Genomic DNA, 144,179 nt, shown 5'->3' on the forward strand with positions numbered 1-144,179 from the left:
AATTATTAATCACTGAATTAGATGTTTAAATTTATATTATAAGACTATTTTTGAATAACAATGTATTTAAGAAAGGTTATAATAGATTATACAATAAGTTTGTATTTTATGCAAATATTTTTATGAACTACACTAAATAATTTATTATTTTTAGACAATTCACATTCAACGAATCTTATATATATATATGTTTTAATTTGTGCAAAAAAAAAGGAAAAAGCCAACAAAAGCCAACAAATACAAAAGCCATCAAAGTTGCCCATAATTACGTTATAATTGCTTGACCAAAAAGAACTATTCATTTGCCAACTCTCTCTTTTATTATATACTAGTTTTTTTGGCCTCGCGCGTCGCGCGAGGTTGCCCCAGTTTGTGTTAATCAAAATTAAATGATGGCGAGTAATTTAGTATAAAACACTTGCATACTTTTCCTGGTTTATTATGATGTGAGAGAATCCTTTTCCTGGTTTATTAAGTCATACTCAATACACCAGGGTGGCTGATATATGAATTGATATCACTGTCCTCGTTATGCTCGATTCGCATATGTTAAATGCACTTATAGCCATAATACATACACCTTGATATCTACCATAGTCATGATTAGCACTCGGATTGGCACGTTGCTCACGTCTCTTTCTAATCCTTTCTTCATAAGCTTCTTCTAAGCTTGCATATTTTCATTGGCGACCCATTTAGAAAAAGCTCAACTATACATATGTAAAAAGGTTTCAATAAGAATGCATAACCAACTAAATTATTAGCACAAACACAATTAATAAATAAATAAATAATAACGTTTGTGCCTCCAATATGCTGTCAAGAATTAATAACATATTCATTAACATCCTTCAGTGAACCATTGCGCTGATTTGAACGCTCTGACTCATTAGGCCTTTCTTTACAAGGACAAAATCACGAAAAGGCAAAATAAAGCAAAGAGCTCACCTTGCAAAATTAGGAAATGGAAGCTTTCAATTGGAAGAAGAAGTTGGCCCTGAGACAATGGTCCACATAAATGGAGGCAAAAGTTCATGTAAAGAACACAAATCAAAGCATGCACCACATAAATAGAGAATCATCTGAAACTCAAATCACCGGAATAAAACAGGAGATCTTATTACCCTTTGCTAACTTGGAAATCTGAAATCAAAGCATCAAATCACCAAACAAAGGTGAGTAAGAAAACAGAACTTAAAAAATAAAAAATAGAATGAAATATGAACACAGAGCAGAAATTAGCTACTACGGAACATTTATAACCAAGAAGTGACCAGCCCTATTCAATACCATCATCATCCTAATTCCCAAGTCATACATTGGCATGAGGAGGTGCATTTTCTAACTATGATTGTATTGCTTTAGACTCTAAAGACAGTAAATGTTCCAACTTGTCCAAGGCTACAAAAATATGTTAATGATGGTAAACTTGACTTAAAACAAATAAGTTCCCTCCAATATGAGTTCTCTCTATCTTGGTTCTAAACGTGGTAAACTTGGTTTAAAACAAATAAGCTCTCTCTATCTGCAATCCTTAGAACACCTAGTATAAGTATGCAACATTTTATCTTAATTAAATTCAGAAAGCTGAACCTGGCTTTAAGGTATTTTACAAATAGGTTTTGGGCACTAATTAGGATGGAGAAAAATACTACAAAGAGTAAACAGAGCAGAAATTAGCTGTTATGGAACATTTATAACCAAGAGGTGACAATCACAACTGTATTTGATTGAATTCAACTTTTCATCCATTCACAATATCCATCATTTTGCATGGTTAATGATTCTAGACAATGAAATGTCTGAAATGAGAATGAGTTCTTCAATTATTTAAGTTGCTCCTGAGATGAGAGTGTGTTCTGTGTTTGTTGCATGGATATCCAATTAATTGGAGAACAAGATCAGAAAACCCAAAAAATGAAGAAACTTCACTGTGCTTTTCCGATGAAGAAATTTTGCCACCACAATAGTGGTGGCGAACTCTGCTCGGCAAACAATAGCTCATCCCTATTTCTCGAACAAGACCCTGCCTCTCATTTTTTTCTCTTTTTTTTTTGTTAATTTGGTTTGAAGAGACAAAATATGCAAGGGAAAAAGAAATCACGCAAAAGTGGGGAAATCCAATTGTTTTAAATTCAAGAGTTAGCTACTTGCATGAAATTATTATTCTAAATTCAAGAGTTAGCTACTTGCGTGAAATTTCATAAGTGACTTGGACAAAAACTGACTTCCTTTCCTGGAAAAAAAAGAGAACAAAAAATTATACATTTAACCCATCAATCATGTTGAACGCTCTTCTAAAGTGGCCTGAATTTAACATCAAAGAATCTTTGGAACTAATTTCACTACCATGGCATGTTTCAACAGTCTAAGCTTGCTCAGACTCAAAAAAAAAGTATAGCTAATTGTCAAAAAAAAAAACACATCATCTTTTCTTAGCTTTACATTGCATAAATTCAGGGCTAACAAGTTCATATTGTTAGACCACCATTCATTTATTGAAGTTAGGAATAACACCTAGACCAACTGTAATAACCTCTCAATATGTTTAGAAAATCACCTATATTTTTCTTGTTACTTGGTTTTGGATAGAAAAGTTAGTTGTAATGCCTCTGGAATACAAATACCTTAATGTAATTAGTTTATAATAGTTTGTCTCTTGACAACCTAATTAAGCTCATTCAAAAAAAAATTGAACTTGCAAATTTGATGTTCAACACCTTTTAATTTGATTAGTTTCCTGCGTAATTTCTAATGTTTTAAATCTCAAATATAGAAAATGAATTGCATATATTCATAGGCTAGATTACAAACTACATTAGCTAAATCCACAAAGTAAAATAGGAAAAAGATAAAACACACATACACACACACACAAACACAAAGTGAAACAGAAAGTATGAAATGCCTGGCCATGTCTTACATAAGGAAAATTAAAGAAAGAAAAAGAGAAAAATAGCATCCAATTGGCCTTCCATATATTCCTTTCTGTTTTGTAGCTTTTCTGGTTCTTTTTGGAAACTTATTAGTTTATAATGGATTAAACTATACAGATATTATAATAAGAGAAGGTTATAGGAACTGCAAAACCTGTTAGGTGTTGTTTACGAGAAGAAAAATCAATTGCTCCAATACATTATAAATGAGTTGTTAAAAAAATGACAAATTAATGCTCCACCAGTTTTGATATCAAAGAAGTTGTTGCTCAATATAAAAATCTACATCTGGCTACGTCAATTTTGCAACAGTTTGCCAACTTGTTACAAAAGATTTGAAAGGTATCTTATCTTCAACAGAATCTAAAACCAAATGAATATTTCGAAGTGGTTAAACAAAATGCTCATGGGTTTGGTTGCCAATTCATGTACTAATCACAAATCAGGAACTACTTGGTTTCTATCCAAGTGGACATTTTCATTGGCTTGGGTATTAAGCATTGAAAGTCTCTTACTTATGTTCTTTATTCATAACCGTTGACAATAACACCAGTTTTTTTGCTCTGCAATTTTCAAATTTACGTGAACCATATAATGTACTATGTAAACACAGGAAGGGAACCATAATATCATAACAAATTACAAAAAACAAAAGAACAAGCAAATACCATATCACAATCGAAACATGCATTGATGAAATTACATTAAACCAATCCAAAACATCATACAATTTTCTGAAACAGAGAAAAACTAACACACAATGATTGTAGATGTTAAATGAGGACATATAGCGAATATATGGTGTGCACGTCAAATAAGTTTGAATGACCTGTCTAAAAATACAGCCCTTAATCATAAAACAAAAGACATCAACACAACAAACAAATCACATCAATGCGACCTTCAATTATGATCAGCAAATTGATAAACTCAAAACCGATAAGCTAATAGAAGTAGAGTGAAAAGTTCACCTTTCAAAACCATCGAAAGTTCACAATGCTCTTCTGGTGAAGAAATTCAACGACAATGGCGATGGCAGTGGCGGTGGTGGATTCCGGTCAGCAGGCAATGACTCCTCCGTGCTCCCAGACTCCCTTTTTTGTGGCTTTCCTATTACTTTCCCCTTCTTCTCTATTTCTTGTTTGTTTGTAATGGGATGGAGTTAGAAAACTTGTATGCGTTTTTAGTGATATGCATCAATGATTCTTGGAGATGAAATCTTTGAGATAACAGTAGTGGCTTCTTCATAATTTTAGCACTTAAAAAACAATAAACTACTGCATTAGTTAACCCAAAGGTCCCAAACTGAAAGAAAACATGCGTAAAAAATGAATGGTAATGTGGTTTTCACCAACCGCTTCCTACCCCTCCAAGAAGTACACCTGTCCAACTAACAAAACCAAATGCCCTCAAAGTTGCTGAAAATTACTTGATAACCGGCCCAATTTCACTGTAGCAATCCAAACTCCCACTTTTAGTATAGTAAGGATATATATATATATATATATATAAGATATTTAGATAGATATTATAGATAGATATCAGGGTTGCTTTTTTAATTTTTGGGGAAAAAATTTTTGAGGATAAAGCTCCCTACAATCAAATTCAAGAAACCAATAGGAAAAGTTTGTGGGGCCAGTAGTGGGGATATGCATATATAGTATATCTGAATTGACTGACTCCAATGACAATTGAGGGAGAGGAGTGCTGAAGTCATCGGCTACTGGCTATTTTGTTGCCTATTGCCCTCAAAGTTGCTGAAAATTACGTTATAACCGCTTGACAAAAAATGGACTGTTCATTGTCCAACTCCCGCTTTTATATAGTTAGATTTCCATTTAGCCTCTCTCCTAATTTAACTTCACTTAAAAAAAACTAATATATGAATTTAACATAGTTATTATGTTTGGCCCAACTTAGCAATTTAACCAGTTAACCCTAGTGAACTAGCTATCCAGCCGGACTAGGTTAATAGCTAGAATAGATAACGGAGAAACTTGCTGACCAATCAATGACCCGTCGATTCATTTGGTAAAATATCTAAAAAAATCAATAGTTCAACCATTGGTTTGACAACCAATTGAATTTTATTACTTTTAGTAACTCATATATATATTAGGGTTAAATGTATTAAACCTCTCTGAACTTTATCCTTAGTTACGCTTTGCCCTTTTGAACTCATTAAATAAGCACTTTGCCCCCAATTTGGTGTTTTAGGATAAAAGTGCCCTTACTATTTTATTTTATTTCTTTTTTTTGTTTATTCATTCCTTTATTTTTCCATTTCAACAACCTTCTTTTATTTGTTATATTTTCTTCTTTTACTATTTCTTTTTGTTTTCCACTTCTCTTATGTCACTATTTTGTTTCACTTTCCTATTAGTATTACTAATTTGTATGCTTATTATAATATTGTAATTATCTTTTACTTATAATTTCATTCTTATTTTATTTATTTACACTATTAGAAAATTTAAGATAAACTATATAGTGTAAAAAACTAATATGTGCCTATCATAATGAAAAAGTGTGTATCACTTGTAATTTGACTATTTTAAAAACATATTAGCAAACTAGAACTTTAAATTACTTAATATTGAAAAGTATATCTCAAATGAATAAAGTATAGTTTATTAACCACATGTTATTACAATTTGAATTTGTTACTATTGTTATTAGAAATTAATTTATTTTAAACTCTGTACATTTTGATTTAAAAAAAATATAAAGTAGTCTATGCACAAAGATCATATACTTTGTCATGGCATAGATTTTATGATAATTATTACTTTCAATAACAAAAAGTAAAAAAAAAAATAGACACCAAAATTAAAAGTACACTTTATACCCTTGAAAACACAAAAAAAAGTCAACAATTAGTTTCAATGATAGCATCCTAAATACTGAGATAATGACTAAATTGCCTATGTTATACTGCTAAATGGGCAAAAATATAGTTCTTGTCATTTAATTTATTACCCACTTAAGGTTTAAAGTTAATAACAAAGTTCCAAAAATTAATGTTATATTTGTATTTGAAATTACAGTTATTTCATATCATAATGGTTTTAAATATTTATAAATATTATTAATACACAAATTTTGGTAATTGCTTCTAAAATATTTGTTAATCAATCAAATTTGTATTGATCACAAATTTATTGTCTCCTTATATAACTCATTTCTTTGAAAGCACCGCCGGGAGGGGTCTTTGGGAGGTTTTTAAATAATAAACGAATATCTTGATTTTTGCTAAAATTATAGGAGGATGTTTTGTATTCCACCCATAATATTTTATCTGTGACAAGCAACAAATCTTTCAAATTTTGGTATATGCAATTGTTGAAAACAAAATCCTTTAGTCCTTAGAGCCAAGAAAACAAAAAAGGATTGGCAAAAATATGTTCGCAAATTAATTAGACTATTCAAATCGCTGCTGGAGGAAAGTAAGCACTGTTTACCAGCCACTTTTTTTCTTACTCCCTAATGATATGATTACAAATCATGCATATCCACATATCAGATAAATCACACATTTTTTATTTTTATAAATGGAAGATTTTGAATTTAAAATTTTCTATTTACGATTCCTTCCACCTTATGTAACTGAGGTTGAGGTTGAATTTGAATTTAGAATTTCCTATTTAAATATTAGAACCTCAACCTCAGTTACGCAACCCATCCCTTCTCCAAATGAAGCACAAAAGAAGAAAGCTACAATGTATTTAAGGTTTCTATAAAAAAAAAATATTTAAAATTTTGTTTAAAAGGCACCTAGAAAGAGAAAAAAGGTATCAGCTTTAACTAATGCACCATCTAAATCGTCATATAAGCCAATAATATGCCCTACTTGTGTCCTTAAAGAATATGCAGCACCGCAAAATTTGATTAATATGCCTGTCATTGACAAAAATAAGAAAGTAAGTTTATTTTGTATCCAATTCCTTGTCATAGCACGGAATGTAATCTAGTCGAGTCGAATCGAGTCGAGATCGAGTGTTGCCGTACTTGAGCTGACTCAACTTGCAGGAAGGATACTTGAGTTTGAACTCTAGCTCGAGCGAATAGCAAGCTCGAGCTCAATGCATTGCTCATATAACTCAAGCTCGACTCGTATGGTTTAGAATCAAAGCGAGTCTTTTTGAGCTCGAGTCAGGAAAATTTGAGAATTTCATTTTTCTTGACAAATTTTATGCAAAAAGACATTATCGCCCTTAAAAAAATTTCATAAAACATAAAACATTTTGTAAATTCTATCACTCTTGTGGATACAAGGGTAATTTCATAACAATAATAATAATAATAATAAAATTAAAATTAAAAAAATTCGATAAGGTTTGACGATCTTTCAAGTATTGCTATTGGATACTGGAACTCAACTTGTTAGCCCCTATCGAACTACTCGTGAGCAGCTCGGTTCGCTTACAACCTACATGGAACAAATAAGCATGGTTCGAGGCAAGAGGATAACAAAATTATTTTTTTAATATTTGTTTTTTGTCTGGTTGCTGGAGGAAAAATCAAGCATCAAAATTTTCACCCTCCTCTAATCATCTTTCTCCACATGGCCGTGGGCAGTTTCTTTCTCCTACATGAAAATAATTGGCACTTGATAATTCGGAACCAAATAAGGCAGAGTATCAACCAAACCATTCAAAGTCCATGTGTTGTTAAGGATAGAAGTAATCCAACCCGTTCAAGCCCTCCAGGCCACAAACAAAGGCATTACAAATCAGTATTGGAGCCCGAAACAAAGTGACTTAATCCAAATGGTCCAATTGAAGTCCAAGCTCATCTGATCTTCTGAAATTTAGCCTTTCATCGATTTGAGTAACTATATTTTATTCTGAAAAATCTCTGGTTATCGTGCCTAAACTTGAACAGGATTTTGTATTAGTAAATTTTTAAGCTCAACTGGAACTTGACTTGATTAACATAAAATTATGATACATAGGTAAAATGCTCAAAGCCCTTGAGCTCGACTCAAACTTAGTTCGGTAAAAATTCGTTTGAATTTGGTTCGATAAATAAACAAGTTAAATTTAAGCATAATTTCAAATTCGTTAAACTAATCACATAATCTCAAACTTGTTAAACTAATCAAATAAACTTGAATAATAAGGTGTTCATATTGATTAAGTAATTTTGTATCCCTAGAAGTAAGGGTGGTCATGGTTTCACTTCAAATCGATGGTTCATGGAACTGGGAACTAGAACCGAAATTGACTTCATAAAGTGAAATCGTGGCAGTAACCTTGTCAAAAGATTTCAATTATGGTCTTCGACAATGTGGAAGCAAACTAAAACCGATATTGGAGAAACTAAGCCTGCCTTTTTTTTTTAATTCAAAATAATTTGGGTGGGTTTAGCTTTGATTACAACCATAGATTAGGATGTGCTTCCAGAATCATAGATCACTTACAAAGAGTTTTACATATCGCCCATCAAGACAATCCTTATATTAACAAAAGGATTTGAATGCATGATCTTTTGTAAGAAAGTGGTCCGTCTCTGCTAACACATACACACACATACATACATACATACATATATATATATGTATATATATATAATTCTACTAATGTAAGTATAAAAATTACTCTAAATAAAGTTACCATGCATGGATAAAAAAGAATAATTTGAAATTATTTAAAGATATAAAAATTGTTAGAAGTGAAAAAAATTATAAGCAAAATTGATTGGAATAGAGTTTTAGACGAGTCATATTCAAGTATCCATGTAAACCCGGATTTAGCTGTCTATTGTATTGAATAAAACTTGACACACTCACTTGGATGCATCATTAGAGTAAGAATGAATGGTAAAGTGCCACTTTTTATGTCATTTTCCTCCTACAACTAGTATTTTAACCCGCGCTAATGCATGGGCTTGTCTTGTTTTTTACTTTTTTTGATTAGCTATTGAACTTGGCCAAATATGAATAATTCATGAAAAAGATATAAAACATATATTTTTTAATTAATATTTGTTTTAGAATATTTCAGCAACATTAATGAATTTAAGATGTGACAATTAAAATCCATTTAGTAAAGACACTCCATGTTCAATATGAATAAAAAATAATCATAATTATTAAAATAAAGATAATAGAGAGAAAAATCATCCAAATTTGTTAAAAGAGACAACACTTGTTCTATCAGAGAGAAAATTTAAAAAAAAATGTTGATTATAGAGTGATTGGATATAAACAAATATGAATAAAATTCAAGTATGAAAATGACCCATGTTATGAAATAATGATAAGATGTGGATGTCCGTTGATATTCTCAAGATGATAGATACTTGTATTCTCCCTAGATTCATTGGTACATTGGATGAACCCATTTATGGATGTACTTGAAGTACTAAATTCATGTATTTATATTTAATAGGGTTCATGTACCCTTGATCTTGGATCACCTATATATAGGGGTGAATCCTACTTCTTTGGTAACCTTGAAACCTTGAAGTACTTTGATCAGTGAAGATAATAATATTAATAGTTCTCTCTTTCCACTTCTCACTCTACTATTCCAATCCCTATTTTTGGTAGTTTATTTTATTAGTTTCACAACACATTATCAGCACGAGTCTCTACTTTGAGCGAAGGAAAAGCGCGAGTCTCTAATCTTTGAGCAAAAGTGAAGCACAAGACGCTGTCAATATTCTGCCCGAACAACTTTTGACTACTTATCGAGGTAAAATTCTTTCCTACGAATCTATTGCATATTCTTATGGCTAATTTCACAAAACAAGAATTCGTACCTCTTGATATTTCTGGAAGAAATTATTTATCATGGGTATTAGATGTTGAATTCATCTTGAGGCAATGGGTCTTGGGAATACTATTGTTGAAGAGAATGATGCCTCAAACCAAGACCGGGCTAAGGCCATGATTTTCCTTCGTCATCATTTAGATGAAGAATTAAAAGTAGAGTATCTTACTGTCAAAGATCCTCTTGAAAGAAATATTCGACCACCTGAAATTGGTCATTCTTCCAAAGGCCCGATATGATTGACTTCACTTACGGCTACAAGATTTTAAATCTGTCAATGAATATAATTCAACCATGCTCAGAATTACTTTTCAATTAACATTATGTGGTGAAAACATTACTGATGAAGACATGTTAGAGAAAACATTCTCTACTTTTCCTGTCTCTAATATGCTCCTGCAGCAGCAATATAGAGAGAAAGGATTTAAGAAGTATTCTGAACTTATTGCATGTCTCCTCTTGACTGAATAAAACAATGAATTATTGTTGAAAAATCATGAGTCCCGACCAACTGGTGATAGTCCATTCCTTGAAGCGAATGCGACTTAATTTCAATATTCTGATCGAGGTCGTGGACGTGGCCGTGGACGTGGCCGTGGCCGTAGACGAGATCGTAGTAGATTTGTGCCCCTTGAAAATTATAATCGTGGCAAACAACAAAATATCCCCTAGAAGTGGGATAATAACAATGATCTGAAAAATACTATCGATGTGACATGGAAGGTCATTGGTCTCGTACCTGTCGTACGACTGACCACCTTGTTGACCTTTATCAAGCATCTTTGAAAAAGAAAGATAAAATGTCGAGACAAATTTTATCGACTAAAAGGATGCTTATGATGATGATGATGCTGACATGACACACCTGGATGTGGCCAATTTCTTTAAACGCCTTGAAGATGTATGATGATTGATTTGATTTATGATAATAATTGACTTTTTTTCCTGAAGAAGAAATGGATGCCAAACATTTGGGACTATATAATGGTGATGATAACATTTGTCTCATTGATAGTGCTACTATGCACACTATATTGAAAAATAAAAGATATTTTTCTTCTTTGGAGATGGGAGAGACAAATGTTAATACTATCAGTGGTAGTGCAAAATTAATTGAGAGATCCGGATGAGCCACTCTATTTCTCCCTGAAGGAACTAAAATTGTCATAAATAATGCACTACTCTCTCCAAGTCTCGAAGAAATTTATCCGTCGATATGGATATTAAATTGAGACATTAAATGAAACAATAATAGAGATCATGTTTAGAAATCAAGTGAGATAAAGGCTAATTATATCTTAATAATCATTCGAGTGTGAAATGGTTATCGATATAGTTGTCTTCATTCTTATTTAATTTATAATCGTCACCTGCAGTAAATCAGAAGTTTATTGATCCCAATGAATATATGATTTGGCAAAAGTGAGAATATTTGAATGTCGACAAGTATTTATACATACCCCCTTTATATTATACATGGCTCCAAAAGAAATTTATGTCGGGTATGCATCACCTTTTACGATTAAATATCGTAAAATATTGGCGAGTGATCTATCCCGACATTAAGGGGAGGAAAAGATCAACCGAAAGAAAATCATCTGAAAATTTGAATTTTCTCGATTCTCATACAAAATAATATGAACTAGAAATTCAAGAAATTCTTCATTTGAAGAAAGTTATATTTTTTGACTCCAGAAGAGTCATTAAATCAATTATTCCTGCAGGAAATACTCATGTTAAAATTGATGTCCCTGAAGGACATGCACAAGTGCTACAAATAAAGGCCGGCCTACCTATATAAAGTATAAATTGATTTCAAATATCTCTGAAAATTAAATAAATGTCATGATAAAATTTAACCTTCTGAAGAGATCGCTCCTGAAGAGTCAACTCCCGAAGAGCAAACTCCTGAAGAGAATGAAATTATAGAAAATTTAATTGGAGTCTAATGAAATGTAGCACTTGATATTATAGAAGTTGATGAGAATCATGAACCTACATCGGTTGATGAATTTCGGCATAGAAATGATTGGCCAAAATGGAAAGATGCGATACAATCTGAATTAGATTCACTGACTAAAAGGAAGGTTTTTGGACCTGTAGTCCAAACACTTGAAGATGTAAAGCCAGTTGGATATAAATGAATTTTTGTGAGGAAAAGGAATGAAAAGAATGAAATTGTGAGATATAAAGCAAGACTTGTAACCCAAGGTTTTTCACAAAGACTTGGATTTGATTATGATGAAACGAATTCACCCGTAGTGGATACGATCACATTTAGGTATCTTGTGAGTATTGCAGTGCATGAAAAACTTGATATGCGTCTGATGGGCGTTGTCATTGCTTATTTGTATGGAAATCTTGAAAATGATATTTACATGAGAATCCTTGAAGGATTCAACATACCTGAAGCATGTAAATCAAATCCTAGAGATGTGTATTCTATTAGAATACAAAAGTCTTTGTATGGGCTCAAGCAATCTGAACGTATGTGGTATAACCGCCTCAATGAGTACTTAACTAAAGAATGTTATACTAATGACCCAATATGTCCATGTGTTTTTATCAAGAAAAATGGGTCAAATTTTGTGATTATTGATATAAATGTTGATGATCTCAATTTGATTGGAACTCCTGAAGAAATCCAAAAGACTGTCGAATATTTGAAAAAAGAATTTGAGATCAAAAATTTTGTAAAGACAAAATTTTGTCTTGATTTACAAATTGAGCATTTATAAGGTGAAATTTTTGTTCACCAAACTGCTTATACCAAAAAGGTATTAAAGCGATTCCGTATGGATAAAGCACATATATTAAGTACCCCAATGGTCATCAGATCATTAGATTCTAATAAGGATCCCTTTAGGCCTCGAGAGGAACATGAAGAGATACTTGGTCCTGAAGTACCATATCTCAGTGCAATTGGTGCGCTTATGTACCTTGCTAATTGTACAAGGCCAGATATATCATTTGCTGTGAATTTATTAGCAAGATTTAGTTTCTCGCCTACAAGACGACATTGGAATGGTATTAAACACATTTTTCGCTATCTCCAGGGAACAATTAATCTTGGTTTGTTTTATTCAAATAAATCTAAACCTGAATTGCTTAGATATGCTGATGTTGGGTATTTATCTAACCCACATAAAGCACGACTTCAAACTGGCTATCTCTTTACTTGTGGCGGAACAGCTATCTCTTGGCGTTCTACAAAACAATCCTTAACTGCCACTTCATCAAATCATGCTGAAATAATAGCAATTTATGAGGCCAGTCGAGAATGCGTTTGGCTAAAATCAATGACCCACTACATTCGGAAGAGTTGTGGGTTATCCTCCGAGAAGGAAAATCCTGCAACAATTTTATATGAAAATAATACAGCTTGTATAGTTCAATTAAAGGGAGGATATATTAAAGGAGATAGGACGAAACACATTTCACCGAAATTCTTTTTACTCATGATTTGCAGAAGAATGGTGAGATTGATGTGCTTCAAATCCGGTCGGATAATAATTTGGCAGATTTGTTTACCAAGGCATTGCCGACTGCTACGTTTGGGAAACTGGTGAAGAATATTGGAATGCGTCGACTAAACGATCTCAAATAATGTTTGCATCAGGGGGAGAAATTATTACACAAGAATAGTGTACTCTTTTTCCTTCACTAAGGTTTTTGTCCCACTGGATTTTTCCCTAGTAAGGTTTTAACGAGGCATATTCTTTGTGTAAGGGACATTCAAGGGGGAGTGTTATGAAATAATGATAAGATGTGGATGTCTGTTGATATTCTCAAGATAATAGATACTTGTATTCTCCCTAGATTCATTGGTACATTGGATGAACCCATTTATGGATGTACTTGAAGTACTAAATTCATATATTTATATTTAATAGGGTTCATGTGCCCTTGATCTTGGATCACCTATATATAGGAGTGAATCCTACTTCTTTTGTAACCTTGAAACCTTGAAGTACCTTGATCAGTAAAGATAATAATATTAATAGTTCTCTCTCTCCGCTTCTCACTCTACTATTCCAATCCCTACTTTTGGTAGTTTATTTTATTAGTTTCACAACAACCCAACAATTCTTTTGAATTAGTTATACCACCGAGCAGAGAGGAAATAAATAACTTAAGTGTATACGTGTTTATATACACACACATATACACCTGTGTGCATATACACACATAGATGTGTGCATATACAAGGTGGTATTGGTTGTTTTGTTCCAATCAACTCTCACCTCTAATTATTGGACCCCACTTTGGCCTTGGAGTCTCTCGAATTATTTTTATTCAAATTATTATTCATATTTTAGTCCCGTTCAAATCTGAGCCGACCTTTGGGCTAAGGTAAGTTAGGCTGGCACACTCCATCTTTATTCTACTCGTATAATCAGAGTTTTTGTAGTTAATTTTATAATTTTTTTATTTGCTCCTACGACAATGTATTATCTTTAATCTAGAATTTTATATTAGTATTACATCGGATTCTTGCTGAAAAAGAAAACCTTAAATGATGACTTGCTCAATTAAATTATCACAATTTATAGGGTTAATTCCACTTTGTCCCCCCAAACTTTGGACGATTACCCACTTCAATCCCTAAACTTTAAAATGGGACATTTAAGTCCCTAAACTTATAAATACCTCACACTTAAGTCCCTAAACTTATAAAATGTGATACTTAAATCCCTAAACCCTTATAAAATGGGACACTTCGACCACCAACGGCATTCAGGATTTGTTAACAATTTTCCTTAAGTGGGATGTATTTATAAATTTAGGGACTTAAGTGTCCCATTTTGAAGTTTAGGGACTGAAGTGGGTAATCGTCCAAAGTTTGGGGGGACAAAGTGGTATTAACCCCAATTTATATGCAAATTAATCTAAGAATTTTTTTTACACAAGCAACATTTGTTTTTTTGTTTGGTTCTAAGTAGAGGTGTCCAAATGGGTGATTTGGGCGGGTTTGAGTTGGGTAAAATGGGTAATAGATATAAGTGAGTCAACTCATTTATACCCATTTAATTAGATAGGTATCAATGGGTAAATCAAAAAATGAATTGGGTAACTCAATTACCCATTTATAACCTATTTATTTTTAACTTTTTGTAAACTCATTTAAATTCATTTTTGCAAACTAAGTTATCAATTTATAAAACCCTTTGCACCCATCTTTGGTTTTAAATATTTACTTATAATGCTCAATAAACCTAATTACCAATTTTTTTTCATCCATACTCTATATCGCAAAATTAGATACTATTTAATAATTGAACAATAAGTATATAAAATTTTGAACTAAGTATTATAAAAGTTAACATAAAAACTTAATTCAAAAATTTTGAACTCCTAGCATTTTTTTGTGTGTAAATTTAAATTTTTATTTTAGAAAGATAAGAAAAGAGGTTAAAACTTGTCATAAATTGGTAATGCTGAAAAATGAGTAAGTTAACCAACTAAGAGAAAATAAAATGATAAAATAAAGGCAACAAATAATAATAAAAATAATGAAACAAAAGTAGTTACCATCATGATAAAATAAATAATTTGAAAAAATAAATGGGTGGGGGAAGAGAGGAGGTTTGGGGGAAGACAATTCTAAATGTGTTAATTGGATTTGATGGGTTATCCAGTAATACCTATTTTATTAAATGGGTATTACTGGGTAACCTATTTATATCAATATGCAAAAACTTAAGATACTCATATCCATCTATTCATGGGCGGGTATGGATAAATTTAATTAAATGAATTTATTTGCCACCTATAGTTCTAAGCAATATTAGATGTATATGAGGTAACACTATTGTCAGAGCACATTGTATAATGCCAGAGCAATTTTGCCCAACCAGACAATTATGCCCCCAATGCTCAAAACTTGTCTTTTCTCAACCAAGTTTCTTAATGCTCAAAAAACCCAATTATCCTTTTCCATCTCTACCAATCTCCGAAAACCCATTTGCCATCTTCTCCAGTCTGCCCGTCTAATTTCCCTCTTTTGCTTTCTGAGTCTCACCCCTCTCACCTTCATGAGAAAGAAAAGAAATTAAAAAAAAAAAGAAAACAAAATGGGAGAGAGAAATGGAAAAATATGAGAGACCTTGAAGGAAGCGAAATAGGCGGAGTGATTGAAAAAAGGAGGGAAAATGTGGGTAATGCAGGTGGAGTGATTGATAAAAGGAGAGAAAAGGAGAAAGGGTAGTTTTTGACCATTGGGGTCTATATTTGTCCAGATGAGTAAAATTACTTGTTTTCGGTTGATTATTTTAACTAATTATAGATTCTAATTTTGGATAAACAGTTTTTGTAGCGTTTACAGTTGCTTTTATATTCTGATTATAAATTTTCTAAATGACCAAAAAAGCTAAAATCTATAATCACCAAAAAGTAGTTTTTGTTGATTCTGATTATTTTTATAATCAATTTCTATAATAAAATTTTGTAAAATTTAAAACAATCGAGAACAAGGCCAAAATGCTCTAGCAATAACACCACTCATATATATTATATGAGCTAAGAAAAGTCAAAATTTTTTTTTTTGTGGTAGGCCTACTTCTTAAATTGCTTCTTGCTTTTTTCTTCCATTTATTCCTCCTTCTTTTGCTTATTCCTTTTTTCATTCCATTAAGAATCGGGTTAGATTCTCCAGATTTAATCATTATTGAAGTTAAACATCTCTAATGTTATACTGCAAAGTTTATTTTTATTTTTGCTTCTTTTTTCAGCATTTCTTATCATCATCTCAAGTTTGTTTATGCAACGAATACACAAACAACATCAACGCCATCTGACCTCAAAAGTAAACGGAGAACATTTTCTTCTCTTGCAAAATGGGCATAAATATTAAGGTATAAGCCCAAAGAATACAAATCTAATATATTTGAAAATTTTATTCCAATTTTTTTTGAGAAGCTTTAGCTTTAGCACATTGATAATAGCACTTACAATATTTAATAAAAAGGAAATCCAAACAATAATGCCCAATCAATAGACTCTCATATTTGTCTTTACAGAAATATGCGCATGGAAGCCCATGATCAAGGGCACAGTCCATTCTGAAGTACTCATTGCATACATTCTGTGCACCAACAAAAGTGATATCTACAATGGAAAAAATGCACTAAGATCAATACTCTACCATAAAGAAAATGTTAAACAAGACAACTATATTTCTCATAATTAACAATTCTTATGATATCTTTTATATATATATATATATATATATATATATATATATATATCATTTGACTAACAATAATTAATTGTTCCTGAAGACATCTGAAGTTCACACTACATTTTGATATGTAAAACCTGCTTATCTTTCAACCGAAAACTCAAAAGCCTATAATAAGGGAGAAACATGGAAACAGTACCTTGGCTCACGTTGGCTAAGGCAAATAGAATAAGAAATGAGACAAAAAGTTTTGCCATAATTTTGCCTAAATAGTTTATGACCTTGAGGCGATATACTTATATAAGTAATGAAGGATTTCTCTAATTTATGACAGATATTCTTATCTGTTATGTAATTTAAGAGGAAATTCAGAGAATCCTTGAATATGGTAAGCCAATAGTAACATTTGTTAAATGCCACTGATATGATTTACCTATTTTTAGTAACTGTAATTAACTGAAAAAATATATGAAATGCCCAACTCCAGAACAAATATGGTATGTATAATGCACATACATGTGTACATTATATGAATTTTTCCAATGAGTGCCTACCTAAATTACACTTAACTCATCATGTCAATACATATACTCATATTTATTATACTTATTGCATTTAGATATTTTCCTCAATTAATTTCACCGTTACCTAAAAAATTAAAATCTGAGCCCTCTTAATCTTAATCAGTGCCTTGGGGACACAATTAACCAAACCTACAAATATATGTATATATATGTGTGTGAATATATTGTGTACATATGTATATGTAAGAAATCTGTACAAACATAAACATAACAATGTTGCACACATACACAAACATTATATATAGCAAGAAATTGTTAAAATTAAGATGCTGATTCGTGCCCACGCCTACGTAAGTGCTAACTTGGACAAGTTTTTCTTTAGTTTCTTCTTTTGATCTCTATCATTTATCGTGCTCTTATGGAGTAATCCTAAAAGCAAAAATATACATATGACAATATTACGGTATAGTTAATCACATCTTTCATCGAAGCTTCTAAAGATTCTAATTTTCCTCTGATTTCCTACCATGTCATTTGCCAACTTCCTTAAGAACGTTCCTTATGTTTAGATATTTGTATTTATTGTACTTCTATATATTATCAAAAGATAAATTTATATGTCAGTTTCTGATATAGTCAAGCATATCTTGGTGATAAAATCTATGTTTTAGGATCTTAAGTGTCCGATTATCAAATTTAGGGATCAAAGTAAGAGTCTGAATATAGTTAAAGGGTGCAAAGTAGAGTTAACTGTATTATATAAATTGGAATGTCAGTTTTGAACATAAGGGGCTAACTACTAAGATAAAAGTGGTTTTCAAAATTCAAAAAATTCCTAAGGTAGATTTTCAATGACAACACATTTTGAGGTTTAATGAGATTTTTTTTTTCAAAATTTAGTGTGAGGGGCAATGCATATCTCAAAATTTAGTGTGAGGGGCAATGCATATCACTCTTGTATTTTTTTTATTAAGGTATCAGAATTACAACTATTGTGCTGAGTTTACTTCTTTTGACATGAGATACTTTTTTTAATACTAAAATTTGCAATTTATTAACTCATTTGTAAATAAGTAAATGATGGAGGGAATATAAACGTTACCTCCTAACTCAAGTGTAGATATCACATACTTAAATTTCAGTATTATAACTTGCATGCACTGTAATGATGGTAACGCGAAGGCGTTATAGTATACGGCTTGATATACTGATATTGGTATCATGTCACTAATTTGTGAATAATTTTCTCTCTTTTTAGACCTCTTGGAAACATCTGGAATAAATTGATTTTCAGCATCGTTCTCGTCTTTATTGCTTTGTAAGCTGCTTGCGTGTTGGTTAGAGTAGAAATCATAGAGAGATTGTATGACATTTTTTCTTTTGGTTCTTGAGGATTTGACTTTTGACTGCTAAATTCAGTTGACTTTACCGTTTTTGAATATTTGAGTTTCAACTCCTACTGTATCTTGAGTATCATCTTCCAAAATGGGAAACCTTTCCTCGAGCTTCTTTATTCTTTGAGTTTTCGTCGGCTCCTTCACCTTCTTGCTCTTTCTAGATTCTCATAATGACACTAGGATCAAGGAGCTGAAAGAACATCAACAACTGCATCCCCGATAATAATTGAACTTTGCTGGAAATCACAATTAGTAATCAATAACATCATCCCCCTCACCAACAAATTTTGTCCAAACAAGATGGTCAACACTCAACAACATCATTTACCGAGTTAATTTCTTGTGGAATTGAATCTCATTATTAACAGGAATAGGACCAGATGATGAAAAATCAGAATCTTGATTCAGAATCTCAAAGGAATTCGAGACAATCAACGAGGCAGTAGCATCAACATCAGCATTTGTCTTAATGTCTGAATAAGACAAATGATGTTTATGGGCAATAAAACAAAATTAATACTCAATTTCTTCCATCACTTGCATAGTTAACCTCCACAAGACCATAACTGCATTGCAATACTACTGCATAATTGTTAATGCTTTAAACTCGAACGGGAGATTGGTAGCTGAATTTAGCCTTCTTTGAAAGAGTTTAACATACATTTTGCTGATGATCGAACTCTTAACTCTTCCTCACAAAATTTGGACCTATCTGGTTTGGATTTGTGAGAAGAAAAAACAAGGGAGGGCCAAAAGATGAAAATGCAGCTGAAAATGTAAGGTTTGCCACGTACATGTCACGTAGTGGTTCAACACTAAGACCCCATGTAAGATTTGCATGTAAGGGTAAATAAAATATGTTCAGTTTGATTCGACTTTCGCTAGCTCTCTTAACAAGAAAACTAAATTAACCAAAATTTTCAAAGTTTGTTGTTGATTTAGTTTTCTCTTATTTACTTTCTTCACCAAAATTAAGACTAATTACAAACTCTTTTTGATACTTGATTTTTAACTTCCAGTAACATCTTTTTCCTTTTAGACTAGGCAATACTATGAATACAACACAAGATCAAAATACCCTAAACTGGTATGCACAAATACAAAAATTATTAGGGAATTCTAATTTGGAATCCCGTTACCTGTATCACGTACATAATATATGTTATAGGGATGGCAACGGGGCGGGGTTGGGGCGGGGGACCCCTCCCCCATCCCCCGCCCCGCTACCTACAAACTCCCCCGACCGCCGCCCCGTCCCCCGCCTCCCACTCCCACTCCCCCCGCGGGTTAATAAAATTTTTTTCGCTGGGTTAATAAAATTTTATTATAGTTAAATCTTAATAAATAATCAAGTACTAAAATATCAACACATCATCAAGTTATTATTCATTTTAATTTTACAATTGAAACTCATAAAAACAATCAAACAAAAATTATTTGAATACAATCCAACATGATGAAATAAATGCAACTAAAATAGTTAAGTTTTCATTTTTGGTAAAAATACAATCACTAATTCATTATTGTGTTTGTGCTTTTTTTTTTAGAAAAAAGTGTTATTCTATTAAATGTAATTAGAAATTTAGTATAAATGTATTAGTAAATTTAGTATAACTAATTAATAAATTCTATTAGTAGACATGTCTAATTATTCGTATAATTGATAATATTAATTATATTACATACACTAATATACATTATATAATACATCTAACTAATAATATCATTATCATAAGTTTATAACTAATTAAATTACATATTATATATAATTATATATATATAATTTTTTTTTTGCGGGTGGCGGGGCGGGGGATGGGGCGGGGGTATACTCCCCCGCCCCCCGCCCCGTTTCTAAACGGGGGGAAAAAATTCCCCCCCGCCCTCGCCCCATCCCCCGCCCCAACCCCCGCCCCGAGAGTCCCCCCGCGGGCACCCGCCCCCATTGCCATCCCTAATAAAGGCAACTTGTATTCTTTCCAAATTTCAAAATCCAAATGTTTAAAATTTAGATAATTCCATCCTCTATTCTTTTTTCATGAACTTAGTATGACAATTTAGAAACTTATGCAGAGTCATTATCAAAATATCAAAATTCAGATTAGATGTTGCCAACAATTGTAAAACTAGATGGTCGTGTTAATCAAGATGTTTAAACTCTTGTACAGTATTTGTGCACACACCTAGTGCATAACACCAGGGCCGAGTTAGAGATGTAAGTCAGTGAGGGCAAACTTAACATGTGAAGTTCTACTAATTATGGTATCAAAAGACATATGTTTAACTAATAATATAAAAGTTATGTACGAAATCAATCTAAAATTGAGCCAAAAGATAAGTGTCTCTCACATCTCAAATTCCTAGTGAAGTATTTTTCCACTTCTCCTCTCACAACCCTAATAAATTTTCTCTAGATTTCTTTGTTAAGATGAAATAGAAAATGAGAAATTTTGTGAGTTTCTATGGGTATTGCCAAAAAAAAAACCAAAAAGAGTTTTAAAATGGATTTGTGTACTGAAGCGCATTGGAAAAAATAAATTGAGAAGAAGAATGAATGAAAAATTATGTGTTATTTTTTTATCATTAATTGTGTCGGACTTGTTTGATATAGGGACAAATAAACAAGTGTGAAATGTTAATAAAATATCGTAGGGGTAGTGTGAAATGATATTAAAATATCGTTGAAGGGACAATATTTTTCTCTTAACTGTGCGGTTACGCCCATAATTTTGTACATTCATATAGAGACTTTAGTGGGGTGGGGTGAGTGCGCGTAATTGCCTCCATTTTTTCTCCGTCTCTGCATACCACGGATATCAAAGGATTTTTCTTGTCTTTTTGTGATTTAGAATTAATCTTTTATTGATTGTCAAATTAAAAATTCTTTTATTCTAAAAGGTGAAAATGCATATCACATGTGCAAAAAACAAATTTTGAATTTGGATACAGATTATGTGTTAAGCATCTTGCCCCAATTAATGCAATAAAATTTTTGTATTAATAGTGTAGGAAAAGTTAATCCCTTAACTCATTTGTTATATTCTGTAAATGTTGTCAGGAAGACTGTTTCAGTACAAGATACTCCGGGACAGGTGGGGAAAGATGTAGGTCCTGGCAGGGGCGGATTTAAAGGGGCTCCACTGCTCCTTAAATTCCTGTAATACATCTATAATTTTGACATAATTTTAAAGGTGTCCTCAGAATTTTTTTTAGAAAAAATATGAAAGAATGGATCACAAAATTTATATATTTATATCATTCATTTTCCTCCTCTAGTCCCCATTCCCCAACAGGGCCAAGTACCAATTATATGGATCATTCCTTTTGGTCTCCACTCCCCAAGTTCCCTTTACTCTTGTGGTCCCCTATTTCCCTTCACAACGGGCTCCTCTTCTTCCACCCAACTACTCTTTCTTTTTATCACTTCATCCAATTATCATTTACTTCCTTTGTCCCCACTCCCCAATTTCCCTTTCCTCCTCTGGCTCTCGGTTGTCCCCACTCCCCAACATACATACGAGAGCCACTTTTTCTTCCACAACCAAAGCTTGTGACTCTTTCTGTTGATCACTTCATCCGATTTAGAGATTGCACCAGAATCAATTGATCTTCTAGGACTTGGATCCGCTACATTTTGCAGCTCTTTTCATCAACTTTAGGAGACCATCAAAATCAGGTTCTAAACAATTACTTATTATTATTATTATTTTAAATTTTTTTGCAAATATATTTCTAGAGCATGAGACTATTACTGTTTTAAAGAAATTTGAAAATTGATTACTTAATGTAATAACTAATAAATGGGTTATTTGATAAATATTTTAACTTGTGAAATGGTGATTTTATGCATGAGACTTTTTTTTTTGCTTAAAAAATTAGAAAAAGAGTAGATAAAAAATTTTAGTGTTATTTTTGCCCCCACTAAGATTTTTTTCTGGCTCTACCCCTGGGTTCTGGTGGAAGAAAAAAAAAAAAAAGAGCATATCAAAACAATCTTCACAGTTTTTAGGCACCTTTGCATTCTGTGTATCTGATTATTTGCCTTGGCTGAGTTTGAGGGTACCAGACATAGACGGTCATGAGAAAACTGTGAAGGAGGCTATAGGAGTGATCAGCAAGTACCATGCCTTCATCATAGAGGAAAGAATTGAGCAACAAAGAATCAATGGAGAAAAACAAGAGCCACAAGATTTAGTCTAAGTTATGATATCACTCAAAGATGCAAAAGGGAAGCCTTTTTTTTTCAGAAGAGACCAAAACGATATGGTTGTAAGCACAACAATTATTTGAAGTATAGGATGCTCTTTTCTTTTCTTTTTTTTTTTTTCCTTTTATGCAGTTTCTAAGAATTTAATTTTGGTATGCATAGATTAGACATGAAGGAGATTAAATGAAATTTGAACAAAGTATAAATAAAATAAGATTACACATTTAATACGACGGATTTGACTTATTAATTTCATAATTCTATAGCATTTGTAATCCCCTCCGCAGTTATTCCAATTTTTCATCCAACTAAGACATATCTAATTTTAAAACAGAGAAACTTTGCACAAAATATATAAACTTACTCTCTTTGAGCAAATAAGATTTCAATATTAGTACTATGTACGCATCAAACATGGTATATACATGAAACAGGCATGCATATTAATTTTTCTTTGCAATTTGGATTAAATATCCAACATAATTAAGAAAAGTATTAAGATTTCGAATAGATTATTTTGTAAGTCACATAGTTGACAAGACCTTAATACGGATATGAATTAAATCTGCATCTGAATATCAGACTGTTCCTTCAAAAAAATATATATATATCACTGTTACAAGGACGTTACACTGTGTAGTTTGTACCATAGATGAACCAATGTTAAGCCAACTCAAAACAAATAAAATGCCAATAATATCTTTTCTACCTTTAACTGTATTCAAACAGTTCTTTTAGTTATTCATTTTTGCAAACCTACGTCAAATCCTGCGTAAAAAAGAATATTTCAGGCTCCACCCAAATACACCCTTTAACTTGCCTCATGTTTCAATGTCAGACACTGTTGTTGCGGATTACTTCATCCCAAAAGGCAGCGATGTGCTATTTGGCCGCCTTAGACTTGGTCGGAACCCTCAAGTGTGGCCAGGTGCCTCTGGAGTTTAAGTCCAGACTTTATTTCGATAAGGATAAATCGAGTAAAATGGAGCTAGTTCATGGAGCTAGAGTTAAGGTTCATCACCTTTAGTTCAGGTAAAGCGGCTAGTCCAGGGATTGCCATTGAGTGATGGCATTGGGAAGCATTTCGCAAGATTTTCTTGGAGCGAGCCACCAAATGAAGAAAAAAATTGGATGGGGATCTTCAGCTACATATTTTCATATTACAAAATATCACACTTCTTAAAGTGAAAAAAGTCTCATAAAAAAAGATATTTTGAAAGATGGATTCTTGTTCATTATTGTACGGGACACAGGTCAATTGAATATATAGTATAACAAGAGTGTAACATAGAAATTTATAATAGAAAATCTTTTGCCGAAAAGAGGCTTATGGGTCTCTCTCGAGCAAACCGGGCATGAATTCGAAATGCCTAAAGCCCTGAGTGCACATACAAGGCCACGTTTGTTTATTTTTTTCTTTTCATTCTATAAAAGAATAACCCAAAATTTTCTTGTTGATTTGCTTCCTGTGAATGCTTGTAATATAGATGAAGACGAGGGAAATATATGGAGAGGTTAGTCAAAAATAAATAAATGTATAAACTAATAGATCTTAGTGGGTCCTCAGAGACGTTTGAAGTGTATAATAGGAATTTGAATGAGAAAAATAAGTTGAAGTTAGGTTAATCAATCATGATTCTAGCTTTTTTTTTATTGAATTTAAGTGAAAAAGGTCGAAACAGAACACCAGTTTATTCATTGGTTTGTGACGAGCCACCTCAACCTCCATTAAGACGTTTAATACGTTCTTTATTAATTAGGAGACGAAGACTATCTTTCCATTTGCATTGTTCTGATTTTTTTCAACCTTTTCAAATAATGGAGAGTCAAGTGCAGAAATCAACATATTTTGAAAGTACCCCTCTTCCTCAAAGTCCTACTACCAAATTTGGACTGTAAAGACTAATCACCTGCTGGTATGCTTATATGAATTGATGGTAAATTTTTAAAATTAAATAGGTATTAGTATGACAGACAAAATTCAACTTGACACCTCTAAATTTGGAACTTAGAAATTTATCTTGAAATAATTACAAAAGATTACATCTTTCAAGTGTCTATAAAGGAAAATGTGAAAAAAAAGAAGAAAACTTTACATGGCATGCCAAATATATTCAATTTTGATATATATATATGTTGGATATGTTAACAGCTTTCTCAAAGTATTGGCATTATTAGTTCCATTTTCAAGGAGTATGCTTACAAAGGACAAGTTACTGAATGAAAAGAAATTTTAGTTGCACCGGCAATGAAAGGCAATAAACCAAAAAACAAGTAAGTTGAAGATATATTTGGGGAAGGGTTTAGTTGTGCGGTAAGGTGAAAGGGAATGTAAGTAGGGGTCCTGAATTCAATGCCTTGCATTTACTAAAAAAAAATAAAGTTGAAGTTCTATCTAAAATTGTTGGAGAAAATCAAAGGAAATTTTCAATGTGATTCAATTCAAAGATGGAGAAATATAATTATGAAGCGCAAATGTTTTAGATGTTATGGACCTTAGGGTAATCATGGGTACTAATTTTAGAGATATCTAGTCTTATTACCTGACCTGCATAAGTTGTTATTTCCATGTGTTCATGGGTTTAGCTCTCCATGATTTTCAAATAAAACTTGCTATACCCTCCTTTGGATGCATCATAAGACTAAGAACGAATTGCAAACTGCCTCTTTGAATTGACACTCTTTTGTCATTTCCCTCCTAAACTATGAATTGTAGCAATCTAAAACTTTTATACTATGATTTTCTACACATTACAAAAAATCATAAAAATTTTGGTTTTTTCTTTAAAAAAGACACCTAGAAATGGTGGGAGGTTGGGCATAAATCCCAACATATTTATTATAAAATTTTGGAAGAGTACATAATAAAAGGGGTATACCCTTTACTTTTGACTAATTGAAGATTCTACGAACCTCTAAATGATCTCAGCACACTCCGTAATTGAAGATTTTGCCTGTTTCTGAATACTGCTTTCTTTTCTTGACTTTCTTTGAAATCTCTTGGGTCGTCATCAATGTCTTGGTCTCTGTCACTTTTGATTGATCTTCTTCTTCATACAAGAACAAGAAGACTTTAACGACTTCATTGTACATACCACTATGCATGTACAACCACTTCAATGGCTTGTGAAAATGTGTGACTCAATGAAGGATTGGAAAGTTGGGAAGCAACAATCGGAGAACGAATTAGGGACCGCAAAGGTGAGAGCGTGTTACAAAGATCACGAGTTAAAATATCATGGGGATTTTGATTTTGACCACTTAGATCAAAGTACATTGTTATATTGGTTTTCATATTAATTTATTTTGTGGACAACTTTATTAAATTGTAACATATTGGTTGTAGAACATATTAAAGTATTGAAATTGATAGTTTAAGATAAAAAATTGAAGTGAATGATAGTTTAGGGGAGCCATTTTGCAGATGATATTTACGATACACTTATTTTCATCATCATTAACCAACTGCATTTGATCAGAGGTTCGAACCCCACCTTCAGTGAAAAAATTTCAAAAGAAATGTCAGAACATTCCTTTGATCTAGTCAGGATTGTATACTTGTTAGTCCCTTATACAGTCTTTTTAACCTCCATTTCCTTATAAAATATGATAGATTACGTTATACAAATGTTATTATTGTTACCGAAAAAAAGAAGATTAACCAACTATATTTGGCCCTCTTGCAAATTGTCGCCCAGATTATTTTGTAGACTCAATGGATGCTGGACCCTTTTTTTATCCCTTGAAATAGTGCTGGACTCTAAACCCTTGACTTTGGAACTGAAACCCACTTTCCCTTTTCCCTGAAAATTTAGCCCCTTGAAATCTGATAATATATTAAGATATTCAGAAAATAAAGAGGAGAATCTGAATATACCTCAGATTATAAAAGGGAAAGTGGAAAGTGAGCCGAAGCCAGCCCGAACCCTTTTTATTTTTGGACTTAAAGCCAGCCGAACTTGACCCACCAAAATTATAAAAAGCTGAACTACGTTAGAACTAAAAATCTGAGTTGGATTCAATAATGAACTGACCTTGGGTAATGGCAAGTTGGGCTAATTAATAGCTAGCTTATTCTACTTAGATAAAACCAAAGTTTTTTGTAATTTTTATGTGCTTGGAAGTGTTTATGTTGAATTAAAAATTTTAAAATTAATTAAGATTGTTTAAGTGAAAAAAAGAAAAAACTAAAAGATGATGCTCAATTTTAAAATATCAAAGATTTTTTTTAATAATATATGACTTAAAACTTATAGTAATTGGTAAAACATAAAACATTTAAAATTGGGCTAGCCCTAGTTAAGGCAGAAAGGTCGAGCCTTGATAATGGTAGCCCAAATACTCAGTGCTCGATTAAGGCTTCAGATTCGATCAAGCTTGGGCATAAACGGAGTCTGGCCCAAGATCAAAATTGGCAAACTATTTTTTTATTCACGTCAACGTCATTTATTGGTTTTTTTTTAATATATAAAGCCTTTCCCTATTCCCTCTCTATACCCCTTACCCCTGACCTTTAGGCCAGGAGTTCAATGTCAGGATCTGGCATTGAGTAGCTAACCTAAATTGCTTAAATTTTGTAATTGCAGAAGAGTCCTTGTAACTAATTCTTGTAAAGAGATAGACAGTGAGGAACAACAGAGAGAAGATGAAAACGAGAAAGTGAATTCTGCTATTGCTTGCCCTTCACTCTTCTTTCTTAAATCCGACGTAGCAATTCATAACTGCCAAATATTACTAAAGCCTGTTTGATAATCCAGTTTAACAGTTAAATTTAATGGATTCAGATCTTAACATATTCAAACTTGTTGATAACAAAAAATTAAACATTTGAACTAATTAAGTGGCACTGAATTTTTTAGGTAAAACTTGCTCCCAAAATAAGTGATAAGCTATTCACTTATCACTAAATGTGATATGTACTCAAATATATTATATTTAATACTTAACAATTCAATAATTTAATTGATTCAAACTTCAGATTTCAGATTTCAGACTTCAGTTTTATCAAACGCATCCTAAGTGTGTTTGGATAGGAGATTATTTGAAATAATATTTAAAAATAATTATTATAATATTTTTATGATATGATATATGTAAGATAAAATGGTTATTAGAAATATAAAAGGTGAAATGAAAAATTTGTTTACGATACAAGTAAATAAAATATTATTACTTATTAGTTATCCAAATGAGTCTTTTGAAGTTTAGATCCTGACATCGAACTTTTAACGCTGGAGCTACCTGATGGCCAGGCTATTGGCCAACTTTATTGTGCTTGCTATCTCTCTCAGCCGTTTGAAACTCTCTCTCTCTTTGTTTGTCCTCCCAAATTCCATTAGTTAAAAATCGGGTCAGATACTCCAGATTAAATCATCAACAAGAGCTTTTCAATGTTTGACCACACGGCTCCCTTCCTATCTTTCCCAGACCAGAACCCATTTTTTTCGTACTACAAACTTTTCCAAAAAGACTTGGTCTTTGGTCCTAAAAAACGAACTCTCCTCAACCGCGTTTTTCCATTCATCCATTCTCTTTTTCTCCAAAATCCACATCAAAATGCCCTTAAAACCAAAACGTTACATACCTAAATCAAATACAAGAAAGAATACAAGAACCAAAACCAAAACCAAGTCATCATCTTCTCTTTAGCCTTTGCTCTTCTCACCATGAAAAAACCTTCTTCAACCAAATCATTTCTATGGCCATTTTTCACCAAACATTCTTCACTTTAGTTCTTTGCTTTCTTTCTTCTTTGCCATTCATTTGTCCACTTTCCACTGTATCAATATCTCAAGCTGGTAATCAAACGCTTGTTTGTGCATTAATTCCTTCATCTAAACAACAGTCACACCTTAACTGTACAAGCTTTCCTGAGGGAATCCCAATTCGAGTCAGCCCTTCTTTTACATCATTCTCTGCAATTGTAGGTGGAAACGGTTTCCTTTGTGCTTTGAGGTCATCTTCTTCCTCTACCTCAATCGTGTTCTGCTGGAGATTTTCAAGCAATGTTACCAACATGGCCCATAAGAGGATTTATGACGGTCCAATTCTTGAAGAACTTGATGCTGGGAATTCCCACATTTGTGGGCTTGTTAGCAGGACTAAGCGACTCGAATGCTGGCATTGGAAGGAGTTCAATTCCACCAGCAACAGTTTGATCACTTCTAGTGTTGCTGTTGCAGAAAATTTTGTTTGTGGACTGCTGAGATCAGGAAAAATTCAGTGCTTAGGAAGTTTTGCTAATGTCATTGATCATGTTCCTGCTGGGATATTTACTGTTGTTGCCGCTGGTTTTCGACATGCCTGTGCCATTTCTTTGACTGGTACTCTGGAATGCTGGGGAGATATGGCAGGTGTGAAACCTTCAGGTCAGTTTAAATCTCTTGCTTTGGCTGAAAATCGCAGTTGTGCATTGAGGAGGCCAAATGGAACAGTGGCCTGCTGGGGAGAAAATAATTTTGATCTGCCTATTTATTTGCAGCAGACATCATTCATTTCTTTAGAAGCAAAAGGAAATATTTTCTGTGGTGTGGCAACATCTAACTATTCCTTGTTTTGTTGGGGCAATGATGAGATTTTGGATTCAAAATCCACAGTTTTCAACAGTATAATTCCGGGTCCATGTAGAAAACAGTGCCCTTGTGAGCTTTTACCTAATTATGGTAGCTATTGCAGTCAAGGGCAGGTGATTTGTCAACCCTGTTCCATATTTCTCTCTTCAGATAAAAATCCAGCACCGGAATTGGCACCATCATCGCCATCGCCCTTGTTGCCAGTACCTAGAATGAATACCAAAAGTAGTAGTCAATGGAACAAGAAATTGGTAGCTTTCTTAGTTGTAGGTTGCATTGGTTCTTTGTCATTTTTAATAGTCCTCTGCTTCTTGTTTTACAAACATTGCAAGAATAAAGCATCCCGGGTCCACGATTCAGGTCCCATGGATGATCCTGCCAGAGCTCCTCAGAGTAGCCAGCAACAGGCACCGCCAGCATTGGAAAAGAAGCTAAGTCATTTGATTAGTTTGGGAAATGGGAATCGTTTGGAAGAGTTTTCTTTAGAAGTTCTGCTTAGGGCCACAAATAATTTCTCAGAGAAGCACAAGATTGGGACTGGGAGCTTTGGTTCAGTCTACATGGGAACACTAGACGATGGCCTCGAAGTAGCTATCAAGAGAGCTGAAATTTCGTCGTGCTCATCATACCATCATGCTGGTGGTACAAAGCGTAGCCAAGAGGACAAGGACTACGCATTCCTTCATGAGCTAGAATTTTTGTCACGGCTTAATCATAGGAACTTAGTCAGACTGTTAGGTTACAGTGAAGATTGTAATGAGAGGGTTCTAGTCTATGAGTACTTGGACAACGGCACCCTCTTTGACCATATCCACAAACTCGAAAACTCCCCTCTAATGTCATGGGCTGCAAGAATTAAGGTAGCCCTTGATGCAGCTAGAGGAATTCAGTACCTCCACGAGTATGCAGTGCCACCAATCATACACAGGGACATCAAGTCCTCCAACATATTGCTGGACGCCACGTGGACTGCCAAGGTGTCTGATTTCGGGCTCTCGCTAATGGGGCCCCCGGATGATGTGTCATACCTCTCAATGAGCGCAGCTGGCACGGTTGGCTACATGGACCCCGAGTACTACAGACTGCAACAACTAACCACTAAGAGTGATGTTTACAGCTTTGGAGTGGTGTTACTAGAACTGTTATCAGGGTGCAAGGCAATACACAAGAATAAGAATGAAGTACCGAGAAATGTGGTTGATTTTGTAGTTCCCTACATAGTTCAAGATGAGATACACAGAGTTTTGGATCAGAGAATGCCTCCTCCAACACCATTTGAGATAGAAGCAGTGGCATATGTGGGATACCTTGCTGCAGATTGTGTAAGACTAGAAGGTCGGGATAGACCAACCATGACAGAAATTGTAAATAGCTTAGAAAGAGCCTTAGCTGCTTGTTTGGCAACACCAAGGCTGTCAAGGTCCTCTACTGGCTCTTCTGTGTAGCTCCCTTGCCTTAACTATACATGTCAATGCATTGCACAATTTTCCACAGCAATCTCTTTTTCCTTTTTTCTTTTTTCTTTTTCTGTTTTTTGAAGTTGTACAAATTCGAACCCTACTTTCATATGGATTTCTTGACCAACTTGTTTATTAACATGAGGTATTAGAGTTAGACCAGTGTAATTACGAAACTTCCAAGTCTCTCCTTTTATTTTTCCATGTGCATCCCAGCCCATTGAATTTTGTCTCTTGCTGATTTTCAAAGTTTGGTCGGGTCTAGTTCAGGAGCAGATTCTGCAAGCGTCATTCAAATGGAAAGCCATAGAGGACTGTACTAACTTTGAATGGAAGCTTCGTTTAATCAACAACCACAGTGCGGTCTCTTTCTCGAGAAATTATATAGGGCAAATTACACTTTAACCGCTATGGTTTATTGTTTTCTAACATAACCCCCGTATAGTTTCAAAAGTTATATATAACTCCCTCATAATTTGGATTAAAGCGTCAAAGTGACGGAATTTACAATCCACAACGGAGTTAGCTAAAATGTCAAAAATACTCCTATATAAGGTTAAAAGTTATTTATTAATCACAGGGGTTTATGTATATTTATTGAAAATCATAAAGGTGTTATATCGTAAAAACTAAATCATAAGAGGATTATATAATAAAATATAAAACCATACGGGATTAGAATGTCATGTATATTATATTTATATATTTTGATCATTTCAGCCATTTTAGTTTTCAAACAAGGGTAATTTCGATATTTTCATAGGTTCCGTTACGGATGATAATTTCCATTATTTTAACACTTTAATCCAAACTATGAAAGAGTTATATATATATTTTAAAACTATAGAGAGGGTTTTGTGAAAATTAGCTATACCATAAGGGGGTAAAGTGTAATTTATCCAATTAGATATTAACCTGGCGTCATTTTGCCTAATGAGATATGACTTTGTTAGCATACCTCAGCCTTACATGTAAGGTACCAACTTGCTCTACAATTGGCTTATGATATAACCATGAACATGAAGTTGCTGATGGGAGGAATCTAATTATCAAAAATACAAAGACGAAAAGATGAGAAAAGGAAATGGGAGTTGGCGTTGAACCTGGCGTTGAACTCAGGACCAGGTACTCATTCACTTTCTTCTTCTGCAACAATGAAGACAAAGTCAACATTGTTAAAGCAGTATTTGTCTTAGAGTAAGATTGGGGAAATGATTGTCTAGAGATGAAGTCAACTTCTCATTGCAATTTCAAGGATGTATGTTTACTAAGTCAACTCGCGACTACCAATAGAAACAAATACTTGTCATGCTTTCCATATTGTTCCGTATTTTTCAATTTTGAATGTTCCAAAATATTTGTCATGTTGAAAACGTTAAAACACTTTTTAGTAGCTTTTTTCAATATAGTCATTTCCTTTAATCATATATATGTTACCGTTCAAATTCAATTGAATTTGTGAAGGTAAGATGAAAAAAAGAAATATAAACATTACAATCAAACCATTATTTTCAAAAGATTTGATTCCCGAAATATGACAAAATAATTAGGACGAATGGAGTATTACATTTACCTGGTTGTGTACAAAAGATTGAGAAGAGTCCATCACCTGTTGCTGTAACTTTTCAACCGCCACATCAATTCTATCACTATTTGAAGCCAAATAAAAAGAGGGAAATGGTAAGAATATTCAAGAAAAAGAAAGTGTCAACCAACGTAACATAGATGATGAATTTTTATGCCAGCCCACGTATACAAAAAGTTGTGTAAAGTGGCTGAAGGGTGGTGAATACCAATGTTTTTAAACTCGGACCGGTCAGTAAACCGGAGAGGTGGCCGGTTCGCGGTCCGACCGGTCCAACCGGCCGGTTCAAAGGTTCACTGTTTTTGTTTTTTTTTTTGTTTTTTTTTTTTTTTTAGTGTTAAGTACTAAGTAGGTTTCATTTTACACTTGAACTTTACCAACATAACTTAATTTAAGTTATGATAATAATAAATTTTCTAAAAGTTATACACAAAACATGGAATGATAAATATAATTAAAATATCATAATTCACCACAAGTTTTCATAAATTCATTATAAACATAAATAGATACAATCCAAATGTGCACCAATTATCACAAATAAAAACACAAAAAATAAATTAATTAAATATTGAAATTCTTTTACAACCCTTAAAAAAATTCATAAAAGAGTTCAAATTAAGACAAACTATTTGAATAGCAAACTTTTATCAGTGGCATGATAAGCAACCACACCACCTTCACAATTTCATCAACTTAAGCTGAAAAAGTTAAAATTTTATTATAAAAATATAAATCTAATTGCTCAAACTAAAAAAAATTAAAAATTTTTGAAAAACAAATATACAGTTAAACACATAAAAAATTAATTGCTACTAAACATTACTAATTAACATGTTATATTAAATTCAATGATCCTATACCATTAATTATTTTAAATTCAATTATCAATAGCTTCGATTATGTGCCAACTACCATATTTTTGACCAACCCAATGTTATTATTTGTAATTCCTACCCAATTCCTACACGGATGTGCACTACTTTTGCAAAAATTTCATCCTTAATTAATCGAATAAAAATAAAACAAAAATGAGGGAAACATATGAAAATTGAGGGGAAAAAGAAGAAAATGCAAAAAATCAACTAAAGATAATAATATAGAAAAAAACCTTGAAAAGAAAAAAATTAAACTTACTAAAATGTTGGAAAACAAGAAAAGTTGAAATTTTCAACTTGTTTACAATCTGCTAAAGATAATAACCAGATAATAATGGTGAAGACTTGAGAAAATCTTGTTGTGGATATTTGGGTTAAAAATGGTTAAGAAGAAAAAATTGAAAAAAAAAAAATAAGAGAAGAACTTGATGTTTTAATATATTTTTTAGTCAAGTAGAATTCTTAACAAACTTAAGTACAGTCTAGTGGTAAGATTGTCATATTTAAACTTGGAGACCCAGGTTCGAATTTTAGCTACACCATTCTTGATATTTTGTTGAAGAATTTAAAAAACCGCCGGTTCACGGTTCTTAACGGTTCGCACGGTTCGTCCGGTTCGTCCGGGTTTCAACGGTTCTCCATGAACTTCCGGCTTTAGCATTAGACCGGACCGGTGACATGGCCGGTTCGCGGTCCAACCGGTCGAACCGGCCGGTCCGGTCCGGTTCTGAAAACATTGGTGAATACTAATATCTGAAAGATATGAACAAAGCGGAATTTGGCGTGGCAATAGCTTTAAATTTAGAAGAATCACCAGCTTAGATATTGTCAAACATTTTGTTTCTAATTTCTGCCAATCATTTATTATTGCTTTAGGGCTGTAACTGAAGTCACAATGCTGTCCAAAACTAAAATCCCTTTATCGTAGTTAAGCTTAAGTATTAGATTAAATGGTTCCACAGACAACCGGACAGGTAAACCAATTATTTATCAATCGGCTCCAGAGATACTATCAACATTTGACATGGATACCTTCCATTGACTGGGTAATCAATAACATACAACAATTAGGCCTTTCATCTATTGATTAACGATGAAGACCCCCAGATTTTAGATTGAAATTCTCTCCTCTCTCTCTCTTTCTCTCTCCACTTATTAAATCCTACCCTCTTCTACTAGAAAAAAATTTAAAAAAAAAATTTAAACCCTTTATTTACTGTTTGCAGGTGGTTGTCTAAATGAAAGTGATTTTGAACTATAACTTAGCTTAGGTAAGATATGAAAGAACCGGTTACTGATGCATCAAGTTAGATGCAATAAAAATGAAGGATTTGGCTAACAGGTACTTCGGTTAAAATAGGTTCAAGTGTTAATTTTGTCGGAAAGATTGAAATTAATTTTTAAGGTTTCAATTGTTAATTTTTTTGATAAGAGTGAAATTAAATTTTGAAAAGTTTCTTAAAGCAATGAAGTAATAAATATGAATTTGTGCATTTACATGGTAATTTATATGTAATTCAGGTGTTTCAATGAGTGTTTGGAGGCACTTACTGCAAAAAAAAAAAAAAAAAAAAATCTTGAAATGAAATCCAACTTTGCTTTAACTATATATATTTTGCCAAGACAAAAAACTTACGTTGGCATGGTCTATGCATAGTTGTCAAAATCGCGATCCGGATCGTATTCAGAGTCACAAATCATATTAATCTATGTAGGATCGTAGCAGGATCGTGTAGGATCGTAGGATCGTACGATCCTACAATTTTTTGTAAATTTGTGAAATACGAAACTCCATTTTGCAAGTAAATGAAAATATTTGTGGTATATTTGTAATTTATCAAAGAATTGCAGCCTTTAATTGCAATTAGGAGCTTTTGGATCTTACGATCCTACTATCCGATTCTATCCGATTCTGTGAAACTAAAATCGATCATACGTAGGATCCCGATTTTATAAACCTTGGGTCTACGGCTCCACCTGTAAACTGAGTGGTGCAAACTTTATCACATCATCAGTACAAATTAAATATCTAGAAACTAGAACTGTGCCCAACTCAAAGCATAGTTATTAAACCTAACAAAGCAACTACATCACTGGATCAAAATTGCGGATGACAAGTTGCACCAGTGAGTCACTAAAATAATATTTATAAATACAAAAAGTAATTTTAATATATGTAGAATATAAATGAAGTACTTTTAGAAACTAATTATTGTATTTAAAAACATATATAATTAATATATAAATCACCATCGGACCACATTTAAATGATGATCCAATGGTCAAATTTTGTCAAAAGCATACAGATACTTTGTCTCAAAAAAAAGACCCACAATTAAAAAAGAAAGTTCAATGGAAAATTCGAACGGATTTTCAATTGAACCAACAAGTTTAACGGATTTGACTGGTTAACTCCTTATCTAGTCCAGTTAAAGGTCTAACCCTACCTGGTGGACTATTCACTGGATAGAATGGTTCAACCGCTAAAATTCACAACTAAAACCAAAAGGTTTAGACTTCCAATTCATCAGTAAACCATTAACTCTACTAAAGAGTATAGTTTAATTATACGAGAAAACTCTCTGCATGCCTGCCATTAACATTCCGACGAGTATTTAGGTAGAAAATGATTCCGGCGAACAAATCCAAGGCCGACGGTGCCATAATGTCCGCAAGAGCATTTATCCTAGCCCTCTTCTGTTGCCTTCTATCACAAAGAAACTTTTGAAGAGCACCAAGAAAGCAGCGTGGAAAATCTTGGATTCATGAAAAATCTTGGCTCTTTTTTGTAAAAACGAAAATTCAGGTTTGTAGATCTTAAGGTATTGTAGTAAAAGTTTTGTTTCTTTTCAAATTAATAATAATAATAATTAACTTTTTTGGTTTTCTCTTTTTGCCTTTTCCATTTCTGGAAGAAGAAGACGAGAAGAGACGGAAAGCTGGGAAAATCTTCGTTGCAATGTCCCGGGTCCGGGATTGTTCCCCCGCCCCCCCACCCCCCGGGCGGCCTCCCTCTCCCCCTAGAGATTATTGACAATTAGCTTTTAGCTTTGTATTCTCCCTATATAAATGCAAGACAAACTTGATTTGTTCCCATATATATGATTTTCCAAGAATTAATTCCAATATCACCTTCAGCAAGAAAATAACGTAATATAAGGGTGAGACAAAGTTTACCCAGTGAAGTAGAGAGCAGAATTGTCGGATATGGATGCTTAGTCCATGCTAATGATGTAGCCAATTTTGAGCCACTTAGTCTACAAACTGACGGTGACATCGAATATCAAGTCTATCCAAGTATTTGTCTTTCAACAAACAAGTAGTAAATTTACACCGGTCTCGACTTGAGTAAATCTGATTTTCAAAGATTTGATAATCTATATTATACCACACTATATGATAAAATAATGTGACACAATTTAAACCATTGAGCCTTTAGAGATCAGACTATCCAAGTGTGACCTCTTACACCACTCAAAATAGATACCCGAGGTATTACAATTTGCATAGGTGCACAACGACCGGGTCAACTGCATTCGAACATCATTTGCAAGCGTTGGCCGTCATTACAAAACATCAAGACCTCACACAAGAAAACGACCATTTATACCAACAGTGCTTATGAAGTAAATGCAATAGAAAAACATGTAACTGCTATTGTCCTTGGTCAAAGCAAACTTGGATTTCATAATACTGAAGGCTACCAAAATAATATGATGTGACCATTAGATGCCAAAGAATACTGCGACGGCAAATTAGTTATAGTCATTAACAATTCCATGACCGGAAATCTGACAATTCAACAGCAAAAGTTATTCTTCAGAAGATAATACAACAATTTGCAGAGTGTTGATGGCTGGGGGAAGAAAACACAAAAACGCAAAAGTAACAGTAGCAGATAAATTTGGACAATGGACACTGCAATAGTACATACAACTTTGGTTGTCGCATGTATATTTGCACTAGTATACAAGGGAAGAATCCATCAAGCTATCAGCCATTAATCTTGTAAGTACTTGTCATAAAAATTTCCTGCTTTCTCACCTAGCAAAATCCTAATCTTTCTTCTGTATGATTTCAATCATTTCCGGACTTACTGTTCTAAGCTATTGCAGATCCTATCTTTTCTGCCCTTTGCTCCAGCAGCTTTGTTAATGCAGAATCTATCTGCGCAAATACAGCCTCCTTGGAAACACTTCCATCCACCTACCACCAAATCCCAGCCAAGAAGATTCTCCAATTAAACTTAAAGCAACATCAGTAACTATAACGAACAAAAGACAAACAGCGGGAGAGGATAAACAAAGAATTTACGCTAATTGATCTGCTGAAAAGTTCTTTTTATTTGTATGAATAAAAAGTAGACTATCAGAAATGAAGAATTATGCATACCATGTGGACGTGAGAGGAAATGAAGGAATAGTTGGAAAGGCACGAGAAAGAGATGATTACAAGAGTTACTGAGCTAAAAGAAAATCTTTTGGTTGTGCTATAAATCAGGAATGGCCAGTTCTTTTTTCAATTTACATGTTCCACCAACTACCCCTCTTACAACAGATAGGACATGGAACCTTTCTGGCTGTTTACTAAACCAGGTTTAAGTTGTAAAAGGCCTCTTCTATTTCCATTATATCTTCCCCCACAAGCCATTCTTGCAACAAATAGCGCATGGAATTCATTTTTCTTGCAATGCTGCACAGGTTGCCCATCATGTTAGATCTGGCCTCATAATTATTGCAAGATTTTCAGGCAACAAAATTGTCAATAAATAAAAGGTCAGCTTAAGCTTCCATTATAATTAAAAACAAATAGCAAAATCACACTATGAACAAGGCATTGCATAACTTTTATCTGCCATGGGAAGCCCACATAGGATAAAATGGTACAGTTCATTACATGCTAAAATGGTCATTCAGCATTTGAGTTAAAATGTTAATACCAAGAGTTCAACAAGCGTTTAATATCCACTGATGGAACAACTCAACAAATTTGGTTCATCATGCAAAATATTTATAACTGCACTAAAACAGAATTTGACTCATTAGAAGCATAACTCAGAGTTAGAATCAATGCATTGCAGATTCTCTTAAGCTCACTACTGCAACATCAGAAGAGGACCTCAAGGATTAACTGGTATACTCTCACATATAAATAGTCTGTTCTTTTACTGCGTTAAATTTAGATAAGTTTCATCCAGTATGAAATTTGGTAACTTCTCATTTAGTTACACTTTTACACCATTTATCTTCTATTCCTCCAATCCTAGACAATTAGGGTTGAATATGCATATATACTATATAGCCAGTTCAAATAAACTAGCACATGTCAGGTTAAGTAAACCCTTACTTGACAATGAAAAAGTTATATAGGGGATGCATATAAAACATGTTAAAGATGATAACAAAATCAATTATTGTCAGTTTAATAAATCTTCAAAAACACCAAAAATCTCGTACTAGAATAAGTCCTCTACTCTTTTTACCCCACCTCAGAAATTTTGTAGTGGATTCTAAGTATATTTGGTTTGTACCAGCAGAACCCCAGACCACCTTGATGTTGCAAAAACTCCAAGCATTATTTTCTACCCAATAAAGAGCATCTTAGAGATATCCACTAACCTTATACATCCTATACCAATAGCTAAGGTGTAACTAAGATAAAGACGTTTTTTAATCTTCAGTAATAATTAGTTGCTCACTGAGGTTAGTGGTCTTTCCTGAAGCAAATAAAATTTCATAGGACCACCTACACTAGCTAATTGAGATTGCAGGTTTGCCCTTGAAGCAAATAAAAATTCACAGGACTACCTCAACTTCAACATTACTTAAACAAAAGAATATTAGTATGGTTAGCATGTCAATGCACAAGGGTTTTTGACATTCCATGAAAAAGATTCTAGCAGCTTGTTGAACAATGCTCCAAGGGAATATTAAGTCGTGTCTATCCTCACAATCAAAAAGAATCTTTTCTAAAATAGCTACATAACAAGAATTTAGGTACAAAGATGGAGGTTTGACACATAAGACCTCATTAATTCAAACCCTATCACTCCTAATTGGTAAAGAGGGGATAATGTCCTTATCAGAGGAGACCTATCAATTTTCATTCCGAAAGTACCAACAAGTAAATCGTCTTTCTTTTCTTCTTGTACATAATCTTTCCTCTTGACTTTCTATTGATGCGTTTGACTAAGCTAGAATAAGCTATTAAACAATTTTTGGTTTTGTATTCAGCAACCATAACCAAAAAGGAAAAAGATTCTTCAAATGCTACTCATATTTTTGCTTCTTAGAGCAGTTACGTACTTCTTAATTGGATTTATGCATCTTATTTTGTTTTGTTATCAACAATGTCCATGGAAGTAGGAGATAAGAATTTCAAAATAGGCAAATACAGTCCAGCCCCTTTTTTATCCTAAAGAGGAACGGTCTAGTTTATTGAGTTGGAGAGGGAAAGAAAAGAATTCTTGCTGGCTTTCTCACTAGACTCTGATAGCAAAATAGATAGTTATTACCTGTTCATATCTATGGCAGCAAGTGCATTTAACTTTTTTCTAGTAACCACAATAAGTGCTTGGAATTCTGTCTAGTGCCTTAGTTCAACTTTGAAGTCGTAAATGTACTAATAATGGCAAATTTATGCAAACTAGTATGATGAAGACAATTTTTGCTATGACGTGCTTATCATTTATCTAATTCAATTTTCTCCGGGTAGCCTTCATAAGAACCAACATTTCATGAAAATTAAGGCTTTAACTATGACCCAAAAAATAAAAATCAAAGGATACAAAACTTAGAAAAAAAATACCTCCAGCACAAAAATACAAAGAAAACCGAGGATATTTGCAAAAATCATGTAATCCTATGAAAATCCACATGTATTACATGCGTTTTGTATGATATTTTCAGGTACAGATTGGTAAGTTTTCAGCATCAAATATCCACCCAAAGTTTGAGGGACATTCACAAGATATGCAGCACAACAAACAGAAGGTAAACGTCATGTACCTTGATGATAGTATCTTCAAACATCGCAAGCACTGATGCCACATTCTGATGATGAGTGTGCAATCGGAGTTTAACCTACCAAGAAAGATATGTTGTGACAATGAATAAGGTAATGATTTGCATAAACAAGTTCATCAAATAACTATCAACCAGGTTACATAGAAGATTATACAATCAAGATTATTCCTTTTTTCAACAAGAGACTGGTGAGAGTGATCTTAACATGCCTTTTCTTCTGTGTCATCAAATCGTTGAGTAAGCCTTGCAGCAATTTCTTCTGTCTCTGGGGGAGAATACTTTAAATGGTATATCTTACCAGTAACTGGATCTAACCTCCGGCCAACAACCCTCTCAACTAGGATCTCCTCAGGGACCTGTTAACAACACAATTTGCCATGCCCACATCAACTATTTGTCTTCCTTATGAAATATGGTTGGACCGAAGCAAGGACAAGAAAAACTGCTAGAATGCACGTATCTGATGTTTTAGATACTAGCCCACCCACCAGACACACAAAAGCAGTAGGTGCAGACAAACCGAAAAGCCAAGACAACTGTGCCTATGTAAACAAGTATTCTTTCAGTACCCAGCCAATCCTCGACCTCCAGTGCTGGCCATATATACTTGTTCCCTGTAAAATTTCTGCCTCGTGTGCATAATTTGAGCCCAAAAAAAAAGACAGCATAAATGTAATTTATGGTTTTCTGCCATGAAACTCCTTGTAGAAGAGGAGACAATTTTGAAATCCACATTAATTATTGAGATCCAATTGTCTGACTTCATACTGGCCCTAGGATGATATTCATGATCACATACTATCTTCTAAATGAAAATGAGATTAACTGCTCATTAAGTATTAGAGGAAACTGTGAAACCTCACTTCAAGGAGAATGAAGAGCTCTGGGTGGAAACCATATCCTTGAAGTTTAGTTGCTTGTGATAAGCTCCGAGGATATCCATCCAAAAGCCAACCTTTATCTTGAGAATCAGGTTGCATCAACCGCTCTTTAACCATCTGAAATGAATGAAAGTCCAGGATTTGATCTCCCAAAACAACAAAAGAAATTGCATGTTCTACAAGAAAACATACCATGACAACTATTTCATCTGGGACCAACTGTCCTATATCCATGTATTCCTTTGCTCGCTTTCCATTGTCACTTCCAGAAGAAATTTCAGCCCTCAACAGATCTCCAGCTGCAACGTGCACCAAATCATACTGCACAAATGAGGATGACTTCGTTCAATCTGTTTTTGTTCACGCGGTAATCTAAAATGAGATGAGTTTAAAATTGTGTGGTTCACAAAGAAATGACAGAACAGTGAAGTCGATGCCCAAAAAGAATTTAAAAGGCAGAAAACCAATAACATAAAGGCTGATTAACGCAATTTATCAGAACCATATTGATGTCATAATACAGTGATTTTTTCCTTCACAAGTTGTTCTAATTTCATGTTCCTTGTCAGACATTTTTTTGACTGACATTAATCGCTGCCTCCGAAATTCATGCAACATCAAATTACAGATTTTTTTCAAATTTACAGTTTACTATTCCAAAAGAATAGCCATCTTGAATGGCATTTACACATCATTTAGCAAGTTTTCATCATTCTCCTAACATCATTGTTTGTTTTTAGGCCAAACCAAACACCAAAAACAATATTCTGTAATTCATGATTGCGGTTTTCTAATCAGTTTACTTTCAGAACATAAGCAAAATTTGCAGAAGAGTAAAACTGCCATGAGATTAAAAATAGAAATACAGTCAAGCATGGTGACAGATTTGAGCACATTCCACAAAAGGGCTATTTTTATTACTATACATGAGTAAAATAGTCCATAGGAATCCATTAACAGATGTATCATATTATCAATAACAATTCCCTTAGTCAATCCTATTTATAAATCATAACAAAGATGATTACGTTACCATTATTATTCCAATTTAATTTTGAACCTCATTGTCACTTGAAATACTTAAATCTAATAAACACAAAAATAATTTCCAACTATTCTTCCTTCTTCTTAAACATCAACCACAAGAAAAAGTTCAATTATATCAACGATAAACCCTAATAAAATCCCAAAAAGTTTTACAACGCATAAAAATTCAATTGCTAACTGAAAAAAAAAATTTACCTTTTTTTTAATGAGCTCACATTGTGTTCCTTTACCAGAAGCCGGAGCTCCGGAAATCATTATCTTCAACGGCTCCGATTTGTTCGCCGCCGCCGCCACAACCTTTAAAAAAAATTTATCAATTTGCAGATAATATAATAAAAGAACTTGAAAAGTGCAAAAAAAAAAAAAGAAATAAGAAAAGCAACAGCATAAACAAAACAAAACAAAAAGAAGCTGATGAATAATTTGGAGCTGCGACGTCGTTTTCACTTACCAAGGCTTTAGGGCTTCTCGAAGACGAAGCTCGACTTGATCGGACATGGAATAAAGTTAAGGAATCATTGGAATTAATTAACGAACTGGATTTAGGAAAAGAAAGCTGATTAAGAGAAGAATTAGTAGTTAATAAGGGCTTGTTTGGCAGTGAAGGAGAATTCAAGAAGCTCACGGATGAAGAGTTGAGCGAAGCCATTGTTGTTTGGTGAGTCAGTTCTTTCCTCTCAGCTCTCTTTCTTTCTTTCTTTCTTTTTCAGCTGAGGGAAGCAGAAATAAATAAGAGTTCGTTGAAATGTTTTGTTATGTCCAAACAAAGAATCGGTGGTACGAGCCTAACGTGTCGTTTTGTATTTTTATTTAATAAATTTCTGCTGTCCAGTAATGGTTGAATTTGACTGGGAAAAAAAAAAACTGGTTGAAGGTGTAGAGAAGAAGAAGAAAGAGGCGGCAATGCAAATGTTCTCACGTGGTGCACGAGAGGAAACTAATAGTATAATGCAAGGTGATTTTTGAAATATATATGTATATATTTTGGTTCTCGACATTAGTATTAGAGTAAATCTTATGACTCACACTTTTTTTTTTTGTTACTTGTCATCATCTACATTTATACCTATTTCTAATCCTAATCTAACCTATTGTGGAGGATGACCCGACAGAGTCACGGGGAATCGATAGGTACTAAACCACCATCGGACCATGTGGGTACTGCACCCACATGGATCTTAAACAAAGCCACATTAAGTGGCAACTTTTTTATGGGAGGCAAAGGTCGAATCCTTGACCTCTCACCCCACATTAAAGGTGTGGTCAATTCCACTAAGGGTACGTTTGGTTCCCGTAGAATTGGAGGCTTAGAATTAGAATTGAAGCCCCAATTCCAATTCTTCGGTTTGGACACTATCAATGCCAGAGAATTAGAATTCAATTCGAATTCTACGGGCCATCAATTCCACAAATTCAATTCTTTGGTAGGACCTAAGAATTACAATTCCAATTCCATAATTTCACCTCCTATTCGGGTTAGTACGTGGATCCTAGGTGGATTAAATCAGTGAAACGGGTCTCTATATAATCAACAAAAACATAACTGAAAATGAAAGTCCTCTCTCTGTCTCTTGTCACAGACCAACCACCGTTTCTTTTGCAGCTCTTTCTCCTCCACATCTTCCTTCTCCGCCTCCTCCCATACTTCCTCCTCTGCCTCCACCTATACTTCCATTGCTGACGCCTTGTCTCTCCTCTTACTCATCTTCCTCCTCTGCCTTTTCCCAGCATTGAACATCTACTTTCATTTACGCATGTTAAGAGTGAAATTATAGGGTTTCTTTCTGTAAATTGGCTCAAATCCAGTGGCTATAAGTGATATGGGCTGCGCCATGCGAATTTCGTAGATAAACAAGGCTGACCATAGCCAGTACCAAGTTCACAAGGATACGGCTCAATCAGTTTGGTAACCTCTGCCGCGCCTCCATTGCTGCTGTAATCATTTTTATTCCTCTCATCCTTATTTTCTGGGCTCTCTCCTTCAGCTCTCCCGCTTTCCCCAAATTTCAGACACATTTAGGGCTTGTGAAAGGTAACTCGATCTTTGAAATTTTTTCAATTAATCATTGGTTATGGGCTTTATTACATAGCTTTTTTTTCATTGGATACATTGCAATGGTTTGTTTTGTTTTGTGAAGGTGAATTTGTCTAAATTTTTGCCAATCAATCAGCAATTTTTTTTTTTTTTTGTATTTTCTGATATTTTGCTCTAGTATTTTTGGCTTCTAGATTTATGCTGTTAATAAGGATTAAAAAAAAAAAGCACAAGTTGATCGTTTGTTTCCTTTTTCTTATTTTGGGTTTGAGTTCAATTAGTTAAATCGAGTCCAAGTTTTAGCTTGTTGGAATATATAATGTTAGTTTAAAATCATGTTGGTGATGAAGATGAAAGGGGTAATCTCGTATGTCTTCCTTAAAATGGTTTTTTGAGATCTATTAGAAGCTTTTGCATTGTGGAACCACAAATTGATACTGCATTTGGATTCTACACTGAAAGATGAGATATTTAGCTTTGTTGTGGTTCATGTCTGCTTCATATCCTGTATTTTGTGCAAGCAGTGTTCTAGTAAATTATCAATATTCTAGTAAATTATTTCTCCATCATCTAGATAAGATTAATGTCTCATATCCTATCATTTTTTAGGGATGAAATAGCACAGATAGCTCATTTAATATATTCTGTATTGCATTTTCTGCAAATTAATTTCTGGTATGTTGGAGAACTCACTTCTCCTTTCTAATTTCTTAGACTGACTTGTACCAGGAAAATAATTCTTTTCACTGTTTAAAAGTAACTCGTTACATTGTATGACGTATGAAAGTAGGCTTTGTGTTTGATTTCCTCCTCTGTTTTCAATACGGCAACATCAGAAACTTACATGAGCAGAAACCCCCGAGTTTTGCATTATCAAATTTTCAGTTATATGCATCTTCATCAGTCAAAGTTTTATGTATTTTTACACTTCTCCACTAAGTTTTGTCTGAGACCTGTGTAGCACTTGGAACTCTGTGCAGAAAGTGCAGAGAGCATTATTGCAGTCGGATGTCCATGCAAAATCTGATAAAAGTCCTGTAACAGTAGCTGTGTAGCACTTGGTGTATGATAAAATTAGCGACGAGGTATGTTATAAACGGTAATGACTTTTACAAATAATCCCAAGATTGAATTTATTACAGGGTAGTGGGGAGAGGTTTTCACCAATTAAATGAAGCAGAGTCTGGTCTACTTGAACAAGAACTTAAACTAACTGCTTGTAGAGTAACATCTGTAAGTAAGCCTTGGATATAACTACAATTTCCCTTGATTAAGCCTATTAATTCTACTTCCTTATTTTGTTAACTTTTCACACCAGGTGCAGTGTCTTGTTCTTTAAAGGAGATGAGATTATTGTATACTTGTTGTAGCAAATTAGTGACCCTGTCAAATTTCTTGGAAGGCGCTGAATATTAGATGAGAATGATATTAAGAAGCAAGAGGAAAAGCTAGAGGCAGGTGCTTCATTTCTTGTGAAAATGGTACATTTGCCCTACAGCTAAAGCAAAATGGTCGTTGTGTCCTTATTCAAGTATTATTTGTCAAAGGAAAATGGTCTTAATTTAGCATTGAGCTTATGCAGTTTTACAGTCACCCTTACCTGACATGGAAACATTGTGAACTGATGGCCTGTGTAGGTCTGCAAGGAGGAGGAAAGTGGTGGTGCCTTGGTGTTTCAATGTTGAAGCTGATGGCTTGGTTCCTTTGTTTTGTGTTTTTGAAATCCACAATTGGTTGAAGTCTTGTCTTACCTTTGAAACTAGAAAGGACTAATACAATTCAAAAGGGCTACCTTTCTCTTTGGCTTGTTTTAGGCTTTTAGCGAGAATACATTTTTCTATTTCTTTTAGCGAGAATACATTTATTAAACTTTTAGTGAGAATGCATTCTTCTAAAGAATCGTGAATTTGTTTTGCAATATTTTCTATTTATATTGTCATTGTTGGTTGTGATTTTGCCTGAATGTCTCAGCTGGTTGTTGCTCTTGGGGCTTATCGAGGTTTTGGCTGGTATTTTGCAAAAAAGGAAGTAATTTGCTTTTTTCATTATAGTATTCATGGATTATATCAATATTTGGCTGTATCAATGTTTGCTTTTTTCAGACGCCAAGAGACTACTAATGGCTAGGACTGGTGTTGCTTCCAGAGGCCAAAAGTTTCGATTGCTAACAAACCATTTCAATGTTAAAGTAGCCAGAAATGAGGGCTACTTTTCCACTACAGTGTATATAACCTCTATCTCTATGATGGTTGTTTAAGCAAGCAATTTAGCACAAGTATTCTGTTCTTGATATGCAGGTGTCGATTTATATTATCATTGTTGCAATATTCTATTTATATTGTCATTGTTGGTTGTAATTTTGCCAGAATGTCCTAGCTAGTTTCGGGGTTTTGGCTGATATATTGCCAAAAAGGAAGTAATTTGCATTTTTCATTAAAGCTTGAGTAACAATTAGCTAAATGCAAGAAAAAGTAAATTATTAAAGGTACAAATTGGTTTCTTCCTTTAAATTTTTAGTAAAAATTAGCTAAATGTAAGAAAAAAAAGAAATTATTATATAAAAAAAGAAAAATTTTATGTAAGCAAATGTTTCATGAAAACAATTCTAATTCCTAATGAATTCTTCTCTCATCCAAACAAAGAATTTGGAATTCCAAATAAATTCCGTATCAATTCTATGTATTTTCCAAATGAAAGAATTGCAAGGATTTGGATTTCCAATTCATAGAATTCAAATTCTATAGAATTTCAATTCTAATTCAATTCCAATTCTGTAGAACCAAACGTACCCTAAAGGGAGTTGGTGCTTATGGCTCATACTTGTGTAGACCCAATTTTCAAAAATTTAATAGTCCAAATTATGCCACATTATATTACTAAGTGGTGTAGCACAATTTGCGTCATTGGATCTTTAAAAATCGGGTCTACCCAAGTTTTGATCAAATCTTATATATACTGAAAACGTATACACTATCACAATTGAATAAACGACACATGAGCAAAATTTGAAATTTGAAATTTAAATTTAAATGATTTGTTATGCACGTGTGGCCTTGTTTGGATTGTGAATTTATGTAGAAAAAATTTTACGTAAACACATTTCGCAATTATCTTTTTACCTCACATATATCAAATCATTATAGTACATTTTTCTATAAAAACTCCCTGAAAATAGTAATCCAAACGTCAGTGTGTAAAAGATTAATCCTTATTATTAATGCTATTAATTTGTTGAAGTACTATAGAAACAATAGCAATAAATTGTCCAAAGAAGTTGAACAGTGTTGGTTATTAATTGGCAAAATTTGCTACAAAGCTCATCATCACTGATGTAAAGTGGGAATTAGATTCACCCTGTGGCTTAGAAGTAAGGCAGAGAGTTCATTCAGGGTAGTTGCTCTACTCTATAACTGTTAATGCTTGCATAGGCACATTTTTATTAATACAAATATAAATGACATTTTGGTTAAAAAAAACAAAAAAGCAAAGAGCAATAAATTGCAAGATATCACACCTAATTAGCATTCTTGGAATTACTCCCCACTTGGTGATCTCAATCATTTCTACTATGGTGTGCTCAACGTAACAGCAATGTTGGTGTGACTGACACACATGCTTGTGTATAAGTTTTTTTCTAATGGATATTTATTAAACATTCATTAACACCCATAAATTTTTATATTAAAATGCCCAATCACAATTATTGTACCACTGCATTTAAATAAAAAAGAAAAAGAAATTAAATGAATATCATGCATGATAGCATTAATAAAAAAAGAAAAAGAAAAACTTACCGCAAGCTTATGTAAGTGCTAGATTGGCTTCAGTTACCTTTTGAAATGTCATGCCATTGTAAATCAACAAATGTGGATTAGATGAGATCAATGACTTTGAAGGCTGAAGAATACATGTTCATCTACTATGCTCTTTGAAAAGCCTTTGGACAATTGTTGCGCGCATGTTATATAATTTACGTCAATAAATTAAAGAGGAACATTCTAAGCAAAAAATGCAAATGAAAATAGAAACAAAGGACCACGTTATTTATGCATAACTCATAATTATCTTGGAACCCGTGATTATTCCATTACTTTAAATTTAGAGAGCAAACCAAGTAAGAAATAATAGTCAAAACTCATTTTTGCTCAGCTTTCTGGCCACAAGACACATGTTTCTTCGCCTGCACATAATTTCAAGGCCAAAATGAGAACAAAATTCATTTCCCTCCTTAAAAAGAAAAACCTCCCCTTTCTCTAAATTTTCATCCATCAAACTCTTTATACATCAGACTTATTGTTTATGCAATTTGGAATTCTCATTTTGGACAACCGACTGTGGAAGCTTCTATTCAATGGAGTGTGCTTGGTCCAATGAATATCGCCTATTATGGTATTTCTTAGTGGTGGTATACAATAAAAGCCTTTATATTGGAATTCTTTTTCTATTATTTCTTTCTATCATTATCATACTCTTAAGAGCATATTGATTACACCTACAACCAAAATGGAAATCGAATGTTTCATTTTCCCATGACAATTATAGGCACATGAAGTAGGCATGTTTTTTTTTTTTTTGCCTTTCAACTATTTTGACTGATTTTAAATGTGATAGACTAAAATAGTTTTTCTAAAAATGTGAGAGACAATTTTTCCCTTTCTTGACACTGATGAGATAGACAAGTCATCGCAGCCTTCCACTAAAACAAAATTATGGATTGTAACATTTCATAAAGAAATTCTTTTGTGAAGTTTAAATGCCTCTTGCTTTTCAAGTCTAAAATGTCATTAACAAATTTTTCGAATTCTTGGTCAGTAAACGGTGAGCAGAAGTGGAGAATTGTGCAATTGTCCAAAAAAAAAAAAAATATTGATAAGAAGTGAATGTTTACACCAATTTGATGTACATAACCATATTTAGTTGAAAGAATGTCGTAGACAAGAAGTAGATATGTATTACAATTTTAGTTCGTGAGTTTTTGTTATACATAATAACATATCTGTTTGGCAACTTTCAATGGTTAGTAGGACCATTTCAACCTTTTTTGTGAGTGTTGACACTGTACATCAACCAACCTGCTTTTCATTGTGAAGATGCAATTTTGCAATACATGATGAACGCCAGCTTGAAAATTCAAGTGCTTATCTCTTCAAATATCCATTGGTATGTATAGCTGTTGGATATGGAAATTAATTGGAATTTGTTCATCAAATGTCATTGCATGCTTCCCCTACTTATTTATGGTCATTGTATAGATGTCATAATTTGGATGTCTTAGCAATCAAATCCTTAAGCACTATTTGCTGAGAAAAGCATTATATATATATATATATATATATGTGTGTGTGTGTGTGTGTGTGTTTATGACATAAATATTTATAGAAACACTGGAAAGAACCATTATTCCACTATTCAGTTAGTCCAAAATCACATTCCCAAGATAAGGACATAATTTTCAACTATAGCAACAGTAGGTTAAGATATTTCAATTTGACTGTGTCTACAAGTTGTTGAGAAATTAAATAAGGTAAAAATTAAAGGAGTAGTTGGCTCTTGGCCGCGCTTGTAAGAATATTCAATGACGCCAGAAGTGGAATTTCCACATTTCCAAAATCATACATGCAGATTGCAGAGTGTGGCACACATTAATAGACTTCAAGCAGAAAGTATGTGTATTGATTTAATGTGTATACAACTTGGAACTCGAGAAAAATATTATACAAACAAATCCCTCATCTTGTTTTTTCTTTCTTTTTTGTTTGCTTTTTTGTTTTTTGCCCACCTATTCAATCGACAAACCAAAACAAAAATTTCAGAAAACTTCCCAAGATAGGGGTGGAAAAACAATGGTGGCTGTGCTCCCATCGGGCTTATTGGACCCCTTGTCTCAATGCACAAAAGCTTCTGTAAAATTAGAAAAAGGAAATATTAAGTTTAAAAAAAATGGCCGATTGTGTTTGGATTGTAAATTATTTGAGATTTTTTACTGTAGCACTTTTTGTGATGTGATATATGTGAAATAAAAAGGTAATTAAGAAGATAAAAAAGTGTATTGAAAATTGTAACGGTGATGTAAGTAAATATATTTAGACAAATAATCTCCTATCCAAGTGCACATGTATGATATAATAATGGTTTATCAATTTATCTTAGATAGTGATGATTAGACACTAGTCTTTTAACAATCATGCTTGAGCACAATAGTTACATGTAGCTACTAAAGTCATGGTCAGTGGCGGCGCCACACTACGTTGAGAGCAGGCAATTGTCCTTGTGGACTTCATATAATTTAAAGAATAGTCTTACAACTATTAAATATTTATATTTTTATATAAATGAATCTTTCTTATACTGTTAGTATATACACTGACGGGTTAAATGAATATCACATCATCTGAATTTGAATTTAAATATCAAATTTTATATATATGATATGCATCTAAACCTGTTAATATATACACTATTAGTGTATAAAAAATTTACTCTTTTTACATTGCCTTTCTATGTTATGAGAAATTCTCATTCCCTTTAAAGATATTGCTAAACAACTAATTTTTGAAACATCTTTACTATAATACAAATATTTTAAAGCTATTAAAACACAAAATTATTTACTACTTGAATAAGAAATAAATTCATTAATTTCGCTACACAAAAAAACTCATAATAGAAAAATATCTTTAATAAAATTCTCTTTCCATAATAATGGCATCATTTTAGATATACAATATTGCCTCCACTGACCATACGTCCAGTTTCTACTGCTGGTCTTGGTGTTTAAAGGATCTCAATTCGAGATGCTTCAACTCTCCTACAGGACAGTTGAAGCCTTGTGCCTGTGCAGCAATGTCGTTTGTATTTGTCGGCCTCGATCATGGTGTAGATACTTCCATGCCATGCTATACGTAACTTTGTTGTTTTTCCCACATTTTTTTTTTTGTTTCCCTAGAATTTTCACTAACAGCAAATTTGGTATGTAATTTCATTCACTTTCAACAAGACAATTGACAAAATTGAATTCATCATTTTTTTTAAATCACGCGCGTGAAAGTGATGGGGGTTAGACATAAAATCCGACCTATTTATTAAAAAAAAAAAATTCAAAGAGTACATAATAAAGGGGATATACCCTTTAATTTTATAAACTGAAAATTTGACAAACTTTGAAATAAGCTCAACATGCTCCACATTTGTGATACCACGAAGGTGTTTGAGTTTTTCACTTGAAATCTTGTCACATTCGCATTGTTTTGCCAAATTTTGAATTCTCCATTCGCCTTAGTGAACAATCCCAAATTTCGCCAAATATTGTATTTTGCTTAATTTCTCTTTCTTGGAATTTAAAATATTTCTGTCTCTTTTACCAAGTCTTAGTGAACAGTCGCATAAAACAGAAAACTGGCTATATACCAAAAATGAGCAACTTTGTGTCCGAAGACTCCAAACCAGTACCACTTGCTTGAATTCCACTGTTTTTCGTAAACATATTTTGCAATTATTTTTTCAATTTCACATCCAAATTTATAGGCTTCAGTTATTTTTTTTGGAAAACCCCTTAAAACACCTCATGTCGCTGGCGCTAATTGCATGCTTGCATAGTATATGCTAGGACTCTAAGTATCCTACTGCAGAAAGGCCGGCTTAATGTAATAATAAGCCATGGGGTAATAATTAAGTAAAAATTTCTTTGTTTAGTCTTAATCTACTACCGAATTGGCAGCAGGTGTAGAATATTATTTCAAATGAGTGTTTGGATACCAAAATTATTCCAAATAATATTTCGCTTGCATCACAAACACATTTCCCAACTTAACTTTTTATATTCCCAATCACCTTTTTATCTCACATACATCATATCACAAAAAGTGCTACAGTAATTATTTCAAATAATACACTATCCAAACAGTACTACTAGTGTACTCTATCTAAACACATTCAATATCAGAAAATGACTCGAAGGAGGCAAATCAAGTTTGGCTAAAGGATCCAGGGCATTTGTCTAAGATTCGAATCGTCATAGTGGAGAGGTATTGCATATGACAATGTCACAAGTAGTGAGAATAAATCCTTAAGAATGGTGTTAATCACGTCTCAAAATCATTTATTCAACCCGTAATTGCTTTTTGTACTTGTCAGTAATGCGTGTAGCATTGACGGCAACAATAATATACAACCAACTATAGTGAATGTATGCAACTAGGAAATTTTCAAACACTAATGCGGTAATCAATTTGCTCTTGGCTTTGCCTGGTGCTAACTATTGAAAATACTACGCGGAGTACCACACTGGGATATGAATTCAGAGGAAAGAATGCCTTTGTAGAACCCAAAAATTCCAACAAAAAGTTATAAGAGATAAATTTCATAAAATTGATATATATGGAAAAATAATTTACTCATATAAAAATATGTATGGGAGTAGAGGAATAAATTAAGAATATAATATCAGTAATATTGTAAGAACAAATCTATCAAACTTTCACTCCTCACTCTTCTCAACAAATAACAATAATAAAACTCTCTATTTGTAAACTAGATGACTTGATAAACAAAACTTAACAATTACAATAAATTACCTAACACGATATTAGTTCCTAAATAATAAAGCTACAATAATTTGACTCCAATAAACCTATTTATTAAAAACTTGACTTGACTAAAATATTACTACTGGATAATAACATAGAAACTTTATTTTGTAAACTTAATTAATATGCTAATATTGGTTCTCTTAAATTAGGCACTGTTTAACACAATCATGAATAATAATCTTCCTTGCAAATTCTAGCAGCATCACTTTCTACTTCAACTTCAAAAACTTTTCTCGTTAAAATAATACATACTTCTAGATAGACTATTTTTGTCGTATAATTTGATGTTAATTCATTGATAACTCATCATTCTACTATTGTAATAATCACAATTTAACAACATGATTTTTCTTCAATATCTGTCTTTATAATAATTTTCGGATCAATCTTATGATCAAATTTTCATCGACTAGATACTTTAGGACCAACTTTATTGTCTAATTCAATCAAGTCCATTACTTCTTATGTAAGTGCTAGTTTTGACAGTGGAAACTATCCAAGATTAATCTCATAGTTGGACAATTCTTCAATGTTTGTAGAAAACCTCAGAATCAATTTTTCGAACCTATGGCTCTGATACTAGATGTAGAGTCCAAAATTTCATCAAAAAATTATAGGAGATAAATTTCATAAAATCAATATATATGGAGAAGCAACATATATATACATGAAAATATGTGTAAGAGAAGAGGAATAAAAATCTATCGAACTTTCACTCCTCACCGTTCTCAACTTATGACTATAATAAGATTTCTACATAGCTTAGATGACTTGGTAAATAAGTCTTGGCAATCACAATAAATTACATAACACAGTATTAGTTCTTAAATATTAAAACAACTATAATTTGACTCCAATAAAAATATTTAAAATCTGACTTGACTAAAATACTACTACTAAATAATAACATGAAAATTTTTATTTTTTAATCTTAATTTAATATGCCAACAACTCTCAATAGCAAATATCATAAGAAAGAAGAAAAGTCACGACTTTCTGAATAGATGGCTTGTGAAACATGTTACAAGTTTAGAGGTGCTTATAACTATTGCAATATGCCAATAACAATAACTAACATTAGAGGGACATAACGTACTCCCAGATATGGATGACATCACAATTGCACGAATACGCCTTTACATCACATTTTACTCTTGGTAAGATTTTCCTTCTCTCCTAAGGTTTTATGAAAGAGTCCTAGATAGATTTGCAACAACAATTGATTAAAAAATTGAATAGAAAATATTCTATCATAAGCTAAAGAATCAAATTACACTATACATATATATATACGTGTATGTATTATGTATGTGTGTGTATACATATCTAAGAGTTGTTACATTTGGATTAATATAATCACGTGTAAAGTACGTGAACTATACATGTATCAATCTTCTAGGAGAATCAAGTGGACATCTACATTAATTCCTTTAGTTATTTTCATAACACCTCTCCTTGGATGTCCACTACACAAAGAATATGGCTCGTTAAAACCTTAATAGGGAAAAAATTAGCGAAAAAATTCTAATGAAAGCAAAAGAGTTCACTATTCTTATGTATTAATTTCTTCCCCTGATTCAAACATTATTTAAGATCTTTTAACTGATGTATTCCAATAGTTTTCACCAATTTCTCAAATATTGCAATTGGTAATACCTTGGTAAATAAACGTGCCAAATTATCGCTTGATCAGATTAATTTATTGCATATCAATCTCACAATTCTTTTGCAAATCATGAGTAAAGAAAAATTTTGAAAAAACATATTTTGTCATATCTCCTTAATATATCCTTCCATTAATTGAGCTATATAAGCTACATTGTCGCCATACAATATTGTTCGAGGTTTTTCCTTCAGGGGGATAACCGACAATTCTTTTGGATATACTGGGTCACTGAATAATACAAAAGTCATGCTATCGAATGAATTGAACTAATAAACCAAAATATATAGTGATTGAATAATTAGTAATCAAAGTCCATCAGGTCTTCAAATCAATAATTGTCTTCCGAAGAAGATGATTGTGCCCTTTGTGGTTAATATCAGTTCGTAGGATAGAGTAGAAAAAAATTTCTTGCGCAAATAATCAGTGTTCATGAGCGTGGCTGCCAAGAAATGTAACGCGTTTGCTCTATTTTTCTATCTCGTTGAATTATTTTGAACACATGATTAATTAATAGTAGGTGAACTGGCGTGGTCCCAAAATACAAATAAAATTACTAGGATGATTTCCTCAGCTCTCTGAAGATGCTGTAAGAGCAAACCAAAGTTTTAACACGTCAGCTTATGCAAGAACATGAGTTCATTTGATGGATGAATTAATAAACCAAATTACAATGACTGAATCAACAAACCAACAAATATCTTTCACTTTTTTCAAACAATAGATCTGGTTGCGAGACCAAATCGGAATCAAATCTAGGTGGAAGAGGCAGGTGGGGTGTAGTGAGAGATGGGTGGGGTGGCAGCAGAAGGGAGGAAGAAGGAGGAAGGGAGTTAGGAGAAGAGAGGAAGAAAGGAAGGAAAAGAAAGAGAGAGAGGGTGGCAGGTGATTGTGAGGAAGGGGTGACGAATGAGAAGGAGGGGGAACAGAGGGAAAGGAGAGGTGGCGAAAGTGGTAGTAGGCAGCGGAGCTGGCTGCAGCAATGTTTGGCTGAGGTGGGGGCGGGGACGATGGAAGTGGAAATGATTAGAGAAGGGTGTGGTAGAAGTGGAAAATGAATGTGCTTTTGGGTATTTTGAGGTATATCATTTAATAAAATTTTGAGTGTTTTAACATGTTATTGTAATTAAAGTTTTAAAAAAAAAACTTTGTTCATTAAATATCCGTAAAAAAAACTCTTATTGAAGTTGACAAAGAATCTTGTAACTCATTTCAACTTTTACCCTTGATGCATCTTTACAAAGGAGGAACTTTGAGTATTGCTAAGGGCCCCACTTACTCATTATTACATATGCTGGGCAAATATGCTCAAATAGAGCGTGACTGCCACTAATATTTAGACGAGTCAGGAGAAAACCAGCAGATTCCCCATCTCATGAATATTTAGGCGTAAGAGATAATACATTGGCCCCAATCGTTAGTTTCAAATGATTAGATGCTTTTAAACTTGCATATTTTCCCATCAATGAGAGAAGGTTAGAAATGGAAAGCAAACAAAATTCCTTCACTCTTTGACCACTGGTGATAAAAATAAGGGTTGGTGTCAAAGACCGTCTCTTAGATTTAAAAAATATCATCAACCTCCCTTGTTAGGTTGATTGGACCGGGAGTCCCCCTTAGATGCCACGAATTGTCCAATATGCCCTCAAGTGTCAAAGAATTATTTAGCTACAAAATTGAAGGGAAAAATTCTTCTCAACAAATTAATGAAATAGCCAGTGAGGAAGAGTTGGTGCACTTTTAACACCCTATATATAGCAAAGGCTGATTTTATGCTTACAATAAGTATTTGTGGTTCTAGAAAATTTTCCTTTTTTTGTGTAGAAAGTTCTATTTTCTATTTTCTCTGTAAATCCAAGAATTAGGAAGGAGCATTTAAAGTAAAGAGAGGCCAAATTCTTCCTCTTGAGCAATCTTGTACAACTTGAAGTGAAGATGTGGTTGGCTTAACTCACCGAAGAAGAGGTTAAAAAAAGATATTTTCTTGGTAAAAAATGATAAAGCTATGTTGATGACATTCGTTGATTTGACGCTTGATTATGTCTAAAAATCTTGAACCAAGTTCCTCTAGTGTGCTGCATTAGATGGGATTTGAACCGCTGATATCAGGAGAGCTTTAAATAGGCTCTCTGTGATCATTGAACCAAAATCCAATCATTATCATTACTATATATAAAAAGTATCATATGTCTTGGTATTTTGGACTGTAACTGTAAGTATTCTTGTGATTTTAGTTTTTATTATTCAAATTATGCTCTTATTAATTAATGATTAAAGTTTCATATTATGCTCTTTTTAATTTGTTATGATGATTAAAATTCATTATATCATGTCTATTGATTTAGAAGAAAATAATAGTTGATGACAAGATAGAACGTTAAGCATTAGAGACTAAGCATGATTTGATCTTAGTTTTTTATTTGTCCAATATACCATTCTCCCTAATAATTAGACTTATTGTATTTTAATAATAACAATAATTGTAGCAGCTAGGAAAAAAATTGTAATCTTAATTAAATTTGAATAATGAAAACAATAAACAAAATATAACTCCAAACCAATGTCTACATTCTATTTTGAGTTTTTTTATTTCAATTAAAAATTATTGATTGGTTATGGCCTAATTAAATTTTTAAATCTTCAAAAATATTACTATTGATACCAAAACAATGTGCTCTTAAGACAATAGAATCTTTATCATTTGTACTTTAAGTTAGATTTTGCCCAAAAAAATAAAAAATTAAAAAAAGTCAATTATCTCTACCAATGAAATCTCAATTCTCGAAAATGGAACAGTAACATGGAAAAAATTTATATATGGTGATTCATTTAGACTCTACTGTTAACAGAAATAACATACAAAATAATACAAATATTTCAATTTCAAAGAATGTACATCACTTCATTTTTTAAAAAATGGTGCATACAACTTCATATTGAGAATTTCAAATTCAACTTACGTAACATGAAAACTAATAATGGTAAAATATGCAACCAATATTTATACAAACAATCATTTTTATTTTATTTTATTTTTTCTTTCCTACCCCTCCCCACACACTTGCCATCCCCAACTATTACACATAGGATCCGAATTCTGAACTGAAAATAACTCTAAGAACCCTACCCTAGTCATTGAGCCAACCCCAGTGATTGGCAAATAATTAACTTTTGCTTAGCATACAAATTTAGGTCATCCATAAAAGAAAAATAAAAATTGTTGACAGGTTGTCGATGTCTGTGCAATAATAAAAATAAACCTAATTGCCAATTAAAATAATCAAAACCCAATTCCAAGTACTGCAGCAAGGACTCTAAGTGTGTAATGGGTTACTTGATTCATCCTGTTCGCGAAGAGTTTGCTTGATCCGATATACCCGAATGGGATGGCTTTTTCACAAATAATTATTAATTTGTAAACAAGGCAAGTAGGGTCGTATCTTCACAGATTGAGAATATTTGTCTCTTTTGAAATCCAAGTAACACGGAGGGTGTTTTTGTATGAAGGATGACAATTAAAGGGGTTCAAATTAAAATAAATAGCTAACTAGAAATTAAACAACAATTCGCTAAAATCAGAGTAATAATAATTAAAGGTCTAGCCAAGAAATAACTTCAGCAACGGTTCACCTAATTGATCATCGATGCACAAACAATTCCAATTATTTACTAATAAATAGGTTATAACTGCCAAACAAGGGATGACAGTCAACCCCTCCTTACTGTATCGGTGATTAAGGTACGCCTGTTAATCACTGCTCTAACTGAGAAATAATCCTAGGTATGCCCATAAGATTTAATTTCCCAATTGCCTTACGTGTTGAGGAACCCTACTCTAACCAAATAACGCACTATCAAGGTTATTTTAGATTAGCCTGCGTATTCCCCTGACACAAACCTAATCATGTCAGTTGTCACTATTTCGAGGCAATTAAACAATTACGGATTTAATACCCCAATTGACAATAAATTATTAAATCAACTCATTATCCGGATCCAAGACAATCAATCAATTAAATAACCATAAGCACTGCAATCAGGGAATATGCAAATACCAATAAATAAGAGGAAAAGATAAAATTAAGTCGATCTCACAATTTTTAGGTGAACCAAAGCCTCCGTTGTTTCTTGATTAGAAAAGGGAATTTAGTTCATCCCAGATACGAAAGACCCACACAAAGGTGAAGCATCAGTCGCGGCCATTGTCTCGAAATTTGGGAAAATTCAATTCGTTTGAGCAATCAAGGAAAACGAAGCTACAGAGGAAAATTCAATGCTTCCACTTTGTCCTAACATCCAAGGGAAGAAAACTACTAAAAGACAAAAGGAAAAGTCAAAGACAGCAACTCCAAGTAATGCTAATTGTCTGCTATCTAGTATCTAGTTCCTACTACTATTGTGCGGCGTCCACCAGGGAGAAGAAGAAGACTCCAGCCCTTTCTTTTGAATGCTGTCTTCGGCCAAATTACCAAAAAGGGTCGTGTCTTGATATTCCAAAAATATCCCTGGATGCCTGCTACTTGAACTCTTTCCTGATGACTGCCAAATTGGCACTTGTTATGGTATTTTTGTTCTACTCCCTGTAATAAGTGCAAATTTCCAAAAGTGAGTAGAATCTGACAATTAATCCACATTGGGTCAGGTAATAAGGGAAATTAATTATAAAATAAACGATAAATTACAGCCTGTCAATTCCCTCCACACCTAAACCATACTTACCGTCAAGCATGATAACAGCAAACAAACACCAATATTTGATAATGGCTATTGCTCCATCTCCCATGTTGCCAAGATACCAAGAAAAAAATATATCAAGCATCAGTGATCAAGATCCAAGAGCCATCACCGCGGTTAGCTTTTAAGCCACAAACTCCTCCAATTTCAGGTTAACTAATCTAAGAAAAACGAATGATCGCTCAATATTATCAGCAAATGGTCCAACTATTAACCAAAATCTCAACATTAAATTCACAAATCGGCAAGCTGACTCTTTCACACACTAACACAATCTTTACCTTTTTATCACTTTTTCTATTTTTCTCTTTTTTTTCTTTTTTTTTTAATAGTAACACAAGACTTAGTCTCCAGCCATTGGAGCCTTTTGACGCGAACTCCAATATTTGCCAGATGGAAGAGTCCGATTACTCAGCTCCTACCGCCACGCGACCACGTACGCATAGCATTTACTATTTTTTGACGCGAGAATCGACACATTTGGTGAAAATCCCCGATTACTCAGCAGTAATAACTAGCGGAGCACAGTCAACTTTTATTCACAACCAGACAACAAAATAACTCAAGATATCACAAAAGATAACAGCAGCTAGCTTCATTTCTTCAAACATGGAGAACTAAAGTTAATAATTGGACAAATTCACATGAAAAATGCCAACAATCATTCCCTATGCCTAAAAAAGTTAACCAAAAATTAGAACAGTCAAACAATCACCGATATTCACCAACAAATCTCTTTCACTTTTTTCAAACAATAGATCTGGTTGCGAAACCAAATCGGAATCAAATCTAGGTGGAAGAGGCAGGTGGGGTGCAGTGAGAGATGAGTTGGGTGGCAGCAGAAGGAAGGAAGAAGGAGGAAGGGAGTTAGGAGAAGAGAGGAAGAAAGGAAGGAAAAGAAAAAGAGAGAGGGTGGTAGGTGATTGTGAGAGGGGGTGACGAATGAGGAGGGGGGGAATAGAGGGAAAGGAGAGGTGGCGAAAGTGGTAGTAGGCAGCGGAGATGGCTGCAACAATGGTTGGATGAGGTAGGGGCGGCGACAGTGGAAGTGGAAATGATTAGAGAAGGATGTGGTCGAAGTGGAAAATGAATGTGCTTTTGGGTATTTTGGGGGTACATTATTGTAGTTAAAGTTTATTAAATATCTGTAAAAAAATTCTTATTGAATTTGACAAAGAATCTTGTAACGCATTTCAACTTTTACCCTTGATGCATCTTTTCAAAGGAGGAACTTTAAATATTGCTAAGGGTCCCACTTACTCATTATTACATTTTCTTTTGTCGCAACAATAGAATTATCGAAGAAAGTCAATTAAAACTGCCACATGAAGTGGCAATTGGTGGGAGACAATGATTGAACTCTTGACCTCCCACCCTACCAAAACTAGGACTAGTGGTAACCACCAGGCCAAAGGCCTAGTGGCTCTTACTCATTATTACATATGTTCGGCAAATATGCTCAAATAATGCATGACTACCACTAATATTTAGATGAGTCAGGAGAGAGCTAGCAGATTCCCCATCTCATGAATATTTAGGCGTAAGAGATAATACATTGGCCCCAATCGTAGTTTCAAATGATCAGATGCTTTTAAACTTGCATATTTTCCCATCAATGAGAGAAGGTTAGAAATGGAAAGCAAACAAAATTCCTTCACTCTTCAACCACTGGGGATTGGTGTCAAACACGTCCCTTAGATTTAAAAAATATCATCAACCTCCCTTGTTAGGTTGATTGGATCAGGAGTCCCCCTTAGATGCCACGAATTGTCCAATATGCCCTCAAGCGTCTAAGAATTATTTAGCTACAAAATTGAAGGGAAAAATTCTTCTCAGCAAATTAATGAAATAGCCAGTGAGGAAGAGTTGGTGCACTTTTAACACCCTATAGACAACAAAGGCAGATTTTATGCTTACAATAAGTATTTGTGGTTCTAGAAATTCTTCCTTTTTTTGTGTAGAAAGTTCTATCTTCTATTTTCTCTGTAAATCCAAGAATTAAGAAGGAGCATTTAAAGTAAAGAGAGGCCAAATTCTTCCTCTTGAGCAATCTTGTGCAACTTGAAGTGAAGATGTGGTTGGCTTAACTCACCGAAGAAGAGGTTAAAAAAAGATATTTTCTTGGTAAAAAATGATAAAACAATATGTTGATGACATTCGTTGATTTAACGATTGATTATGTCTAAAAATCTTGAACCAAGTTCTAGTCTGATGCAGTAGATGGAATTTGAACCGCTGATATCGTGAGAGTTTTAAACAGGTTCTCCATGATCATTGAACCAAGATCCAATCTTTATTATTACTACTAGGGGTGATCCCCGTGCGATGCGCGGGCGCCGAGGGATTTTTTTTTTTCTATATTGTTGTGCTGAGGAACTGAGTGAGACACTCTTAACAAACGATAAAAGAGCCGTGATATTAAAAAGAAAGCATAGAACCAAATCTAAAATTGGTGAGGAAACTTGCAGGGATAAGAAGCAGTAAATGAAGTTGCAGAGATAAGAAGCAGGAAACGAGAAACTTTGCACGGATAAGAAGTACCAAACGAAGTCGCAGGAATAAAAAATAGCAAATGAAGCTAGAAATAGAGAAAAGAAAGAAAATGCATATTGTTTAAGAGCTACAAAGAAGAAAATGCAAGATGATGAAGAAAATGCAAGATGAACAACAAAGAAACCACAAACAACGTTTATATTTATATTGCTTCAAAAGAACCTCGTGAAACTATAGCTGGAGCGGTAACGCACAAACAGAAAGTGGTGGCACAAATTATATATCAAATGTACAATTATACCCGTGACTATGATGCATTGGTTGCAAAGAAAACAAACATCTGCAAGGATAATAAAGTCATTATATTCTGTGATTGCTGTATTGCTGTAGGCCGGTAAAATAAGGATTTGAATGGGTTATCTTCTTTGACACAAGCAGAAACCAGACGTCGCAAAACTAAAGCTCCACCTGCAACGCACAAAAACAATGTGGCGGTACAAATGGGATTTTAAAGATATCAGATGTACAATTGCACCCATGACTATGATGCTTTAGATGCACAAAAAGCAAGCATCTGGAAGGGCAATAAGGTGATTATATTAATGTTTGATTGCTGTATTGCTGTAGTCCTGTAAAACAAGGATATTAATGGGTTATGGCATCAAAGTACCATCTATCTATATGAATTTTCTAGAGCAGAGGAACAAATGATGCTTCCCTCTGCATAATAAGCTACTTATCCCTAGATTTTCAATTTTTTTCTCACCTACAAAGTAGATGAAAATGCAAGGCGAAAAGTGCGCCAAACAGTAAACTTCAACTGCTTCTTATATATGTGTATAGATATATAAAAAGTATCATATGTCTTGGTATTTTGGAACGTAAGTGTAAGTATTCTTGTGATTTTAGTTTTTATTATTCAAATTATGCTCTTATTAATTAATGATTGAAGTTTCATATTCTGCTCTTTTTAATTTGTTATGATGATTAAAATTCATTATATCATGTCTATTGATTTAGAAGAAAATAATAGTTGATGACAAGATAGAACGTTAAGCATTAGAGACTAAACATGATTTGATCTTAGTTTTTTATTTGTCCAATGTACCATTCTCCCTAATAATTAGATTTATTGTATTTTAATAATAACAATAATTGTAGCAGCTAGGAAAAAAATTTTAATCTTAATTAAATTTGAATTATGAAAACAATAAACAAAATATAACTCCAAACCAATGTGTTTTTTTGCATTCTATTTTGAGTTTTTTTTGTTTCAATTAAAAATTATTGATTAGTTATAGCCTAATTAAATTTTTAAATCTTCAAAAATATTACTATTGATACCAAAACAAGGTGCCCTTAGGACAATAGAATCTTTATCATTTGTACTTTAAGTTAGATTTTGCCCAAAAAATAAAAAATAAAAGAAAATTAAAAAACTCAATTAAAAAATTACACTTCCCTCCCCTTGAATGACATATTTGATAACTATTTTAGTCCCTGTCAGTAAAAGCTTTCTTAAAATTTGAGAAAAAGTGCTAATACATAATTTTGTACCAAATTTGGCCTCATTATATGTAGGAGAAAACATGTATCGTTTTTTTATGAAATTAGCAAAAGAAAAAAACTGTAAGATAAGTACAATAGTAGCCTTAAAAAGCATAAGCAACAATATTTGCCAATATGTTCAGTTATAACCTATTCAAGTGCATACTAAGCAATTCAAGCCACAAAAAAACCATCTCAACAGTTTCAAAGATGGTTAGGACTGAATACTTTGCACATGTAGCTTGTTCAATGCAAAAAAGAACTACTATGTATGCTAAGCAATCCACCAAACACAAAAACACCATCTCAAACTACTTGTTCAGATGGTGAGGACGGAGGATTGCCTAGAGACCATACACTAACAATGCGGAAGCACGATATAAGGATTTTTAAACGGGTGGTAATTCAAATTGAGCAGCTCATACATCCTTACAACAAATGTGTACTATTATGTTATTGCTCATATGAGTCACATGCATAATATTATATTCTGTGTTATAAGGATGTACAAGTTATTCAATTTGAATTACAATCCATTTAAAAATTCTTATATTATTTCGGACGGTTGTCACTAACAACCACCCGTTCCCCTGCTCCCTAACAATGCTTATACTCTCGTACAATTTTTTCAGGCCAATTTAGATATTTGGAAGCGATCGATGGTGGCATTTGGTCAGATCTATCTAAAAAGGGAGGGGAGTGTAATTTTTAATATTGAAGGGTATTTAAATGTAATTGTTAGAAACCTTGAGGGAGGTTTCTGAAATTATCACTTTATGATATTATAATGGGAAAATCGTCCAAAACGTCCCTCACATTTTATAAAATGACTTTTTTCGTCCCTTACTTTTAAAAGTGTAATTTTATGTCCCTTACATATTAACATCGGTCAAATTTAGTCCCTAACTAGGTTTCCGATCATTTTTTGGCCGGAATCCATCATGTGCAAGGCACATGATTATTTTTTAAGGGTAAATTTGTCAAATTATATTTTACATAATCTAATATATAGTCCTCCACATTTTATAAAACAAATTTTTTCGTCCCTTACATTTTATAAAATGATTTTTTCATCCCTCACATTTCACAAAATGAATTTCTCCATCCCTCACATTTCAAAAAATGAATATTTCCATCCCTCACTAATTATGTGTGTAAGGGAAACCCTAAAAAAAAAACATGTGTGTGAATACATTTTGTTTAAACACATGTATATGTCTATTTGATTTTGCTTAATAATACGAATAGCATAAATATATGTATGTGTCTTTTTTATTTCACTTAACAATATAAATATCATATATTATACGTGATCATTTGATTTCATCTAGTATTAGTTAGTAAAAAATCTTGTATTTATTGTCAAGTTGGCCAATGAAGCTATTTCGGTCAAAATACAATAATAATATGCAAATTAAGATTCTATTGGTAAATATTAGTCATAATCATACAAAAAGAGAAGATAGCCCACAAGTTGGGTCCAATTACATGTGTTTATGCTATTATTATTAAACAAAATCAAATAGACATATACATGTGTTTAAAAAAAATGTATTCACATACATAATTAGTGAGAAATGAAAAATTCATTTTTTGAAATGTGAGAGATGGAGAAATTCGTTTTGTGAAATGTGAGGGATGAAAAAAATCATTTTATAAAATGTGAGAGACGAAAAAATTTATTTTATAAAATGTGAAGGACTATAGATCAGATTATGTAAAATAAAATTTGACAAATTTACCCTTCAAAAATGATCACGTGCCTTGCACATGATGGATTCCGGCCAAAAAATGATCGGAAACCTAGTTAGAGACTAAATTTGACCGATGTGAATATGTAAAGGATATAAAATTACACTTTTAAAAGTAAGGGACGAAAAAAGTTATTTTACAAAATATGAGGGACGTTTTGGACGATTTTCCCTATTATAATCACATGCATGCGACCTATTACCTCTGTTTTCAAACTCGGACCGGACCGGCCGGTCGAACCGGTTGAACCGGGAACCGGCCAGGTAGCCGGTCCGAGTCACATTAGAAAACCGGAAATTTAAAACCCGGTCAAAGCCGGTCAAAAACCGGGTTTGACCGGGTTTGACCGGGAAAAAACCGGTTTTTCCGGTTCAACAGTATTTTTTTAAAAAAAAAATTCAAACTTTTTAATATTATGTTTTGACCCCCTAAATTGTTAAAACTTATTGATATACCTCAAATATTTGATACTTTATAAATATTGTCCTAAAATTTGATGTTATTTTTCAATTAAATTCATAATTTTAATTCTAAACTTGTTAATATTTATTAAATAATATAAATTGCTACTTGATTGTTCTAATTTCTTTGTATTTTCTTGTTAAATATATTTGAAACATCAAATATATATGAATATGCCTTTATTAATATCAATATATTATTAGATATTATATATATAACATTTTAATTTTAAAATAATTTTTATTTATGACGTCATCCGGTTCGACCCCTATCGACCCCCGGTCGAACCCATTGACCCCTGACCCCTGACCTCGGCCGAGTCGCTATCCGGTCCGGTTCTGAAAACATAGCCTATTACTAGTGGTTCTTAAAAAAACAATTCTCCAAAAATGACAAAGCTACTGGGACAGTGGGACCCCACCTTAGCTGTGCGCTCTCCGGTTTGATCGATGAAGTCCACGTCAATCTAGTCAGTAAAAGTATTGTCCATATGAGTCAACTTTTCACAACTAGCTAGATCCTCTCCATATATGCATTGATCAAAAGAACCAATTTTCTTCTACAGAAATCATACCAAATTGGTGAGAGATGGATGCAGCTGTTGTAGGAGCTGTATTACAAGGTATCATACCATATTTGCTGCAGCTGATCGAAGAAAATCGGGAGGTGATCAGCAGCAATTACGACAAAATCGATGATCTGTCCAAAAACCTCCGTCTCTTGAATAAGTTCATGGTTAAGTACACTGAAGATCACTACAAAGACGACATCCTGATGGGGCTGGCGGATGAGATCAGGATGCGGGTATACGAAGTTGAAGATGTTCTGGAAACCTACGTCGTCGAAGAGTCACTGTACAGGAAAAGGAATGTCTTCCGTAAAGCGGTTGGCAGCATAAAACACCTAAGTGATCTTAAGAGCATCGGGAAAACCATCCAAGAGCTGAGTAAAAGGGTCGAGCAAACGCGGAGTGATAACAGGAGCTACGTCCCTATGTTGGTAGAAGGGGTCAAAAGAAATAATGCGATTTCTAAAGACAATCAGGTACGTACGTACAGCATAAATTAGTTGTTTTTTTTTTTTTGTGTTGGGGGGGGGGGGGGGGGAGCAAAAAGCTTAAATTGGTTACTACTACAATTTCACAATTAATTCTGCCTTCATTGTTTGGAAGAAAAATTATTCATACGAAGTTTTGGAAATTTATCAAAGCCATATATATCTATCTGGGTTCTTATAGATTTTTAATTGGCAAGACGTAACTATCTGTAAGGTTGGCAAAAGCCAAACCAGCAGCACTAACTATACGACTACCAATCACGACTCTCATCTATTTACAGCAACTGCAGCCAATATGCCAAATGATACTAAGTAAGAAAACAAAAACTCATGCCAGAAACGTGCACTGATCAAAATTCCAAGATATTCTAATAGCCCAATTAAGCTTTGTTGGCTTAATCTTTTTTCTCCAAGAAGTTATTGCTGCTTGAACTTCAGGAATGATGGATTGTGGGATGACGAAAGCAGGTTTCTCCCAACTAGCAAAAACTCTCATGTTGCGCTCTCTCCAAATATGATAGACAGAAGCTGCAAGAGACAATTGGATAATTTGATCAACAAACCTATCCCCCTTACAATGAAAGCTAAGCCAAGACAACAATAAAGGAACCAGAAGAACCACATGGCATGTGATCTGACATATGAACTCTAGGGAGAAAAGGAGGAGTGGCTTCAACCAGTCTCCTAATCTCAATATTTCTCCTCCTTCCAGCAGGCCATGCCCACTTGCCACCGACAATAATAGAAGATACTTAGCAGATAAAGAACTCTCACAAGCTGCAATAGTATGAGGTGAAACCATATCTAGCAAACATCCTCAGAAACACCTGTCATAAAAACCTCACATTTTTGCAAATTTGGCTTAAAACCAGAGAGTTCTTCAAAACTATGCAGTACCTATTTTATCACATTCATGGACTTATCAGTGGCAGCAGATAAGATAAACAGGTCATCAGCAAAACATAAATGGGAGAGTTGCAGTTTGTAACATTATGGGTGAAAATCGAAACCATATTCCTTAATTTTGAAATCCAACAAGGCAGCAAACACCTCCATCACAAGCAAAAACAGATCAGGGGATATAGGATCCTCTGGTCTAAGCTCTTTATTCACTTTTAAAGAATCCCACTAATGAACAATTGAGGTTTAAAGAGAATTGAGCTGTAGTGAAGCACTTTGATACCCAACTTCTAAAAAGATCAGGAAACCCCATAAATTCCATCACCCTCAGAACAAAATCCCATTTGACAGAATCATATGCCTTCATTAAGTCAATCTTCAAAGCCCATCTAGGTTTACCAGCATTCTTATGATGTCTTCTCATTAACTCATGCACAAGCAAAATATTCTCAGTGATTGATCTTCCTTTAATAATGGCACTGTGGTTTGCTCTTATCAAAGTTGGTAACACAGCTTTCAACATCTCTGTTAAGACATTTGAATAGCATTTATACAGTACATTGCAGCATGCTATAGGCCTAAAATCTTTCATAGATGAAGGAGTCTCAACCTTAGGGACTAAAACAAGAACGGTGGAATTGAGAGGATCCTACATATACTGATTCTGAAAACAAAATGGAACAGTCTCCACAAATTTACTTTCTACAGGACTCCAATTATTCACAAAAAAAATCGACAGTTTAGCCATCCACACTTGAGCAGTACCCTCCTTCATGCTAAACAATGCTTTCTTGATTTCTTCCTCAGTAACTGGAGCCATTAATAGAGCCACTTGATTACCTGTCAACATTTTAGCTACAACAGTTTGTAATAGCATATGGTGATACTCATTCAAAGGACAATCAGTAAAGAGGCATTTAAAAAACTCAATAGCTACCCTTTTGACATCTTCATAATCAGTTAAAACATTACCATGCTGATCATTAATTTTCGCAATCCTATTTCTAGCTTGATGTTGAATAATAGATTTGTTAAAAAATGAAATGTTTCAATCCCCTTCAACAAGGCACTTGATTCTAGATTTGTCTTGAACAAACTTCTGTTCCATAGTCTGCAATTCAGAATATTTAGAAATCTAGGTACTTTCAAGTTGCTGTAACTCATAGTTAAAGGGATTAGATTGTATGATATTCTGAACCTGATCCAATTTACTCTTAGCTTACAGAACTTTACTGTGGATGCCAGAGAAGTATTGCTGATTCAACTTTCTTAACTCAGATTTTTAACAGTACTAGCATAAGAGAATGTGCTTTGTATATTGCCTGATATCTTGCTTATGGTTCAGTTTAATTTAATAGTTATTGATTTGCAACATTGTTGTGTACGCATAAATTTTCAAGAGATGTAAAAAGAGGCACTTGAATCACAAATTTCAAGCTTTTCAGAAAGCTCATGAAGAACACGTTCCATATGATCACAATGAGCGTCAAAGGGATCTAGGCTATCATCAATATGATCTAGGCTATTGTGAAGCTTTCAGTGGCCATCCTGAGAGAAACCTTGCTTTGCTACTAACTAATGATGAGCAAACACATAGATCTAGGAAAGGTGTACACGAACTCCTTCTAAACCTCAAGGGCGATACACGATTTTTCCCCAAAATACAATATTCAATAAGGTTCCTAGTTTCGAGCACCCCTAAGAAACATGGTAAAAGCCAACAGCCCAAGGAGTTAATTTCATATAATTGTTGAAAGTCTGATGTCAATAAACCCCTATCTATGCTACAGTAGTCTAGATTAAAAGGAAACAAATAACTCTAGAACACGTAAAACTAGCTTGAAATTATGACACTGGCCGCCATAAGATCCAGCCCCGAATCCAGTACTCAAGAGAGCCAGATTTTGGGCTGAATTGAGTCAGTAGCACATAAAAAATCTCGGTCTAGTCCGATTCAAGATCCAGCGTGCCTCCTCATGCAATCCAGCATGGATTCATCTGAAATCTTGTCTGCAGGTTTCTTTTCTCTCGCATGATCTCATGCCTTGAACACAACTAGAATATAACAATAATAGTAGTAATAATAAAAAGTACTACACGAGACTAGGAAAACTACTGTAATTTAGAACCCAAAGCAATTTCTTGAGTAGTTTTCTTGAGATATGATGCCAGGCCTCGGACCTGGGCGGTCAATGTTCCATATCAGTAGTTATGTAGATGCATTAGTGTTTAAAGGTTAGTTTGACCTTGTCATTTGCATTCAACTGTCAGATAATTTCTTTATATGCATGCTACTAGCTTGAAGGCTATCCAGAGGCAGACAGAATCATTGGCTTTGAGGATGCAGCTGATCACGTATTGAAGCTTATTGACGTCAAATCTGAGGCAGAGGAGCAGAGCACATCCGGGGCAGCACAACAAAGTGAGTCAAAGCTAAAAGTAGTGTCAATTCATGGCATGCTTGGCCTAGGAAAGACAACACTTGCAAATAAGGTCTTGACTGACCAAAACATTGAATTTCAATTTCTTACTCGTATATTGGTTAGTGTTACAAAAAAATACGAGAAGAAAGAAGTGCTTCTTAGTATCCTAAGGTCATTGAAGATCAGTATTTCAGATCAGAACATGTCAGAGGCAGACTTAGTTAATAAGGTCCGAGAGGAATTGAAGTACAAGTATTTGGTTGTGGTGGATGATGTTTGGGAGGATGAACATTGGGACAATCTGAAGGGTGCTTTCCCAGACAATAACAATGGTAGTCGGGTGATAATAACTACTCGAGATGTGCGTGTTGCCCAATTTGTTTCACCAAAGTGTGAACCCTACCAATTGCGATTTATGAAATTACAAGAGGCTGAAGAATTACTAAGGATGAAGGTTTTTGAAGAAAACAAATGTCCAGACGAACTGAAACCCAATGAAAGGTTGATTCTGGAAAAGTGTGACGGGCTACCACTAGCAATAGTGGTGACAGGAGGTATCCTTAAAGCCAATCCAAAAGATGCAAATTGGTGGAAGGATGTGCTTGATGAAGTTCCTCCATTAGTTGATAAAAAAAAAGTGGAACGGATTGATCGTTACATAAGACTAAGCTATGATAACTTGCATCACGAGGTCAAACCGTGTTTTCTCTACCTTGGTGTCTTCCCTGAGAATTTGGAGATCCAAGTCTGGAAAGTGTTACAATTGTGGATCGCTGAAGGGTTTATTCCCCAACATGAGACAGCAAGTCTGGAGAGAATGGCAGAGCAATATTTCAGGGAGTTGGTTGATAGGAATTTATTGATTGTGGGAAAGAGAACTTTAAGCGGTAAGATAAAGACTTGTCGCATTCATGACACGCTGCGTGACTTCTGCAAGAAGACGGCCAAAGCAGAAGATCTTTTCCAAGCAATTCACAAGAATACCAATCCATCTTCCAGCCGTCGACTTTGTTGCATTAACTCTCAATTCTCGGAGTATATTCTTGGAGGACAGCCTGCTGATAAAGTCCGATCATTCTTGAGCTTTGGTCAGGATGAAACTAAGTATAATGAAGATCCCAACTCAAGTATATTTAAGCCCTTCAAACTACTCCGAGTGTTCGATATTTCATCCATATACATTAACTTCCCTGGTCGTTTCCCCACCAAACTACCCAACCTTGTTCTCCTAAAGTTCATTGCCATCAATTTCAACCTCAAAAACTTACCCAAGAGCATGTCTAGCTTGCATAACTTGGAAACCCTAATAGTTCACACAACGGAACCAACCCTTGATATACAAGCAGACATTTGGATGATGACAAAGCTAAGGCTTCTACACACTAATACCACCGCATTCTTGCCGAAGTGTCAGGATCAATCCTCCAGCATTGAATACTTACAAACTATGTCCACAATTTCACCTCACAGTCTGACGAAGGAAGTGTTTGGAAGGACTAAGAAACTCAAGAAGCTTGGTATAAGTGGGAGTTTAGGCACTCTTGTGAAGTCCAATGGTGATTCTGATTTGTTTGAATGTCTTTGCAAACTAAGCTCCCTTGAAAATTTGAAGTTACACAGTGATGAGTCCAAGCTGCATGCCCTTCCTCAACCAGACAAATTTCCAAAAAACCTTAAAACATTGAGTCTGCGTAAGACCGGTCTGGAATGGAATATTCATATGCGTATTCTCGGAGGGCTCCAGTCTCTTGAGGTTCTCAAGCTGAAGGATAAAGCTTTTGTAGGAGCGGAGTGGAAGACAGAAAAAGGGGGTTTTCGTTCTCTTAAAGTTTTGTTCATTGGAGATACAGATTTAGATAATTGGGAGGTTGAAGGAGATGATCTCCCAGAACTGAGATGCCTTATCCTCAAGCGTATCAAATCTCTTGAGCAGATGCCATCTGACTTTGAACACATGAAGAACCTCGAGAGGATTGACCTAGAGCGTACCAACAGGTGGCTGGTTAAATCTGCCAAGGACATTCAAAAATCAAGGCCACAAATTAAGCTTAGTGTTTATCCACCAGAAAAGTGATCGATAAGTAACGATGTTCTGTAAGTGCTTCTCTTACAGGTTAGTAAAACATTTCTACTGACACCATTGAATCTATTTCTTAAAGCAATATCATTATGCGTGAAACTGAAATTTAACCTGTTTTGCAGAATATCATGCTCACTTGCTTTTGTCTTCTGCTCCCTTGAATGAATTCTCAAAAAGGAGGTGCTGAAGCATCTATCTTCTTCATGTTTTCTTCTCTGTTCTGCCTTAATAAAGCCTTCTACCTAGCTCTGGCCAGCAACATTCAGATACTATATAAACTCTTTGAATTGTTTTTGTTTCAATATCTTTGATAATGTCAAATTTTCTTTTCAGCTAGTGTGTTGTGATGAAAATAAGGCCACGGATCTCTTGGCCAAATGTGTGCTAGAAGAACAAGGTGAGAAGGTATTTGTTTCTGCAAGGAATCTCAGCTGGACAAGAAAACATACCATGACAACTATTTCATCTGGGACCAACTGTCCTATATCCATGTATTCCTTTGCTCGCTTTCCATTGTCACTTCCAGAAGAAATTTCAGCCCTCAACAGATCTCCAGCTGCAACGTGCACCAAATCATACTGCACAAATGAGGATGACTTCGTTCAATCTGTTTTTGTTCACGCGGTAATCTAAAATGAGATGAGTTTAAAATTGTGTGGTTCACAAAGAAATGACAGAACAGTGAAGTCGATGCCCAAAAAGAATTTAAAAGGCAGAAAACCAATAACATAAAGGCTGATTAACGCAATTTATCAGAACCATATTGATGTCATAATACAGTGATTTTTTCCTTCACAAGTTGTTCTAATTTCATGTTCCTTGTCAGACATTTTTTTGACTGACATTAATCGCTGCCTCCGAAATTCATGCAACATCAAATTACAGATTTTTTTCAAATTTACAGTTTACTATTCCAAAAGAATAGCCATCTTGAATGGCATTTACACATCATTTAGCAAGTTTTCATCATTCTCCTAACATCATTGTTTGTTTTTAGGCCAAACCAAACACCAAAAACAATATTCTGTAATTCATGATTGCGGTTTTCTAATCAGTTTACTTTCAGAACATAAGCAAAATTTGCAGAAGAGTAAAACTGCCATGAGATTAAAAATAGAAATACAGTCAAGCATGGTGACAGATTTGAGCACATTCCACAAAAGGGCTATTTTTATTACTATACATGAGTAAAATAGTCCATAGGAATCCATTAACAGATGTATCATATTATCAATAACAATTCCCTTAGTCAATCCTATTTATAAATCATAACAAAGATGATTACGTTACCATTATTATTCCAATTTAATTTTGAACCTCATTGTCACTTGAAATACTTAAATCTAATAAACACAAAAATAATTTCCAACTATTCTTCCTTCTTCTTAAACATCAACCACAAGAAAAAGTTCAATTATATCAACGATAAACCCTAATAAAATCCCAAAAAGTTTTACAACGCATAAAAATTCAATTGCTAACTGAAAAAAAAAATTTACCTTTTTTTTAATGAGCTCACATTGTGTTCCTTTACCAGAAGCCGGAGCTCCGGAAATCATTATCTTCAACGGCTCCGATTTGTTCGCCGCCGCCGCCACAACCTTTAAAAAAAATTTATCAATTTGCAGATAATATAATAAAAGAACTTGAAAAGTGCAAAAAAAAAAAAAGAAATAAGAAAAGCAACAGCATAAACAAAACAAAACAAAAAGAAGCTGATGAATAATTTGGAGCTGCGACGTCGTTTTCACTTACCAAGGCTTTAGGGCTTCTCGAAGACGAAGCTCGACTTGATCGGACATGGAATAAAGTTAAGGAATCATTGGAATTAATTAACGAACTGGATTTAGGAAAAGAAAGCTGATTAAGAGAAGAATTAGTAGTTAATAAGGGCTTGTTTGGCAGTGAAGGAGAATTCAAGAAGCTCACGGATGAAGAGTTGAGCGAAGCCATTGTTGTTTGGTGAGTCAGTTCTTTCCTCTCAGCTCTCTTTCTTTCTTTCTTTCTTTTTCAGCTGAGGGAAGCAGAAATAAATAAGAGTTCGTTGAAATGTTTTGTTATGTCCAAACAAAGAATCGGTGGTACGAGCCTAACGTGTCGTTTTGTATTTTTATTTAATAAATTTCTGCTGTCCAGTAATGGTTGAATTTGACTGGGAAAAAAAAAAACTGGTTGAAGGTGTAGAGAAGAAGAAGAAAGAGGCGGCAATGCAAATGTTCTCACGTGGTGCACGAGAGGAAACTAATAGTATAATGCAAGGTGATTTTTGAAATATATATGTATATATTTTGGTTCTCGACATTAGTATTAGAGTAAATCTTATGACTCACACTTTTTTTTTTTGTTACTTGTCATCATCTACATTTATACCTATTTCTAATCCTAATCTAACCTATTGTGGAGGATGACCCGACAGAGTCACGGGGAATCGATAGGTACTAAACCACCATCGGACCATGTGGGTACTGCACCCACATGGATCTTAAACAAAGCCACATTAAGTGGCAACTTTTTTATGGGAGGCAAAGGTCGAATCCTTGACCTCTCACCCCACATTAAAGGTGTGGTCAATTCCACTAAGGGTACGTTTGGTTCCCGTAGAATTGGAGGCTTAGAATTAGAATTGAAGCCCCAATTCCAATTCTTCGGTTTGGACACTATCAATGCCAGAGAATTAGAATTCAATTCGAATTCTACGGGCCATCAATTCCACAAATTCAATTCTTTGGTAGGACCTAAGAATTACAATTCCAATTCCATAATTTCACCTCCTATTCGGGTTAGTACGTGGATCCTAGGTGGATTAAATCAGTGAAACGGGTCTCTATATAATCAACAAAAACATAACTGAAAATGAAAGTCCTCTCTCTGTCTCTTGTCACAGACCAACCACCGTTTCTTTTGCAGCTCTTTCTCCTCCACATCTTCCTTCTCCGCCTCCTCCCATACTTCCTCCTCTGCCTCCACCTATACTTCCATTGCTGACGCCTTGTCTCTCCTCTTACTCATCTTCCTCCTCTGCCTTTTCCCAGCATTGAACATCTACTTTCATTTACGCATGTTAAGAGTGAAATTATAGGGTTTCTTTCTGTAAATTGGCTCAAATCCAGTGGCTATAAGTGATATGGGCTGCGCCATGCGAATTTCGTAGATAAACAAGGCTGACCATAGCCAGTACCAAGTTCACAAGGATACGGCTCAATCAGTTTGGTAACCTCTGCCGCGCCTCCATTGCTGCTGTAATCATTTTTATTCCTCTCATCCTTATTTTCTGGGCTCTCTCCTTCAGCTCTCCCGCTTTCCCCAAATTTCAGACACATTTAGGGCTTGTGAAAGGTAACTCGATCTTTGAAATTTTTTCAATTAATCATTGGTTATGGGCTTTATTACATAGCTTTTTTTTCATTGGATACATTGCAATGGTTTGTTTTGTTTTGTGAAGGTGAATTTGTCTAAATTTTTGCCAATCAATCAGCAATTTTTTTTTTTTTTTGTATTTTCTGATATTTTGCTCTAGTATTTTTGGCTTCTAGATTTATGCTGTTAATAAGGATTAAAAAAAAAAAGCACAAGTTGATCGTTTGTTTCCTTTTTCTTATTTTGGGTTTGAGTTCAATTAGTTAAATCGAGTCCAAGTTTTAGCTTGTTGGAATATATAATGTTAGTTTAAAATCATGTTGGTGATGAAGATGAAAGGGGTAATCTCGTATGTCTTCCTTAAAATGGTTTTTTGAGATCTATTAGAAGCTTTTGCATTGTGGAACCACAAATTGATACTGCATTTGGATTCTACACTGAAAGATGAGATATTTAGCTTTGTTGTGGTTCATGTCTGCTTCATATCCTGTATTTTGTGCAAGCAGTGTTCTAGTAAATTATCAATATTCTAGTAAATTATTTCTCCATCATCTAGATAAGATTAATGTCTCATATCCTATCATTTTTTAGGGATGAAATAGCACAGATAGCTCATTTAATATATTCTGTATTGCATTTTCTGCAAATTAATTTCTGGTATGTTGGAGAACTCACTTCTCCTTTCTAATTTCTTAGACTGACTTGTACCAGGAAAATAATTCTTTTCACTGTTTAAAAGTAACTCGTTACATTGTATGACGTATGAAAGTAGGCTTTGTGTTTGATTTCCTCCTCTGTTTTCAATACGGCAACATCAGAAACTTACATGAGCAGAAACCCCCGAGTTTTGCATTATCAAATTTTCAGTTATATGCATCTTCATCAGTCAAAGTTTTATGTATTTTTACACTTCTCCACTAAGTTTTGTCTGAGACCTGTGTAGCACTTGGAACTCTGTGCAGAAAGTGCAGAGAGCATTATTGCAGTCGGATGTCCATGCAAAATCTGATAAAAGTCCTGTAACAGTAGCTGTGTAGCACTTGGTGTATGATAAAATTAGCGACGAGGTATGTTATAAACGGTAATGACTTTTACAAATAATCCCAAGATTGAATTTATTACAGGGTAGTGGGGAGAGGTTTTCACCAATTAAATGAAGCAGAGTCTGGTCTACTTGAACAAGAACTTAAACTAACTGCTTGTAGAGTAACATCTGTAAGTAAGCCTTGGATATAACTACAATTTCCCTTGATTAAGCCTATTAATTCTACTTCCTTATTTTGTTAACTTTTCACACCAGGTGCAGTGTCTTGTTCTTTAAAGGAGATGAGATTATTGTATACTTGTTGTAGCAAATTAGTGACCCTGTCAAATTTCTTGGAAGGCGCTGAATATTAGATGAGAATGATATTAAGAAGCAAGAGGAAAAGCTAGAGGCAGGTGCTTCATTTCTTGTGAAAATGGTACATTTGCCCTACAGCTAAAGCAAAATGGTCGTTGTGTCCTTATTCAAGTATTATTTGTCAAAGGAAAATGGTCTTAATTTAGCATTGAGCTTATGCAGTTTTACAGTCACCCTTACCTGACATGGAAACATTGTGAACTGATGGCCTGTGTAGGTCTGCAAGGAGGAGGAAAGTGGTGGTGCCTTGGTGTTTCAATGTTGAAGCTGATGGCTTGGTTCCTTTGTTTTGTGTTTTTGAAATCCACAATTGGTTGAAGTCTTGTCTTACCTTTGAAACTAGAAAGGACTAATACAATTCAAAAGGGCTACCTTTCTCTTTGGCTTGTTTTAGGCTTTTAGCGAGAATACATTTTTCTATTTCTTTTAGCGAGAATACATTTATTAAACTTTTAGTGAGAATGCATTCTTCTAAAGAATCGTGAATTTGTTTTGCAATATTTTCTATTTATATTGTCATTGTTGGTTGTGATTTTGCCTGAATGTCTCAGCTGGTTGTTGCTCTTGGGGCTTATCGAGGTTTTGGCTGGTATTTTGCAAAAAAGGAAGTAATTTGCTTTTTTCATTATAGTATTCATGGATTATATCAATATTTGGCTGTATCAATGTTTGCTTTTTTCAGACGCCAAGAGACTACTAATGGCTAGGACTGGTGTTGCTTCCAGAGGCCAAAAGTTTCGATTGCTAACAAACCATTTCAATGTTAAAGTAGCCAGAAATGAGGGCTACTTTTCCACTACAGTGTATATAACCTCTATCTCTATGATGGTTGTTTAAGCAAGCAATTTAGCACAAGTATTCTGTTCTTGATATGCAGGTGTCGATTTATATTATCATTGTTGCAATATTCTATTTATATTGTCATTGTTGGTTGTAATTTTGCCAGAATGTCCTAGCTAGTTTCGGGGTTTTGGCTGATATATTGCCAAAAAGGAAGTAATTTGCATTTTTCATTAAAGCTTGAGTAACAATTAGCTAAATGCAAGAAAAAGTAAATTATTAAAGGTACAAATTGGTTTCTTCCTTTAAATTTTTAGTAAAAATTAGCTAAATGTAAGAAAAAAAAGAAATTATTATATAAAAAAAGAAAAATTTTATGTAAGCAAATGTTTCATGAAAACAATTCTAATTCCTAATGAATTCTTCTCTCATCCAAACAAAGAATTTGGAATTCCAAATAAATTCCGTATCAATTCTATGTATTTTCCAAATGAAAGAATTGCAAGGATTTGGATTTCCAATTCATAGAATTCAAATTCTATAGAATTTCAATTCTAATTCAATTCCAATTCTGTAGAACCAAACGTACCCTAAAGGGAGTTGGTGCTTATGGCTCATACTTGTGTAGACCCAATTTTCAAAAATTTAATAGTCCAAATTATGCCACATTATATTACTAAGTGGTGTAGCACAATTTGCGTCATTGGATCTTTAAAAATCGGGTCTACCCAAGTTTTGATCAAATCTTATATATACTGAAAACGTATACACTATCACAATTGAATAAACGACACATGAGCAAAATTTGAAATTTGAAATTTAAATTTAAATGATTTGTTATGCACGTGTGGCCTTGTTTGGATTGTGAATTTATGTAGAAAAAATTTTACGTAAACACATTTCGCAATTATCTTTTTACCTCACATATATCAAATCATTATAGTACATTTTTCTATAAAAACTCCCTGAAAATAGTAATCCAAACGTCAGTGTGTAAAAGATTAATCCTTATTATTAATGCTATTAATTTGTTGAAGTACTATAGAAACAATAGCAATAAATTGTCCAAAGAAGTTGAACAGTGTTGGTTATTAATTGGCAAAATTTGCTACAAAGCTCATCATCACTGATGTAAAGTGGGAATTAGATTCACCCTGTGGCTTAGAAGTAAGGCAGAGAGTTCATTCAGGGTAGTTGCTCTACTCTATAACTGTTAATGCTTGCATAGGCACATTTTTATTAATACAAATATAAATGACATTTTGGTTAAAAAAAACAAAAAAGCAAAGAGCAATAAATTGCAAGATATCACACCTAATTAGCATTCTTGGAATTACTCCCCACTTGGTGATCTCAATCATTTCTACTATGGTGTGCTCAACGTAACAGCAATGTTGGTGTGACTGACACACATGCTTGTGTATAAGTTTTTTTCTAATGGATATTTATTAAACATTCATTAACACCCATAAATTTTTATATTAAAATGCCCAATCACAATTATTGTACCACTGCATTTAAATAAAAAAGAAAAAGAAATTAAATGAATATCATGCATGATAGCATTAATAAAAAAAGAAAAAGAAAAACTTACCGCAAGCTTATGTAAGTGCTAGATTGGCTTCAGTTACCTTTTGAAATGTCATGCCATTGTAAATCAACAAATGTGGATTAGATGAGATCAATGACTTTGAAGGCTGAAGAATACATGTTCATCTACTATGCTCTTTGAAAAGCCTTTGGACAATTGTTGCGCGCATGTTATATAATTTACGTCAATAAATTAAAGAGGAACATTCTAAGCAAAAAATGCAAATGAAAATAGAAACAAAGGACCACGTTATTTATGCATAACTCATAATTATCTTGGAACCCGTGATTATTCCATTACTTTAAATTTAGAGAGCAAACCAAGTAAGAAATAATAGTCAAAACTCATTTTTGCTCAGCTTTCTGGCCACAAGACACATGTTTCTTCGCCTGCACATAATTTCAAGGCCAAAATGAGAACAAAATTCATTTCCCTCCTTAAAAAGAAAAACCTCCCCTTTCTCTAAATTTTCATCCATCAAACTCTTTATACATCAGACTTATTGTTTATGCAATTTGGAATTCTCATTTTGGACAACCGACTGTGGAAGCTTCTATTCAATGGAGTGTGCTTGGTCCAATGAATATCGCCTATTATGGTATTTCTTAGTGGTGGTATACAATAAAAGCCTTTATATTGGAATTCTTTTTCTATTATTTCTTTCTATCATTATCATACTCTTAAGAGCATATTGATTACACCTACAACCAAAATGGAAATCGAATGTTTCATTTTCCCATGACAATTATAGGCACATGAAGTAGGCATGTTTTTTTTTTTTTTGCCTTTCAACTATTTTGACTGATTTTAAATGTGATAGACTAAAATAGTTTTTCTAAAAATGTGAGAGACAATTTTTCCCTTTCTTGACACTGATGAGATAGACAAGTCATCGCAGCCTTCCACTAAAACAAAATTATGGATTGTAACATTTCATAAAGAAATTCTTTTGTGAAGTTTAAATGCCTCTTGCTTTTCAAGTCTAAAATGTCATTAACAAATTTTTCGAATTCTTGGTCAGTAAACGGTGAGCAGAAGTGGAGAATTGTGCAATTGTCCAAAAAAAAAAAAAATATTGATAAGAAGTGAATGTTTACACCAATTTGATGTACATAACCATATTTAGTTGAAAGAATGTCGTAGACAAGAAGTAGATATGTATTACAATTTTAGTTCGTGAGTTTTTGTTATACATAATAACATATCTGTTTGGCAACTTTCAATGGTTAGTAGGACCATTTCAACCTTTTTTGTGAGTGTTGACACTGTACATCAACCAACCTGCTTTTCATTGTGAAGATGCAATTTTGCAATACATGATGAACGCCAGCTTGAAAATTCAAGTGCTTATCTCTTCAAATATCCATTGGTATGTATAGCTGTTGGATATGGAAATTAATTGGAATTTGTTCATCAAATGTCATTGCATGCTTCCCCTACTTATTTATGGTCATTGTATAGATGTCATAATTTGGATGTCTTAGCAATCAAATCCTTAAGCACTATTTGCTGAGAAAAGCATTATATATATATATATATATATATGTGTGTGTGTGTGTGTGTGTGTTTATGACATAAATATTTATAGAAACACTGGAAAGAACCATTATTCCACTATTCAGTTAGTCCAAAATCACATTCCCAAGATAAGGACATAATTTTCAACTATAGCAACAGTAGGTTAAGATATTTCAATTTGACTGTGTCTACAAGTTGTTGAGAAATTAAATAAGGTAAAAATTAAAGGAGTAGTTGGCTCTTGGCCGCGCTTGTAAGAATATTCAATGACGCCAGAAGTGGAATTTCCACATTTCCAAAATCATACATGCAGATTGCAGAGTGTGGCACACATTAATAGACTTCAAGCAGAAAGTATGTGTATTGATTTAATGTGTATACAACTTGGAACTCGAGAAAAATATTATACAAACAAATCCCTCATCTTGTTTTTTCTTTCTTTTTTGTTTGCTTTTTTGTTTTTTGCCCACCTATTCAATCGACAAACCAAAACAAAAATTTCAGAAAACTTCCCAAGATAGGGGTGGAAAAACAATGGTGGCTGTGCTCCCATCGGGCTTATTGGACCCCTTGTCTCAATGCACAAAAGCTTCTGTAAAATTAGAAAAAGGAAATATTAAGTTTAAAAAAAATGGCCGATTGTGTTTGGATTGTAAATTATTTGAGATTTTTTACTGTAGCACTTTTTGTGATGTGATATATGTGAAATAAAAAGGTAATTAAGAAGATAAAAAAGTGTATTGAAAATTGTAACGGTGATGTAAGTAAATATATTTAGACAAATAATCTCCTATCCAAGTGCACATGTATGATATAATAATGGTTTATCAATTTATCTTAGATAGTGATGATTAGACACTAGTCTTTTAACAATCATGCTTGAGCACAATAGTTACATGTAGCTACTAAAGTCATGGTCAGTGGCGGCGCCACACTACGTTGAGAGCAGGCAATTGTCCTTGTGGACTTCATATAATTTAAAGAATAGTCTTACAACTATTAAATATTTATATTTTTATATAAATGAATCTTTCTTATACTGTTAGTATATACACTGACGGGTTAAATGAATATCACATCATCTGAATTTGAATTTAAATATCAAATTTTATATATATGATATGCATCTAAACCTGTTAATATATACACTATTAGTGTATAAAAAATTTACTCTTTTTACATTGCCTTTCTATGTTATGAGAAATTCTCATTCCCTTTAAAGATATTGCTAAACAACTAATTTTTGAAACATCTTTACTATAATACAAATATTTTAAAGCTATTAAAACACAAAATTATTTACTACTTGAATAAGAAATAAATTCATTAATTTCGCTACACAAAAAAACTCATAATAGAAAAATATCTTTAATAAAATTCTCTTTCCATAATAATGGCATCATTTTAGATATACAATATTGCCTCCACTGACCATACGTCCAGTTTCTACTGCTGGTCTTGGTGTTTAAAGGATCTCAATTCGAGATGCTTCAACTCTCCTACAGGACAGTTGAAGCCTTGTGCCTGTGCAGCAATGTCGTTTGTATTTGTCGGCCTCGATCATGGTGTAGATACTTCCATGCCATGCTATACGTAACTTTGTTGTTTTTCCCACATTTTTTTTTTTGTTTCCCTAGAATTTTCACTAACAGCAAATTTGGTATGTAATTTCATTCACTTTCAACAAGACAATTGACAAAATTGAATTCATCATTTTTTTTAAATCACGCGCGTGAAAGTGATGGGGGTTAGACATAAAATCCGACCTATTTATTAAAAAAAAAAAATTCAAAGAGTACATAATAAAGGGGATATACCCTTTAATTTTATAAACTGAAAATTTGACAAACTTTGAAATAAGCTCAACATGCTCCACATTTGTGATACCACGAAGGTGTTTGAGTTTTTCACTTGAAATCTTGTCACATTCGCATTGTTTTGCCAAATTTTGAATTCTCCATTCGCCTTAGTGAACAATCCCAAATTTCGCCAAATATTGTATTTTGCTTAATTTCTCTTTCTTGGAATTTAAAATATTTCTGTCTCTTTTACCAAGTCTTAGTGAACAGTCGCATAAAACAGAAAACTGGCTATATACCAAAAATGAGCAACTTTGTGTCCGAAGACTCCAAACCAGTACCACTTGCTTGAATTCCACTGTTTTTCGTAAACATATTTTGCAATTATTTTTTCAATTTCACATCCAAATTTATAGGCTTCAGTTATTTTTTTTGGAAAACCCCTTAAAACACCTCATGTCGCTGGCGCTAATTGCATGCTTGCATAGTATATGCTAGGACTCTAAGTATCCTACTGCAGAAAGGCCGGCTTAATGTAATAATAAGCCATGGGGTAATAATTAAGTAAAAATTTCTTTGTTTAGTCTTAATCTACTACCGAATTGGCAGCAGGTGTAGAATATTATTTCAAATGAGTGTTTGGATACCAAAATTATTCCAAATAATATTTCGCTTGCATCACAAACACATTTCCCAACTTAACTTTTTATATTCCCAATCACCTTTTTATCTCACATACATCATATCACAAAAAGTGCTACAGTAATTATTTCAAATAATACACTATCCAAACAGTACTACTAGTGTACTCTATCTAAACACATTCAATATCAGAAAATGACTCGAAGGAGGCAAATCAAGTTTGGCTAAAGGATCCAGGGCATTTGTCTAAGATTCGAATCGTCATAGTGGAGAGGTATTGCATATGACAATGTCACAAGTAGTGAGAATAAATCCTTAAGAATGGTGTTAATCACGTCTCAAAATCATTTATTCAACCCGTAATTGCTTTTTGTACTTGTCAGTAATGCGTGTAGCATTGACGGCAACAATAATATACAACCAACTATAGTGAATGTATGCAACTAGGAAATTTTCAAACACTAATGCGGTAATCAATTTGCTCTTGGCTTTGCCTGGTGCTAACTATTGAAAATACTACGCGGAGTACCACACTGGGATATGAATTCAGAGGAAAGAATGCCTTTGTAGAACCCAAAAATTCCAACAAAAAGTTATAAGAGATAAATTTCATAAAATTGATATATATGGAAAAATAATTTACTCATATAAAAATATGTATGGGAGTAGAGGAATAAATTAAGAATATAATATCAGTAATATTGTAAGAACAAATCTATCAAACTTTCACTCCTCACTCTTCTCAACAAATAACAATAATAAAACTCTCTATTTGTAAACTAGATGACTTGATAAACAAAACTTAACAATTACAATAAATTACCTAACACGATATTAGTTCCTAAATAATAAAGCTACAATAATTTGACTCCAATAAACCTATTTATTAAAAACTTGACTTGACTAAAATATTACTACTGGATAATAACATAGAAACTTTATTTTGTAAACTTAATTAATATGCTAATATTGGTTCTCTTAAATTAGGCACTGTTTAACACAATCATGAATAATAATCTTCCTTGCAAATTCTAGCAGCATCACTTTCTACTTCAACTTCAAAAACTTTTCTCGTTAAAATAATACATACTTCTAGATAGACTATTTTTGTCGTATAATTTGATGTTAATTCATTGATAACTCATCATTCTACTATTGTAATAATCACAATTTAACAACATGATTTTTCTTCAATATCTGTCTTTATAATAATTTTCGGATCAATCTTATGATCAAATTTTCATCGACTAGATACTTTAGGACCAACTTTATTGTCTAATTCAATCAAGTCCATTACTTCTTATGTAAGTGCTAGTTTTGACAGTGGAAACTATCCAAGATTAATCTCATAGTTGGACAATTCTTCAATGTTTGTAGAAAACCTCAGAATCAATTTTTCGAACCTATGGCTCTGATACTAGATGTAGAGTCCAAAATTTCATCAAAAAATTATAGGAGATAAATTTCATAAAATCAATATATATGGAGAAGCAACATATATATACATGAAAATATGTGTAAGAGAAGAGGAATAAAAATCTATCGAACTTTCACTCCTCACCGTTCTCAACTTATGACTATAATAAGATTTCTACATAGCTTAGATGACTTGGTAAATAAGTCTTGGCAATCACAATAAATTACATAACACAGTATTAGTTCTTAAATATTAAAACAACTATAATTTGACTCCAATAAAAATATTTAAAATCTGACTTGACTAAAATACTACTACTAAATAATAACATGAAAATTTTTATTTTTTAATCTTAATTTAATATGCCAACAACTCTCAATAGCAAATATCATAAGAAAGAAGAAAAGTCACGACTTTCTGAATAGATGGCTTGTGAAACATGTTACAAGTTTAGAGGTGCTTATAACTATTGCAATATGCCAATAACAATAACTAACATTAGAGGGACATAACGTACTCCCAGATATGGATGACATCACAATTGCACGAATACGCCTTTACATCACATTTTACTCTTGGTAAGATTTTCCTTCTCTCCTAAGGTTTTATGAAAGAGTCCTAGATAGATTTGCAACAACAATTGATTAAAAAATTGAATAGAAAATATTCTATCATAAGCTAAAGAATCAAATTACACTATACATATATATATACGTGTATGTATTATGTATGTGTGTGTATACATATCTAAGAGTTGTTACATTTGGATTAATATAATCACGTGTAAAGTACGTGAACTATACATGTATCAATCTTCTAGGAGAATCAAGTGGACATCTACATTAATTCCTTTAGTTATTTTCATAACACCTCTCCTTGGATGTCCACTACACAAAGAATATGGCTCGTTAAAACCTTAATAGGGAAAAAATTAGCGAAAAAATTCTAATGAAAGCAAAAGAGTTCACTATTCTTATGTATTAATTTCTTCCCCTGATTCAAACATTATTTAAGATCTTTTAACTGATGTATTCCAATAGTTTTCACCAATTTCTCAAATATTGCAATTGGTAATACCTTGGTAAATAAACGTGCCAAATTATCGCTTGATCAGATTAATTTATTGCATATCAATCTCACAATTCTTTTGCAAATCATGAGTAAAGAAAAATTTTGAAAAAACATATTTTGTCATATCTCCTTAATATATCCTTCCATTAATTGAGCTATATAAGCTACATTGTCGCCATACAATATTGTTCGAGGTTTTTCCTTCAGGGGGATAACCGACAATTCTTTTGGATATACTGGGTCACTGAATAATACAAAAGTCATGCTATCGAATGAATTGAACTAATAAACCAAAATATATAGTGATTGAATAATTAGTAATCAAAGTCCATCAGGTCTTCAAATCAATAATTGTCTTCCGAAGAAGATGATTGTGCCCTTTGTGGTTAATATCAGTTCGTAGGATAGAGTAGAAAAAAATTTCTTGCGCAAATAATCAGTGTTCATGAGCGTGGCTGCCAAGAAATGTAACGCGTTTGCTCTATTTTTCTATCTCGTTGAATTATTTTGAACACATGATTAATTAATAGTAGGTGAACTGGCGTGGTCCCAAAATACAAATAAAATTACTAGGATGATTTCCTCAGCTCTCTGAAGATGCTGTAAGAGCAAACCAAAGTTTTAACACGTCAGCTTATGCAAGAACATGAGTTCATTTGATGGATGAATTAATAAACCAAATTACAATGACTGAATCAACAAACCAACAAATATCTTTCACTTTTTTCAAACAATAGATCTGGTTGCGAGACCAAATCGGAATCAAATCTAGGTGGAAGAGGCAGGTGGGGTGTAGTGAGAGATGGGTGGGGTGGCAGCAGAAGGGAGGAAGAAGGAGGAAGGGAGTTAGGAGAAGAGAGGAAGAAAGGAAGGAAAAGAAAGAGAGAGAGGGTGGCAGGTGATTGTGAGGAAGGGGTGACGAATGAGAAGGAGGGGGAACAGAGGGAAAGGAGAGGTGGCGAAAGTGGTAGTAGGCAGCGGAGCTGGCTGCAGCAATGTTTGGCTGAGGTGGGGGCGGGGACGATGGAAGTGGAAATGATTAGAGAAGGGTGTGGTAGAAGTGGAAAATGAATGTGCTTTTGGGTATTTTGAGGTATATCATTTAATAAAATTTTGAGTGTTTTAACATGTTATTGTAATTAAAGTTTTAAAAAAAAAACTTTGTTCATTAAATATCCGTAAAAAAAACTCTTATTGAAGTTGACAAAGAATCTTGTAACTCATTTCAACTTTTACCCTTGATGCATCTTTACAAAGGAGGAACTTTGAGTATTGCTAAGGGCCCCACTTACTCATTATTACATATGCTGGGCAAATATGCTCAAATAGAGCGTGACTGCCACTAATATTTAGACGAGTCAGGAGAAAACCAGCAGATTCCCCATCTCATGAATATTTAGGCGTAAGAGATAATACATTGGCCCCAATCGTTAGTTTCAAATGATTAGATGCTTTTAAACTTGCATATTTTCCCATCAATGAGAGAAGGTTAGAAATGGAAAGCAAACAAAATTCCTTCACTCTTTGACCACTGGTGATAAAAATAAGGGTTGGTGTCAAAGACCGTCTCTTAGATTTAAAAAATATCATCAACCTCCCTTGTTAGGTTGATTGGACCGGGAGTCCCCCTTAGATGCCACGAATTGTCCAATATGCCCTCAAGTGTCAAAGAATTATTTAGCTACAAAATTGAAGGGAAAAATTCTTCTCAACAAATTAATGAAATAGCCAGTGAGGAAGAGTTGGTGCACTTTTAACACCCTATATATAGCAAAGGCTGATTTTATGCTTACAATAAGTATTTGTGGTTCTAGAAAATTTTCCTTTTTTTGTGTAGAAAGTTCTATTTTCTATTTTCTCTGTAAATCCAAGAATTAGGAAGGAGCATTTAAAGTAAAGAGAGGCCAAATTCTTCCTCTTGAGCAATCTTGTACAACTTGAAGTGAAGATGTGGTTGGCTTAACTCACCGAAGAAGAGGTTAAAAAAAGATATTTTCTTGGTAAAAAATGATAAAGCTATGTTGATGACATTCGTTGATTTGACGCTTGATTATGTCTAAAAATCTTGAACCAAGTTCCTCTAGTGTGCTGCATTAGATGGGATTTGAACCGCTGATATCAGGAGAGCTTTAAATAGGCTCTCTGTGATCATTGAACCAAAATCCAATCATTATCATTACTATATATAAAAAGTATCATATGTCTTGGTATTTTGGACTGTAACTGTAAGTATTCTTGTGATTTTAGTTTTTATTATTCAAATTATGCTCTTATTAATTAATGATTAAAGTTTCATATTATGCTCTTTTTAATTTGTTATGATGATTAAAATTCATTATATCATGTCTATTGATTTAGAAGAAAATAATAGTTGATGACAAGATAGAACGTTAAGCATTAGAGACTAAGCATGATTTGATCTTAGTTTTTTATTTGTCCAATATACCATTCTCCCTAATAATTAGACTTATTGTATTTTAATAATAACAATAATTGTAGCAGCTAGGAAAAAAATTGTAATCTTAATTAAATTTGAATAATGAAAACAATAAACAAAATATAACTCCAAACCAATGTCTACATTCTATTTTGAGTTTTTTTATTTCAATTAAAAATTATTGATTGGTTATGGCCTAATTAAATTTTTAAATCTTCAAAAATATTACTATTGATACCAAAACAATGTGCTCTTAAGACAATAGAATCTTTATCATTTGTACTTTAAGTTAGATTTTGCCCAAAAAAATAAAAAATTAAAAAAAGTCAATTATCTCTACCAATGAAATCTCAATTCTCGAAAATGGAACAGTAACATGGAAAAAATTTATATATGGTGATTCATTTAGACTCTACTGTTAACAGAAATAACATACAAAATAATACAAATATTTCAATTTCAAAGAATGTACATCACTTCATTTTTTAAAAAATGGTGCATACAACTTCATATTGAGAATTTCAAATTCAACTTACGTAACATGAAAACTAATAATGGTAAAATATGCAACCAATATTTATACAAACAATCATTTTTATTTTATTTTATTTTTTCTTTCCTACCCCTCCCCACACACTTGCCATCCCCAACTATTACACATAGGATCCGAATTCTGAACTGAAAATAACTCTAAGAACCCTACCCTAGTCATTGAGCCAACCCCAGTGATTGGCAAATAATTAACTTTTGCTTAGCATACAAATTTAGGTCATCCATAAAAGAAAAATAAAAATTGTTGACAGGTTGTCGATGTCTGTGCAATAATAAAAATAAACCTAATTGCCAATTAAAATAATCAAAACCCAATTCCAAGTACTGCAGCAAGGACTCTAAGTGTGTAATGGGTTACTTGATTCATCCTGTTCGCGAAGAGTTTGCTTGATCCGATATACCCGAATGGGATGGCTTTTTCACAAATAATTATTAATTTGTAAACAAGGCAAGTAGGGTCGTATCTTCACAGATTGAGAATATTTGTCTCTTTTGAAATCCAAGTAACACGGAGGGTGTTTTTGTATGAAGGATGACAATTAAAGGGGTTCAAATTAAAATAAATAGCTAACTAGAAATTAAACAACAATTCGCTAAAATCAGAGTAATAATAATTAAAGGTCTAGCCAAGAAATAACTTCAGCAACGGTTCACCTAATTGATCATCGATGCACAAACAATTCCAATTATTTACTAATAAATAGGTTATAACTGCCAAACAAGGGATGACAGTCAACCCCTCCTTACTGTATCGGTGATTAAGGTACGCCTGTTAATCACTGCTCTAACTGAGAAATAATCCTAGGTATGCCCATAAGATTTAATTTCCCAATTGCCTTACGTGTTGAGGAACCCTACTCTAACCAAATAACGCACTATCAAGGTTATTTTAGATTAGCCTGCGTATTCCCCTGACACAAACCTAATCATGTCAGTTGTCACTATTTCGAGGCAATTAAACAATTACGGATTTAATACCCCAATTGACAATAAATTATTAAATCAACTCATTATCCGGATCCAAGACAATCAATCAATTAAATAACCATAAGCACTGCAATCAGGGAATATGCAAATACCAATAAATAAGAGGAAAAGATAAAATTAAGTCGATCTCACAATTTTTAGGTGAACCAAAGCCTCCGTTGTTTCTTGATTAGAAAAGGGAATTTAGTTCATCCCAGATACGAAAGACCCACACAAAGGTGAAGCATCAGTCGCGGCCATTGTCTCGAAATTTGGGAAAATTCAATTCGTTTGAGCAATCAAGGAAAACGAAGCTACAGAGGAAAATTCAATGCTTCCACTTTGTCCTAACATCCAAGGGAAGAAAACTACTAAAAGACAAAAGGAAAAGTCAAAGACAGCAACTCCAAGTAATGCTAATTGTCTGCTATCTAGTATCTAGTTCCTACTACTATTGTGCGGCGTCCACCAGGGAGAAGAAGAAGACTCCAGCCCTTTCTTTTGAATGCTGTCTTCGGCCAAATTACCAAAAAGGGTCGTGTCTTGATATTCCAAAAATATCCCTGGATGCCTGCTACTTGAACTCTTTCCTGATGACTGCCAAATTGGCACTTGTTATGGTATTTTTGTTCTACTCCCTGTAATAAGTGCAAATTTCCAAAAGTGAGTAGAATCTGACAATTAATCCACATTGGGTCAGGTAATAAGGGAAATTAATTATAAAATAAACGATAAATTACAGCCTGTCAATTCCCTCCACACCTAAACCATACTTACCGTCAAGCATGATAACAGCAAACAAACACCAATATTTGATAATGGCTATTGGAGTTTGTGATCTAAGACTTGGGTTTGAGCAAGGCGATGTTATATGATGGATGATTTCTGAGCCATTGAGGTGAGTGACCTCAAACTCTTTCTAAAATTATTTATGAACCGTTTCTTGCATTAGTGACTTTTGAACTGTTTCCAAATTTACTCTTGAACCGCTTTCCCGCATTATTTACTTTTGAGCTGTTTTCAAAGTTAATTTTGGAACTGTTTTCTTACATATCATGCTTGCTTGCATATCAGTGTCTTGTTATTATTGATTTTGCTTTCAATGATTGCTAAACGAGTTTTCGAGGCGAGTGTGTACTTTATCGCACTCGACCTAAATCAATGTGAAATTTTCATGATAAATGATTAAATGCTACTTGCGCATGAATGTAAGCCTTTTGGGCTGAACTGGCCATTGCCCCTTGTTACCGGTCGTCTCGAGCCAGAAACGGACTCGGTCGGGCGATTAGGAACTTGGGTGAACGTTTCGGTATACTCGAGTATTACCTTGTAGGTTGGTGGAGCCTGGCCAAAAGCCAGGGACGGGGTGAATGAATGCACGAATGAAAATGATGAAATGCAATGAAATGACAGGAGAACGAATGTATCCTTTGCACGAATGTTACTATCGCTTTCCATTGTAAATGTTTCGTGAATTATTGATACTCCATATTGAAATGACATCATTGAAATGAACGATTGTGAAACTGATTTGATAACTGATTTTACTGGTTACTCGCTGAGCTTCTAGCTCACCCCAAAATGTTTTATTCCCCTCCACAGGGCTCAAGACGAAGGAAGGGCTTGTAGTGTTTATTCATGGATTATCTCATGTATGGATTGAACTTGGATTTCCTTTTGTGTAATCATTCATATTGGGATTCTATTGAACGTTTAGAATTGATTGGATGTTTATAGGCTAGTTTTGGATTTCCTCCTGTATAATAAATTGGGATCATGGATCAGAGTGGCGCTGCGGAAGCGTGGACGCTTCGCTTTTGATATGTAAAGTTTGGGAACCTTTGATGTATTTGATGTATTTGATTTATATTGTAATATTTGAGGTTTATTCTCGTAATTTATTTGAGGATTGTAGTGAACGACTGAGTCCCGGCGAGAGCTGGGCAGGCGGCCCGCCGAACCCTCTGGTTCGCCTTAGGGGGAGGTGGGGCTGTCACAATTGGTATCAGAGCTTAGGCTTCAGATCTCTGTAGTGTATCATAGGCTTGAAGTTTAGGATGCCGGACTGTGGGTTTGATTTGACTCTGGAGAGATTTTTGCGGGATGTCTTGACTCGATTGGTACAAGATGGAATGTCGAGGACGACATTCTTTTAAGGAGGGGAGATTGTGACGCCCCGAAAAGTATGAGTGTGAGAACCCGAAAATTTTCCAATTTTCTAGGGTTTATTTTTTTTTAAACGCCCGCCTTATCTACATTTTCTTGTTTGGAAAATTCCCCAGGTAAAGTTTATGAGCAAAAATAGTTTTAAAATGATTTTTCTAGTATCGGTTAGTTTTTGAGTAATTAAAAGCGTATTTTGGACGTGGGACCCGCAAGTGCGGTAAATGCTTTTGGATGAAATGGTGAAGTTTACAATTTAGTGGTGATTTTTCTGGTTTAATATGAACATGATGTTGTGGCCTTGTATGATGATTGGAAATGTTATGTAATGAAGCTAGAAGGTGGAAAAAGTGGACAATTGCAACCAATTTCTGTTTTGGAAGAAAATTGAAAAATCTAGGGTTCTTGAAGCTACATTCTGTCCGAAATTTTAGGTCATAGATGGAGGCCGAATTGGCCTTGGCTCAAAACATGAAAGTTGTAGGGAATGACATTTTAGAGGTGCCTACAAAATTTCAGGTCATTTGGAGTAGTGTAGAGTGAGATATGTCGATTTTACTGTTGCTGTTCTGGGTGATCAGAATGTGCGAACTGCGATTGTAATCGTCTGTTTTGACTGGAATTGCTTTGGATTTGGATGTTGGTGTCTTCTGATGAAATGTAGCTTGATGTCTTAGCTACCGTATGCCTTTGGAATCACTGCATTTGGACCTGTATAGACTGAGTTAGACTAATTACAGCATAGTGTGATTTGTAAACCTGTAATTACGGTTCTGGTTTGGTATTCTGCATTTTTGACTTGGTTGTGCTGGGATTTGGACTGAGTGACCTTCTACATTGTTATAGACCTGGTTCTTAGCTTCGATATGGTGGGTCTTACACCCTAATCCGATAATCGTAGTGCAAGTTGTGCCATTACCGCAAAGTGACGTCCAAAACTGTTTTTTCTGGTTTGAGCTAAACCTTCATTTTCGGACTTTTCCCTAGCTTGACTTGTCTTTGTACTACTTGGAGCTTGCTGAATGGCTATTGGATGAACTTGTTGTTGTGTGTGTACCTTTGGGTTTGAATGAGGAAATAAGCCATGATGGCTGGAAAAGTTAGCAAATTCAGGGGAAGTGCTGTCCGAACTTTGAAGGGACTTGTTTGCATTGAGTTTGTGATCTAAGACTTGGGTTTGAGCAAGGCGATGTTATATGATGGATGATTTCTGAGCCATTGAGGTGAGTGACCTCAAACTCTTTCTAAAATTATTTATGAACCGTTTCTTGCATTAGTGACTTTTGAACTGTTTCCAAATTTACTCTTGAACCGCTTTCCCGCATTATTTACTTTTGAGCTGTTTTCAAAGTTAATTTTGGAACTGTTTTCTTACATATCATGCTTGCTTGCATATCAGTGTCTTGTTATTATTGATTTTGCTTTCAATGATTGCTAAACGAGTTTTCGAGGCGAGTGTGTACTTTATCGCACTCGACCTAAATCAATGTGAAATTTTCATGATAAATGATTAAATGCTACTTGCGCATGAATGTAAGCCTTTTGGGCTGAACTGGCCATTGCCCCTTGTTACCGGTCGTCTCGAGCCAGAAACGGACTCGGTCGGGCGATTAGGAACTTGGGTGAACGTTTCGGTATACTCGAGTATTACCTTGTAGGTTGGTGGAGCCTGGCCAAAAGCCAGGGACGGGGTGAATGAATGCACGAATGAAAATGATGAAATGCAATGAAATGACAGGAGAACGAATGTATCCTTTGCACGAATGTTACTATCGCTTTCCATTGTAAATGTTTCGTGAATTATTGATACTCCATATTGAAATGACATCATTGAAATGAACGATTGTGAAACTGATTTGATAACTGATTTTACTGGTTACTCGCTGAGCTTCTAGCTCACCCCAAAATGTTTTATTCCCCTCCACAGGGCTCAAGACGAAGGAAGGGCTTGTAGTGTTTATTCATGGATTATCTCATGTATGGATTGAACTTGGATTTCCTTTTGTGTAATCATTCATATTGGGATTCTATTGAACGTTTAGAATTGATTGGATGTTTATAGGCTAGTTTTGGATTTCCTCCTGTATAATAAATTGGGATCATGGATCAGAGTGGCGCTGCGGAAGCGTGGACGCTTCGCTTTTGATATGTAAAGTTTGGGAACCTTTGATGTATTTGATGTATTTGATTTATATTGTAATATTTGAGGTTTATTCTCGTAATTTATTTGAGGATTGTAGTGAACGACTGAGTCCCGGCGAGAGCTGGGCAGGCGGCCCGCCGAACCCTCTGGTTCGCCTTAGGGGGAGGTGGGGCTGTCACAATTGGTATCAGAGCTTAGGCTTCAGATCTCTGTAGTGTATCATAGGCTTGAAGTTTAGGATGCCGGACTGTGGGTTTGATTTGACTCTGGAGAGATTTTTGCGGGATGTCTTGACTCGATTGGTACAAGATGGAATGTCGAGGACGACATTCTTTTAAGGAGGGGAGATTGTGACGCCCCGAAAAGTATGAGTGTGAGAACCCGAAAATTTTCCAATTTTCTAGGGTTTATTTTTTTTTAAACGCCCGCCTTATCTACATTTTCTTGTTTGGAAAATTCCCCAGGTAAAGTTTATGAGCAAAAATAGTTTTAAAATGATTTTTCTAGTATCGGTTAGTTTTTGAGTAATTAAAAGCGTATTTTGGACGTGGGACCCGCAAGTGCGGTAAATGCATTATATTTTTGACAACTTGTTGGAATTTTGTATTAAGTGATATTAGTTTACAATGTGTTAAGATATTTGTATTGGAGAGACAGAAAGATAAGTTTTAAACCTAAAGGTGACAAGTTTCACCATTGTATTGGAAATAGCTTATGACTTACTATTCATTTTCTTGACTTTTGACCAATTGCTTAAATATCTCAAAAATCACACAAAATTCATTCTTGTCTTCAACCTCTTGGCTGATTCTCTCTCTAGCAAAGAAGGAAGAAAAACCTCTTCAAAGTTTGGCAATTATCTAGCTCAAATCCTCCAAAACACTTGCTTGATCTAGTTTCTACTCCATAAAATCCCTCCATTTGGTGCTAGTGAGTGATTTGGTGAAGTTTTTTGGAAAAGCTAAGGTGTCCTACAACTCCCCCTCTCTTGTTTACTAGGTGAGTGGTATATGAACTTTCCCCTACACTTAATGAAGCTTGAGTTGTGCTTAGTGGAAGCTAAAGTGTTGAATTTTGTGATTTAATTCTTGTTTTTGGATGAAATGGTGAAGTTTACAATTTAGTGGTGATTTTTCTGGTTTAATATGAACATGATGTTGTGGCCTTGTATGATGATTGGAAATGTTATGTAATGAAGCTAGAAGGTGGAAAAAGTGGACAATTGCAACCAATTTCTGTTTTGGAAGAAAATTGAAAAATCTAGGGTTCTTGAAGCTACATTCTGTCCGAAATTTTAGGTCATAGATGGAGGCCGAATTGGCCTTGGCTCAAAACATGAAAGTTGTAGGGAATGACATTTTAGAGGTGCCTACAAAATTTCAGGTCATTTGGAGTAGTGTAGAGTGAGATATGTCGATTTTACTGTTGCTGTTCTGGGTGATCAGAATGTGCGAACTGCGATTGTAATCGTCTGTTTTGACTGGAATTGCTTTGGATTTGGATGTTGGTGTCTTCTGATGAAATGTAGCTTGATGTCTTAGCTACCGTATGCCTTTGGAATCACTGCATTTGGACCTGTATAGACTGAGTTAGACTAATTACAGCATAGTGTGATTTGTAAACCTGTAATTACGGTTCTGGTTTGGTATTCTGCATTTTTGACTTGGTTGTGCTGGGATTTGGACTGAGTGACCTTCTACATTGTTATAGACCTGGTTCTTAGCTTCGATATGGTGGGTCTTACACCCTAATCCGATAATCGTAGTGCAAGTTGTGCCATTACCGCAAAGTGACGTCCAAAACTGTTTTTTCTGGTTTGAGCTAAACCTTCATTTTCGGACTTTTCCCTAGCTTGACTTGTCTTTGTACTACTTGGAGCTTGCTGAATGGCTATTGGATGAACTTGTTGTTGTGTGTGTACCTTTGGGTTTGAATGAGGAAATAAGCCATGATGGCTGGAAAAGTTAGCAAATTCAGGGGAAGTGCTGTCCGAACTTTGAAGGGACTTGTTTGCATTGAGTTTGTGATCTAAGACTTGGGTTTGAGCAAGGCGATGTTATATGATGGATGATTTCTGAGCCATTGAGGTGAGTGACCTCAAACTCTTTCTAAAATTATTTATGAACCGTTTCTTGCATTAGTGACTTTTGAACTGTTTCCAAATTTACTCTTGAACCGCTTTCCCGCATTATTTACTTTTGAGCTGTTTTCAAAGTTAATTTTGGAACTGTTTTCTTACATATCATGCTTGCTTGCATATCAGTGTCTTGTTATTATTGATTTTGCTTTCAATGATTGCTAAACGAGTTTTCGAGGCGAGTGTGTACTTTATCGCACTCGACCTAAATCAATGTGAAATTTTCATGATAAATGATTAAATGCTACTTGCGCATGAATGTAAGCCTTTTGGGCTGAACTGGCCATTGCCCCTTGTTACCGGTCGTCTCGAGCCAGAAACGGACTCGGTCGGGCGATTAGGAACTTGGGTGAACGTTTCGGTATACTCGAGTATTACCTTGTAGGTTGGTGGAGCCTGGCCAAAAGCCAGGGACGGGGTGAATGAATGCACGAATGAAAATGATGAAATGCAATGAAATGACAGGAGAACGAATGTATCCTTTGCACGAATGTTACTATCGCTTTCCATTGTAAATGTTTCGTGAATTATTGATACTCCATATTGAAATGACATCATTGAAATGAACGATTGTGAAACTGATTTGATAACTGATTTTACTGGTTACTCGCTGAGCTTCTAGCTCACCCCAAAATGTTTTATTCCCCTCCACAGGGCTCAAGACGAAGGAAGGGCTTGTAGTGTTTATTCATGGATTATCTCATGTATGGATTGAACTTGGATTTCCTTTTGTGTAATCATTCATATTGGGATTCTATTGAACGTTTAGAATTGATTGGATGTTTATAGGCTAGTTTTGGATTTCCTCCTGTATAATAAATTGGGATCATGGATCAGAGTGGCGCTGCGGAAGCGTGGACGCTTCGCTTTTGATATGTAAAGTTTGGGAACCTTTGATGTATTTGATGTATTTGATTTATATTGTAATATTTGAGGTTTATTCTCGTAATTTATTTGAGGATTGTAGTGAACGACTGAGTCCCGGCGAGAGCTGGGCAGGCGGCCCGCCGAACCCTCTGGTTCGCCTTAGGGGGAGGTGGGGCTGTCACAATTGGTATCAGAGCTTAGGCTTCAGATCTCTGTAGTGTATCATAGGCTTGAAGTTTAGGATGCCGGACTGTGGGTTTGATTTGACTCTGGAGAGATTTTTGCGGGATGTCTTGACTCGATTGGTACAAGATGGAATGTCGAGGACGACATTCTTTTAAGGAGGGGAGATTGTGACGCCCCGAAAAGTATGAGTGTGAGAACCCGAAAATTTTCCAATTTTCTAGGGTTTATTTTTTTTTAAACGCCCGCCTTATCTACATTTTCTTGTTTGGAAAATTCCCCAGGTAAAGTTTATGAGCAAAAATAGTTTTAAAATGATTTTTCTAGTATCGGTTAGTTTTTGAGTAATTAAAAGCGTATTTTGGACGTGGGACCCGCAAGTGCGGTAAATGCATTATATTTTTGACAACTTGTTGGAATTTTGTATTAAGTGATATTAGTTTACAATGTGTTAAGATATTTGTATTGGAGAGACAGAAAGATAAGTTTTAAACCTAAAGGTGACAAGTTTCACCATTGTATTGGAAATAGCTTATGACTTACTATTCATTTTCTTGACTTTTGACCAATTGCTTAAATATCTCAAAAATCACACAAAATTCATTCTTGTCTTCAACCTCTTGGCTGATTCTCTCTCTAGCAAAGAAGGAAGAAAAACCTCTTCAAAGTTTGGCAATTATCTAGCTCAAATCCTCCAAAACACTTGCTTGATCTAGTTTCTACTCCATAAAATCCCTCCATTTGGTGCTAGTGAGTGATTTGGTGAAGTTTTTTGGAAAAGCTAAGGTGTCCTACAACTCCCCCTCTCTTGTTTACTAGGTGAGTGGTATATGAACTTTCCCCTACACTTAATGAAGCTTGAGTTGTGCTTAGTGGAAGCTAAAGTGTTGAATTTTGTGATTTAATTCTTGTTTTTGGATGAAATGGTGAAGTTTACAATTTAGTGGTGATTTTTCTGGTTTAATATGAACATGATGTTGTGGCCTTGTATGATGATTGGAAATGTTATGTAATGAAGCTAGAAGGTGGAAAAAGTGGACAATTGCAACCAATTTCTGTTTTGGAAGAAAATTGAAAAATCTAGGGTTCTTGAAGCTACATTCTGTCCGAAATTTTAGGTCATAGATGGAGGCCGAATTGGCCTTGGCTCAAAACATGAAAGTTGTAGGGAATGACATTTTAGAGGTGCCTACAAAATTTCAGGTCATTTGGAGTAGTGTAGAGTGAGATATGTCGATTTTACTGTTGCTGTTCTGGGTGATCAGAATGTGCGAACTGCGATTGTAATCGTCTGTTTTGACTGGAATTGCTTTGGATTTGGATGTTGGTGTCTTCTGATGAAATGTAGCTTGATGTCTTAGCTACCGTATGCCTTTGGAATCACTGCATTTGGACCTGTATAGACTGAGTTAGACTAATTACAGCATAGTGTGATTTGTAAACCTGTAATTACGGTTCTGGTTTGGTATTCTGCATTTTTGACTTGGTTGTGCTGGGATTTGGACTGAGTGACCTTCTACATTGTTATAGACCTGGTTCTTAGCTTCGATATGGTGGGTCTTACACCCTAATCCGATAATCGTAGTGCAAGTTGTGCCATTACCGCAAAGTGACGTCCAAAACTGTTTTTTCTGGTTTGAGCTAAACCTTCATTTTCGGACTTTTCCCTAGCTTGACTTGTCTTTGTACTACTTGGAGCTTGCTGAATGGCTATTGGATGAACTTGTTGTTGTGTGTGTACCTTTGGGTTTGAATGAGGAAATAAGCCATGATGGCTGGAAAAGTTAGCAAATTCAGGGGAAGTGCTGTCCGAACTTTGAAGGGACTTGTTTGCATTGAGTTTGTGATCTAAGACTTGGGTTTGAGCAAGGCGATGTTATATGATGGATGATTTCTGAGCCATTGAGGTGAGTGACCTCAAACTCTTTCTAAAATTATTTATGAACCGTTTCTTGCATTAGTGACTTTTGAACTGTTTCCAAATTTACTCTTGAACCGCTTTCCCGCATTATTTACTTTTGAGCTGTTTTCAAAGTTAATTTTGGAACTGTTTTCTTACATATCATGCTTGCTTGCATATCAGTGTCTTGTTATTATTGATTTTGCTTTCAATGATTGCTAAACGAGTTTTCGAGGCGAGTGTGTACTTTATCGCACTCGACCTAAATCAATGTGAAATTTTCATGATAAATGATTAAATGCTACTTGCGCATGAATGTAAGCCTTTTGGGCTGAACTGGCCATTGCCCCTTGTTACCGGTCGTCTCGAGCCAGAAACGGACTCGGTCGGGCGATTAGGAACTTGGGTGAACGTTTCGGTATACTCGAGTATTACCTTGTAGGTTGGTGGAGCCTGGCCAAAAGCCAGGGACGGGGTGAATGAATGCACGAATGAAAATGATGAAATGCAATGAAATGACAGGAGAACGAATGTATCCTTTGCACGAATGTTACTATCGCTTTCCATTGTAAATGTTTCGTGAATTATTGATACTCCATATTGAAATGACATCATTGAAATGAACGATTGTGAAACTGATTTGATAACTGATTTTACTGGTTACTCGCTGAGCTTCTAGCTCACCCCAAAATGTTTTATTCCCCTCCACAGGGCTCAAGACGAAGGAAGGGCTTGTAGTGTTTATTCATGGATTATCTCATGTATGGATTGAACTTGGATTTCCTTTTGTGTAATCATTCATATTGGGATTCTATTGAACGTTTAGAATTGATTGGATGTTTATAGGCTAGTTTTGGATTTCCTCCTGTATAATAAATTGGGATCATGGATCAGAGTGGCGCTGCGGAAGCGTGGACGCTTCGCTTTTGATATGTAAAGTTTGGGAACCTTTGATGTATTTGATGTATTTGATTTATATTGTAATATTTGAGGTTTATTCTCGTAATTTATTTGAGGATTGTAGTGAACGACTGAGTCCCGGCGAGAGCTGGGCAGGCGGCCCGCCGAACCCTCTGGTTCGCCTTAGGGGGAGGTGGGGCTGTCACAATTGGTATCAGAGCTTAGGCTTCAGATCTCTGTAGTGTATCATAGGCTTGAAGTTTAGGATGCCGGACTGTGGGTTTGATTTGACTCTGGAGAGATTTTTGCGGGATGTCTTGACTCGATTGGTACAAGATGGAATGTCGAGGACGACATTCTTTTAAGGAGGGGAGATTGTGACGCCCCGAAAAGTATGAGTGTGAGAACCCGAAAATTTTCCAATTTTCTAGGGTTTATTTTTTTTTAAACGCCCGCCTTATCTACATTTTCTTGTTTGGAAAATTCCCCAGGTAAAGTTTATGAGCAAAAATAGTTTTAAAATGATTTTTCTAGTATCGGTTAGTTTTTGAGCAATTAAAATCGTATTTTGGACGTGGGACCCGCAAGTGCGGTAAATGCATTATATTTTTGACAACTTGTTGGAATTTTGTATTAAGTGATATTAGTTTACAATGTGTTAAGATATTTGTATTGGAGAGACAGAAAGATAAGTTTTAAACCTAAAGGTGACAAGTTTCACCATTGTATTGGAAATAGCTTATGACTTACTATTCATTTTCTTGACTTTTGACCAATTGCTTAAATATCTCAAAAATCACACAAAATTCATTCTTGTCTTCAACCTCTTGGCTGATTCTCTCTCTAGCAAAGAAGGAAGAAAAACCTCTTCAAAGTTTGGCAATTATCTAGCTCAAATCCTCCAAAACACTTGCTTGATCTAGTTTCTACTCCATAAAATCCCTCCATTTGGTGCTAGTGAGTGATTTGGTGAAGTTTTTTGGAAAAGCTAAGGTGTCCTACAACTCCCCCTCTCTTGTTTACTAGGTGAGTGGTATATGAACTTTCCCCTACACTTAATGAAGCTTGAGTTGTGCTTAGTGGAAGCTAAAGTGTTGAATTTTGTGATTTAATTCTTGTTTTTGGATGAAATGGTGAAGTTTACAATTTAGTGGTGATTTTTCTGGTTTAATATGAACATGATGTTGTGGCCTTGTATGATGATTGGAAATGTTATGTAATGAAGCTAGAAGGTGGAAAAAGTGGACAATTGCAACCAATTTCTGTTTTGGAAGAAAATTGAAAAATCTAGGGTTCTTGAAGCTACATTCTGTCCGAAATTTTAGGTCATAGATGGAGGCCGAATTGGCCTTGGCTCAAAACATGAAAGTTGTAGGGAATGACATTTTAGAGGTGCCTACAAAATTTCAGGTCATTTGGAGTAGTGTAGAGTGAGATATGTCGATTTTACTGTTGCTGTTCTGGGTGATCAGAATGTGCGAACTGCGATTGTAATCGTCTGTTTTGACTGGAATTGCTTTGGATTTGGATGTTGGTGTCTTCTGATGAAATGTAGCTTGATGTCTTAGCTACCGTATGCCTTTGGAATCACTGCATTTGGACCTGTATAGACTGAGTTAGACTAATTACAGCATAGTGTGATTTGTAAACCTGTAATTACGGTTCTGGTTTGGTATTCTGCATTTTTGACTTGGTTGTGCTGGGATTTGGACTGAGTGACCTTCTACATTGTTATAGACCTGGTTCTTAGCTTCGATATGGTGGGTCTTACACCCTAATCCGATAATCGTAGTGCAAGTTGTGCCATTACCGCAAAGTGACGTCCAAAACTGTTTTTTCTGGTTTGAGCTAAACCTTCATTTTCGGACTTTTCCCTAGCTTGACTTGTCTTTGTACTACTTGGAGCTTGCTGAATGGCTATTGGATGAACTTGTTGTTGTGTGTGTACCTTTGGGTTTGAATGAGGAAATAAGCCATGATGGCTGGAAAAGTTAGCAAATTCAGGGGAAGTGCTGTCCGAACTTTGAAGGGACTTGTTTGCATTGAGTTTGTGATCTAAGACTTGGGTTTGAGCAAGGCGATGTTATATGATGGATGATTTCTGAGCCATTGAGGTGAGTGACCTCAAACTCTTTCTAAAATTATTTATGAACCGTTTCTTGCATTAGTGACTTTTGAACTGTTTCCAAATTTACTCTTGAACCGCTTTCCCGCATTATTTACTTTTGAGCTGTTTTCAAAGTTAATTTTGGAACTGTTTTCTTACATATCATGCTTGCTTGCATATCAGTGTCTTGTTATTATTGATTTTGCTTTCAATGATTGCTAAACGAGTTTTCGAGGCGAGTGTGTACTTTATCGCACTCGACCTAAATCAATGTGAAATTTTCATGATAAATGATTAAATGCTACTTGCGCATGAATGTAAGCCTTTTGGGCTGAACTGGCCATTGCCCCTTGTTACCGGTCGTCTCGAGCCAGAAACGGACTCGGTCGGGCGATTAGGAACTTGGGTGAACGTTTCGGTATACTCGAGTATTACCTTGTAGGTTGGTGGAGCCTGGCCAAAAGCCAGGGACGGGGTGAATGAATGCACGAATGAAAATGATGAAATGCAATGAAATGACAGGAGAACGAATGTATCCTTTGCACGAATGTTACTATCGCTTTCCATTGTAAATGTTTCGTGAATTATTGATACTCCATATTGAAATGACATCATTGAAATGAACGATTGTGAAACTGATTTGATAACTGATTTTACTGGTTACTCGCTGAGCTTCTAGCTCACCCCAAAATGTTTTATTCCCCTCCACAGGGCTCAAGACGAAGGAAGGGCTTGTAGTGTTTATTCATGGATTATCTCATGTATGGATTGAACTTGGATTTCCTTTTGTGTAATCATTCATATTGGGATTCTATTGAACGTTTAGAATTGATTGGATGTTTATAGGCTAGTTTTGGATTTCCTCCTGTATAATAAATTGGGATCATGGATCAGAGTGGCGCTGCGGAAGCGTGGACGCTTCGCTTTTGATATGTAAAGTTTGGGAACCTTTGATGTATTTGATGTATTTGATTTATATTGTAATATTTGAGGTTTATTCTCGTAATTTATTTGAGGATTGTAGTGAACGACTGAGTCCCGGCGAGAGCTGGGCAGGCGGCCCGCCGAACCCTCTGGTTCGCCTTAGGGGGAGGTGGGGCTGTCACAATTGGTATCAGAGCTTAGGCTTCAGATCTCTGTAGTGTATCATAGGCTTGAAGTTTAGGATGCCGGACTGTGGGTTTGATTTGACTCTGGAGAGATTTTTGCGGGATGTCTTGACTCGATTGGTACAAGATGGAATGTCGAGGACGACATTCTTTTAAGGAGGGGAGATTGTGACGCCCCGAAAAGTATGAGTGTGAGAACCCGAAAATTTTCCAATTTTCTAGGGTTTATTTTTTTTTAAACGCCCGCCTTATCTACATTTTCTTGTTTGGAAAATTCCCCAGGTAAAGTTTATGAGCAAAAATAGTTTTAAAATGATTTTTCTAGTATCGGTTAGTTTTTGAGCAATTAAAATCGTATTTTGGACGTGGGACCCGCAAGTGCGGTAAATGCATTATATTTTTGACAACTTGTTGGAATTTTGTATTAAGTGATATTAGTTTACAATGTGTTAAGATATTTGTATTGGAGAGACAGAAAGATAAGTTTTAAACCTAAAGGTGACAAGTTTCACCATTGTATTGGAAATAGCTTATGACTTACTATTCATTTTCTTGACTTTTGACCAATTGCTTAAATATCTCAAAAATCACACAAAATTCATTCTTGTCTTCAACCTCTTGGCTGATTCTCTCTCTAGCAAAGAAGGAAGAAAAACCTCTTCAAAGTTTGGCAATTATCTAGCTCAAATCCTCCAAAACACTTGCTTGATCTAGTTTCTACTCCATAAAATCCCTCCATTTGGTGCTAGTGAGTGATTTGGTGAAGTTTTTTGGAAAAGCTAAGGTGTCCTACAACTCCCCCTCTCTTGTTTACTAGGTGAGTGGTATATGAACTTTCCCCTACACTTAATGAAGCTTGAGTTGTGCTTAGTGGAAGCTAAAGTGTTGAATTTTGTGATTTAATTCTTGTTTTTGGATGAAATGGTGAAGTTTACAATTTAGTGGTGATTTTTCTGGTTTAATATGAACATGATGTTGTGGCCTTGTATGATGATTGGAAATGTTATGTAATGAAGCTAGAAGGTGGAAAAAGTGGACAATTGCAACCAATTTCTGTTTTGGAAGAAAATTGAAAAATCTAGGGTTCTTGAAGCTACATTCTGTCCGAAATTTTAGGTCATAGATGGAGGCCGAATTGGCCTTGGCTCAAAACATGAAAGTTGTAGGGAATGACATTTTAGAGGTGCCTACAAAATTTCAGGTCATTTGGAGTAGTGTAGAGTGAGATATGTCGATTTTACTGTTGCTGTTCTGGGTGATCAGAATGTGCGAACTGCGATTGTAATCGTCTGTTTTGACTGGAATTGCTTTGGATTTGGATGTTGGTGTCTTCTGATGAAATGTAGCTTGATGTCTTAGCTACCGTATGCCTTTGGAATCACTGCATTTGGACCTGTATAGACTGAGTTAGACTAATTACAGCATAGTGTGATTTGTAAACCTGTAATTACGGTTCTGGTTTGGTATTCTGCATTTTTGACTTGGTTGTGCTGGGATTTGGACTGAGTGACCTTCTACATTGTTATAGACCTGGTTCTTAGCTTCGATATGGTGGGTCTTACACCCTAATCCGATAATCGTAGTGCAAGTTGTGCCATTACCGCAAAGTGACGTCCAAAACTGTTTTTTCTGGTTTGAGCTAAACCTTCATTTTCGGACTTTTCCCTAGCTTGACTTGTCTTTGTACTACTTGGAGCTTGCTGAATGGCTATTGGATGAACTTGTTGTTGTGTGTGTACCTTTGGGTTTGAATGAGGAAATAAGCCATGATGGCTGGAAAAGTTAGCAAATTCAGGGGAAGTGCTGTCCGAACTTTGAAGGGACTTGTTTGCATTGAGTTTGTGATCTAAGACTTGGGTTTGAGCAAGGCGATGTTATATGATGGATGATTTCTGAGCCATTGAGGTGAGTGACCTCAAACTCTTTCTAAAATTATTTATGAACCGTTTCTTGCATTAGTGACTTTTGAACTGTTTCCAAATTTACTCTTGAACCGCTTTCCCGCATTATTTACTTTTGAGCTGTTTTCAAAGTTAATTTTGGAACTGTTTTCTTACATATCATGCTTGCTTGCATATCAGTGTCTTGTTATTATTGATTTTGCTTTCAATGATTGCTAAACGAGTTTTCGAGGCGAGTGTGTACTTTATCGCACTCGACCTAAATCAATGTGAAATTTTCATGATAAATGATTAAATGCTACTTGCGCATGAATGTAAGCCTTTTGGGCTGAACTGGCCATTGCCCCTTGTTACCGGTCGTCTCGAGCCAGAAACGGACTCGGTCGGGCGATTAGGAACTTGGGTGAACGTTTCGGTATACTCGAGTATTACCTTGTAGGTTGGTGGAGCCTGGCCAAAAGCCAGGGACGGGGTGAATGAATGCACGAATGAAAATGATGAAATGCAATGAAATGACAGGAGAACGAATGTATCCTTTGCACGAATGTTACTATCGCTTTCCATTGTAAATGTTTCGTGAATTATTGATACTCCATATTGAAATGACATCATTGAAATGAACGATTGTGAAACTGATTTGATAACTGATTTTACTGGTTACTCGCTGAGCTTCTAGCTCACCCCAAAATGTTTTATTCCCCTCCACAGGGCTCAAGACGAAGGAAGGGCTTGTAGTGTTTATTCATGGATTATCTCATGTATGGATTGAACTTGGATTTCCTTTTGTGTAATCATTCATATTGGGATTCTATTGAACGTTTAGAATTGATTGGATGTTTATAGGCTAGTTTTGGATTTCCTCCTGTATAATAAATTGGGATCATGGATCAGAGTGGCGCTGCGGAAGCGTGGACGCTTCGCTTTTGATATGTAAAGTTTGGGAACCTTTGATGTATTTGATGTATTTGATTTATATTGTAATATTTGAGGTTTATTCTCGTAATTTATTTGAGGATTGTAGTGAACGACTGAGTCCCGGCGAGAGCTGGGCAGGCGGCCCGCCGAACCCTCTGGTTCGCCTTAGGGGGAGGTGGGGCTGTCACAATTGGTATCAGAGCTTAGGCTTCAGATCTCTGTAGTGTATCATAGGCTTGAAGTTTAGGATGCCGGACTGTGGGTTTGATTTGACTCTGGAGAGATTTTTGCGGGATGTCTTGACTCGATTGGTACAAGATGGAATGTCGAGGACGACATTCTTTTAAGGAGGGGAGATTGTGACGCCCCGAAAAGTATGAGTGTGAGAACCCGAAAATTTTCCAATTTTCTAGGGTTTATTTTTTTTTAAACGCCCGCCTTATCTACATTTTCTTGTTTGGAAAATTCCCCAGGTAAAGTTTATGAGCAAAAATAGTTTTAAAATGATTTTTCTAGTATCGGTTAGTTTTTGAGTAATTAAAAGCGTATTTTGGACGTGGGACCCGCAAGTGCGGTAAATGCATTATATTTTTGACAACTTGTTGGAATTTTGTATTAAGTGATATTAGTTTACAATGTGTTAAGATATTTGTATTGGAGAGACAGAAAGATAAGTTTTAAACCTAAAGGTGACAAGTTTCACCATTGTATTGGAAATAGCTTATGACTTACTATTCATTTTCTTGACTTTTGACCAATTGCTTAAATATCTCAAAAATCACACAAAATTCATTCTTGTCTTCAACCTCTTGGCTGATTCTCTCTCTAGCAAAGAAGGAAGAAAAACCTCTTCAAAGTTTGGCAATTATCTAGCTCAAATCCTCCAAAACACTTGCTTGATCTAGTTTCTACTCCATAAAATCCCTCCATTTGGTGCTAGTGAGTGATTTGGTGAAGTTTTTTGGAAAAGCTAAGGTGTCCTACAACTCCCCCTCTCTTGTTTACTAGGTGAGTGGTATATGAACTTTCCCCTACACTTAATGAAGCTTGAGTTGTGCTTAGTGGAAGGTAAAGTGTTGAATTTTGTGATTTAATTCTTGTTTTTGGATGAAATGGTGAAGTTTACAATTTAGTGGTGATTTTTCTGGTTTAATATGAACATGATGTTGTGGCCTTGTATGATGATTGGAAATGTTATGTAATGAAGCTAGAAGGTGGAAAAAGTGGACAATTGCAACCAATTTCTGTTTTGGAAGAAAATTGAAAAATCTAGGGTTCTTGAAGCTACATTCTGTCCGAAATTTTAGGTCATAGATGGAGGCCGAATTGGCCTTGGCTCAAAACATGAAAGTTGTAGGGAATGACATTTTAGAGGTGCCTACAAAATTTCAGGTCATTTGGAGTAGTGTAGAGTGAGATATGTCGATTTTACTGTTGCTGTTCTGGGTGATCAGAATGTGCGAACTGCGATTGTAATCGTCTGTTTTGACTGGAATTGCTTTGGATTTGGATGTTGGTGTCTTCTGATGAAATGTAGCTTGATGTCTTAGCTACCGTATGCCTTTGGAATCACTGCATTTGGACCTGTATAGACTGAGTTAGACTAATTACAGCATAGTGTGATTTGTAAACCTGTAATTACGGTTCTGGTTTGGTATTCTGCATTTTTGACTTGGTTGTGCTGGGATTTGGACTGAGTGACCTTCTACATTGTTATAGACCTCGTTCTTAGCTTCGATATGGTGGGTCTTACACCCTAATCCGATAATCGTAGTGCAAGTTGTGCCATTACCGCAAAGTGACGTCCAAAACTGTTTTTTCTGGTTTGAGCTAAACCTTCATTTTCGGACTTTTCCCTAGCTTGACTTGTCTTTGTACTACTTGGAGCTTGCTGAATGGCTATTGGATGAACTTGTTGTTGTGTGTGTACCTTTGGGTTTGAATGAGGAAATAAGCCATGATGGCTGGAAAAGTTAGCAAATTCAGGGGAAGTGCTGTCCGAACTTTGAAGGGACTTGTTTGCATTGAGTTTGTGATCTAAGACTTGGGTTTGAGCAAGGCGATGTTATATGATGGATGATTTCTGAGCCATTGAGGTGAGTGACCTCAAACTCTTTCTAAAATTATTTATGAACCGTTTCTTGCATTAGTGACTTTTGAACTGTTTCCAAATTTACTCTTGAACCGCTTTCCCGCATTATTTACTTTTGAGCTGTTTTCAAAGTTAATTTTGGAACTGTTTTCTTACATATCATGCTTGCTTGCATATCAGTGTCTTGTTATTATTGATTTTGCTTTCAATGATTGCTAAACGAGTTTTCGAGGCGAGTGTGTACTTTATCGCACTCGACCTAAATCAATGTGAAATTTTCATGATAAATGATTAAATGCTACTTGCGCATGAATGTAAGCCTTTTGGGCTGAACTGGCCATTGCCCCTTGTTACCGGTCGTCTCGAGCCAGAAACGGACTCGGTCGGGCGATTAGGAACTTGGGTGAACGTTTCGGTATACTCGAGTATTACCTTGTAGGTTGGTGGAGCCTGGCCAAAAGCCAGGGACGGGGTGAATGAATGCACGAATGAAAATGATGAAATGCAATGAAATGACAGGAGAACGAATGTATCCTTTGCACGAATGTTACTATCGCTTTCCATTGTAAATGTTTCGTGAATTATTGATACTCCATATTGAAATGACATCATTGAAATGAACGATTGTGAAACTGATTTGATAACTGATTTTACTGGTTACTCGCTGAGCTTCTAGCTCACCCCAAAATGTTTTATTCCCCTCCACAGGGCTCAAGACGAAGGAAGGGCTTGTAGTGTTTATTCATGGATTATCTCATGTATGGATTGAACTTGGATTTCCTTTTGTGTAATCATTCATATTGGGATTCTATTGAACGTTTAGAATTGATTGGATGTTTATAGGCTAGTTTTGGATTTCCTCCTGTATAATAAATTGGGATCATGGATCAGAGTGGCGCTGCGGAAGCGTGGACGCTTCGCTTTTGATATGTAAAGTTTGGGAACCTTTGATGTATTTGATGTATTTGATTTATATTGTAATATTTGAGGTTTATTCTCGTAATTTATTTGAGGATTGTAGTGAACGACTGAGTCCCGGCGAGAGCTGGGCAGGCGGCCCGCCGAACCCTCTGGTTCGCCTTAGGGGGAGGTGGGGCTGTCACAATTGGTATCAGAGCTTAGGCTTCAGATCTCTGTAGTGTATCATAGGCTTGAAGTTTAGGATGCCGGACTGTGGGTTTGATTTGACTCTGGAGAGATTTTTGCGGGATGTCTTGACTCGATTGGTACAAGATGGAATGTCGAGGACGACATTCTTTTAAGGAGGGGAGATTGTGACGCCCCGAAAAGTATGAGTGTGAGAACCCGAAAATTTTCCAATTTTCTAGGGTTTATTTTTTTTTAAACGCCCGCCTTATCTACATTTTCTTGTTTGGAAAATTCCCCAGGTAAAGTTTATGAGCAAAAATAGTTTTAAAATGATTTTTCTAGTATCGGTTAGTTTTTGAGTAATTAAAAGCGTATTTTGGACGTGGGACCCGCAAGTGCGGTAAATGCATTATATTTTTGACAACTTGTTGGAATTTTGTATTAAGTGATATTAGTTTACAATGTGTTAAGATATTTGTATTGGAGAGACAGAAAGATAAGTTTTAAACCTAAAGGTGACAAGTTTCACCATTGTATTGGAAATAGCTTATGACTTACTATTCATTTTCTTGACTTTTGACCAATTGCTTAAATATCTCAAAAATCACACAAAATTCATTCTTGTCTTCAACCTCTTGGCTGATTCTCTCTCTAGCAAAGAAGGAAGAAAAACCTCTTCAAAGTTTGGCAATTATCTAGCTCAAATCCTCCAAAACACTTGCTTGATCTAGTTTCTACTCCATAAAATCCCTCCATTTGGTGCTAGTGAGTGATTTGGTGAAGTTTTTTGGAAAAGCTAAGGTGTCCTACAACTCCCCCTCTCTTGTTTACTAGGTGAGTGGTATATGAACTTTCCCCTACACTTAATGAAGCTTGAGTTGTGCTTAGTGGAAGCTAAAGTGTTGAATTTTGTGATTTAATTCTTGTTTTTGGATGAAATGGTGAAGTTTACAATTTAGTGGTGATTTTTCTGGTTTAATATGAACATGATGTTGTGGCCTTGTATGATGATTGGAAATGTTATGTAATGAAGCTAGAAGGTGGAAAAAGTGGACAATTGCAACCAATTTCTGTTTTGGAAGAAAATTGAAAAATCTAGGGTTCTTGAAGCTACATTCTGTCCGAAATTTTAGGTCATAGATGGAGGCCGAATTGGCCTTGGCTCAAAACATGAAAGTTGTAGGGAATGACATTTTAGAGGTGCCTACAAAATTTCAGGTCATTTGGAGTAGTGTAGAGTGAGATATGTCGATTTTACTGTTGCTGTTCTGGGTGATCAGAATGTGCGAACTGCGATTGTAATCGTCTGTTTTGACTGGAATTGCTTTGGATTTGGATGTTGGTGTCTTCTGATGAAATGTAGCTTGATGTCTTAGCTACCGTATGCCTTTGGAATCACTGCATTTGGACCTGTATAGACTGAGTTAGACTAATTACAGCATAGTGTGATTTGTAAACCTGTAATTACGGTTCTGGTTTGGTATTCTGCATTTTTGACTTGGTTGTGCTGGGATTTGGACTGAGTGACCTTCTACATTGTTATAGACCTGGTTCTTAGCTTCGATATGGTGGGTCTTACACCCTAATCCGATAATCGTAGTGCAAGTTGTGCCATTACCGCAAAGTGACGTCCAAAACTGTTTTTTCTGGTTTGAGCTAAACCTTCATTTTCGGACTTTTCCCTAGCTTGACTTGTCTTTGTACTACTTGGAGCTTGCTGAATGGCTATTGGATGAACTTGTTGTTGTGTGTGTACCTTTGGGTTTGAATGAGGAAATAAGCCATGATGGCTGGAAAAGTTAGCAAATTCAGGGGAAGTGCTGTCCGAACTTTGAAGGGACTTGTTTGCATTGAGTTTGTGATCTAAGACTTGGGTTTGAGCAAGGCGATGTTATATGATGGATGATTTCTGAGCCATTGAGGTGAGTGACCTCAAACTCTTTCTAAAATTATTTATGAACCGTTTCTTGCATTAGTGACTTTTGAACTGTTTCCAAATTTACTCTTGAACCGCTTTCCCGCATTATTTACTTTTGAGCTGTTTTCAAAGTTAATTTTGGAACTGTTTTCTTACATATCATGCTTGCTTGCATATCAGTGTCTTGTTATTATTGATTTTGCTTTCAATGATTGCTAAACGAGTTTTCGAGGCGAGTGTGTACTTTATCGCACTCGACCTAAATCAATGTGAAATTTTCATGATAAATGATTAAATGCTACTTGCGCATGAATGTAAGCCTTTTGGGCTGAACTGGCCATTGCCCCTTGTTACCGGTCGTCTCGAGCCAGAAACGGACTCGGTCGGGCGATTAGGAACTTGGGTGAACGTTTCGGTATACTCGAGTATTACCTTGTAGGTTGGTGGAGCCTGGCCAAAAGCCAGGGACGGGGTGAATGAATGCACGAATGAAAATGATGAAATGCAATGAAATGACAGGAGAACGAATGTATCCTTTGCACGAATGTTACTATCGCTTTCCATTGTAAATGTTTCGTGAATTATTGATACTCCATATTGAAATGACATCATTGAAATGAACGATTGTGAAACTGATTTGATAACTGATTTTACTGGTTACTCGCTGAGCTTCTAGCTCACCCCAAAATGTTTTATTCCCCTCCACAGGGCTCAAGACGAAGGAAGGGCTTGTAGTGTTTATTCATGGATTATCTCATGTATGGATTGAACTTGGATTTCCTTTTGTGTAATCATTCATATTGGGATTCTATTGAACGTTTAGAATTGATTGGATGTTTATAGGCTAGTTTTGGATTTCCTCCTGTATAATAAATTGGGATCATGGATCAGAGTGGCGCTGCGGAAGCGTGGACGCTTCGCTTTTGATATGTAAAGTTTGGGAACCTTTGATGTATTTGATGTATTTGATTTATATTGTAATATTTGAGGTTTATTCTCGTAATTTATTTGAGGATTGTAGTGAACGACTGAGTCCCGGCGAGAGCTGGGCAGGCGGCCCGCCGAACCCTCTGGTTCGCCTTAGGGGGAGGTGGGGCTGTCACAATTGGTATCAGAGCTTAGGCTTCAGATCTCTGTAGTGTATCATAGGCTTGAAGTTTAGGATGCCGGACTGTGGGTTTGATTTGACTCTGGAGAGATTTTTGCGGGATGTCTTGACTCGATTGGTACAAGATGGAATGTCGAGGACGACATTCTTTTAAGGAGGGGAGATTGTGACGCCCCGAAAAGTATGAGTGTGAGAACCCGAAAATTTTCCAATTTTCTAGGGTTTATTTTTTTTTAAACGCCCGCCTTATCTACATTTTCTTGTTTGGAAAATTCCCCAGGTAAAGTTTATGAGCAAAAATAGTTTTAAAATGATTTTTCTAGTATCGGTTAGTTTTTGAGTAATTAAAAGCGTATTTTGGACGTGGGACCCGCAAGTGCGGTAAATGCATTATATTTTTGACAACTTGTTGGAATTTTGTATTAAGTGATATTAGTTTACAATGTGTTAAGATATTTGTATTGGAGAGACAGAAAGATAAGTTTTAAACCTAAAGGTGACAAGTTTCACCATTGTATTGGAAATAGCTTATGACTTACTATTCATTTTCTTGACTTTTGACCAATTGCTTAAATATCTCAAAAATCACACAAAATTCATTCTTGTCTTCAACCTCTTGGCTGATTCTCTCTCTAGCAAAGAAGGAAGAAAAACCTCTTCAAAGTTTGGCAATTATCTAGCTCAAATCCTCCAAAACACTTGCTTGATCTAGTTTCTACTCCATAAAATCCCTCCATTTGGTGCTAGTGAGTGATTTGGTGAAGTTTTTTGGAAAAGCTAAGGTGTCCTACAACTCCCCCTCTCTTGTTTACTAGGTGAGTGGTATATGAACTTTCCCCTACACTTAATGAAGCTTGAGTTGTGCTTAGTGGAAGCTAAAGTGTTGAATTTTGTGATTTAATTCTTGTTTTTGGATGAAATGGTGAAGTTTACAATTTAGTGGTGATTTTTCTGGTTTAATATGAACATGATGTTGTGGCCTTGTATGATGATTGGAAATGTTATGTAATGAAGCTAGAAGGTGGAAAAAGTGGACAATTGCAACCAATTTCTGTTTTGGAAGAAAATTGAAAAATCTAGGGTTCTTGAAGCTACATTCTGTCCGAAATTTTAGGTCATAGATGGAGGCCGAATTGGCCTTGGCTCAAAACATGAAAGTTGTAGGGAATGACATTTTAGAGGTGCCTACAAAATTTCAGGTCATTTGGAGTAGTGTAGAGTGAGATATGTCGATTTTACTGTTGCTGTTCTGGGTGATCAGAATGTGCGAACTGCGATTGTAATCGTCTGTTTTGACTGGAATTGCTTTGGATTTGGATGTTGGTGTCTTCTGATGAAATGTAGCTTGATGTCTTAGCTACCGTATGCCTTTGGAATCACTGCATTTGGACCTGTATAGACTGAGTTAGACTAATTACAGCATAGTGTGATTTGTAAACCTGTAATTACGGTTCTGGTTTGGTATTCTGCATTTTTGACTTGGTTGTGCTGGGATTTGGACTGAGTGACCTTCTACATTGTTATAGACCTGGTTCTTAGCTTCGATATGGTGGGTCTTACACCCTAATCCGATAATCGTAGTGCAAGTTGTGCCATTACCGCAAAGTGACGTCCAAAACTGTTTTTTCTGGTTTGAGCTAAACCTTCATTTTCGGACTTTTCCCTAGCTTGACTTGTCTTTGTACTACTTGGAGCTTGCTGAATGGCTATTGGATGAACTTGTTGTTGTGTGTGTACCTTTGGGTTTGAATGAGGAAATAAGCCATGATGGCTGGAAAAGTTAGCAAATTCAGGGGAAGTGCTGTCCGAACTTTGAAGGGACTTGTTTGCATTGAGTTTGTGATCTAAGACTTGGGTTTGAGCAAGGCGATGTTATATGATGGATGATTTCTGAGCCATTGAGGTGAGTGACCTCAAACTCTTTCTAAAATTATTTATGAACCGTTTCTTGCATTAGTGACTTTTGAACTGTTTCCAAATTTACTCTTGAACCGCTTTCCCGCATTATTTACTTTTGAGCTGTTTTCAAAGTTAATTTTGGAACTGTTTTCTTACATATCATGCTTGCTTGCATATCAGTGTCTTGTTATTATTGATTTTGCTTTCAATGATTGCTAAACGAGTTTTCGAGGCGAGTGTGTACTTTATCGCACTCGACCTAAATCAATGTGAAATTTTCATGATAAATGATTAAATGCTACTTGCGCATGAATGTAAGCCTTTTGGGCTGAACTGGCCATTGCCCCTTGTTACCGGTCGTCTCGAGCCAGAAACGGACTCGGTCGGGCGATTAGGAACTTGGGTGAACGTTTCGGTATACTCGAGTATTACCTTGTAGGTTGGTGGAGCCTGGCCAAAAGCCAGGGACGGGGTGAATGAATGCACGAATGAAAATGATGAAATGCAATGAAATGACAGGAGAACGAATGTATCCTTTGCACGAATGTTACTATCGCTTTCCATTGTAAATGTTTCGTGAATTATTGATACTCCATATTGAAATGACATCATTGAAATGAACGATTGTGAAACTGATTTGATAACTGATTTTACTGGTTACTCGCTGAGCTTCTAGCTCACCCCAAAATGTTTTATTCCCCTCCACAGGGCTCAAGACGAAGGAAGGGCTTGTAGTGTTTATTCATGGATTATCTCATGTATGGATTGAACTTGGATTTCCTTTTGTGTAATCATTCATATTGGGATTCTATTGAACGTTTAGAATTGATTGGATGTTTATAGGCTAGTTTTGGATTTCCTCCTGTATAATAAATTGGGATCATGGATCAGAGTGGCGCTGCGGAAGCGTGGACGCTTCGCTTTTGATATGTAAAGTTTGGGAACCTTTGATGTATTTGATGTATTTGATTTATATTGTAATATTTGAGGTTTATTCTCGTAATTTATTTGAGGATTGTAGTGAACGACTGAGTCCCGGCGAGAGCTGGGCAGGCGGCCCGCCGAACCCTCTGGTTCGCCTTAGGGGGAGGTGGGGCTGTCACAATTGGTATCAGAGCTTAGGCTTCAGATCTCTGTAGTGTATCATAGGCTTGAAGTTTAGGATGCCGGACTGCGGGTTTGATTTGACTCTGGAGAGATTTTTGCGGGATGTCTTGACTCGATTGGTACAAGATGGAATGTCGAGGACGACATTCTTTTAAGGAGGGGAGATTGTGACGCCCCGAAAAGTATGAGTGTGAGAACCCGAAAATTTTCCAATTTTCTAGGGTTTATTTTTTTTTAAACGCCCGCCTTATCTACATTTTCTTGTTTGGAAAATTCCCCAGGTAAAGTTTATGAGCAAAAATAGTTTTAAAATGATTTTTCTAGTATCGGTTAGTTTTTGAGCAATTAAAAGCGTATTTTGGACGTGGGACCCGCAAGTGCGGTAAATGCATTATATTTTTGACAACTTGTTGGAATTTTGTATTAAGTGATATTAGTTTACAATGTGTTAAGATATTTGTATTGGAGAGACAGAAAGATAAGTTTTAAACCTAAAGGTGACAAGTTTCACCATTGTATTGGAAATAGCTTATGACTTACTATTCATTTTCTTGACTTTTGACCAATTGCTTAAATATCTCAAAAATCACACAAAATTCATTCTTGTCTTCAACCTCTTGGCTGATTCTCTCTCTAGCAAAGAAGGAAGAAAAACCTCTTCAAAGTTTGGCAATTATCTAGCTCAAATCCTCCAAAACACTTGCTTGATCTAGTTTCTACTCCATAAAATCCCTCCATTTGGTGCTAGTGAGTGATTTGGTGAAGTTTTTTGGAAAAGCTAAGGTGTCCTACAACTCCCCCTCTCTTGTTTACTAGGTGAGTGGTATATGAACTTTCCCCTACACTTAATGAAGCTTGAGTTGTGCTTAGTGGAAGCTAAAGTGTTGAATTTTGTGATTTAATTCTTGTTTTTGGATGAAATGGTGAAGTTTACAATTTAGTGGTGATTTTTCTGGTTTAATATGAACATGATGTTGTGGCCTTGTATGATGATTGGAAATGTTATGTAATGAAGCTAGAAGGTGGAAAAAGTGGACAATTGCAACCAATTTCTGTTTTGGAAGAAAATTGAAAAATCTAGGGTTCTTGAAGCTACATTCTGTCCGAAATTTTAGGTCATAGATGGAGGCCGAATTGGCCTTGGCTCAAAACATGAAAGTTGTAGGGAATGACATTTTAGAGGTGCCTACAAAATTTCAGGTCATTTGGAGTAGTGTAGAGTGAGATATGTCGATTTTACTGTTGCTGTTCTGGGTGATCAGAATGTGCGAACTGCGATTGTAATCGTCTGTTTTGACTGGAATTGCTTTGGATTTGGATGTTGGTGTCTTCTGATGAAATGTAGCTTGATGTCTTAGCTACCGTATGCCTTTGGAATCACTGCATTTGGACCTGTATAGACTGAGTTAGACTAATTACAGCATAGTGTGATTTGTAAACCTGTAATTACGGTTCTGGTTTGGTATTCTGCATTTTTTACTTGGTTGTGCTGGGATTTGGACTGAGTGACCTTCTACATTGTTATAGACCTGGTTCTTAGCTTCGATATGGTGGGTCTTACACCCTAATCCGATAATCGTAGTGCAAGTTGTGCCATTACCGCAAAGTGACGTCCAAAACTGTTTTTTCTGGTTTGAGCTAAACCTTCATTTTCGGACTTTTCCCTAGCTTGACTTGTCTTTGTACTACTTGGAGCTTGCTGAATGGCTATTGGATGAACTTGTTGTTGTGTGTGTACCTTTGGGTTTGAATGAGGAAATAAGCCATGATGGCTGGAAAAGTTAGCAAATTCAGGGGAAGTGCTGTCCGAACTTTGAAGGGACTTGTTTGCATTGAGTTTGTGATCTAAGACTTGGGTTTGAGCAAGGCGATGTTATATGATGGATGATTTCTGAGCCATTGAGGTGAGTGACCTCAAACTCTTTCTAAAATTATTTATGAACCGTTTCTTGCATTAGTGACTTTTGAACTGTTTCCAAATTTACTCTTGAACCGCTTTCCCGCATTATTTACTTTTGAGCTGTTTTCAAAGTTAATTTTGGAACTGTTTTCTTACATATCATGCTTGCTTGCATATCAGTGTCTTGTTATTATTGATTTTGCTTTCAATGATTGCTAAACGAGTTTTCGAGGCGAGTGTGTACTTTATCGCACTCGACCTAAATCAATGTGAAATTTTCATGATAAATGATTAAATGCTACTTGCGCATGAATGTAAGCCTTTTGGGCTGAACTGGCCATTGCCCCTTGTTACCGGTCGTCTCGAGCCAGAAACGGACTCGGTCGGGCGATTAGGAACTTGGGTGAACGTTTCGGTATACTCGAGTATTACCTTGTAGGTTGGTGGAGCCTGGCCAAAAGCCAGGGACGGGGTGAATGAATGCACGAATGAAAATGATGAAATGCAATGAAATGACAGGAGAACGAATGTATCCTTTGCACGAATGTTACTATCGCTTTCCATTGTAAATGTTTCGTGAATTATTGATACTCCATATTGAAATGACATCATTGAAATGAACGATTGTGAAACTGATTTGATAACTGATTTTACTGGTTACTCGCTGAGCTTCTAGCTCACCCCAAAATGTTTTATTCCCCTCCACAGGGCTCAAGACGAAGGAAGGGCTTGTAGTGTTTATTCATGGATTATCTCATGTATGGATTGAACTTGGATTTCCTTTTGTGTAATCATTCATATTGGGATTCTATTGAACGTTTAGAATTGATTGGATGTTTATAGGCTAGTTTTGGATTTCCTCCTGTATAATAAATTGGGATCATGGATCAGAGTGGCGCTGCGGAAGCGTGGACGCTTCGCTTTTGATATGTAAAGTTTGGGAACCTTTGATGTATTTGATGTATTTGATTTATATTGTAATATTTGAGGTTTATTCTCGTAATTTATTTGAGGATTGTAGTGAACGACTGAGTCCCGGCGAGAGCTGGGCAGGCGGCCCGCCGAACCCTCTGGTTCGCCTTAGGGGGAGGTGGGGCTGTCACAATTGGTATCAGAGCTTAGGCTTCAGATCTCTGTAGTGTATCATAGGCTTGAAGTTTAGGATGCCGGACTGTGGGTTTGATTTGACTCTGGAGAGATTTTTGCGGGATGTCTTGACTCGATTGGTACAAGATGGAATGTCGAGGACGACATTCTTTTAAGGAGGGGAGATTGTGACGCCCCGAAAAGTATGAGTGTGAGAACCCGAAAATTTTCCAATTTTCTAGGGTTTATTTTTTTTTAAACGCCCGCCTTATCTACATTTTCTTGTTTGGAAAATTCCCCAGGTAAAGTTTATGAGCAAAAATAGTTTTAAAATGATTTTTCTAGTATCGGTTAGTTTTTGAGCAATTAAAAGCGTATTTTGGACGTGGGACCCGCAAGTGCGGTAAATGCATTATATTTTTGACAACTTGTTGGAATTTTGTATTAAGTGATATTAGTTTACAATGTGTTAAGATATTTGTATTGGAGAGACAGAAAGATAAGTTTTAAACCTAAAGGTGACAAGTTTCACCATTGTATTGGAAATAGCTTATGACTTACTATTCATTTTCTTGACTTTTGACCAATTGCTTAAATATCTCAAAAATCACACAAAATTCATTCTTGTCTTCAACCTCTTGGCTGATTCTCTCTCTAGCAAAGAAGGAAGAAAAACCTCTTCAAAGTTTGGCAATTATCTAGCTCAAATCCTCCAAAACACTTGCTTGATCTAGTTTCTACTCCATAAAATCCCTCCATTTGGTGCTAGTGAGTGATTTGGTGAAGTTTTTTGGAAAAGCTAAGGTGTCCTACAACTCCCCCTCTCTTGTTTACTAGGTGAGTGGTATATGAACTTTCCCCTACACTTAATGAAGCTTGAGTTGTGCTTAGTGGAAGCTAAAGTGTTGAATTTTGTGATTTAATTCTTGTTTTTGGATGAAATGGTGAAGTTTACAATTTAGTGGTGATTTTTCTGGTTTAATATGAACATGATGTTGTGGCCTTGTATGATGATTGGAAATGTTATGTAATGAAGCTAGAAGGTGGAAAAAGTGGACAATTGCAACCAATTTCTGTTTTGGAAGAAAATTGAAAAATCTAGGGTTCTTGAAGCTACATTCTGTCCGAAATTTTAGGTCATAGATGGAGGCCGAATTGGCCTTGGCTCAAAACATGAAAGTTGTAGGGAATGACATTTTAGAGGTGCCTACAAAATTTCAGGTCATTTGGAGTAGTGTAGAGTGAGATATGTCGATTTTACTGTTGCTGTTCTGGGTGATCAGAATGTGCGAACTGCGATTGTAATCGTCTGTTTTGACTGGAATTGCTTTGGATTTGGATGTTGGTGTCTTCTGATGAAATGTAGCTTGATGTCTTAGCTACCGTATGCCTTTGGAATCACTGCATTTGGACCTGTATAGACTGAGTTAGACTAATTACAGCATAGTGTGATTTGTAAACCTGTAATTACGGTTCTGGTTTGGTATTCTGCATTTTTGACTTGGTTGTGCTGGGATTTGGACTGAGTGACCTTCTACATTGTTATAGACCTGGTTCTTAGCTTCGATATGGTGGGTCTTACACCCTAATCCGATAATCGTAGTGCAAGTTGTGCCATTACCGCAAAGTGACGTCCAAAACTGTTTTTTCTGGTTTGAGCTAAACCTTCATTTTCGGACTTTTCCCTAGCTTGACTTGTCTTTGTACTACTTGGAGCTTGCTGAATGGCTATTGGATGAACTTGTTGTTGTGTGTGTACCTTTGGGTTTGAATGAGGAAATAAGCCATGATGGCTGGAAAAGTTAGCAAATTCAGGGGAAGTGCTGTCCGAACTTTGAAGGGACTTGTTTGCATTGAGTTTGTGATCTAAGACTTGGGTTTGAGCAAGGCGATGTTATATGATGGATGATTTCTGAGCCATTGAGGTGAGTGACCTCAAACTCTTTCTAAAATTATTTATGAACCGTTTCTTGCATTAGTGACTTTTGAACTGTTTCCAAATTTACTCTTGAACCGCTTTCCCGCATTATTTACTTTTGAGCTGTTTTCAAAGTTAATTTTGGAACTGTTTTCTTACATATCATGCTTGCTTGCATATCAGTGTCTTGTTATTATTGATTTTGCTTTCAATGATTGCTAAACGAGTTTTCGAGGCGAGTGTGTACTTTATCGCACTCGACCTAAATCAATGTGAAATTTTCATGATAAATGATTAAATGCTACTTGCGCATGAATGTAAGCCTTTTGGGCTGAACTGGCCATTGCCCCTTGTTACCGGTCGTCTCGAGCCAGAAACGGACTCGGTCGGGCGATTAGGAACTTGGGTGAACGTTTCGGTATACTCGAGTATTACCTTGTAGGTTGGTGGAGCCTGGCCAAAAGCCAGGGACGGGGTGAATGAATGCACGAATGAAAATGATGAAATGCAATGAAATGACAGGAGAACGAATGTATCCTTTGCACGAATGTTACTATCGCTTTCCATTGTAAATGTTTCGTGAATTATTGATACTCCATATTGAAATGACATCATTGAAATGAACGATTGTGAAACTGATTTGATAACTGATTTTACTGGTTACTCGCTGAGCTTCTAGCTCACCCCAAAATGTTTTATTCCCCTCCACAGGGCTCAAGACGAAGGAAGGGCTTGTAGTGTTTATTCATGGATTATCTCATGTATGGATTGAACTTGGATTTCCTTTTGTGTAATCATTCATATTGGGATTCTATTGAACGTTTAGAATTGATTGGATGTTTATAGGCTAGTTTTGGATTTCCTCCTGTATAATAAATTGGGATCATGGATCAGAGTGGCGCTGCGGAAGCGTGGACGCTTCGCTTTTGATATGTAAAGTTTGGGAACCTTTGATGTATTTGATGTATTTGATTTATATTGTAATATTTGAGGTTTATTCTCGTAATTTATTTGAGGATTGTAGTGAACGACTGAGTCCCGGCGAGAGCTGGGCAGGCGGCCCGCCGAACCCTCTGGTTCGCCTTAGGGGGAGGTGGGGCTGTCACAATTGGTATCAGAGCTTAGGCTTCAGATCTCTGTAGTGTATCATAGGCTTGAAGTTTAGGATGCCGGACTGTGGGTTTGATTTGACTCTGGAGAGATTTTTGCGGGATGTCTTGACTCGATTGGTACAAGATGGAATGTCGAGGACGACATTCTTTTAAGGAGGGGAGATTGTGACGCCCCGAAAAGTATGAGTGTGAGAACCCGAAAATTTTCCAATTTTCTAGGGTTTATTTTTTTTTAAACGCCCGCCTTATCTACATTTTCTTGTTTGGAAAATTCCCCAGGTAAAGTTTATGAGCAAAAATAGTTTTAAAATGATTTTTCTAGTATCGGTTAGTTTTTGAGTAATTAAAAGCGTATTTTGGACGTGGGACCCGCAAGTGCGGTAAATGCATTATATTTTTGACAACTTGTTGGAATTTTGTATTAAGTGATATTAGTTTACAATGTGTTAAGATATTTGTATTGGAGAGACAGAAAGATAAGTTTTAAACCTAAAGGTGACAAGTTTCACCATTGTATTGGAAATAGCTTATGACTTACTATTCATTTTCTTGACTTTTGACCAATTGCTTAAATATCTCAAAAATCACACAAAATTCATTCTTGTCTTCAACCTCTTGGCTGATTCTCTCTCTAGCAAAGAAGGAAGAAAAACCTCTTCAAAGTTTGGCAATTATCTAGCTCAAATCCTCCAAAACACTTGCTTGATCTAGTTTCTACTCCATAAAATCCCTCCATTTGGTGCTAGTGAGTGATTTGGTGAAGTTTTTTGGAAAAGCTAAGGTGTCCTACAACTCCCCCTCTCTTGTTTACTAGGTGAGTGGTATATGAACTTTCCCCTACACTTAATGAAGCTTGAGTTGTGCTTAGTGGAAGCTAAAGTGTTGAATTTTGTGATTTAATTCTTGTTTTTGGATGAAATGGTGAAGTTTACAATTTAGTGGTGATTTTTCTGGTTTAATATGAACATGATGTTGTGGCCTTGTATGATGATTGGAAATGTTATGTAATGAAGCTAGAAGGTGGAAAAAGTGGACAATTGCAACCAATTTCTGTTTTGGAAGAAAATTGAAAAATCTAGGGTTCTTGAAGCTACATTCTGTCCGAAATTTTAGGTCATAGATGGAGGCCGAATTGGCCTTGGCTCAAAACATGAAAGTTGTAGGGAATGACATTTTAGAGGTGCCTACAAAATTTCAGGTCATTTGGAGTAGTGTAGAGTGAGATATGTCGATTTTACTGTTGCTGTTCTGGGTGATCAGAATGTGCGAACTGCGATTGTAATCGTCTGTTTTGACTGGAATTGCTTTGGATTTGGATGTTGGTGTCTTCTGATGAAATGTAGCTTGATGTCTTAGCTACCGTATGCCTTTGGAATCACTGCATTTGGACCTGTATAGACTGAGTTAGACTAATTACAGCATAGTGTGATTTGTAAACCTGTAATTACGGTTCTGGTTTGGTATTCTGCATTTTTGACTTGGTTGTGCTGGGATTTGGACTGAGTGACCTTCTACATTGTTATAGACCTGGTTCTTAGCTTCGATATGGTGGGTCTTACACCCTAATCCGATAATCGTAGTGCAAGTTGTGCCATTACCGCAAAGTGACGTCCAAAACTGTTTTTTCTGGTTTGAGCTAAACCTTCATTTTCGGACTTTTCCCTAGCTTGACTTGTCTTTGTACTACTTGGAGCTTGCTGAATGGCTATTGGATGAACTTGTTGTTGTGTGTGTACCTTTGGGTTTGAATGAGGAAATAAGCCATGATGGCTGGAAAAGTTAGCAAATTCAGGGGAAGTGCTGTCCGAACTTTGAAGGGACTTGTTTGCATTGAGTTTGTGATCTAAGACTTGGGTTTGAGCAAGGCGATGTTATATGATGGATGATTTCTGAGCCATTGAGGTGAGTGACCTCAAACTCTTTCTAAAATTATTTATGAACCGTTTCTTGCATTAGTGACTTTTGAACTGTTTCCAAATTTACTCTTGAACCGCTTTCCCGCATTATTTACTTTTGAGCTGTTTTCAAAGTTAATTTTGGAACTGTTTTCTTACATATCATGCTTGCTTGCATATCAGTGTCTTGTTATTATTGATTTTGCTTTCAATGATTGCTAAACGAGTTTTCGAGGCGAGTGTGTACTTTATCGCACTCGACCTAAATCAATGTGAAATTTTCATGATAAATGATTAAATGCTACTTGCGCATGAATGTAAGCCTTTTGGGCTGAACTGGCCATTGCCCCTTGTTACCGGTCGTCTCGAGCCAGAAACGGACTCGGTCGGGCGATTAGGAACTTGGGTGAACGTTTCGGTATACTCGAGTATTACCTTGTAGGTTGGTGGAGCCTGGCCAAAAGCCAGGGACGGGGTGAATGAATGCACGAATGAAAATGATGAAATGCAATGAAATGACAGGAGAACGAATGTATCCTTTGCACGAATGTTACTATCGCTTTCCATTGTAAATGTTTCGTGAATTATTGATACTCCATATTGAAATGACATCATTGAAATGAACGATTGTGAAACTGATTTGATAACTGATTTTACTGGTTACTCGCTGAGCTTCTAGCTCACCCCAAAATGTTTTATTCCCCTCCACAGGGCTCAAGACGAAGGAAGGGCTTGTAGTGTTTATTCATGGATTATCTCATGTATGGATTGAACTTGGATTTCCTTTTGTGTAATCATTCATATTGGGATTCTATTGAACGTTTAGAATTGATTGGATGTTTATAGGCTAGTTTTGGATTTCCTCCTGTATAATAAATTGGGATCATGGATCAGAGTGGCGCTGCGGAAGCGTGGACGCTTCGCTTTTGATATGTAAAGTTTGGGAACCTTTGATGTATTTGATGTATTTGATTTATATTGTAATATTTGAGGTTTATTCTCGTAATTTATTTGAGGATTGTAGTGAACGACTGAGTCCCGGCGAGAGCTGGGCAGGCGGCCCGCCGAACCCTCTGGTTCGCCTTAGGGGGAGGTGGGGCTGTCACAATTGGTATCAGAGCTTAGGCTTCAGATCTCTGTAGTGTATCATAGGCTTGAAGTTTAGGATGCCGGACTGTGGGTTTGATTTGACTCTGGAGAGATTTTTGCGGGATGTCTTGACTCGATTGGTACAAGATGGAATGTCGAGGACGACATTCTTTTAAGGAGGGGAGATTGTGACGCCCCGAAAAGTATGAGTGTGAGAACCCGAAAATTTTCCAATTTTCTAGGGTTTATTTTTTTTTAAACGCCCGCCTTATCTACATTTTCTTGTTTGGAAAATTCCCCAGGTAAAGTTTATGAGCAAAAATAGTTTTAAAATGATTTTTCTAGTATCGGTTAGTTTTTGAGTAATTAAAAGCGTATTTTGGACGTGGGACCCGCAAGTGCGGTAAATGCATTATATTTTTGACAACTTGTTGGAATTTTGTATTAAGTGATATTAGTTTACAATGTGTTAAGATATTTGTATTGGAGAGACAGAAAGATAAGTTTTAAACCTAAAGGTGACAAGTTTCACCATTGTATTGGAAATAGCTTATGACTTACTATTCATTTTCTTGACTTTTGACCAATTGCTTAAATATCTCAAAAATCACACAAAATTCATTCTTGTCTTCAACCTCTTGGCTGATTCTCTCTCTAGCAAAGAAGGAAGAAAAACCTCTTCAAAGTTTGGCAATTATCTAGCTCAAATCCTCCAAAACACTTGCTTGATCTAGTTTCTACTCCATAAAATCCCTCCATTTGGTGCTAGTGAGTGATTTGGTGAAGTTTTTTGGAAAAGCTAAGGTGTCCTACAACTCCCCCTCTCTTGTTTACTAGGTGAGTGGTATATGAACTTTCCCCTACACTTAATGAAGCTTGAGTTGTGCTTAGTGGAAGCTAAAGTGTTGAATTTTGTGATTTAATTCTTGTTTTTGGATGAAATGGTGAAGTTTACAATTTAGTGGTGATTTTTCTGGTTTAATATGAACATGATGTTGTGGCCTTGTATGATGATTGGAAATGTTATGTAATGAAGCTAGAAGGTGGAAAAAGTGGACAATTGCAACCAATTTCTGTTTTGGAAGAAAATTGAAAAATCTAGGGTTCTTGAAGCTACATTCTGTCCGAAATTTTAGGTCATAGATGGAGGCCGAATTGGCCTTGGCTCAAAACATGAAAGTTGTAGGGAATGACATTTTAGAGGTGCCTACAAAATTTCAGGTCATTTGGAGTAGTGTAGAGTGAGATATGTCGATTTTACTGTTGCTGTTCTGGGTGATCAGAATGTGCGAACTGCGATTGTAATCGTCTGTTTTGACTGGAATTGCTTTGGATTTGGATGTTGGTGTCTTCTGATGAAATGTAGCTTGATGTCTTAGCTACCGTATGCCTTTGGAATCACTGCATTTGGACCTGTATAGACTGAGTTAGACTAATTACAGCATAGTGTGATTTGTAAACCTGTAATTACGGTTCTGGTTTGGTATTCTGCATTTTTGACTTGGTTGTGCTGGGATTTGGACTGAGTGACCTTCTACATTGTTATAGACCTGGTTCTTAGCTTCGATATGGTGGGTCTTACACCCTAATCCGATAATCGTAGTGCAAGTTGTGCCATTACCGCAAAGTGACGTCCAAAACTGTTTTTTCTGGTTTGAGCTAAACCTTCATTTTCGGACTTTTCCCTAGCTTGACTTGTCTTTGTACTACTTGGAGCTTGCTGAATGGCTATTGGATGAACTTGTTGTTGTGTGTGTACCTTTGGGTTTGAATGAGGAAATAAGCCATGATGGCTGGAAAAGTTAGCAAATTCAGGGGAAGTGCTGTCCGAACTTTGAAGGGACTTGTTTGCATTGAGTTTGTGATCTAAGACTTGGGTTTGAGCAAGGCGATGTTATATGATGGATGATTTCTGAGCCATTGAGGTGAGTGACCTCAAACTCTTTCTAAAATTATTTATGAACCGTTTCTTGCATTAGTGACTTTTGAACTGTTTCCAAATTTACTCTTGAACCGCTTTCCCGCATTATTTACTTTTGAGCTGTTTTCAAAGTTAATTTTGGAACTGTTTTCTTACATATCATGCTTGCTTGCATATCAGTGTCTTGTTATTATTGATTTTGCTTTCAATGATTGCTAAACGAGTTTTCGAGGCGAGTGTGTACTTTATCGCACTCGACCTAAATCAATGTGAAATTTTCATGATAAATGATTAAATGCTACTTGCGCATGAATGTAAGCCTTTTGGGCTGAACTGGCCATTGCCCCTTGTTACCGGTCGTCTCGAGCCAGAAACGGACTCGGTCGGGCGATTAGGAACTTGGGTGAACGTTTCGGTATACTCGAGTATTACCTTGTAGGTTGGTGGAGCCTGGCCAAAAGCCAGGGACGGGGTGAATGAATGCACGAATGAAAATGATGAAATGCAATGAAATGACAGGAGAACGAATGTATCCTTTGCACGAATGTTACTATCGCTTTCCATTGTAAATGTTTCGTGAATTATTGATACTCCATATTGAAATGACATCATTGAAATGAACGATTGTGAAACTGATTTGATAACTGATTTTACTGGTTACTCGCTGAGCTTCTAGCTCACCCCAAAATGTTTTATTCCCCTCCACAGGGCTCAAGACGAAGGAAGGGCTTGTAGTGTTTATTCATGGATTATCTCATGTATGGATTGAACTTGGATTTCCTTTTGTGTAATCATTCATATTGGGATTCTATTGAACGTTTAGAATTGATTGGATGTTTATAGGCTAGTTTTGGATTTCCTCCTGTATAATAAATTGGGATCATGGATCAGAGTGGCGCTGCGGAAGCGTGGACGCTTCGCTTTTGATATGTAAAGTTTGGGAACCTTTGATGTATTTGATGTATTTGATTTATATTGTAATATTTGAGGTTTATTCTCGTAATTTATTTGAGGATTGTAGTGAACGACTGAGTCCCGGCGAGAGCTGGGCAGGCGGCCCGCCGAACCCTCTGGTTCGCCTTAGGGGGAGGTGGGGCTGTCACAATTGGTATCAGAGCTTAGGCTTCAGATCTCTGTAGTGTATCATAGGCTTGAAGTTTAGGATGCCGGACTGTGGGTTTGATTTGACTCTGGAGAGATTTTTGCGGGATGTCTTGACTCGATTGGTACAAGATGGAATGTCGAGGACGACATTCTTTTAAGGAGGGGAGATTGTGACGCCCCGAAAAGTATGAGTGTGAGAACCCGAAAATTTTCCAATTTTCTAGGGTTTATTTTTTTTTAAACGCCCGCCTTATCTACATTTTCTTGTTTGGAAAATTCCCCAGGTAAAGTTTATGAGCAAAAATAGTTTTAAAATGATTTTTCTAGTATCGGTTAGTTTTTGAGCAATTAAAAGCGTATTTTGGACGTGGGACCCGCAAGTGCGGTAAATGCATTATATTTTTGACAACTTGTTGGAATTTTGTATTAAGTGATATTAGTTTACAATGTGTTAAGATATTTGTATTGGAGAGACAGAAAGATAAGTTTTAAACCTAAAGGTGACAAGTTTCACCATTGTATTGGAAATAGCTTATGACTTACTATTCATTTTCTTGACTTTTGACCAATTGCTTAAATATCTCAAAAATCACACAAAATTCATTCTTGTCTTCAACCTCTTGGCTGATTCTCTCTCTAGCAAAGAAGGAAGAAAAACCTCTTCAAAGTTTGGCAATTATCTAGCTCAAATCCTCCAAAACACTTGCTTGATCTAGTTTCTACTCCATAAAATCCCTCCATTTGGTGCTAGTGAGTGATTTGGTGAAGTTTTTTGGAAAAGCTAAGGTGTCCTACAACTCCCCCTCTCTTGTTTACTAGGTGAGTGGTATATGAACTTTCCCCTACACTTAATGAAGCTTGAGTTGTGCTTAGTGGAAGCTAAAGTGTTGAATTTTGTGATTTAATTCTTGTTTTTGGATGAAATGGTGAAGTTTACAATTTAGTGGTGATTTTTCTGGTTTAATATGAACATGATGTTGTGGCCTTGTATGATGATTGGAAATGTTATGTAATGAAGCTAGAAGGTGGAAAAAGTGGACAATTGCAACCAATTTCTGTTTTGGAAGAAAATTGAAAAATCTAGGGTTCTTGAAGCTACATTCTGTCCGAAATTTTAGGTCATAGATGGAGGCCGAATTGGCCTTGGCTCAAAACATGAAAGTTGTAGGGAATGACATTTTAGAGGTGCCTACAAAATTTCAGGTCATTTGGAGTAGTGTAGAGTGAGATATGTCGATTTTACTGTTGCTGTTCTGGGTGATCAGAATGTGCGAACTGCGATTGTAATCGTCTGTTTTGACTGGAATTGCTTTGGATTTGGATGTTGGTGTCTTCTGATGAAATGTAGCTTGATGTCTTAGCTACCGTATGCCTTTGGAATCACTGCATTTGGACCTGTATAGACTGAGTTAGACTAATTACAGCATAGTGTGATTTGTAAACCTGTAATTACGGTTCTGGTTTGGTATTCTGCATTTTTGACTTGGTTGTGCTGGGATTTGGACTGAGTGACCTTCTACATTGTTATAGACCTGGTTCTTAGCTTCGATATGGTGGGTCTTACACCCTAATCCGATAATCGTAGTGCAAGTTGTGCCATTACCGCAAAGTGACGTCCAAAACTGTTTTTTCTGGTTTGAGCTAAACCTTCATTTTCGGACTTTTCCCTAGCTTGACTTGTCTTTGTACTACTTGGAGCTTGCTGAATGGCTATTGGATGAACTTGTTGTTGTGTGTGTACCTTTGGGTTTGAATGAGGAAATAAGCCATGATGGCTGGAAAAGTTAGCAAATTCAGGGGAAGTGCTGTCCGAACTTTGAAGGGACTTGTTTGCATTGAGTTTGTGATCTAAGACTTGGGTTTGAGCAAGGCGATGTTATATGATGGATGATTTCTGAGCCATTGAGGTGAGTGACCTCAAACTCTTTCTAAAATTATTTATGAACCGTTTCTTGCATTAGTGACTTTTGAACTGTTTCCAAATTTACTCTTGAACCGCTTTCCCGCATTATTTACTTTTGAGCTGTTTTCAAAGTTAATTTTGGAACTGTTTTCTTACATATCATGCTTGCTTGCATATCAGTGTCTTGTTATTATTGATTTTGCTTTCAATGATTGCTAAACGAGTTTTCGAGGCGAGTGTGTACTTTATCGCACTCGACCTAAATCAATGTGAAATTTTCATGATAAATGATTAAATGCTACTTGCGCATGAATGTAAGCCTTTTGGGCTGAACTGGCCATTGCCCCTTGTTACCGGTCGTCTCGAGCCAGAAACGGACTCGGTCGGGCGATTAGGAACTTGGGTGAACGTTTCGGTATACTCGAGTATTACCTTGTAGGTTGGTGGAGCCTGGCCAAAAGCCAGGGACGGGGTGAATGAATGCACGAATGAAAATGATGAAATGCAATGAAATGACAGGAGAACGAATGTATCCTTTGCACGAATGTTACTATCGCTTTCCATTGTAAATGTTTCGTGAATTATTGATACTCCATATTGAAATGACATCATTGAAATGAACGATTGTGAAACTGATTTGATAACTGATTTTACTGGTTACTCGCTGAGCTTCTAGCTCACCCCAAAATGTTTTATTCCCCTCCACAGGGCTCAAGACGAAGGAAGGGCTTGTAGTGTTTATTCATGGATTATCTCATGTATGGATTGAACTTGGATTTCCTTTTGTGTAATCATTCATATTGGGATTCTATTGAACGTTTAGAATTGATTGGATGTTTATAGGCTAGTTTTGGATTTCCTCCTGTATAATAAATTGGGATCATGGATCAGAGTGGCGCTGCGGAAGCGTGGACGCTTCGCTTTTGATATGTAAAGTTTGGGAACCTTTGATGTATTTGATGTATTTGATTTATATTGTAATATTTGAGGTTTATTCTCGTAATTTATTTGAGGATTGTAGTGAACGACTGAGTCCCGGCGAGAGCTGGGCAGGCGGCCCGCCGAACCCTCTGGTTCGCCTTAGGGGGAGGTGGGGCTGTCACAATTGGTATCAGAGCTTAGGCTTCAGATCTCTGTAGTGTATCATAGGCTTGAAGTTTAGGATGCCGGACTGTGGGTTTGATTTGACTCTGGAGAGATTTTTGCGGGATGTCTTGACTCGATTGGTACAAGATGGAATGTCGAGGACGACATTCTTTTAAGGAGGGGAGATTGTGACGCCCCGAAAAGTATGAGTGTGAGAACCCGAAAATTTTCCAATTTTCTAGGGTTTATTTTTTTTTAAACGCCCGCCTTATCTACATTTTCTTGTTTGGAAAATTCCCCAGGTAAAGTTTATGAGCAAAAATAGTTTTAAAATGATTTTTCTAGTATCGGTTAGTTTTTGAGTAATTAAAATCGTATTTTGGACGTGGGACCCGCAAGTGCGGTAAATGCATTATATTTTTGACAACTTGTTGGAATTTTGTATTAAGTGATATTAGTTTACAATGTGTTAAGATATTTGTATTGGAGAGACAGAAAGATAAGTTTTAAAACTAAAGGTGACAAGTTTCACCATTGTATTGGAAATAGCTTATGACTTACTATTCATTTTCTTGACTTTTGACCAATTGCTTAAATATCTCAAAAATCACACAAAATTCATTCTTGTCTTCAACCTCTTGGCTGATTCTCTCTCTAGCAAAGAAGGAAGAAAAATCTCTTCAAAGTTTGGCAATTATCTAGCTCAAATCCTCCAAAACACTTGCTTGATCTAGTTTCTACTCCATAAAATCCCTCCATTTGGTGCTAGTGAGTGATTTGGTGAAGTTTTTTGGAAAAGCTAAGGTGTCCTACAACTCCCCCTCTCTTGTTTACTAGGTGAGTGGTATATGAACTTTCCCCTACACTTAATGAAGCTTGAGTTGTGCTTAGTGGAAGCTAAAGTGTTGAATTTTGTGATTTAATTCTTGTTTTTGGATGAAATGGTGAAGTTTACAATTTAGTGGTGATTTTTCTGGTTTAATATGAACATGATGTTGTGGCCTTGTATGATGATTGGAAATGTTATGTAATGAAGCTAGAAGGTGGAAAAAGTGGACAATTGCAACCAATTTCTGTTTTGGAAGAAAATTGAAAAATCTAGGGTTCTTGAAGCTACATTCTGTCCGAAATTTTAGGTCATAGATGGAGGCCGAATTGGCCTTGGCTCAAAACATGAAAGTTGTAGGGAATGACATTTTAGAGGTGCCTACAAAATTTCAGGTCATTTGGAGTAGTGTAGAGTGAGATATGTCGATTTTACTGTTGCTGTTCTGGGTGATCAGAATGTGCGAACTGCGATTGTAATCGTCTGTTTTGACTGGAATTGCTTTGGATTTGGATGTTGGTGTCTTCTGATGAAATGTAGCTTGATGTCTTAGCTACCGTATGCCTTTGGAATCACTGCATTTGGACCTGTATAGACTGAGTTAGACTAATTACAGCATAGTGTGATTTGTAAACCTGTAATTACGGTTCTGGTTTGGTATTCTGCATTTTTGACTTGGTTGTGCTGGGATTTGGACTGAGTGACCTTCTACATTGTTATAGACCTGGTTCTTAGCTTCGATATGGTGGGTCTTACACCCTAATCCGATAATCGTAGTGCAAGTTGTGCCATTACCGCAAAGTGACGTCCAAAACTGTTTTTTCTGGTTTGAGCTAAACCTTCATTTTCGGACTTTTCCCTAGCTTGACTTGTCTTTGTACTACTTGGAGCTTGCTGAATGGCTATTGGATGAACTTGTTGTTGTGTGTGTACCTTTGGGTTTGAATGAGGAAATAAGCCATGATGGCTGGAAAAGTTAGCAAATTCAGGGGAAGTGCTGTCCGAACTTTGAAGGGACTTGTTTGCATTGAGTTTGTGATCTAAGACTTGGGTTTGAGCAAGGCGATGTTATATGATGGATGATTTCTGAGCCATTGAGGTGAGTGACCTCAAACTCTTTCTAAAATTATTTATGAACCGTTTCTTGCATTAGTGACTTTTGAACTGTTTCCAAATTTACTCTTGAACCGCTTTCCCGCATTATTTACTTTTGAGCTGTTTTCAAAGTTAATTTTGGAACTGTTTTCTTACATATCATGCTTGCTTGCATATCAGTGTCTTGTTATTATTGATTTTGCTTTCAATGATTGCTAAACGAGTTTTCGAGGCGAGTGTGTACTTTATCGCACTCGACCTAAATCAATGTGAAATTTTCATGATAAATGATTAAATGCTACTTGCGCATGAATGTAAGCCTTTTGGGCTGAACTGGCCATTGCCCCTTGTTACCGGTCGTCTCGAGCCAGAAACGGACTCGGTCGGGCGATTAGGAACTTGGGTGAACGTTTCGGTATACTCGAGTATTACCTTGTAGGTTGGTGGAGCCTGGCCAAAAGCCAGGGACGGGGTGAATGAATGCACGAATGAAAATGATGAAATGCAATGAAATGACAGGAGAACGAATGTATCCTTTGCACGAATGTTACTATCGCTTTCCATTGTAAATGTTTCGTGAATTATTGATACTCCATATTGAAATGACATCATTGAAATGAACGATTGTGAAACTGATTTGATAACTGATTTTACTGGTTACTCGCTGAGCTTCTAGCTCACCCCAAAATGTTTTATTCCCCTCCACAGGGCTCAAGACGAAGGAAGGGCTTGTAGTGTTTATTCATGGATTATCTCATGTATGGATTGAACTTGGATTTCCTTTTGTGTAATCATTCATATTGGGATTCTATTGAACGTTTAGAATTGATTGGATGTTTATAGGCTAGTTTTGGATTTCCTCCTGTATAATAAATTGGGATCATGGATCAGAGTGGCGCTGCGGAAGCGTGGACGCTTCGCTTTTGATATGTAAAGTTTGGGAACCTTTGATGTATTTGATGTATTTGATTTATATTGTAATATTTGAGGTTTATTCTCGTAATTTATTTGAGGATTGTAGTGAACGACTGAGTCCCGGCGAGAGCTGGGCAGGCGGCCCGCCGAACCCTCTGGTTCGCCTTAGGGGGAGGTGGGGCTGTCACAATTGGTATCAGAGCTTAGGCTTCAGATCTCTGTAGTGTATCATAGGCTTGAAGTTTAGGATGCCGGACTGTGGGTTTGATTTGACTCTGGAGAGATTTTTGCGGGATGTCTTGACTCGATTGGTACAAGATGGAATGTCGAGGACGACATTCTTTTAAGGAGGGGAGATTGTGACGCCCCGAAAAGTATGAGTGTGAGAACCCGAAAATTTTCCAATTTTCTAGGGTTTATTTTTTTTTAAACGCCCGCCTTATCTACATTTTCTTGTTTGGAAAATTCCCCAGGTAAAGTTTATGAGCAAAAATAGTTTTAAAATGATTTTTCTAGTATCGGTTAGTTTTTGAGTAATTAAAATCGTATTTTGGACGTGGGACCCGCAAGTGCGGTAAATGCATTATATTTTTGACAACTTGTTGGAATTTTGTATTAAGTGATATTAGTTTACAATGTGTTAAGATATTTGTATTGGAGAGACAGAAAGATAAGTTTTAAAACTAAAGGTGACAAGTTTCACCATTGTATTGGAAATAGCTTATGACTTACTATTCATTTTCTTGACTTTTGACCAATTGCTTAAATATCTCAAAAATCACACAAAATTCATTCTTGTCTTCAACCTCTTGGCTGATTCTCTCTCTAGCAAAGAAGGAAGAAAAATCTCTTCAAAGTTTGGCAATTATCTAGCTCAAATCCTCCAAAACACTTGCTTGATCTAGTTTCTACTCCATAAAATCCCTCCATTTGGTGCTAGTGAGTGATTTGGTGAAGTTTTTTGGAAAAGCTAAGGTGTCCTACAACTCCCCCTCTCTTGTTTACTAGGTGAGTGGTATATGAACTTTCCCCTACACTTAATGAAGCTTGAGTTGTGCTTAGTGGAAGCTAAAGTGTTGAATTTTGTGATTTAATTCTTGTTTTTGGATGAAATGGTGAAGTTTACAATTTAGTGGTGATTTTTCTGGTTTAATATGAACATGATGTTGTGGCCTTGTATGATGATTGGAAATGTTATGTAATGAAGCTAGAAGGTGGAAAAAGTGGACAATTGCAACCAATTTCTGTTTTGGAAGAAAATTGAAAAATCTAGGGTTCTTGAAGCTACATTCTGTCCGAAATTTTAGGTCATAGATGGAGGCCGAATTGGCCTTGGCTCAAAACATGAAAGTTGTAGGGAATGACATTTTAGAGGTGCCTACAAAATTTCAGGTCATTTGGAGTAGTGTAGAGTGAGATATGTCGATTTTACTGTTGCTGTTCTGGGTGATCAGAATGTGCGAACTGCGATTGTAATCGTCTGTTTTGACTGGAATTGCTTTGGATTTGGATGTTGGTGTCTTCTGATGAAATGTAGCTTGATGTCTTAGCTACCGTATGCCTTTGGAATCACTGCATTTGGACCTGTATAGACTGAGTTAGACTAATTACAGCATAGTGTGATTTGTAAACCTGTAATTACGGTTCTGGTTTGGTATTCTGCATTTTTGACTTGGTTGTGCTGGGATTTGGACTGAGTGACCTTCTACATTGTTATAGACCTGGTTCTTAGCTTCGATATGGTGGGTCTTACACCCTAATCCGATAATCGTAGTGCAAGTTGTGCCATTACCGCAAAGTGACGTCCAAAACTGTTTTTTCTGGTTTGAGCTAAACCTTCATTTTCGGACTTTTCCCTAGCTTGACTTGTCTTTGTACTACTTGGAGCTTGCTGAATGGCTATTGGATGAACTTGTTGTTGTGTGTGTACCTTTGGGTTTGAATGAGGAAATAAGCCATGATGGCTGGAAAAGTTAGCAAATTCAGGGGAAGTGCTGTCCGAACTTTGAAGGGACTTGTTTGCATTGAGTTTGTGATCTAAGACTTGGGTTTGAGCAAGGCGATGTTATATGATGGATGATTTCTGAGCCATTGAGGTGAGTGACCTCAAACTCTTTCTAAAATTATTTATGAACCGTTTCTTGCATTAGTGACTTTTGAACTGTTTCCAAATTTACTCTTGAACCGCTTTCCCGCATTATTTACTTTTGAGCTGTTTTCAAAGTTAATTTTGGAACTGTTTTCTTACATATCATGCTTGCTTGCATATCAGTGTCTTGTTATTATTGATTTTGCTTTCAATGATTGCTAAACGAGTTTTCGAGGCGAGTGTGTACTTTATCGCACTCGACCTAAATCAATGTGAAATTTTCATGATAAATGATTAAATGCTACTTGCGCATGAATGTAAGCCTTTTGGGCTGAACTGGCCATTGCCCCTTGTTACCGGTCGTCTCGAGCCAGAAACGGACTCGGTCGGGCGATTAGGAACTTGGGTGAACGTTTCGGTATACTCGAGTATTACCTTGTAGGTTGGTGGAGCCTGGCCAAAAGCCAGGGACGGGGTGAATGAATGCACGAATGAAAATGATGAAATGCAATGAAATGACAGGAGAACGAATGTATCCTTTGCACGAATGTTACTATCGCTTTCCATTGTAAATGTTTCGTGAATTATTGATACTCCATATTGAAATGACATCATTGAAATGAACGATTGTGAAACTGATTTGATAACTGATTTTACTGGTTACTCGCTGAGCTTCTAGCTCACCCCAAAATGTTTTATTCCCCTCCACAGGGCTCAAGACGAAGGAAGGGCTTGTAGTGTTTATTCATGGATTATCTCATGTATGGATTGAACTTGGATTTCCTTTTGTGTAATCATTCATATTGGGATTCTATTGAACGTTTAGAATTGATTGGATGTTTATAGGCTAGTTTTGGATTTCCTCCTGTATAATAAATTGGGATCATGGATCAGAGTGGCGCTGCGGAAGCGTGGACGCTTCGCTTTTGATATGTAAAGTTTGGGAACCTTTGATGTATTTGATGTATTTGATTTATATTGTAATATTTGAGGTTTATTCTCGTAATTTATTTGAGGATTGTAGTGAACGACTGAGTCCCGGCGAGAGCTGGGCAGGCGGCCCGCCGAACCCTCTGGTTCGCCTTAGGGGGAGGTGGGGCTGTCACAATTGGTATCAGAGCTTAGGCTTCAGATCTCTGTAGTGTATCATAGGCTTGAAGTTTAGGATGCCGGACTGTGGGTTTGATTTGACTCTGGAGAGATTTTTGCGGGATGTCTTGACTCGATTGGTACAAGATGGAATGTCGAGGACGACATTCTTTTAAGGAGGGGAGATTGTGACGCCCCGAAAAGTATGAGTGTGAGAACCCGAAAATTTTCCAATTTTCTAGGGTTTATTTTTTTTTAAACGCCCGCCTTATCTACATTTTCTTGTTTGGAAAATTCCCCAGGTAAAGTTTATGAGCAAAAATAGTTTTAAAATGATTTTTCTAGTATCGGTTAGTTTTTGAGCAATTAAAATCGTATTTTGGACGTGGGACCCGCAAGTGCGGTAAATGCATTATATTTTTGACAACTTGTTGGAATTTTGTATTAAGTGATATTAGTTTACAATGTGTTAAGATATTTGTATTGGAGAGACAGAAAGATAAGTTTTAAACCTAAAGGTGACAAGTTTCACCATTGTATTGGAAATAGCTTATGACTTACTATTCATTTTCTTGACTTTTGACCAATTGCTTAAATATCTCAAAAATCACACAAAATTCATTCTTGTCTTCAACCTCTTGGCTGATTCTCTCTCTAGCAAAGAAGGAAGAAAAACCTCTTCAAAGTTTGGCAATTATCTAGCTCAAATCCTCCAAAACACTTGCTTGATCTAGTTTCTACTCCATAAAATCCCTCCATTTGGTGCTAGTGAGTGATTTGGTGAAGTTTTTTGGAAAAGCTAAGGTGTCCTACAACTCCCCCTCTCTTGTTTACTAGGTGAGTGGTATATGAACTTTCCCCTACACTTAATGAAGCTTGAGTTGTGCTTAGTGGAAGCTAAAGTGTTGAATTTTGTGATTTAATTCTTGTTTTTGGATGAAATGGTGAAGTTTACAATTTAGTGGTGATTTTTCTGGTTTAATATGAACATGATGTTGTGGCCTTGTATGATGATTGGAAATGTTATGTAATGAAGCTAGAAGGTGGAAAAAGTGGACAATTGCAACCAATTTCTGTTTTGGAAGAAAATTGAAAAATCTAGGGTTCTTGAAGCTACATTCTGTCCGAAATTTTAGGTCATAGATGGAGGCCGAATTGGCCTTGGCTCAAAACATGAAAGTTGTAGGGAATGACATTTTAGAGGTGCCTACAAAATTTCAGGTCATTTGGAGTAGTGTAGAGTGAGATATGTCGATTTTACTGTTGCTGTTCTGGGTGATCAGAATGTGCGAACTGCGATTGTAATCGTCTGTTTTGACTGGAATTGCTTTGGATTTGGATGTTGGTGTCTTCTGATGAAATGTAGCTTGATGTCTTAGCTACCGTATGCCTTTGGAATCACTGCATTTGGACCTGTATAGACTGAGTTAGACTAATTACAGCATAGTGTGATTTGTAAACCTGTAATTACGGTTCTGGTTTGGTATTCTGCATTTTTGACTTGGTTGTGCTGGGATTTGGACTGAGTGACCTTCTACATTGTTATAGACCTGGTTCTTAGCTTCGATATGGTGGGTCTTACACCCTAATCCGATAATCGTAGTGCAAGTTGTGCCATTACCGCAAAGTGACGTCCAAAACTGTTTTTTCTGGTTTGAGCTAAACCTTCATTTTCGGACTTTTCCCTAGCTTGACTTGTCTTTGTACTACTTGGAGCTTGCTGAATGGCTATTGGATGAACTTGTTGTTGTGTGTGTACCTTTGGGTTTGAATGAGGAAATAAGCCATGATGGCTGGAAAAGTTAGCAAATTCAGGGGAAGTGCTGTCCGAACTTTGAAGGGACTTGTTTGCATTGAGTTTGTGATCTAAGACTTGGGTTTGAGCAAGGCGATGTTATATGATGGATGATTTCTGAGCCATTGAGGTGAGTGACCTCAAACTCTTTCTAAAATTATTTATGAACCGTTTCTTGCATTAGTGACTTTTGAACTGTTTCCAAATTTACTCTTGAACCGCTTTCCCGCATTATTTACTTTTGAGCTGTTTTCAAAGTTAATTTTGGAACTGTTTTCTTACATATCATGCTTGCTTGCATATCAGTGTCTTGTTATTATTGATTTTGCTTTCAATGATTGCTAAACGAGTTTTCGAGGCGAGTGTGTACTTTATCGCACTCGACCTAAATCAATGTGAAATTTTCATGATAAATGATTAAATGCTACTTGCGCATGAATGTAAGCCTTTTGGGCTGAACTGGCCATTGCCCCTTGTTACCGGTCGTCTCGAGCCAGAAACGGACTCGGTCGGGCGATTAGGAACTTGGGTGAACGTTTCGGTATACTCGAGTATTACCTTGTAGGTTGGTGGAGCCTGGCCAAAAGCCAGGGACGGGGTGAATGAATGCACGAATGAAAATGATGAAATGCAATGAAATGACAGGAGAACGAATGTATCCTTTGCACGAATGTTACTATCGCTTTCCATTGTAAATGTTTCGTGAATTATTGATACTCCATATTGAAATGACATCATTGAAATGAACGATTGTGAAACTGATTTGATAACTGATTTTACTGGTTACTCGCTGAGCTTCTAGCTCACCCCAAAATGTTTTATTCCCCTCCACAGGGCTCAAGACGAAGGAAGGGCTTGTAGTGTTTATTCATGGATTATCTCATGTATGGATTGAACTTGGATTTCCTTTTGTGTAATCATTCATATTGGGATTCTATTGAACGTTTAGAATTGATTGGATGTTTATAGGCTAGTTTTGGATTTCCTCCTGTATAATAAATTGGGATCATGGATCAGAGTGGCGCTGCGGAAGCGTGGACGCTTCGCTTTTGATATGTAAAGTTTGGGAACCTTTGATGTATTTGATGTATTTGATTTATATTGTAATATTTGAGGTTTATTCTCGTAATTTATTTGAGGATTGTAGTGAACGACTGAGTCCCGGCGAGAGCTGGGCAGGCGGCCCGCCGAACCCTCTGGTTCGCCTTAGGGGGAGGTGGGGCTGTCACAATTGGTATCAGAGCTTAGGCTTCAGATCTCTGTAGTGTATCATAGGCTTGAAGTTTAGGATGCCGGACTGTGGGTTTGATTTGACTCTGGAGAGATTTTTGCGGGATGTCTTGACTCGATTGGTACAAGATGGAATGTCGAGGACGACATTCTTTTAAGGAGGGGAGATTGTGACGCCCCGAAAAGTATGAGTGTGAGAACCCGAAAATTTTCCAATTTTCTAGGGTTTATTTTTTTTTAAACGCCCGCCTTATCTACATTTTCTTGTTTGGAAAATTCCCCAGGTAAAGTTTATGAGCAAAAATAGTTTTAAAATGATTTTTCTAGTATCGGTTAGTTTTTGAGCAATTAAAATCGTATTTTGGACGTGGGACCCGCAAGTGCGGTAAATGCATTATATTTTTGACAACTTGTTGGAATTTTGTATTAAGTGATATTAGTTTACAATGTGTTAAGATATTTGTATTGGAGAGACAGAAAGATAAGTTTTAAACCTAAAGGTGACAAGTTTCACCATTGTATTGGAAATAGCTTATGACTTACTATTCATTTTCTTGACTTTTGACCAATTGCTTAAATATCTCAAAAATCACACAAAATTCATTCTTGTCTTCAACCTCTTGGCTGATTCTCTCTCTAGCAAAGAAGGAAGAAAAACCTCTTCAAAGTTTGGCAATTATCTAGCTCAAATCCTCCAAAACACTTGCTTGATCTAGTTTCTACTCCATAAAATCCCTCCATTTGGTGCTAGTGAGTGATTTGGTGAAGTTTTTTGGAAAAGCTAAGGTGTCCTACAACTCCCCCTCTCTTGTTTACTAGGTGAGTGGTATATGAACTTTCCCCTACACTTAATGAAGCTTGAGTTGTGCTTAGTGGAAGCTAAAGTGTTGAATTTTGTGATTTAATTCTTGTTTTTGGATGAAATGGTGAAGTTTACAATTTAGTGGTGATTTTTCTGGTTTAATATGAACATGATGTTGTGGCCTTGTATGATGATTGGAAATGTTATGTAATGAAGCTAGAAGGTGGAAAAAGTGGACAATTGCAACCAATTTCTGTTTTGGAAGAAAATTGAAAAATCTAGGGTTCTTGAAGCTACATTCTGTCCGAAATTTTAGGTCATAGATGGAGGCCGAATTGGCCTTGGCTCAAAACATGAAAGTTGTAGGGAATGACATTTTAGAGGTGCCTACAAAATTTCAGGTCATTTGGAGTAGTGTAGAGTGAGATATGTCGATTTTACTGTTGCTGTTCTGGGTGATCAGAATGTGCGAACTGCGATTGTAATCGTCTGTTTTGACTGGAATTGCTTTGGATTTGGATGTTGGTGTCTTCTGATGAAATGTAGCTTGATGTCTTAGCTACCGTATGCCTTTGGAATCACTGCATTTGGACCTGTATAGACTGAGTTAGACTAATTACAGCATAGTGTGATTTGTAAACCTGTAATTACGGTTCTGGTTTGGTATTCTGCATTTTTGACTTGGTTGTGCTGGGATTTGGACTGAGTGACCTTCTACATTGTTATAGACCTGGTTCTTAGCTTCGATATGGTGGGTCTTACACCCTAATCCGATAATCGTAGTGCAAGTTGTGCCATTACCGCAAAGTGACGTCCAAAACTGTTTTTTCTGGTTTGAGCTAAACCTTCATTTTCGGACTTTTCCCTAGCTTGACTTGTCTTTGTACTACTTGGAGCTTGCTGAATGGCTATTGGATGAACTTGTTGTTGTGTGTGTACCTTTGGGTTTGAATGAGGAAATAAGCCATGATGGCTGGAAAAGTTAGCAAATTCAGGGGAAGTGCTGTCCGAACTTTGAAGGGACTTGTTTGCATTGAGTTTGTGATCTAAGACTTGGGTTTGAGCAAGGCGATGTTATATGATGGATGATTTCTGAGCCATTGAGGTGAGTGACCTCAAACTCTTTCTAAAATTATTTATGAACCGTTTCTTGCATTAGTGACTTTTGAACTGTTTCCAAATTTACTCTTGAACCGCTTTCCCGCATTATTTACTTTTGAGCTGTTTTCAAAGTTAATTTTGGAACTGTTTTCTTACATATCATGCTTGCTTGCATATCAGTGTCTTGTTATTATTGATTTTGCTTTCAATGATTGCTAAACGAGTTTTCGAGGCGAGTGTGTACTTTATCGCACTCGACCTAAATCAATGTGAAATTTTCATGATAAATGATTAAATGCTACTTGCGCATGAATGTAAGCCTTTTGGGCTGAACTGGCCATTGCCCCTTGTTACCGGTCGTCTCGAGCCAGAAACGGACTCGGTCGGGCGATTAGGAACTTGGGTGAACGTTTCGGTATACTCGAGTATTACCTTGTAGGTTGGTGGAGCCTGGCCAAAAGCCAGGGACGGGGTGAATGAATGCACGAATGAAAATGATGAAATGCAATGAAATGACAGGAGAACGAATGTATCCTTTGCACGAATGTTACTATCGCTTTCCATTGTAAATGTTTCGTGAATTATTGATACTCCATATTGAAATGACATCATTGAAATGAACGATTGTGAAACTGATTTGATAACTGATTTTACTGGTTACTCGCTGAGCTTCTAGCTCACCCCAAAATGTTTTATTCCCCTCCACAGGGCTCAAGACGAAGGAAGGGCTTGTAGTGTTTATTCATGGATTATCTCATGTATGGATTGAACTTGGATTTCCTTTTGTGTAATCATTCATATTGGGATTCTATTGAACGTTTAGAATTGATTGGATGTTTATAGGCTAGTTTTGGATTTCCTCCTGTATAATAAATTGGGATCATGGATCAGAGTGGCGCTGCGGAAGCGTGGACGCTTCGCTTTTGATATGTAAAGTTTGGGAACCTTTGATGTATTTGATGTATTTGATTTATATTGTAATATTTGAGGTTTATTCTCGTAATTTATTTGAGGATTGTAGTGAACGACTGAGTCCCGGCGAGAGCTGGGCAGGCGGCCCGCCGAACCCTCTGGTTCGCCTTAGGGGGAGGTGGGGCTGTCACAATTGGTATCAGAGCTTAGGCTTCAGATCTCTGTAGTGTATCATAGGCTTGAAGTTTAGGATGCCGGACTGTGGGTTTGATTTGACTCTGGAGAGATTTTTGCGGGATGTCTTGACTCGATTGGTACAAGATGGAATGTCGAGGACGACATTCTTTTAAGGAGGGGAGATTGTGACGCCCCGAAAAGTATGAGTGTGAGAACCCGAAAATTTTCCAATTTTCTAGGGTTTATTTTTTTTTAAACGCCCGCCTTATCTACATTTTCTTGTTTGGAAAATTCCCCAGGTAAAGTTTATGAGCAAAAATAGTTTTAAAATGATTTTTCTAGTATCGGTTAGTTTTTGAGTAATTAAAAGCGTATTTTGGACGTGGGACCCGCAAGTGCGGTAAATGCATTATATTTTTGACAACTTGTTGGAATTTTGTATTAAGTGATATTAGTTTACAATGTGTTAAGATATTTGTATTGGAGAGACAGAAAGATAAGTTTTAAACCTAAAGGTGACAAGTTTCACCATTGTATTGGAAATAGCTTATGACTTACTATTCATTTTCTTGACTTTTGACCAATTGCTTAAATATCTCAAAAATCACACAAAATTCATTCTTGTCTTCAACCTCTTGGCTGATTCTCTCTCTAGCAAAGAAGGAAGAAAAACCTCTTCAAAGTTTGGCAATTATCTAGCTCAAATCCTCCAAAACACTTGCTTGATCTAGTTTCTACTCCATAAAATCCCTCCATTTGGTGCTAGTGAGTGATTTGGTGAAGTTTTTTGGAAAAGCTAAGGTGTCCTACAACTCCCCCTCTCTTGTTTACTAGGTGAGTGGTATATGAACTTTCCCCTACACTTAATGAAGCTTGAGTTGTGCTTAGTGGAAGCTAAAGTGTTGAATTTTGTGATTTAATTCTTGTTTTTGGATGAAATGGTGAAGTTTACAATTTAGTGGTGATTTTTCTGGTTTAATATGAACATGATGTTGTGGCCTTGTATGATGATTGGAAATGTTATGTAATGAAGCTAGAAGGTGGAAAAAGTGGACAATTGCAACCAATTTCTGTTTTGGAAGAAAATTGAAAAATCTAGGGTTCTTGAAGCTACATTCTGTCCGAAATTTTAGGTCATAGATGGAGGCCGAATTGGCCTTGGCTCAAAACATGAAAGTTGTAGGGAATGACATTTTAGAGGTGCCTACAAAATTTCAGGTCATTTGGAGTAGTGTAGAGTGAGATATGTCGATTTTACTGTTGCTGTTCTGGGTGATCAGAATGTGCGAACTGCGATTGTAATCGTCTGTTTTGACTGGAATTGCTTTGGATTTGGATGTTGGTGTCTTCTGATGAAATGTAGCTTGATGTCTTAGCTACCGTATGCCTTTGGAATCACTGCATTTGGACCTGTATAGACTGAGTTAGACTAATTACAGCATAGTGTGATTTGTAAACCTGTAATTACGGTTCTGGTTTGGTATTCTGCATTTTTGACTTGGTTGTGCTGGGATTTGGACTGAGTGACCTTCTACATTGTTATAGACCTGGTTCTTAGCTTCGATATGGTGGGTCTTACACCCTAATCCGATAATCGTAGTGCAAGTTGTGCCATTACCGCAAAGTGACGTCCAAAACTGTTTTTTCTGGTTTGAGCTAAACCTTCATTTTCGGACTTTTCCCTAGCTTGACTTGTCTTTGTACTACTTGGAGCTTGCTGAATGGCTATTGGATGAACTTGTTGTTGTGTGTGTACCTTTGGGTTTGAATGAGGAAATAAGCCATGATGGCTGGAAAAGTTAGCAAATTCAGGGGAAGTGCTGTCCGAACTTTGAAGGGACTTGTTTGCATTGAGTTTGTGATCTAAG

General features: G+C 35.6%; 3 protein-coding genes and 5 long non-coding RNA genes across 14 annotated transcripts; 4 read left to right on the top strand and 4 right to left on the bottom strand.

Moving 5' to 3' along the window:
- Window positions 1-447: 447 nt before the first annotated feature.
- On the bottom strand, window positions 448-4,313 carry LOC140014925 (uncharacterized). Its single transcript, XR_011821677.1, has 2 exons — window positions 3,908-4,313; window positions 448-1,143 (listed from the first exon to the last, which is right to left on the bottom strand). It is a non-coding gene; the product is annotated as an uncharacterized lncRNA (long non-coding RNA).
- A 24,233-nt stretch (window positions 4,314-28,546) lies between these two features.
- Window positions 28,547-31,086, top strand: LOC113712208 (serine/threonine-protein kinase-like protein CCR4). Its single transcript, XM_027235530.2, has one exon. It carries the CDS (start codon window positions 28,716-28,718, stop codon window positions 31,032-31,034), a length of 2,319 nt encoding a protein of 772 aa, XP_027091331.2. The 5' UTR covers window positions 28,547-28,715; the 3' UTR covers window positions 31,035-31,086.
- A 6,163-nt stretch (window positions 31,087-37,249) lies between these two features.
- On the bottom strand, window positions 37,250-43,391 carry LOC113710948 (adenylate kinase 2, chloroplastic-like). Of its 2 annotated transcripts, XM_027234035.2 has the most exons (8): window positions 43,088-43,389; window positions 42,914-42,998; window positions 42,658-42,759; window positions 41,608-41,736; window positions 41,398-41,532; window positions 40,744-40,890; window positions 40,517-40,591; window positions 37,250-37,715 (listed from the first exon to the last, which is right to left on the bottom strand). In XM_027234035.2, the coding sequence occupies exons 3-8, from the start codon at window positions 42,715-42,717 to the stop codon at window positions 37,611-37,613; spliced, it is 651 nt and encodes a 216-aa protein (XP_027089836.1). In that variant the 5' UTR covers window positions 42,718-42,759; window positions 42,914-42,998; window positions 43,088-43,389; the 3' UTR covers window positions 37,250-37,610. The 2 variants fall into 2 exon arrangements, with proteins under 2 accessions (XP_027089836.1, XP_027089835.1); XM_027234034.2 differs by having other exon boundaries at window positions 42,914-43,391.
- Window positions 43,392-43,972: 581 nt separating this feature from the next.
- Window positions 43,973-46,787, top strand: LOC140015362 (uncharacterized). Of its 3 annotated transcripts, XR_011821989.1 has the most exons (4): window positions 43,979-44,494; window positions 45,478-45,730; window positions 45,816-45,978; window positions 46,135-46,787. It is a non-coding gene; the product is annotated as an uncharacterized lncRNA (long non-coding RNA). The 3 variants fall into 3 exon arrangements; XR_011821990.1 differs by having other exon boundaries at window positions 43,973-44,494; window positions 45,459-45,978; XR_011821988.1 differs by having other exon boundaries at window positions 43,978-44,494; window positions 45,478-45,978.
- A 12,163-nt stretch (window positions 46,788-58,950) lies between these two features.
- LOC140015493 (uncharacterized) lies at window positions 58,951-60,569 on the bottom strand. Its single transcript, XR_011822127.1, has 2 exons — window positions 59,468-60,569; window positions 58,951-59,328 (listed from the first exon to the last, which is right to left on the bottom strand). It is a non-coding gene; the product is annotated as an uncharacterized lncRNA (long non-coding RNA).
- Window positions 60,570-66,187: 5,618 nt separating this feature from the next.
- LOC140015330 (putative late blight resistance protein homolog R1A-10) lies at window positions 66,188-72,574 on the top strand. 2 transcript variants are annotated; one of them, XR_011821953.1, is made up of 4 exons: window positions 66,188-66,781; window positions 69,992-72,229; window positions 72,319-72,376; window positions 72,530-72,574. XR_011821953.1 is itself a non-coding variant. In XM_072067557.1 (3 exons), the coding sequence occupies exons 1-2, from the start codon at window positions 66,326-66,328 to the stop codon at window positions 72,188-72,190; spliced, it is 2,655 nt and encodes an 884-aa protein (XP_071923658.1). In that variant the 5' UTR covers window positions 66,188-66,325; the 3' UTR covers window positions 72,191-72,229; window positions 72,319-72,574. The 2 variants fall into 2 exon arrangements, 1 of the variants encoding a protein (XP_071923658.1); XM_072067557.1 differs by having other exon boundaries at window positions 72,319-72,574.
- An 82-nt stretch (window positions 72,575-72,656) lies between these two features.
- LOC140015331 (uncharacterized) lies at window positions 72,657-74,437 on the bottom strand. Its single transcript, XR_011821954.1, has 3 exons — window positions 73,952-74,437; window positions 73,696-73,797; window positions 72,657-72,774 (listed from the first exon to the last, which is right to left on the bottom strand). It is a non-coding gene; the product is annotated as an uncharacterized lncRNA (long non-coding RNA).
- Window positions 74,438-75,009: 572 nt separating this feature from the next.
- On the top strand, window positions 75,010-77,825 carry LOC140015364 (uncharacterized). Of its 3 annotated transcripts, XR_011821995.1 has the most exons (4): window positions 75,017-75,532; window positions 76,516-76,768; window positions 76,854-77,016; window positions 77,173-77,825. It is a non-coding gene; the product is annotated as an uncharacterized lncRNA (long non-coding RNA). The 3 variants fall into 3 exon arrangements; XR_011821996.1 differs by having other exon boundaries at window positions 75,010-75,532; window positions 76,497-77,016; XR_011821994.1 differs by having other exon boundaries at window positions 75,016-75,532; window positions 76,516-77,016.
- Window positions 77,826-144,179: the final 66,354 nt, after the last annotated feature.

The sequence above is a fragment of the Coffea arabica genome, chromosome 10e (assembly GCF_036785885.1).
Source record: "Coffea arabica cultivar ET-39 chromosome 10e, Coffea Arabica ET-39 HiFi, whole genome shotgun sequence".
NCBI lineage: Eukaryota > Viridiplantae > Streptophyta > Magnoliopsida > Gentianales > Rubiaceae > Coffea > Coffea arabica.

Excerpts from the sequence above, each read along its gene's own strand:
- LOC113710948 (XM_027234034.2), bottom strand. The coding sequence starts at position 43,111 with ATGGCTTCGCTCAACTCTTCATCCGTGAGCTTCTTGAATTCTCCTTCA. Across the intron at positions 42,760-42,913 it reads CGAGAAGCCCTAAAGCCTTG|GTTGTGGCGGCGGCGGCGAA; the intron begins GTAAGTGAAAAC and ends TTTTTTTTAAAG. Across the intron at positions 41,737-42,657 it reads GTGAGCTCATTAAAAAAAAG|TATGATTTGGTGCACGTTGC; the intron begins GTAAATTTTTTT and ends TCATTTGTGCAG.
- LOC113712208 (XM_027235530.2), top strand. The coding sequence starts at position 28,716 with ATGGCCATTTTTCACCAAACATTCTTCACTTTAGTTCTTTGCTTTCTT.
- LOC140015330 (XM_072067557.1), top strand. The coding sequence starts at position 66,326 with ATGGATGCAGCTGTTGTAGGAGCTGTATTACAAGGTATCATACCATAT. Across the intron at positions 66,782-69,991 it reads CGATTTCTAAAGACAATCAG|CTTGAAGGCTATCCAGAGGC; the intron begins GTACGTACGTAC and ends GCATGCTACTAG.